Here is a 144,179-nt window from a genome sequence, read left to right on the forward strand (position 1 = left end):
CTCAGCACAAAACATTCCCATCCCATGCTTGTATCTTTGTCCCCCCTCGTATATAGTTCTCCAAATACTATAATGACCCCCACTTAGCCTTCCATATAGTATAAAGGGTCCCACATAACCCTTTATATATTAGAATGCACCTCCATAGTCCTCCATGTATTATAATGCATTTCCCATAGTCCTCCATATATTATAATTCCCCCATAGTTCTCAATATATTATACTGCACCACAGTCCTCCATGTTTTATAACGCACCCCCATAGTCCTCCATGTATAAAGTAGCCTCCATAGTCCTCCATATATTATAATGTAGCCCCCATAGTCCTATATGTATTACAATGCAGCCCCATAAACCTTCATATTGTATTATGCAGCCCCATACTCCTCCATGTATAATGCAGCCCCATAGACCTCCATGTTTCATGCAGCCGGCCCCCCCAGGGCCTCCATGTGTCATGCAGCCAGCCCCTTCCCAGGCCTCCATGAGTCATGCAGCCAGCCTCCCCCCCCCAAGGACTCCAGGTGTCCTACAGCCAGCCCCCTCCAAGGTCTCCATGTGTCATGTAGCCAGCCCCCCCCCCCAGGGCCTCCATGGGACCTGGCTGCAAGACACATGTAGTCCTTGGGGGTGCCCTGGCTGCAGGACACATGGAGGCCCTAGGGGGGGGGGGCTGGCTGCAGGACACATGGAGTCGAGTCCTTGAGCTTCAGGCTCCCCCAAGGACTCCATGTGTCCTGCAGCCATTCCCTCCAGGGCCTCCATGTGTCCTGCAGCCAACCCCCAGGACTCCATGTGTCCTGCAGCCAGGCCCCCCCTAAGGACTCCATGTGTCCTGCAGCCAGCCCCCCCCCCCAGGGCCTCCATGTGTCCTGTAGCCAGGCCCCCTCCAAGGACTCCAGCCTCCCCGTGTACTCACTAATTTATAAAAAAAAACAATAAAAAAACAAGTACTCACCTCTCTTCTCCTTCCACGGCTGTTCTGTCCTCACCTCTACTTGTTTCACCGCTGCCCGTCCTCACTTCTGTCCTCGTTCCCCCGTGGCTCCAGTCGGTGTCCTCCTGTGCTCTGTGCTCTCACCACACACAGCAATCGCAGAGGAGTGATGGCACCGCGCAGGCACGGGGGAAGACTGATGATGCATAGAACGGCGCCGGCCGCTCTATGCAATATCAAAGCAGTGCGCGGTGACGGGAGCGCGGTGACGGGAGCGAGGTGAGTGACGGGAGAGCGGTGACGGTAGCGCGGTGAGTGACGGGAGCGCGGTGAGTGATGGGAGCGCGGTAATGCCACTGCTGACACCAGGCAGCGGGATCCGGTGTCAGCGGCGGCAACCCGGTCATATAGCAGCCGCCGCGCCGCGTGGTCTGTGGCAGAACAGCGCAACTCCTCTCACAGAAAGGAGCTGGCTGCTGATCTGCTGGGCGGCCGCGGGCCCCTAACCTCCCGGGCCCGATCGCAATCGTGACCACTGCAACCGCGGTAGTTACGCCCCTGCTTCCCAATCAAAAATACGGGGAAGCTAGTAAAGGCAGCAAGATCCACTATGGGCATCCCGGATGAGAAGACTATTCAAGATCGTATGTTTAGTGGCCTGGAGCAAAGAAAACGACTCACCTTCCCTTTCATAGACATGGTACAGGCCCTGATTACAAGAGAATGGAAGATTCTGGTTAAAAAGGGTTCCATTCCAGGAGCCTTTAGGAGGAAATATCCCTTTGAGGATGCCTCCTGTTCAACCTGGGATAAAGCCCCTAAACTAGATGTAGCAGTCGCCAATGAGTCTAAGAAATTTGCTCTGCCTTTTGAAGATATGGGGTCTTTAAAAGACCCACTAGACAAGAAAGCGGATCACTTTCTGAAGAATGCCTGGGAAGCTTCTGCCGGGGGATTGAGACCTGCCATTGCAGCCACCTGTACGGCTAGGTCTCTAGCAGTGTGGATTGATCAGCTAAGAGCAAAAACCCCAAGAGAGGAGATGTTATCATCACTTTCCCAGTTGCGTGTAGCAGCGGCCTTCCTTGCAGACGCCTCGGCAGATTCTACTAAGTTAGCAGCTAAGTCAGCGTCACTATCCAATGCAGCCAGACGAGCCCTTTGGTTGAAATTCTGGCCAAGGGATATGCAGACAAAGTCAAAACTCTGCACCATCCCATGTAAGGGACAATATTTATTCGGCCCGGTCTTAGATGATATCCTAGAGAAAGCAAGTGAAACGCCTGCCTGGATCCACAGACTCAGACGGACTGTAATGGACAGGCTAGAGGGAAGCCACTCACCAAGCAGGCCCCCTAGAACCTTGAAACCCTTTAACCCCTATACAGGGATTTGGAATTACACAAGGCCCTGGAGATCACTACCTGTGGAAGGCTGCAGTCTGAGAGAGTAGTCGTCAGGCAGGGTCAAACCAGGAATTGCAGAACGGACAGAATCGGCAGGCAAGGACGTAATCAGAAATAAGCAGAGGTCAAAACCGGATCGGGCAGCGAGGTACAAAAACAGGCAGGAGATGTAGTCAGGAAACAAGCGGTAATCAGGGAACATTTTTGTATGCTAGCCAGGTACAGCAGGCAGGTACGGGCTGCCCCCAACCCCCAACTGCCTATTTGTACCCGGCTGGGAACCAAAAATATAGGGAAGCCATTTTTTTTTTTATTTCATAAATTTTATGAAATAATTAAAAAAAAATGACGTGGGCTTCGCCCAATTTTTGAGTCCAGCCAGGTACAACTAGGCAGCTGGGGATTGGAATCCACAGTGCAGGGTGCCCATGCTTTCTGGGCACCCCCGCTGCGAATTGCAGTTCACAGCCACCCCAGAAAATGGCGCTTTCATAGAAGCGCCATCTTCTGGCACTGTATCCAACTCTTCCAACTGCCCTGGTGACGGGTAGCTCGCTGGGTAATAATGGAGTTAGAATTCATTCTTTATTGAAATAAAGAACCCCCTCCGCAGTAATCCTGGGTCAAGAGTCCCGCGCTGTCCAACCCGGATCCAATATCATCTGATCGGTTTGCTGGAAGGCAAAGCGATCAGATGATGTGTCAGGTTCTAGGATGTGAATCACATCAAACATCAGCTGATTGTATAAAAGCCGTTTATACAATCAGATGATGCATCAGTGCAAAAAAAATAAAATAAAAATACTCACTTATGTGCTGATTACCGGTAGCTCCTGGAGCGGAGTTTGATCCCGTCCGATCGCTGCAGGAGCTGCCGGTAATCAGGGATGAAGTCTCCTGACGGCATCCGCTGACAGGTTAAGCCGGCCGTGCGCCGGCGTCACCGCGAGACTTACGATCAGCTGATGCGTCAGGTGACCGCATCAGGTGATCAGCGCCAGGTCCTGCAGCTATCGGAGGTGTCCCGGCCGTCTGCACACAGCCGGAGCGGGAGAGGAGCTGGGAGCGGACATGGCACTGGGAGTCTGCAGACAGGTGAGTATGACATTTTTTTTTCTACTGTTCACTTTTGTTTTCGCAGCTGCCTCCACCTCCCGCCCAGACATGGCGCCGCACGGGAGCTGACATGCACAGGACTGGAGGTGGACGCAGCGGTGACGGTTCCGGGAGGATTCACGCTTCTGTATTTACTGACAGAAGGAAACCTCTTCCTGTACATGTCACTTTACTGCCCACCCCTTGCATTTATAGCTGCGTTTTTAGTCAAAGAAAAGCACTAAACGCAGCTATATTTGCAATTTCCTTTTTTCATTGCGTTTTTGAACATCTCATTGAACTCAATGGGTGGAAAACGGAGTGAAAAACGCAAAAATAATTGACATGCTGCGTTTCTGTGGGCACCACAAAAACGCAGCTAAAAAAACGCTGTGTGCAGACAGCAAAAATGAAAACTTATAGACTTTGCTGGGGAAGCAAAGTCATGCAGTTTTCTGAGCAAAAACGCACCCGAAAAACGCGCAAAAACTCCGCGAAAAACGCACTGTGTGAACTTACCCCTATATGTGTTTTATATACTAACAAGTGCTTTCTCCGGCTAGTAAAGTAGATTTTATTTAATCCTTAAGCCCACTTTACACGCTTCAATATATCTCACAATCCGTCTTTGGGGTCAAGTTGTAAGTGACGCACATCCGGCATCGTTTGTGAGGTATCTGCGTGTGACATCTACGTGCGATCAGGATTGAACGCAAAACCGTTGATCGCAAACACATCGTATCTTTGTCTAGAATTGAGCGTTTTGTTGCACGAACCTAGTCACTTGTAACGTGTGACATCCCTCATACGATTTTGGTGTCTGATGCTATGTGCGCAGGTGTGCGCTCTGCACCGCAGCTTAAAAAAGGTCCGCTTCAGAGCGCAGCTGAAAAGCTGCGTTCTGAAGCGCCTCACAATGTCTGTCATTCACTAATCTCTGTCAGTTGGTCACTATCTCTGTCCCTCACTCTCTGTCCATGTCAGTCTATCCCCCTCTCTCATACTCACCGATCCCCGGCGCGGCGCTGCACGGCATTCACACTGCTCCGGCGGCTTTTACTATTTTGAAAAAGCCGGCCGCCCATTAAACAATCTCGTATTCCCTGCTTTCCCCGCCCACCGGCGCCTATGATTGGTTACAGTGAGACACGCCCCCACGCTGAGTGACAGGTGTCACACTGCACCCAATCACAGCAGCCGGTGGGCGTGTCTATACTGTGCAGTGAAATAAATAATTAAATAATTAAAAAAAAACGGCGTGCGGTCCCCCCCAATTTTAAAACCAGCCAGATAAAGCCATACGGCTGAAGGCTGGTATTCTCAGGATGGGGAGCTCCACGTTATGGGGAGCCCCCCAGCCTAACAATATCAGCCAACAGCCGCCCAGAATTGCCGCATACATTAGATGCGACAGTTCTGGGACTGTACCCGGCTCTTCCCGATTTGCCCTGGTGCGTTGGCAAATCGGGGTAATAAGGAGTTATTGGCAGTCCATAGCTGCCAATAAGTCCTAGATTAATCATGTCAGGCGTCTATGAGACACCTTCCATGATTAATCTGTAAATTACAGTAAATAAACACACACACCCAAAAAAATCCTTTAATTTAAAGATTAATCATGGAAGGTGTCTCATAGACGCCTGACATGATTAATCTAGGACTTATTGGCAGCTATGGGCTGCCAATAACTCCTTATTACCCCGATTTGCCAACGCACCAGGGCAAAATCGGGAAGAGCCGGGTACAGTCCCAGAACTGTTGCATCTAATGTATGCGGCAATTCTGGGCGGCTGTTGGCTGATATTGTTAGGCTGGGGGGCTCCCCATAACGTGGAGCTCCCCATCCTGAGAATACCAGCCTTCAGCCGTATGGCTTTATCTGGCTGGTTTTAAAATTGGGGGGGACCGCACGCCTTTTTTTTAATTATTTAATTATTTATTTCACTGCACAGTATAGACACGCCCACCGGCTGCTGTGATTGGGTGCAATGTGACACCGGTCACTCAGCGTGGGGGCGTGTCTCACTGTAACCAATCATAGGCGCCGGTGGGTGGGGAAAGCAGGGAATACGAGATTGTTTAATGGGCGGCCGGCTTTTTCAAAATAGTAAAAGCCGCCGGAGCAGTGCGAATGCTGTGCAGCGCCGGAGATCGGGGATCGGTGAGTATATGAGAGAGGGCTGCTCAATTCAGTTACTCAGGAGTTTAGCGGTCACCGGTGAGCCCTTCACGGGTGACCGCTAATCAGGGCGCGACACAGACAGAGCCGCAGCATGACCATGAGGTCGGGTGAAGTTCACCCGAGTTCATTCTGATATTGCGGCTCTTTCTGTGTCTGCTGTCATCTGCCATTCAGCTCTGCTACATGGCTTTCTGTGTCTGCTGTCAGCGGCCATGTAGCAGAGCTGAATGGCAGATGACATAGTAAAAACGCATCCCTACACATTACACACGCTTGTCAAGTCAATAAATAAAAAAAAAAAAAAGGTGCCCAATGCATACGTCACAGAACACATGATCTAAAGGATCGCACACAAAATTGATCAATTTAACATAGACTACGAACGCTCGTGTGACAGCAAATGACCGACCTACGTGCAATCTCATAAGATCCCGTATGCAACCTGGACGTGTCACATCGCAATTGCGATTGTACAACTAATTGCAACGTGTAAAGCAGGCTTTAGAGTTCAAAATTTGACAGGAGATTATCAATAGTATTCTACTAATATCTAAAATAATTAAATTAATTTTGCAGGGGAAAGTATATTTCTTGAAATATACAAATTAGGTTTTTTGTTTTTATGGTTATGTTTTTGTTTTGTATTATTTTTGCATACAAACTGCCAATTTTGATTACTTTCCTTTCTTTTGTAGATACAGAATATCTATGAACCGTGTTGTAAGGTTTCAAAATTCCCCAGTAAAGTATAGGTTATATTTATCAGTTGTTTAATTATAGTGTCTGCTGTTATAAACCTATAAATTTTGCCAAAATAGTATATAAAAACAAAACACAAAAAGGGGGGAAAAGTAGATATCTATTATATTTTTTTCCAGCAGTAAAAGGCACAGCAGACATATTGGATAGGCTTTAAAGTTGGCCTTTCTTTTGCAACAGTTATGTCATGTTTATTGGAGTACTATGAAACATTTCTGTTATAAAAATGATCTAATGCATATTTCTTTTAGTTTTTATTTTTATAGATGAAACCAGATGGTGGTCGATTCTGCACTGGATTTGCTACGGTTTGCACAACATGAGGTAGTCTAAATTTAGGCCACTCCCTCCCCTCCTATCGGTACAGGAGGAAGTGACGTAAGTGCCTCTCTAGATGGGTGGAGCAGAGGTAGGTAAGATAGTCAAAATGTATGTAGGATATAGATCTTTCCTGTTGTCAAATAAGCTAGGTACGCCGAAAAGAAAGTCTAGATCTGAGCTGATAGACTCGGATGGAGATCCCTGCACAGGTGCAGCTGACCAAGAAGCAGTGAACGGGCCTAGAGTTGAGGAGTCCTTTACCATGCATAAAGACCATGCCTCGATGACACCGGTCACGTCAGTGACGTCTGTCACTCCTTGTGTTCTTAAATCCCTACAGGAACAAGCGAACCAATAAGGAGTGGAGTGCAAGACGCGGGGAGCCGGCTGACTGAGAAAGGTCTGTGGATGAAGGGTGGTAAGCTTTCTCTGCCATGAGATCTCTTCTTAATGATGGCCCAAGTAACATGGACTAACATCTGTGAAAGTTGGAGATCAGTGTGCGCTTTGGTGACGCCAGGGTTCAGTACCCAGGTAGGCAAACTCACCCGGTCTTGTGAAGCACGTTCTTAAAACAATGAGGAAAAACTGTAAAGAGTCAGAGAAACACCCTGCACCTGCTCTACCCATTCTTAGAGACTGCAAACTGATTATAGATGTATATCATGAGCACATTGTATGCAAATCTGTGCGTGTTGTGTAGATTTCTTTCCAGGTCTGGTCAGAGGCTTTCCAGTGCAGAAAACGACGTCATTGCTGAAAATCCACATAATGCAAGTGGTATGTAAAAAAAACAAACTAATAAGTTGTAAACCAATGCGTGTTTTGTTTCTCTTTAGTAATAAACAGGTTCCAATGTAAAATGTTTTTTTTTGGTCTAGCGCAAAGCACGTATAATTTTCATGATTGACTGTCACAAACCACCGGGGGGGTCACTCAGAAATCCCCCGCGCTGGCTACCAGTACGTCACAATCGGGGGGTAACAAGTGGGGTCACCCCTCCTTTATACCTCCCGACCGACAGACAGAGCACATGACGCGCTCTCTAGCGCCCCTCTTATAGTCAGGCCAATTATGGAATTGCCCGACAATAAGCAAGGAGGCCGCTATACTACTTATGCCGATTATTGAAGGGTCCCCGGTGAGAGTAGGGTATATATTCCCCCGACCTCCGCGGGCGGAATATATAAAATCTCCCCGAATCTCACTGGCCTCCCCACAATAATCCTTGGCACAATTCGCTGCCACCAACCGATTTACGGTAACTATTAGCCGAACACACAGACGTGGGATTCTAGATCGAGATAACAGAACAGCCCAAGATTAATTATATAATTTAATCAGCCTAAAGCACACTAGAAACTACAATATATACAATAGGGAATCTACAGAATATACATATGTCAGAGTACAGTTACAATCAAAGCATGGGTTACAAACAGGCATACACAGTTCCAGCAGTTACCTTGTTGCGTCTGGCCACAGGGGGGCGCTGTAGACCAGGTTTCCAGGAACTCTCTCACAGGTCTTTCCCAACCAGGCCCCCGAGCAGAAGAACACTGGAAAATGGCCGAAGTAGGGTTATCAACCTGGGCAGATCCAGGTCCCCTCCTACCTTAGTGACCTCACAGGGAAGCACTGCCACTCCCCCTGCATGGATCAGAATTATCCAGCAAAGGGGATATTGGCCATAACTTTGCCTGGGAGCGTCGTAGGCGGACGCCAATGCTCTCATTGTGACAGTTATGAATTTAGCTACAGAACGAGGGGACTCATGACCTGTCTGCCAGTTCCCCATTGGCTGATATCACGCCTGGGGCATTTCCCAATGTCCTGCTCCCATAAAAAGGGGGTGCCGGCATCGTCCACATGCGGAGACACCATTTTTATGGTTGCCATATTTATCGGAAATATGGCTTGCGAGATATGAACCATTTTTTACTGGAGTCGTTCTGTCTGGCTATTTCCATAGCCTTGCTAACTAGCTAGCAGCTCCTACTACAGGGTGACGGCAGGGAGTCATCCTGTGTCCATTGTCCTAAAGCCACCTAATTTCCATATCACAGGACATGGCCATGGGATTTGTTGCTAAACCAGTTGTGTGAAGGAAAGGGGGGGTGACACCAGGAGAGGGCTTCCTGACATACTTGAATATCATGATTTATCGTCATATCTCCGGATTTACCTCACATTGACTAATTAGAGAGATAAACAAGTGTATTTTCTAATTCCAGATCCTAAATCAAAGTTAGTAGTATACGGTTTTCGGTCAGGAGACTGATTAATCCTAAAAGGACACAGAAATTTCGATAAAGCTCAACGGCAGGACAACATGGATTCACGTCCCGCATTGCAGAAAGGTCGATCCACCGGAGCTGCACTGAGCGTCCTGCTCATATTTATCCTTTACAAAAAGACCTGTACAGTCCCAAACCATCATTGCCGAAACAGTTAGCAGAGAGGACTTAGAGAGCCTTGAGACATGGGAAAGTCCAACTACAAAGGGTGAGGACTCGCCTAGGGTTCCTTGGTCTCAAACCGGTGAAAAAATCCCATTCCCCCTCCACCCATGCCTCAACGTTCAGTCAGGCAGCATTTCCCTACAGATCTTTCTTCCTCTTTTCCTAAGGGAACACAGTACCCTTAGTATTTGGAAATGGCAGAAGTGAGTCAAGGGGGGACTGTTGAGGGTTCGAATTGAGTAGTCAAAAATACTTAATTCAGCGATTTCATAGACCCAAAAATGTGGTTTGGTTAATGTAATCTAACCATTTACAAATGTTTTTGTCTCCTACTAACTCATATGAATATATTCAGTGATTTTACTTAATATAAAATGCTAGCTATGGATTCTCTCATCTCGGGAAAAGTTTTGGAAGAGCCTATCCCATCAGGCTGATGTCTCTCCGGCCTAGTCTGCTGAGCACTGGCAGTGACACGCGAGTTGACGTCACATCTCAGAAACCAACCGAAGCAGAAAGCGACCGCTAGTCTACCCATTATCCCAGAAGGTTTTTCCAAGTCTGCACCACAAACTGTATAAATGAAGCCTCATCATGTTTTGTTGTTTGTTTTTTTTAACAAGACCAGATTATCCAGGTTCACAAAGTGGCCCTAAGTGGACTTGCACTGACCAAGCATCTTCCTTTTTGTTTCATATCCGGAAAGAAGAACCATGGACAATTTGTAGCAAATGTTCTTTTGTTTTTTGTTTTTTAATTATGTGCTAATTTTTAAATAAGGTCTAGATTCAATCTTTCTTAATCACGATAATGTGCCCTAATGAGTGTAATAGCGCCAATCCTAATAGCCCCTATAAATCATAGAGTTATGTTTAATAGATAAAAATGAGTACTTAAGGGGGAGTTAAAGTCTGTAGTGTTAAATTAACCAACAATCCCATAGAAAGCCCACATATATAGATATGGATATAATTAAAGTCCCAAGGTCACAAATAAGTCCCAAATAATAAAATATATCTAAATGGACAAAATTTTAAAATTTAACGTTAATAATATTCACAGATATTTTATTAAGGGGGGACTGTGGAGGTGGCACTAAGCTATATCTTGTTTGTTCAAGCGTAATGAAAATATCTGTGTATATAAATAATCAAAATGTAGATGTAGATGCATAATTATCTGTCTGTCTATGTAGCCATCGCATGGACCCATAGTATAATTCTAAGCTGTATATTGGAAAAAGTTAGCCAAAGTATAAATGAACAAAATGACATTTTTGTGTACTCGCCGTAAAATGTCTTCCTTGGAGCCTTTCATTGGGGGACACAGACAGTGGGTATTAAGGTGTCTCCAGGTAGGCGTGACACTAGATTTGCAAAAGTGTTAGCTCCTCCCCCCACAGCATATACCCCAGCTAGGCAGGAAACTAGCTCAGTTTGGTGTAAAAGCAGCAGGAGAAGGACAACCAAAACCACAAGGGTGGGAGCTGTGTCCCCCAATGAAAGGCTCCAAGGAAGACATTTTACGGTGAGTACACAAAAATGTAATTTCTTTTCTTGCCTTTTCATTGGGGGACACAGACAGTGGGACGTCCCAAAGCAGTCCCTGGGTGGGAACTGAACCATTAACAGTGTATAAAATGAGACTAAGAGCTGACTAACGACTGCAACTGCAGTGAACATATATCAAAACACTGTAAAAAAAAAACGAGCAGTGGCCACTGCCGCCTGAAGGACTTGTCTTCCAAGAGCAGCATCCGCGGAAGCATGCGTATGCACTCTGTATAATTTTGTAAACGTGTACACACTGGACCAGGTAGCGGCCTTGCAACGTTTGGCCGCCGAAGCCTGATGGCGGATAGCCCAGGAAGCACTCACTGCTCGCGTAGAGTGGGCCCGCACAGATTGAGGAGGAACAACACCTCGTGTTTTGTATGCCTCACAGATGGCAGTCCTAATCCATCGAGAAATCGTGGATTTAGAAGCCGGATTGCCCTTTTTGTGTCCTTGTGAGAGGACGAAGAGGGCATCGGACTTGCGCAACGGCTCAAGTTCTGGAGATCCGCAGAGCCCTGACGAGATCTGGAGTGTGAAGGGCTTTTTCAAAAGAGTGGACCGGGACCGGGCAGAATGACGGCAACACAATGTTCTCGTTTAAGTGGAAAGAAGATACGACCTTCGGGAGAAAAGCGGGGGAAGGCCGAAGGACCACCTTATCATGATGGAAATTCATGGTAAGGTGAGCGACAGGAAAGGGCCGCCAGTTCGGACACTCGCCTGATAGAGGTAATGGCGACTAAAAAGGCAACATTCCAAGACAGTCGTTGAAGAGAGATTTCTCTCATAGGTTCGAAACGAGGAAGCTGAAGAGCTCCGAGAACCAGATTCAGATTCCAGGGATCAAAGGTACGGACCTGAGGGCGAGAAGCCAGCCGCTTCTGGAAAAATACTGACAATGCAGAAACTTGTCCTTTAAGGGTACTGAGAGCTAGTCCCAAGTCCAGACCGTCTTGCAGAAAGGTAAGAACATTAGGGATTGAAAAGTTAAGGGGCGACCGATTATGACGGTCACACCAGGAAAGATAGGTCTTCCAGGTCTGGTGGTAGATACTGGCGGAGGAGGGCTTCCGAGCATTAAGCATGGTATGAACTACCTTAGAAGAAAGACCTGATTTTGCTAGAATCAAGGATTCAAGCGCCACGCCGTCAAATGCAGCTGTGCTGTATTCTGGTGGAATATTGGACCTTGCGACAGAAGATCCGGGCGGTCGGGAAGACGCCAGGGAGTGTCGTCGAGCAGTTGGAGAAGCTCTGGGTACCAGGCTCTCCTGGGCCAGTCCGGGGCCACGAGGATCACCGGGATTCCCTCCGCTTTGATTTTCTTGATTACTCTCGGAATGAGAGGAAACGGAGGGAAGATGTAGGGTAGGCGAAACTGCAACCACGGAAAGATTAGAGCGTCGGAGCCGAGCGCTAGCGGGTCTCTCGACCGGGATATGAAGGGATGTATTTTGGCGTTCATCCGAGAAGCCATGAGGTCCACATCTGGGAGTCCCCAACGAAGAGTGATCTGATGGAACACTTCGTCGTGGAGGGACCATTCCCCTGTCGCTAGACCTTGCCTGCTGAGAAAGTCTGCGGCCCAGTTGTCTACCCCCGGAATATGGACAGCTGAAATAATGGGAATGTGCATCTCTGCCCAAAGAAGAATCCTGGATACTTCTTTCATCGCTGCCCTGCTGCGAGTTCCTCCCTGACGGTTGATGTAAGCCACGGCCGTGGCATTGTGTGACTGGATCCGAACAGGGAGGCCCAATAGTAAGGGTTGAAAATTCTGAAGGGCCAAAAATATGGCTCTGATCTCCAGAACATTGATGTGCAGGGAGCGCTTGGAAGGAGACCAGCGTCCGTGAACAGTGTGGTGGAGAAACACCGCCCCCCAGCCTATCAGGCTGGCATCCGTTGTGACTACTTGCCAGTGGACCGGGCGGAAGGACTTCCCTTGAGATAGGGATGAGGCTTGAGTCTACCAGACGAGGGAGCTGAGCGCAGACCGAGATAGGCGGACTGACCGGTCTAGGGAAGCTGCATTCTTGTCCCAGGAGGATAGAAGATCCAGTTGTAGAGGCCGTAGATGGAATTGGGTAAAGAATACGGCTTCTATGACCGCCACCATCTTGCCTAACACTCTCATTCCATTCCGAAGGGATGTGTGACGGCGAGAGCGGAGGGATTGGGCAGCCCGGATCAGGGAAGACCTCTTGTCCTCTGGAAGAAAAACCCGGGACTGGGCCGTGTCTATCAGCATACCTAAAAAGGTGATGCGCTGATGAGGAATGAGGGAGGACTTGTTGAAGTTGATAAGCCACCCTAGCCTTGACAGCGTGTCTAGGCAAATCTGCACGCTTTCTGAGCAAACTTGAAGAGAGCTCCCTTTGACAAGAAGGTCGTCCAAATAGGGAACGACCAGGATGCCTCTGGGGTGTAAAATGGACATGACGGCCGCCATGACCTTTGTGAAGACCCGAGGCGCAGTGGCCAGCCCAAAGGGGAGGGCCCTGAATTGGAAATGACGGTGTCCTACGGCAAAGCGAAGGAACCGTTGATGAGAGACACATATGGAAATGTGTAAATAAGCATCTTGAACGTCTATGGAAGCTAGGAGTTCTCCAGGATCCATGGCGGCTAGCACTGCTCTCAATGATTCCATTCGGAAAGTTCAAATCCATACGAATTTGTTCAGCCGTTTGAGGTCCAAGATAGGGCGGACAGAGCCATCTTTTTTGGGAATGACAAAAAGGTTTGAATAGAAACCTTTGCCCCGCTGTTCCAGGGGCACTGGAATGATAACATTTGCTTTCTGTAAAGAGGCTATGGCCTGAAATAAGGCCTGGCTTTGCGTTTTGGACTTTGGAAGACGAGAACGCAGAAACCTGTTGGCCGGCAGAGAATGGAAATCGATATTGTAACCTGAGGTGACGATTTATCGAACCCAAGCATCGTGAGTGTGGTCTAGCCAGATATCCTGAAAAAGCAAAAGCCGCCCTCCAACAGGAGTCGGATCTGAGGGATACCAGGCGTCATGCTGAGGGGGCCTGCACAGAGCGAGGTCCTTTGGGTTTAGGTTGCTTGGAGTGGGAACGCCAAGAAGAGCCCCTTGAGGGACCGGATCCTTGATCTGAGCGTTGGGACGATCCTTGGGCTGATGGTTTTGGGGGGCAGGCCGAAAGGACTGCCTGCGCCAAGGAGATTTTTTAAAATTCCTGGATACAGGCTGCTTTTGAGCTAGAATGGTACTTTTACCACCCGTTGTCTCAGATATGAGTTTGTCCAGGGATTCTCCAAACAGACGCAGGCCATGGATGGGGAGTGTGGACAGGGATTTCTTGGAGACACTGTCCGCATTCCATATTTTTAGCCAAAGGACTCTGCGGGCAAAGACAGCATTGGCCGCCAATAGGGCTGACAAACTAGCTGAATCTAGGGAGCCGTGAAGAGCGAAGCATTCTGCGTAGGTTCTTGCTCCACACACCCATAGCTCTCGCGACCCATGTTAAGGCAAACAGGGCGAAGAGAGGACCCCGAAGCCTGGAAAATAGATTTTACCGCAGCATCAACTGCGCGGTTGGACGAGTCCTTGGGAGACGCGTTGTCTGAAACAGACATGACCGTGTGTTTAGCCAGTCTGGATACTGGCGCATCCACAACGGGGGGTACTGACCAGGGCTTAACCATTTCAGAGGGAAAGGGATAAGCGAATGAAGAGAAGGGTTTTTTATTAAACCTTCTATCAGGGTGATCCCACCGTTTAGATATAATTTGCCGAAAAAACGGATCCTGAGCAAAGGATTTAGGAGGCTTCTTGGCCCGCTTGATTGTCGACTGAGAAGTCGGGTCAGGAGGCTGATCAGAGATCGACAGAGAGTGATTGACAGCCAAAATTAGTGTGTTTTCTATATGCCTAGACTCAGAAAGGACATCTGAATCAGAGTCAGAGTCTTGAGAATCGTGACTACTAAAGGTCACGGAACCTCGGTCATACTGACTATCGTCCGAGTCGGATGAGGTGTAGAGTTCGCAATGGCGCCTTTTGGAAACAGCCTTTTTACGTTCTGGGGAAGAGGGACCAGACAAAGCAGGCGGGTTCCTCTCAGGGAGCTGGGCCGGGGGAAGGCTGTGGGAGCCTGAGGACAGCTGGGATATCTGAGCGGCAAGGTCATCTAACCTTTTAGACATTAGAAGAGCCCATGCAGGCATTACGTCATCAGACGGGGGTGCTGCCTGGCCGGAGCACAATCCAGAGACTGCACGGCATCCTGGTCCGGCAACGGGTTCTGTTGTGACACGGTAGAAGGGGCATCGCAGCCCCGGCATAGTGGATAGCTTCGGCCATTAGAAAACGAGCGTCCACAGGTGGTACAAGCATAGTACAGGTCCGTAGAGGATGCCTGGGAAGCTTTATCACCCTTGCGGTTACGCATGTCAGCAATAGAGTCCTACAGCCCTATATAGGGATATGCCGCTGTTAGTATGAGTGAGGAGCCACTAGCAGTATTATAAAGTGACTGCTATGCACAGCCGGTATATACTGTAGCAAAATGGCATATACTGTCAAACAGCCGGCATATACAGTTAGGTCCAGAAATATTTGGACAGTGACACAATTTTCACGAGTTGGGCTCTGCATGCCACCACATTAGATTTGAAATGAAATCTCTACAACAGAATTCAAGTGCAGATTGTAACGTTTAATTTGAAGGTTTGAACAAAAATATCTGATGGAAATTGTAGGAATTGTACACATTTCTTTACAAACACTCCACATTTTAGGAGGTCAAAAGTAATTGGACAAATAAACCAAACCCAAACAAAATATTTTTATTTTCAATATTTTGTTGCGAATCCTTTGGAGGCAATCACTGCCTTAAGTCTGGAACCCATGGACATCACCAAACGCTGGGTTTCTTCCTTCTTAATGCTTTGCCAGGCCTTTACAGCCGCAGCCTTCAGGTCTTGCTTGTTTTTGGGTCTTTCCGTCTTAAGTCTGGATTTGAGCAAGTGAAATGCATGCTCAATTGGGTTAAGATCTGGTGATTGACTTGGCCATTGCAGAATGTTCCACTTTTTTGCACTCATGAACTCCTGGGTAGCTTTGGCTGTATGCTTGGGGTCATTGTCCATCTGTACTATAAAGCGCCGTCTGATCAACTTTGCGGCATTTGGCTGAATCTGGGCTGAAAGTATATCCCGGTACACTTCAGAATTCATCCGGCTACTCTTGTCTGCTGTTATGTCATCAATAAACACAATTGATCCAGTGCCATTGAAAGCCATGCATGCCCATGCCATCACGTTGCCTCCACCATGTTTTACAGAGGATGTGGTGTGCCTTGGATCATGTGCCGTTCCCTTTCTTCTCCAAACTTTTTTCTTCCCATCATTCTGGTACAGGTTGATCTTTGTCTCATCTGTCCATAGAATACTTTTCCAGAACTGAGCTGGCTTCATGAGGTGTTTTTCAGCAAATTTAACTCTGGCCTGTCTATTTTTGGAATTGATGAATGGTTTGCATCTAGATGTGAACCCTTTGTATTTACTTTCATGGAGTCTTCTCTTTACTGTTGACTTAGAGACAGATACACCTACTTCACTGAGAGTGTTCTGGACTTCAGTTGATGTTGTGAACGGGTTCTTCTTCACCAAAGAAAGTATGCGGCGATCATCCACCACTGTTGTCATCCGTGGACGCCCAGGCCTTTTTGAGTTCCCAAGCTCACCAGTCAATTCCTTTTTTCTCAGAATGTACCCGACTGTTGATTTTGCTACTCCAAGCATGTCTGCTATCTCTCTGATGGATTGTTTCTTTTTTTCCAGCCTCAGGATGTTCTGCTTCACCTCAATTGAGAGTTCCTTAGACCGCATGTTGTCTGGTCACAGCAACAGCTTCCAAATGCAAAACCACACACCTGTAATCAACCCCAGACCTTTTAACTACTTCATTGATTACAGGTTAACGAGGGAGACGCCTTCAGAGTTAATTGCAGCCCTTAGAGTCCCTTGTCCAATTACTTTTGGTCCCTTGAAAAAGAGGAGGCTATGCATTATAGAGCTATGATTCCTAAACCCTTTCTCCGATTTGGATGTGAAAACTCTCATATTGCAGCTGGGAGTGTGCACTTTCAGCCCATATTATATACATAATTGTATTTCTGAACATGTTTTTGTAAACAGCTAAAATAACAAAACTTGTGTCACTGTCCAAATATTTCGGGACCTAACTGTACCTGCAGGCAGTATATACTGCTAATAGCTGATATACACTGCTAACCAGCAGGCACACACCGCTAGAGAGACAGCAATATACCGCTGAGCAGAGCGGTATATAGTGCTGCAGAAGTGCAGAGCCAAGGAGGCGATCTCACCCGAGTCTGCTCCCCTTGTGGAAAATGGCATCCAGTGTTCCTGGCAGCATGGAGGAGTGAGACGAACCCCGGAGGCTGATTGGTCTCAGGGCTGGGACTAAGTGTGACGGCCAATCGGAAAGGAGTTGCTCCTGAGTGAGGGAGCGGCTTCCAGAGCAGTGAGAGGGGGCGTTGGTAGAATGCAGGCCGAAGCCGGGGGCTAAATTAATGATGCTCCCCGGAATCACGGCCTGCATCAGCCCACCGGCGCCTTTCCAGGCGGCGGTTTGGATGCAGGGGACAGATGACTCGTCGTCTCCCTACCTGCTCCTGGCTCCGTCTGAAGACGCGTCGTTGATGGATGCGGGGATCTCAGGGACGCATCTTCGGCTCAAGGCTGAAGCAGGTCCTCAGCTCTGCTCAGCCCTCTGGAGCTACCTTAGTGTGAGGTGCTTCCAGGGAGCCTGGAGGGGTACGCAGACCCGACCACTTGGGCGCGAGGGAAGACTGACGGCTTGTGCACGCCAGGTTTCCTCTGCCCGTACATGGGGGGAACGGGGGTGGCAGGGCACCCTGGTATTGCCCCTATCAAAAATAGAATGAATAAGAAAAAGAAAACAAAATAAAAAGTAAAAATAAAAACAAAATAAGCTGGCCTGAGGCACCTCTGGTGGAGCTCAGTCCACACATGTCAGCCTCCCTGCTGACACTAGAAAAAAACTGGGCTAGTTTCCTGCCTAGCTGGGGTATATGCTGTGGGGGGAGGAGCTAACACTTTTGCAAATCTAGTGTCACGCCTCCCTGGAGACACCATAATACCCACTGTCTGTGTCCCCCAATGAAAAGGCGAGAAAGGAAGGAGATATTAAGTTAATTGGGAGCCTTATCAGTAAAATTCACAGGAGAAGGAATGTAGTATTTGTAGGATGAAGCGAGTGATCCCATACTCCCATGTATCATTTCTACAGAATCTCATTGTCGCTTACCGTCTTCAAAGTGTACTATTTGGGATGATGTATGATCTCATGCATTCTCCCAATGCTGCCCATATGCACTCCCCCCTAATTATTCTTTATCAGTATGTGTGAGCAAATGGAGAAGTTTTTGTAAATATCTTTCAGGCTGAAGTGATGTGTTTAATGCTTGAACAATAGAATACATGAGTTAGTTGATGATGCTGGCTGAAAGGGAGAGCACGTCTGTGTTCATTGTCTTATATACATTGATATATTGGCACTGATATACAGCTAATACAGCACCGTCTATGGACATCCCAAACGAAGACTCCGTTAGCAGTCTTCAACCAAATTCTTCCCTTGACAGCACTTTTCCTCCCAAAAATTTGGGAGTAAAATCAGGGGTGAGTCTTAAAAATGGATTTTTGTGTACTCACCGTAAAATCGTTTTCTCTGAGCCATCATTGGGGGACACAGGACCATGAGGACACAGGACCATGGGTGTTATGCTGCCTATCCATAGGAGGACACTAAGTGGATGCAAAAGCATAGCTCCTCCTCTGCAGTATACACCCCCTGGCTGGGCCAGGCAACCTCAGTTTTAGTACACAAGCAGTAGGAGAAAAAGCCAGTAAAAACTTACCTCAACAGAGGAACATGAGAAAAAAAAGAATCATAACCAAATAAGGTACTGAGAGAACCAAGGCCCAACAGGGCAACAGGGTGGGTGCTGTGTCCCCCAATGATGGCTAAGAGAAAACGATTTTACGGCGAGTACACAAAAATCCATTTTTCTCTGACGCTTCATTCGGGGACACAGGACCATGGGACGTCCTAAAGCAGTCCATGGGAAGGAAAAATAAAAACAAAGTAACGCAACCCAAGGACTAGGAACCAGTCCCAGACAGCCTGGAGCACCTACTGAGAGAAGCTGCTCTACTGCCGTTTGCAGAATTGTCCTACCCAGATTTGCCTCAGCTGAAACCTGGGCATGGACTCTGTAAAGCTTTGAAAACGTATGTAGGCTAGACCAGGTCGCAGCCTTACACACCTGTTCCACTGAAGCCTGATGCCGAATGGCCCACGAAGCGCCAAATTCTCGCGTGGAATGAACCCGTAGCCCACTAGGAATGGGCTTGAGTTGCAAGCGGTAGACTTCCTGGATCGCAGAGTGAATCCAGCGAGCCAGAGTCGCCTTTGACGTTGCCTGTCCCTTCTTAGGCCCCTCAGGAATGACGAACAAAGAGTCCGTTTTCCTAAAAGGGGCTGTCCTGGATATGTAATATCTGAGAGGTCTAATGAATGCAGAGACCTTTCCACCCTATGAACTGGGTGTGGACAAAAGGAAGGCAGAACAATGTCCTCGTTCAAATGAAACGGGGTGGGAACCTTTGGAAGAAAATCCAGAAGGGGGCGCAGAACCACCTTGTCCTGGTGAAAAATCAGAAAAGGCTCACGGCGAGAGAGTGCTGCTAGCTCCGAAACCTGTCTGATGAACATAATTGCCACCAGGAACCTTACCTTCCAGGACAGAAAAGCAAGGGAGGATTCCTTGAGAGGTTCAAAGGGGGACCTCTGGAGACTGTCCAGAACGAGATTGAGGTCCCATGGTTCCAGCGGCCGTTTGTACGGGGGAACTAGATGGGAAACGCCCTGGAGGAAGGTCTTGACTTGCGGTTTTTGAGCCAGGCGGCATTGGTAGAAGATTGAGAGCGCTGAGACCTGCCCTTTAAGGGAACTGAGAGCCAACCTGCAGAAAAATCGAGAATTCTGGGGATGGTCAGAGGCATAGGCTAGACGTTAGTTTCCCTGCACCATGAAAGGAAGATTTTCCACGTACAGTGGTAAATGCGGGATGAAGCAGGCTTTCGGGCGCTGATCATGGTGGAGATAACCGCGGGGGAGAATCCTGCTCTTGTTAATACCCAGGTCTCAATGGCCATGCCGTCAGCTTCAGGGCTCTGGAGTTCTGATGGGAAATGGGCCCTTGTGTCAGCAAGTCTGGGATGTCTAGAAGGCGCCACGGTACGTCTGCGAGCATTTGTACTAATTCGGCGTGCCAGGCGCGCCTGGGCCAGTCCGGTGCTATCAGTATCACCGGGACTCCCTCTGCTTTGATTTTCCTGATTACCCGCGGCAGCAAAGGTAGGGGTGGAAATATGTAAGGCAGACGGAAGTGGAGCCAGGAGCAGACTAGAGCATCCGGGCCGATAGACTGCGGATCGCGTGACCTGGCTATGAACGCGGGTACCTTTGCGTTCAACCGTGAGGCCATTAGATCCACGTCTGGTGTACCCCAGCGAGTGCAGATGTGTAGGAACACTTCTGGGTGGAGAGAGCACTCTCCGGTGGCCAGGCCTTGGCGACTTAGAATACCACAACTTGGCCCCGGTGATAACCAGCCAAGAAAGAAGTGATTCAATACAAAATTGCTATCAAATCTTAAATATTTTATTCATAATAATTTCATACAATAATTATATAAACAAGAGAGCCACCTGGGGGGCACATGGTTACAGAGTCATCAATTCAATTATAAATCCCATCCATCGTTTCAGCATATCAAAAGGTGACACCATGTTATAATAGTCAAGTCTAGCAATCCATATCGTATTGTATAAGTATACTATTATAAGTCAAGGAAAAAGGAATGTATTTGGAATGTAGCATTTGACCACCACAATATATCCCTTAAACCACAAATACAGTTAGGTCCAGAAATATTTGGACAGTGACACAAGTTTTGTTATTTTAGCTGTTTACAAAAACATGTTCAGAAATACAATTATATATATAATATGGGCTGAAAGTGCACACTCCCAGATGCAATATGAGAGTTTTCACATCCAAATCGGAGAAAGGGTTTAGGAATCATAGCTCTGTAATGCATAGCCTCCTCTTTTTCAAGGGACCAAAAGTAATTGGACAAGGGACTCTAAGGGCTGCAATTAACTCTGAAGGCGTCTCCCTCATTAACCTGTAATCAATGAAGTAGTTAAAAGGTCTGGAGTTGATTACAGGTGTGTGGTTTTGCATTTGGAAGCTGTTGCTGTGACCAGACAACATGCGGTCTAAGGAACTCTCAATTGAGATGAAGCAGAACATCCTGAGGCTGAAAAAAAAAGAAAAAATCCATCAGAGAGATAGCAGACATGCTTGGAGTAGAAAAATCAACAGTCGGGTACATTCTGAGAAAAAAGGAATTGACTGGTGAGCTTGGGAACTCAAAAAGGCCTGGGCGTCCACGGATGACAACAGTGGTGGATGATCGCCGCATACTTTCTTTGGTGAAGAAGAACCCGTTCACAACATCAACTGAAGTCCAGAACACTCTCAGTGAAGTAGGTGTATCTGTCTCTAAGTCAACAGTAAAGAGAAGACTCCATGAAAGTAAATACAAAGGTACCAGGTTTGCTCCTGAAGACACGCACCCCATAAATTAAGTGGTTCCTTCCCACTACAGTAATCCCATACAATTAGATCCAGAAATATTTGGACGGTGACACAAGTTTTAGCATTTTAGCTCTTTACTAATAATAAGCAAGCACAAAAATGCTCCAGTTGTCTTTTCTTGGGTTGAGCAGGTTGGACGCTCTGACTGGTTTAAGTGGAGGAACGAGTAGGTTGGAAGTCACTGTTTGAGCAGTTTGGCTCTGCCCACGTACAGCCAGCCATTTTTTTACACATAGCATCCAAGCACATTGTTTTTAACCCCAGTGAGGGCCATTCAGAGACTGCCAACGGCTTACAGCGATGTCGGCTGCCATCATTCACTGAAAGGAACTGTCCTGTGTCATGTTGGATCATTCACAAATGACACATTTGAGCACCCGTGATACTCAGCTGGGCACTCAGTGTACCCGAGCACCCAATGCTCGATCTAGTAAAGAGCAGACTCTCAGCTTTAAAGGGAACCTGTAACCAGATTTTGGTCTTCTAAACTACAATTAGCACCTTAAGCAGCGCCTGTGCTGCATTCTATATTGGTGCACGTTACCCCCTGGCCCCCTCTGTAGACCCCACAAATGCCTTTATAGAATCTCCCGCCATTTATGTAAATTGTGCGGTCTGATAGGCGTCCTGATCTGTGCCTCCGTTCGCTGTCCTCTTGTGCTGATTGACGTGGATGACGCCTTGAACGCCATCCACATAGGCAGGCAATATCTCGCGCCTGCGCAAACATGTTTATGGCTCGCACAGGCGCACTTCACTTTGCCCTATTGCGGGCAGAGCCAAAAACATTGGTCCGTCTGCATGAACCAGAAGTTCACCTCACGGGCATAAAATTTGCCCGGCAATGTGGATGACATCTACCACTTCATCCACATCATCGGCAAACTCTCGCACATGCGCCTAGAACTTGCCTGTTTGCGCAGGCAGATATATATGGCCGGAGATTTTATAAAGATATTTGTGAGGTCTACAGGGGTGGTCACGTGCACCAGTATAGAAAGCAGCCCAAGCGCTGTTTAAGGTTTTAGTTTTAGTTTAGAAGGCCAAAATCTGGTGACAGGTTTCCTTTAAATTGAGGGTATTCTCATCCTATTTGCAATAAGGGTTTAGGAATTACAGCTGTTAAATATGTAGCTACTTTTTCAAGGGACCAAATGTAATTAGACAATTATCTCAAAAGCTCCTTAATGGTCTGCATGGGCTGTTCCCTTGTTAATGCACTATTAAATAAGCAGGTAAAAGTTCTGAAGTCAATTTCAGGTGTGGCATTTGGAAGCTGTTGCTGTGAAACCATAATATGCGGTCAAAGGAACTCTTTGTGGAAATGAAACAGGCTATCATTGTGCTGAAAAAAAATTAAAAACAAAATCCATCAGTTAGCAGATCTCAACCCCATCAAGTATGCATTTCACATGCTTAAGACAAAACTTAAGGCAGAAAGACCCACAAATAAGCAACAACTGAAGTCAGCTGTACAAAATATCACATCACAAAGAAGGAAATCCAGCTTTTGGTGACGTCCATAGCTTTCAGACTTCAGGCAGTTATTGCAAAGTAAAAATAAATGAGGAGGCTTTGTAAAGGAATGATTGCAATTCCTAAACGTTTCACAGGATATTTTTGTGTAACCCTTTTAATTAAACCTGAAAGTCTACACTTAAATTGCATCTCAGTTGTTTAATTTGAAATTAAAAATAGTGACATTCGGAGCACAAATCGCCAAGATTCGCTCATTGTCCAAATATTTCTGGACCTATTAGACTTGTGGACATTAATTACTCTTTAGGCACACTGTAGGGCACAGAAGGGAGTGGGGATTTAGTTTTCGGACTGAAGACTTTTTGGAGGGGAAGGCATGTTGCTTTTATAGAGCTTTTGTGCTGCCAATAACTTGAAAACCTTCCCTTGATAGATGACAGACCTGAATGCGGAGTTTGTTGTAGGATGAGATGATTTTTTTTGTTGGTACTATTTTGGGATAAATCAAAATTTTTTTATGGCTAGTTTCAGATTTAGAGTGCAATCACATTTGCATATATAAAATCGCTGAGATTCTCAGTCAGAAACGTTGGTGAGTGTTCGGGCGCGTGTTGTGTTCTTTTTTGTTTTTTTTTTACTCACTTAGTATCCGTATGTCATGCGAGTGTGCGGTTTCTTTTTCTTTACATCAATCAACCCTTTAAAAAACATTACCCTGATTGCCAATGTACCAGGGAAAATTGGAAAGTGCCGAGGCGAAGCTCCAGAGTTGGCAAATCTAATGTCATGTGGCACTTCTGGGGTGGCTACAGCCAGGTATTTTTAGGCTGGGAAGGGCCCAGTAAGCATGCACCTTCCCAGCCTGATAATATTTGACAGCTCACAATTGTCTGCTTTATCTTTGCTGGGTATCAAAAATGGGTAGACCACATGAAGGGTCGAGACGTGTGAAGGGGCTTAATAGTGCCTCCAGATCAGAATGAAATGTTTGTTTTTTTTATTTTGCCTCTCCGTCTGACCTGTTTCCGTGATTTCCCATCTTTTTATGCATTCACATAACTGGATGATCACACTTTTATTGCTAAATAGATGCCAAATATAAAGTCCAAAGTGACTGTCATGCATGTGCCCCCCTTGGGGGAGTTCTCTGGCGAGTCTGGGACCAGAAGGTCAGAACGCCTTATTATGCGCTGGTCTGCAGCTTGTGTTTGAGTGAATCTACTTTCTTTTGGTGCTGTAGGGGTTAAGGACTCTTTCCTATCTGGCTATCCTTTGTAGCCTTAATCTCAAGTGCAGCTCTTTGTGACCACTCCTGTTCAAAGAAGCAGCTACTGGACAATATAATTCACGTATGAAACCAGATATAGCAAAGTGAATTGAAAAATAACGCCTAGAAATTACCTTTTAATATTTCAATAATAAAATGGTCACAGGTCGTAACCAATGGTAAAAACAGACAAGGACAAACATACAAATGAAACACGGTATAGCCAATACTAACGGTAAATATCAAAACTACCAGTTGGTCATTAGTAATGACTAGAAAGCATGTCAGTCATCAAAAGACATTTCAGGATTTTGCCAACAAAGGTACTTAATGATCTGCTCAAAATGCATAAGTAGGGGAAGAGAAATGGAACAATCTCACCCATCCACTGTGATGTCCCTTTCTTCCCAATAATAGTATCATTCATTACTGGATGGTCTGGTGTTCTAGGGTTGGATAAACCTGGTCCTCATCCTCCTGACACATCTCCTTTGGGAGATTGCTGATGCTGTGAGGAGCTGGTTCATTTTAATGTGGGGATCCTGTGTCAGGACACCTGTACAAACTCCCATGGGCACATAGCCTTATGCTGTTCCCTTGGAAGGAGCCAGTCTCTGGAGAATCTGAGGAGTCGTGACAATTGCAGCTGTTTTATTCAGCTGCATTGGAGTAGCTTAGTGTTTTCTTTTTTTGTGTCCATCTGGTCTGTCTCCTTTCCCTTGTGTTAAATTATTGCAGTGATGAGATTAGTGCCAAAGTAAGTTCAGGGCAAGTGAGGGCCTAGGCATATGACCGCAATGGGATGAAGGACCCGAATAGAGACTTTAGGGAGCATAGGGTAAAGGCTCAGGTGAGTGGCAGGATGTGTCCCCTCTCCCTATCGCCAGGGTCTTACTTCTATACCACGCCTGTTGTTACCCTTCTATTGTGCCGCACACTGAGCGTCTGTATGCTCCAGCGTGACAGTGACTCAATCTGCTTCATTATAGGGAATGTGCCATAGAAGGTTTGCTCTGAATTGCATTTTGGGGGTTTAGAATGAAACCACAATGTAAGTGCTCACCATAGAGCACAACATAAATGTGATTCTAGTCTTCAGCTGATTTTTGGCAAGTGGAATGAAGAGCAGTTCAAGAATGGTTTTAATTTACTTTTTTATGCCATTCACAGTGAGGTTGGATAAATCTGCTTTATCCTCTGCGTCTGCAATTCCAGTATTACCATATTTATATAGTTTGTTTTGCTACTTTTGCACACTAAAACCATTATTTTATTGTTTTTCATCACCATAGTCTGAGAGTTATATCTTTTTGTTTTGAGTTAACAGCTGTATGAGGTCTTTTTTTTTTTTTTACCAGGTTGAGTTGAAGATTTTATTGGTACTATTTTCAGGTACATAATATTTTGTAATAGCGTTTTATTCAAGTTTTGCATCTGCAGAATGAAACCCCCCCTAGCTATTCAAGATTTTTATAGGGGTGGGGGATGGGGGTTGCGTCTACACTATCATACGCAGTATAAGTGATGAGGCTGCTTTCATCTTGTAGTTAGCATGACTCAAGCGATACCAGATTTTTAATTATATTTTTTTGTATATGTTTTACTATTTTTATTGCTATTTTTATACACTAAAAATGATATTTTAAACAATATAATTATTTTTTGCCTACAGAGCCATATTTGGGCTTATCTTTGGCAGGATGACTTGATATTTTCAGTGACACAATTATTTATTATTTTTTTTGCACATATTACTTTTTAATCCACTTTTTGCTTGTCAGTATGATGAAAAGGCTACATTTTTTGGGGAGGTATTACCATGTTCGCCATACAGAATAGGTTTTGTGATAGTTTTATAGCTAGGATGATTCCGGACGTGGCCATACAAATTTTGTGCATAGAAATTTTCTTTTTACACACAAGCTGCCGTTTTACTGGCAAAACACTTTTTCTTCTTTTTGTATAGGGTTTTTTTTAAATACATTTTACTTAGTCTCACTACAGAACTTGAATGTTTTTCACATTGCACACTGGTCGCAAACACTGCTATATGTCTATACTGTATATATTTCATATACACAGCCTGTTATACCTTGCAAATGGTAGGGCAAAATAGGTTGTTACTTGGCCAAGAAGAGCCATGGCAACTATGGGAACCTGCAGGCTGTCCCCTCTACCCCATTTTATTTGCCCTGGCTATTGAAGCATTAGCTATTAGAATACGCTATACGCCACTAATTAAAGGCATAGCTATACCTGATTGGACAGATTCTATTGGGTTATACGCTGATGACATGATCATTTTTTTATGGACCAGGTCGGAGACACTTTACCTAATGGTATCTCTACTACACATACATTTAGCAGATTTTCTGGCCTTAATATAAACTGGAACAAATCATCGTTAATGCTTCTTTTGTGTGATACCTCTATCCATTTAAATTCTTTGTAACTTTTACAAGTGGATACACATTTTAAATATTTGTGGATCAACATTTATCAAGACAGTAAATGGGAGCTCTTTTCTAACATTCTGCCACAATATGGTTATGCCAAACTGAAGTTTTAATCTCCGGGAAACTACCATTATCAGTGACTGGTTACATAAACCTAATTAAGATTATATTATTGTCGAAATTCTGTAGTGCCTATCCCTGAATCTTTCTTCACAACAAAACTATCTAATGTTTTCGTTTATGTAAGGAAGTTCTCCACCCAAACCTAAATTATTTCCCCTTCAAAGACCCAAAAAGCTCGGGGGTACAGCTTTGCTGTATTTTTAATTACATAGCAGGCCAGCTAAAGGTAATAAGCGGTTGGATGCCAAGTTCTCAACTGCCAAATTCAGAGAGTCACTTGGCGGAAGCAGCAAACACTAGCTGTCTACTAGGATTTTTTGGAGCTTGATAAGCCTGACATTTCCAAAATGTTGCCTATGCTCAAGTTGGCGCGGTTAGTCTGAAGATAGGCGAGACAAGTGTCAAATTTTACTATTTTAGTGGACATGTCTCAATGGCAGAACCCTTATTTTCCATCCCTGGTATCTCACCTATCCTCTCAATTTTGGAGCACTCAAAACTTCCTTTTACTTGGTGACATTTATGACCAGAATATAATGCTCTCTTTCGATCAATAGAGAAATAAGTGTGATGTGTCGAGATGTCACTTTTTTTTTAGATATCTTCAATTAATGTCTGCTGTCCAATCTTAATTGCATTCACAAAACGTAATGGTGACCACATCTACCTTTTTCATTGGTATGTATTCTTAAGTCACAATGCCTTCAAGGTCTCATATCCGCTCTATACTCATACATGATGTCAATAGGTATTGGTTCTACTTCTCTGAAGGTGAAAGACAAGGGGGAGCTGCTTATTCCCACTATTAGTGAGGAGGACTGGGAGGAGATCTTGGAATCCCTCTTTATGTCTCTTTCAGTAACCAATAGAATCACTCAATTACTCAATTATACATTATTCCCAAGCCTACCTAACCCCATCAAAGTTACTCCGAATGGGTAGCTTATCCTCCTTGGAATGTCTGTAATGCCACACCTTAAACGTAGATTTCTGCCACTTGGTTTGGGCTGGTGCAATTACAGTATTCTCTCTTTCTGGCCAAGTATAGTCACCTTCCTATCCTCCCTGACATCCATTCCCGTTCCACTAGATACTAATATATGTTTATTTGGTCTACTGGAGGAGGAAATGTGGGGTCATTGTACCAAAATGTTAATTAGTGAAAGTTTATTTCTTGCCAGGAAATTGATAAATACAAGATGGATGGGTAATTCTCCTCAATTAAGGGCCTGGGTTGATTCCATAAGTACACTGTTTTCTAATATGTAATTATTGTATCATATAGAGGATGCCCTCAAAATTTTATAAGGTGTGGGACATATGGAAATCATCGGTGCAGTCTTTCAAAATTGAAGTATCCTATATACTACCAGTTAAAGGTAATATATAGTTTTGGAGATGTAGGTGGGAATCTTACAGTGGGCAGCAAAAGGTTTTATGCTTTTATTTTTATATCTGAACAGTTTAAATTCTGAGCTGTCACTTAAGATTTTATGACAAGAGTAACATGTATATTGTTTTATGCTTCTTCAACACAACATGGGTTTCAGCTGACTTGCGAATATCAAACTGTGATATGATGCAAGTACCTGGGCATCTCCTTTATGTATACAGTATATCGCAAAAGTGAATACTCCCTTCACATTTTTGTAAATATTTTATTATATCTTTTCATGAGACAACACTGAAGATATGACATTTTGATACAATGTAATGTAGTCAGTGAAAGTGTCAATATTTTATGTGGCCACCATTATTTTCATGCACTGCCTTAATTCTCTTGGACATGGAGTTCACTAGATTTTCACAGGAGCCACTTAATCCTCTTCCATGATGACATCATGTAGCTGGTGGATCTTAGAGACCTTACACTCCTCCCCCTTCCATTTCAGGATGCACAAAAGAGTTAAGGTCTGGTGATATACTTGGCCAGTCCAGCACCTTTACCCTTAGTTTCTTATGTAAGGCAGTGGTCTTCTTGGTGGTGTGCTTGGGGTGGAATAAGAATGGAGGGAATCATGCTCTGCTTCAGTATAGCACAGTACATGTTGGTATTCATGGTTCCCTTAATAAACTGTAGCTCCCCACAGCCGGCAGTAGTCATACAGTCCCAAACCATGACTCTCTCACCACCATGCTTGACTGTAGGTAAGACACACTTGTCTTTGTACTCCTCACCTGGTTGCTGCTGCATATACTTGACACCATCAGAACCAAATAAGTTTATCTTGGTCTCATCAGACTACAGGACATGGTTACAGTAATCCGTGCCATTTGTCTGCTTAACTTCAGCAAACTGTTTGCAGGTTTTCTTTTGCATCATGTTTAGAAGAGGCTTCCATCTGGGACGACAGCCATGCAGACCAATATGATGCAGTGTGCGGCATGTGGTCTGAGCACTGACAGGCTGACCCCCACCCCACTCCTTTTAACCTCTGCATTGCAGCACTTATAAGTCTATTTTGAATAGACAACCTTTGGATATGACGCATATGCACACATCGTCTTTGTTTGACTGTATCGAGGTCTGTTCTAAGTGGAACCTGTCTTGTTAAACCGCTGTATGGTCTTCACCAATGCTTCAGCTCACTTTTAGGCTATGTGCACACGCTGCGTTTTTTTGACGCTGCGTGTTTGTGCGTTTTTGGCCGCTAAAAACGCACAAAAACGCATCCGCGGCAAAAAACGCATGCTTTTTTTACCGCGATTTGGTGAGTTTTTGGTTGCGTTTTTGATCTCTGCATTTTTCTGCGTTTTTCCAATGCATTGCATGGGGGAAAGACGCAGAAAAACGCAGGAAAGAATTGACATGCCCATTTATTTTTTTTTTAAGCTCAAAAACGCAGCTTAACAAAAAAGTTGTGTGCGGACAGCAAAAATGAAAACTCATAGACTTTGCTGGAGAAGCAAAGTCATGCAGTTTTGAGGCCAAAAATGCACCCGAAAAAGGCACAAAAACGCCGCGAAAAACGCACTGTGTGCCCATAGCCTTAATGTGTTGGCAATATTCTCATAGCCTAGGCCATCTTTATGCAGTGCAACAATTCTTTTTTCAGATCCTCAGAGAATTCTTTGTAATGAGGTGCATGTTGAACTTCTAGTGACCAGTATCAGTGAGTGATAACACCTAATTTAACACACCTGCTTCCCATTCACACCAAAACCATGTAAGTCTCTGTGCACACAGTGCGTTTTTTGCGGCGTTTTTCGGGTGTGTTTTTGGCCTCAAAACTGCATGACTTTGCTTCCCCAGCAAAGTCTGAGTTTTCATTTTTGCTGTCTGCACACAACTTTTTTTTTTAAGCTGCGTTTTTGAGCTTAAAAAAAAAATGGGCATGTCAATTCTTTCCTGCGTTTTTCTGCGTTTTCCCCCCATGCAATGTATTGGAAAAACGCAGAAAAACGCAGAGATCAAAACGCAGCCAAAAGCGCACCAAATCACGGTAAAAACGCATGCTTTTTTTGCCGCGGGTGCGTTTTTTAGCGGCCAAAAACGCAGCGTTAAAAAAACGCAGCGTTAAAAAAACACAGCGTGTGCACATAGCCTAACACTAATGAATAACATGACATCATTCATGGTTAGTTGGGAACAATTTGGCCATTTTCACCTAAGGATGTACTCACATTTGTTGCCAGCGGTTTAGACATTAATGGCTGTGTGTTGAGTTATTTAGAGGGCACCAAATTTACACTGTTATACAAGCTGTACACTGACTATTGTACATTGTAGCAAAGTGTCATATCTTCAGTGTTGTCCCATGAAAAGATATAATAACATATTGACAAAAATATGAGACGTGTACTCACTTTTGTGTTATGCTATACCTTTTTAAGAACAATGGATATTGTACTTTTGCTTCCTACTACTGAAGAAGTCTTTTGAATACATTTATTATTGTTGTGTAACAGTTTTCATTAAAACAAGTTTTAAAAAAAATCAAAACTCTGGGAATTTGCAATTGCTGTGTACTTGTTTGCGAAAGAGTGGACCCTCTGCTTCTGTTAACTATTTGGATGCCACTGATATGATTGGCAACAGCATTTAGGGGTTTAAACACGCCGCAGTCTGTACTATAAGGCTATGTGCCCACGGGGACAGTGTCCTGCGGATATATCCGCAGGACATTCCGCAGGAGCTCCCAGGAAACCGCAGCACAATTTTTGTCTGTTTCCATGCTGCGGAATGTCCTGCGGATATGGTGCAGGCATTCTGCATTGAGGATACAGTACCATGGATTCGGCACTGCATCCTCAATGCAGAACATGTGCTGCAGTGATCGGGAGTTCATACTCACCTCCATCATGCAGCACCTCGCTTTCCGGCGGCCGGGTCACTCTGTCAGCGTCTGCAGGAGAAGATGGGCGGGCCTGAACTAGCTCCGGCTGTCACATGACCGGAGCTCGTGCAGGCCCCGCCCACCTCTTCCTTCCTATACCTGGATCCACCGCGCTGCTGTACACCGGACGGAGAAAGTGACTCCGGTGAGGCAGGTAAGTATATGGGACCCTGCGGAGAAATCTGCAGGAATAATTGACATGCTGCTGATTTTTCCGCAGGAAAATCCGCATTATTTTCGCTGTGGAAAAATCCGCAGCGTGGGCACAGCAGTTCCCAAATGCCATAGAAATGGCTGGGGAGTAGCTGTGCTGCAGATTTTTGAAAAATCCGCGGCAAATTCCACGCATTTTCCACAGCGTGGGCACATAGCCTAATAGTACAAAGCAGATAACACACTAATTGTGTGTTTTTCTTCTAATAATTCTAATCTATCGGGGTGCACTTCTGTAAAACGTCAGTGCCGTAAAAGATCAAGACCATAAAAGGAGGTATCAGCGATCATTACTGGGCTCAATAATTACCACAGCCTTTTCCCAACTACAGCAGCAATTCTGGTCTGCGACCCAGGCTTAAATGCAGACTGCAAAAACATATCTCTCCAGTGTGAAGGAGAGGGAAGCAGGGAGGGAGTGAGAGAGAGTGAGAGTGAGAGTGAGAGTGAGAGTGAGAGTGAGAGAGATCCTCCTGTCCCCTGTGTAACACTCACTTTCATGAATCACACCAGTATAGTTAATTTTAGAAAAAGAAAAAAAATCTTGTAGCAAATGTAAATAATACCCTACACATATATGTAATGTTGTCATCATTGCATCTGTAACAACCTAAATTCGAAGTCTACTTTGCCACTTATCTTTCTCGTCAACATCATTTTAAAAAGAAAAAAACAGCACTGCTGTTTTTTTGGTCCCTTAATGTAGAAAATATTTAAATAAAAGCAATCAAAGTCACAAGCCCAAAAATTTTATCAATTAAAATTAGGTTCTTCTGCAAAAAAATCAAACCCACTCTCGTCACCAGAAAAAAAAATAATTATGGCTCTTCGAATATGGCGACACAGAAAAATGTTTGTTTTTATTAGGATTTTAATTGTGAGAAAGTAATGTGACAACCTGGACCCTGAACATCTTGGGGCACACGTCTGGCAGCGGGATCAAGACACACACGAGCACTTTGTCACTTAAAAATCTCGGTGATTTATTCACATCCTCATAAACCACGCAGTGTAATGGGCCACAGCCACTTTCCCGCAGGACAACGTCTCACTGTCTGTTTAAACTGCCGATTGTTCATACAGTTCATTCTCTGGTATCAGCCAGTAAAGTCCCCCTTTCTGGGGTGTTACCTGCCAGTAGGTTTGCAGGCTGTCAGTCTGCCTCCATCCAGTCCAGGGAGACTCTCACACTGGGCTCACCATCCCGGCCCTTGTACACGTTCCAATTCCTCAAAGCCTCAGTGGATTCTGCAGCTCCCTGACATTTCAGAGGCCTCGCTAGCTCTGTATGCACAGGATCTCCTGCACATGTGCTCCAACCAAGATGGCTCCCACCAGCACACAGAGATCATGTGACAAACGACAACTCCATTAAATCCCATGAGACACACGTACGTATGGGAGGTATGTGGATGGTCAGTCCCGCCCATCACTTCTGACCATCCCATGAACCCAGCCCTGAATGTGTACAACAATCCTCAGGGAACTACAAGTTCCAGAGAAACATTCCACGTTCAGATCGCAGAGGGTTTCCACCTCTGTGACACATACCGGCCATCTGCCACATTGCCGGTTGCATCCTTACAGTAATGAAGTATAGCTGTACTACGGTATATGTGGTATCACAGTGTTGATAACAGTCCACTGTATAAAATTAGCTATTTATTCCACCATGTAAATGCCCTAAAAAGAGCCAGGATTACTTATGACTTTTTAGTTGTTTGGTTATTTTTGTGGTTTTTTTTTTAATTTGTATAAGAAGCAATCAAATAGATTCATGAACTCCAAAATGGTACCAATAAATAATATATACATGTTTTGTATCATTGTATCCATAATAACCCAAAGTATAAAATGAGCATGTTAGTTATCCTACCCATTGAAGACCGTAAAGAGGCAAAACAAACAAAAAACCATCTCTGACAGTGAAAGGGTTAATTGTTTACTAAATTATGGCTTTGTATCCTATGGTGTATATAAGCAGAGATAATTCACTGTTTTGTCCATCAGGCAAAAGTGGCTATAATTTCTGTTGTACAGTTTCTGCCATGAAGTGGGGGTTAATGTGTTCATGCTGCACATTGATGCATGCAGTACAGCAGGCTGGCAATCTGTGCACATTGCCGTCTAGCAATACTCATGATCCCATTGCATTACAACTTCTCTTTAGGCCTGGGATGTTAGGATTTTGTGTTTACACCTATAGAGGGTGTATATGAACCCAAAAAATGTCTCTCTCCCTTAGCGTACAATGACACTACTACCTCAATATTGGTCTCTTACGAGGCTGCACATGAGCGTCACCTGCTTTCAGTTTTCATACAGACAAGGAGGCGCCCAATTTACTCTGAAGAGATTATTGGCTTATTTTTGCTATTGTTCTGTAACTCTTTGTTGTACTATTCTCAGGTAGAGCAAGAAAAGCTGGACAAAGTTTGGCCAAGGCTTCGAGTGCTGGCACGATCATCTCCCACAGATAAGCACACACTAGTGAAAGGTAGGAAATGCAGCCGGCTTTAAAGAGAACCTGTCACCAGGATTTTCTCTTATAAGCTGCGTCCACCACCAGTGAGCTTTTACATACAGCATTCTAGAATAATGTATATAAGTGCCCGCTCTGTATAATGTAAAAAAGACCTTTATTATACTCCTCTAGGGGGTGTTCAGGTCCAGTGGGTGCTACTGCTTTCGGGTCCGGTGCCTCCTCTCTTACGTCCATCGCCGTCCTCCTACCCAGCCCTGTTTGGATGACGCATCCTACGTCATCCAAGCACAGAGACCGCCTTTGTGCTCCTGCACATGTGCACTTTGATCTGCCCTGCTACCCTGGCAGATCATAGTATTGTAATGCGCAGGCGGTCTTTCAACTTTCCTTGTGCCTGCACATTACAGTACTTTGATCTGCCCTCAGTAGGGCAAATCAAAGTACACATGTGCAGGAGCACAATGGCGGCCTCTGTGTATATGACATAGGAAGCGTCATCCACACGGGACTGTGAAGGAGGACGGCGACTGCACAAGATAGAGGAGGCATCGGACTGAGAGCAGCGACGCCTATCAGACCCGACCGCCTTCTAGGAGAGTATAATAAAGTTCTTTTTTACATTATACAGTGCGTCCTGGGCACTTATATACAGTTTTCCCGGAATGCTGTGTATAAGGGTTTACTGGTAGTGGCTGCAGCTTATAAGGGAAAATCCTGGTGAGAGGTTCTCTTTAACAGTGTAGCTTCTAAGAAGACATTACACCTCTCCATTCCTATTCTGCTTGAGTTCTAATTCTCTAAAAGGTTTTCAATTGTATATCTATTCTAGGTATCATTGACAGCACAGTGGCTGAACGGAGACAAGTGGTAGCCGTCACCGGGGATGGAACTAATGATGGACCAGCATTAAAGAAAGCAGACGTGGGATTTGCCATGGTACATATTAATAGTAAATTAAAATGCATAGATGTTATTGCTTTGCAAAAACAATTCTCTCTTCTCTGTTCCTGTAGTAGCTCAAATCATGAACGTCCACATTCTGAAAAATAATAGGTCAAGACTCGATATGTATTCTCTTTTATAGGGTATAGCTGGTACAGATGTGGCAAAGGAAGCATCAGACATTATCCTCACAGATGATAACTTTACCAGTATTGTAAAAGCAGTTATGTGGGGACGTAACGTATATGATAGCATCTCCAAGTTCCTTCAGTTCCAGCTCACTGTTAATGTGGTTGCTGTCATTGTTGCTTTCACTGGAGCCTGCATCACTCAAGTAAGAATATGTTTATTTCTTTCATCATCAGATGTCTAAATTACTATTTCTTAATGTCAAAGTGATTTGAACTTTTTGGAACCAAAATTGTAGATCTTCTAGGTAATTAAAGGTGGAATTCCTTATTCAGTAAAGTGGTTTCCAAAGTGTGTGAAGCTCTTCATGACACATGACGTTCTGGGTACATTATGGATCGTGTCAGGTTAATCCCCGCTGGCTGCGATGCCTGCACATGTCAGCTGATTTGAACAGCTGACATGTGTGGCTATCAGGTACGAGTGGGTCCGGGACCCTATTGCACCTGTCAACCCACTTGCCTCTCACTGTCAAAATATGACAGTGAGAGGAAAGAGCACGCCGCGATATGCATTCACTTACCTGGCACCATCGGAAGTCATGTGACGTGATCCCGTGGATCCGATGGTTGTCATGGTAGCACATGGTCATGTGATGACTTCTGTAGCTATCATGAGTCACTTCCTCTTACACCCGGCAGAGCACCGTGTATGAGAGTAAAGCAGCTTTTCTGCAGATCTCAGCTGTGCAGCTGTGATCTACAGAAAGGAACAAGTGATCAGACTGCTGATCCTTATAGTCCCCTAAGGGGACTAGTAAAATAAAAAAAAGTTTTAAAAAATGAAAAAATAAAAAACCTAAAAGTTCAAATCACCCCCCATTCGGCCCATTAAAAATTAAAGGGTTAAAAAAATAAAATCTATACACACATTTGGTATCGCCGCTTTCAGAAATGCCCAATCTATCAAAATATGAAATCAGTTAATCTGATCAGTAAACGGCGTAGCGGCAAAAAAAAAAAAAAAACCAAACTACAAAATTATGTTTTTGGTCTCTGCATATTTTGCACAAGATGTGATAACAGGTGATCAAAATGTAGCATCTGCGCAAAAATGGTACTGTTAAAAACATCAGCTCAAGTTGTAAAAAATAAGTGGTCATTGAGCCATACATCCCAAAAAATGACAACGCTACGGATTGTGGAAAATGACGCAAAAAGTGCACCCTTTTTTGGACAAACTTGTGAATTATTTTTAACCCCTTAGATAAAAGTAGACCTATACATGTTTGGTGTCTATGAACTCATATCGATCTGAGGCATCACAATGGCACATCAGTTTTAAGATACAGTAAACATGGTGAATAATATATCCCACAAACAATCAATCAGACTCACTTTTTTTGCTATTTTTTCTGGAATGTTGTTGCCGTTTTCCAGTACACTATATGGTAAAACTAATGTTTTCATCCAAAAGTACAACACGTCCAGCAAAAAGCAAGCCCTCATCTGGCAAGATTGACAGAAAAATATAAAAGTTATGGCTTTCGGAGGAAGGGGAGGAAAAAAAAATGGAAAAATGGAAAATCGCCCAGGGGTCAAGGGGTTAAATAAACTTATGAGGTGCCTTACCCCCTTGAGTCCTGTGCCGGCTGCCATCCATTGCTGCGGTCCCACTCCCAGTGTTGTCACTCACTGAGCTCTGTGGCTAAATTAATGGTGAGTTCATCGGTGACACTCACTATTAATGTGACATCGCCTTTCTAGTCACAACACTGGGACTGCAGCAACAGTGGAATCTCCTTTAAGACCTTGAATTGCCCACTACTGGGGAACCCCTTTTTAATCGCTTCGTCGAGCAAAATAAAATTAAACTTCATACTTGCCCTTCCTGCAGTGTCAGCACTGTGACTCCTAGCCGTCACATTCTTATGTCATAAACAGCATCTCAGGATGATCTCACTCACCTCTCCGCCGCCATCGCGTCCCAACGCTGGATTTCGGCTCAGTGCACATGACCCCGGAGTTTCGGTCATGCGCACTACTTTAGTTTGATGCCAGGACACGTACACCCGGCTTCATAGTGCACATGACCCAAACTCCGGGGTCATGCCCACTGAGCCGAAATTCAGCGTCTGATGCAACAGCAGTGGAGAGGTGAGTGAGATCATCCTGTGACGCTGCGTATTCATTAGCATGTTAGTACACCCACAGGGGCGTACTAAAATGCTAATGCGGGGCAACTGGCCGGGGAACTAACGCCCAGTGGACTAGTCCCCTCGCTCATTAGCATACGATATAAGATCTTTAGAAATACTTTTTCTATAGATCTCTTTATCTATGTTAGTGTATACAGGGACAGTTAGGCAGAGATTAGAAATATGTACCCAGAACTGCTCGTGGTCCTGGGTGCTCATTGCACCTGACAGGTTCCCTTTAATGTTCGTTGGCCAATTATTGGCAAGTCTTCCTCCAAAATTATAATCCTGATGTACACATTTCTATCATGCTTTCTTTTGCACACCCTAAACCCCATCCTACTCCCCTGCATTGTTCATTAGTTGCACCACATTTTTAGTCTTTCCTGGATTAACTGTTTTCAATTGCATTTTTTTTTTTTTGCAGGATTCTCCATTAAAAGCTGTGCAGATGCTTTGGGTCAATTTGATCATGGATACCTTTGCCTCCCTTGCACTCGCCACCGAGCCTCCCACAGAATCACTACTTCTCCGTAAACCATATGGTCGCAACAAGCCACTCATCTCACGTACTATGATGAAAAATATTTTGGGACATGCTGTGTATCAGTTGACTATCATCTTCACTCTGCTCTTTGCAGGTCAGGATTGTTCCCCTTTTGAATATATTGATCTATTTTTTTATGGACTTCTGTCTGTTACATTTGGCTTGTACATCTAGTCCTCCTGGCAAAGATTATATAAATAGCAGGGTAATTTATTTACTTGTTTGGTTTCCAGCCACGTGTTATTCTAGTTTGGTCACTATACATCATTCTTATATAGTTTTTGTATTGTTTCCAAGCCTTTGAATCTGAACCTTGTAGCTCTGATTGCTGCTGTTTAATGTAGATGCCAGGTGTGAAACGCATCTGCCCAGTGCGAAATAGGCTCAACTTCTGAGCCCACACCATGCACCTGCTATCTGTTCTAATAATACATCATTTAACGGGAAAAGATTTGTAAAATTTAGTGCTCGCTCTCAAACCATACAAAGACTAAAAGTCAGCTCACCCTCAGCATTCTCTGGCCATATCTCCGCTGGAAGGCAATCTGTAGGAGGAAGGGAAACATTAGATTTCAGAGAGATGAAATCTTCCAATCAAGAAGTGGTTATCTATAACCCAGGACATAACTTAAAATATTTTTGTTTCCATATTAAATATGTCATAGCAGATGGTCTGATCTCTTGGCTTGGCTTGCATGTCCTGGTAGCGGAGTATAAAAATACATGTCAACTAGAGATGGGCAAATTGATTCACAGGACTTTAGCCCACCAGCTAGGTCAGATTTCTATGGCTGCTGGATGGCAGGCTGGTACAATGTCATGCCACAACGATGTCATGTCCTAACAATGACTTCACACCAGCCCGGACAATCAAAAGCTACTCTAGGTATCCAGGAATGTTAGAGATTTGTGAGCCTTCTGTCCAGTGACCCATGAATCGATCTGTCCATCTCTAAGTCAACCACTGGAAACAGCACACAGAGTTAACATCACCCATTACAAAACATTAGGATTAAAATTCCACCAATATATCACAAAAAATAATGTACATGCATATATCTCAAGCAAATAAATTAAAAGGCACTAAATTGTAATGTTTTATAGTTTAATCCAGCTGGAAACTATAAACTTTCAAAATATATATAATTAACAAATCACAAATGTTTTTGTTTAGTGAGGTCCTCACTATAAAATTAAAATGTTGCACTGATGGATACCTGTCCTATTATGTGAGGACAGGTTCCTGTGAGCATGGGCAATAGGAAGCATCCCCCCCACACCCCCAATCTCGTCATATGTTGGAAGATTTGCTGCTCTAATACTACAGGAGATATAAGGAGTGCTGTAAGATGTGGTCACTCAGACGTCTGTCCACCTTGTCTATCTGAATGATGGTACATTACATGGTACAGGAGTCTCCTGGTCATAGCAGTGGAACACATGCTCACAGCCCCCTGTAGTAACATTCAAGGACGGGTATCTATCAGTGTATCAGGATGGCAGCCATCGTATTTTTATAGTGGTGACCTCTATAGACAAAACAATTGTGATTTCCGGATTATAAATACATTTCTAACTACATTTATAGACATTTCCCTTTTTTTTTTTTCTCGTGAAACTTCTTTAACCCCCATGTACTCTAGATGAATAAATAGTATGTTTTAGCCTACATGAAAAAAGTAAACACCATATTTTATTTGATATAGATAATATTCAATATTAAACAATTTTTGGCCGAAATATGAATGAGTATACCTTCAAATGGCTCACAAACGTCTGGTAGGTTTAAAGGGGTTTTCCAGTCTAAAATGACAAGTCTACAGTATCTCTATGTGTCTGTAGACTTGTTAATCCTCACGCTGCATGCACAGTGCGATGTGAAGATTCTCCGGTGTCACATCCGCGAATGACAGTCACATGGCTACAAGTATGTGATGTGCATGCTCCGAGACAGAATCCGTCTTTAGGGGCGTAGCTTCACTTAGTACACTTGCATTGAGCAAGACCGTGCCCCCATAGACAGATTCTGGGTGGGAGTCTATACATCACATACTTGCAGCCATGTGACTGCCATTCCCGGATCCAACACTGGAGAATCTTCACATTGCATGCAGTGTGAGGATTAACAAGTCTGCAGTCACATAGCGATACTGTAGACTTATAAGTTTAGACAGGACAACCCTTTTATGTGACCTAAGGAGCACTTCTGCTCGTCCCTAACTCTGATAAGTGCCTCCTTCTTTTGCATATGATCTGACAATAGATTTTAGAAGCATTCCAGAGAAGGCATTTCAAAGAAAACTGTTCTCATGCTCATTGGCATTTACCTTGGTTAAAGAAGTAAAGTATTATAATTAGCTTAACCGCTTTCATTTTACTGTAATAGAGTTAAAAAGATAGATTTATTAGCACTAAATGAAAATAAACACTGCAAATTTTAAGATCGGGCGGATTAGCTTGTAAAAACAGGATTTAATTGGGCAGTGGACATAACTCTTCAACTTTTTTTCTTCAAATTAATGTAAAAAATGTACAAGTTAGTCTATCTTTTAAGTTTTTAACCACCATGATTTCCCAAAAGCAGCAATTGTTAGCAGCATCCTCTGTTGGTCATATTTGTTCATGAACCAAATTGAATATATACAAATTGGGAAAGAATTGCACATTCGGTTAACTAAACATGGGAAGAATCAGACAGAATAATTCCACCACTTATTGAAAATGTACTGATGAGATTAGCCTTACTGACGCTTCATTCATTGTTGATTGTTTTATATATTTATTGGGGTATATGCATTCTCTAGTACCCAATATTATTGTAACAAACTTAGTCAATGAAATTTCCCTTTTTTTTTTTTCCCCTTTTTTACAGGAGAGACATTTTTTGACATTGACAGCGGAAGAAATTCACCTCTGCATTCCCCTCCCTCAGAACATTACACTATTGTATTCAACACATTTGTTATGATGCAACTTTTTAATGAGATCAACGCCCGAAAAATCCACGGAGAACGTAATGTTTTTGAGAATATCTTCCGAAACCCCATCTTTTGTGCAGTTGTTGTGGGGACTTTTGCAGCACAGGTATTTGAGTCTCAAATCCATTAGAACACATTTTTACACCCTTAAATTCTAATTTTGGTATTTTAAAACTTATTTATTATTCTATTTATTGTATTCTATGATCATCTTATACACTGACAGTCTGACAGAGGGATTTTATTTTTTTTTTTGCGGGGTGGAGATGGGCAGGGGAGGGGTTTATATTTTGCACCTCTGCTAGCTAGAACATTTTATACCATTGACCTGTATAAAGAAAATATCAAAATCACATTGCGCCTTTATACCCATATATTTTCTAAAAATGGACACCTGGCATAATGTCAAAACAGCATTTGGCACTTTATATAAGCATACATCTTTTTATGTAGTTTTTTGCATCAAATTGGGCTTCACCAGAACTATAAAGGTTAAAAGTCTGTTATAAAGATTTTATTGCACTAGAAACCTATAAAATTCAGGCATTGCAAACTTTAAAAGACAATTTACATCCTATATATTTGCTGAAACTAGGCAACCTAAGGCGGGCTTTACACGTTGCGACATCGGTAACGATATGTCGTCGGGGTCACGTCGTTACCGACATCGCAGCGTGTAAACCCTAGTAGCGACGATCACCGATCGCAAAAACGTCAAAAATCGTTGATCGGTGACACGTCGCTCCTTTTCATAATGTCGCTGCTGCTGCCGGTACAATGTTGTTCGTCGTTCCTGCGGCAGCACACATCGCTGCGTGTGAAACCGCAGGAACGACAAACCTCTCCTTACCTGCGTCCACCGACAATGCGGAAGGAAGGAGGTGGGCGGGATGTTTACGTCCCGCTCATCTCCGCCCCTCCGCTTCTATTGACCGGCCGCTTAGTGACGTCGCTGTGACACCGAACGCACTTCCCCCTTGAAGGAGGGATTGTTTGGTGGTCACAGCGACGTCGCCGACCAGGTATGTGCGTGTGAAGCTGCCGTAGCGATAATGTTCGCTACGGCAGTAATCACCAAATATCGCATCCACGACGGGGGCGGATGCTATCGCACTCGACTTCACTAGCAATCACTAGCGATGTCGCAGCGTGTAAAGCCTGCCTAACTCTGCAGTTGACAGCCATATCCACCTTCATGTAACTTTTTGACTTACAGGAATTATTTTTATAAATGTAAAAAATATACATTGGTGTCTAAAAACTTGCCATCAAGGAATGTGATCTTTAAAACAAGACTTGGATTGCATCTCTAATTGAGATGTAACCTGAGAAACAACACTTAGAAGTCTGAACTTCAGAACAAGCCCTAGGTTGCAGATTATTTTATTGTAGAATTTTAACTTTCTTTCCAAGGTCATATCTCTTCTGTTCTTGGCTGCTAATATTCCGCCTTGCAAGGATATATGACCTGACTTCCTTAGCAGACAAAGAGTAAACGTATATTATTTTATTTTTTTTGCATATTGGAACTTATATAAAATAAATATGACCTTTTGTAATTTTAACTTTGGCCACTATGTCTTATAATATCCTGGCATCTGTTAAATCCCTTCTAAGCAGAGAATAACCCACAATAGTCACTGAAATAACATGATCTAAACAAAAGTAAATTTTAGTTTAAGTTCACTGAATATCAATGTATCAATTCAGACATTGCTTTTGAATTGTATTAAACACAAAAAAAAAATGAAAATGACCTGGACAAAAATGATGGTACCCATAGAAAAAATGTACCATAATTTGACCATGGGACATGTGAAAATAAGATGTGTCCTGTAATTTGATTCACATGTGTCAACAAACTTGTAATCCGTCATTCTGCCTATTTAGAGGGTGAAAAATTATCACTGTGCTATTTAGTATCATGGTGTTTACTACAATGAACATTTACTAAAGAGAGAGTTGTCTCAGGAGGTTAGATAGAAAATTATAGAGAAACATGCTACAGATAAATGCAATAAGACCATTTCCAAAAAGCTTGATGTTCCTGTTACTACAGTTGCACACACAATTCAGAAGTTTAAAAGGAAGGTGCTGTTGAAAAATGGAAAGTATTAATGTTTTCATTTAAAAAAAATAAATCTATATTTTAATGGAGTAAAATGTGAGAAATAATTTTAAAAAAGTTTGATATTTTCCACTTTTAAACACTAGGAGAGTAGCTACTGAAATTTGCCATGAAAATCTAGTGTACTGCTAGCTCATGTTACAACTGCAGTAAATGTGGGCTAGATCTGCTCACATGTGTGTGATGTTTACAAAAGGATAAAGGAGGATGAAGTATATGATCACAGTGCGGAGCCATTTTGTTGGTGACTGCAAAGTGATACTGACAAGTAGACTGTCACAGAGGACAGCTGGCAGCATTGATTCTGTTAGTTGGTGCTGCTCGGTGTATTATAAGATGGAGATAGATATAATTAGAGTAACAAATGCTGAAATTAGATACAGGGCATTGTACTGGATATAGTACAATGGGCCCCAGATAGTGCTTCATTCAATATAAGCACCCCACATAGTGTACCTTACAGTATAATGTGCCCCACATAGTGCACCATACAGTATAATGCCCCCACATAGTGCTCAATACTTTATAATGGTTCCACCTAGTGCTGTGTACAGTATAATGACCCCTCATAGTGCTGTGTACAGTATAATGGCCCCACATTGTCACCATGATCAGCATTAGAAACATGGCTCTGAGGGTGTATCACACATGATTGGCATTAGATACATGGCTCAGGGGCATATTGCACATCATCTCCATTAGATACATGGTGTATCATTAGATACATGGTGTATACAGGGTGTATCACACATGATCAGTATTTGATACATGTCTCTGAGGGGTATCCCGCATGATGAGTATTCGATTCATGGATATGGAGGGTATCACAGATGGTGAGCATTAGCTATATGGCTCTGGAGGTATCGCATATGATCGGCATTAGATACATGGCTCTGGGAGTATCACAGATAGTGAGCATTAGATACATGACCATAAGGTGGTGTTTCACACATTATCGGCATTATATCCATGGCTATGGGGGGTATCACAGATGGTGGGCATTGGATACTCCCCAGAGACACGTATCACATGTGAGGTGCATCCTCCTGCAGAGGCTGTACAGTGTACTGCACTCGTGATCTCAGGCTGCGATCACCACTCACCATTGCCACAGATACTCAACCCGGACCTCCGTTGCCCTCATCTTCTCCTGTCAGCCTTACACACCGTAACCTCCTCCTGTCACAATGGTGTCCCAGCTCTTCCAATCACCACACGTACTGAGGACTGGGCACGCACAGCAGAGTAGCTGCGGGCTGCACAAAAATGGTGCCAATCTCCTCCCAGAGCTGTGACCTTTTGAGGTAGGGTCAAGTGGCGACCCAAGTTTTCTGTATACAGGGGCTGCCATATTTGAGGTCTAGAAGTCTCGTTATAACCGGCAAATGGAAGCCCTCAGAGGCTGGAAAAAAAATGCAATTTAAAAAAAGACTGTTAAGTTAGTGTATTTAATTTTGTATTAAAAACAATTGATTATATATTCAATAATTTTTAATACAAAAAAAATTGCGGCACCTTCACTTTTAAGGCCTGAGACAATAGCCAACCTCCGTGGACTTTGCCACAATTGGAAAATTGCTGACAAATTCAAGAGACGAATAATACAAATGGTAAAAGAACCAAGAACAACTTCGAAAGAGATTAGAGGTGAACTTCAAGGTAAAGGTACATCAGTGTCAGACTGCACCATTCGTTGCACTTTTGTTCAAAGTGGACTTCTTGGAAGACAACCAAAGGGGAAACAACTGTTGAAAGCAAAGAGAGACTGAGAATTGTTAAAATGCATATTGACAAGACACAAAGCTTCTTAGGCTATGTGCGCACTAGAAAAGTGATTTTTCTCAAGAAAATTTCTTGAGAAACGTCTGGGAGTTGAAAAACGTCTGGGAGTTGAAGATTACCGCACCTGCGGTAAAAAAAAACCGCACCAAACCCGCAAGAAAAACGCATGCGTTTTTGCCGTGATTTTGACGCGGTTTTGCCGCATGTTGGTCCCTACGTTTTTTTTATGCTGAACTGCAATAAATAATATAAATAATATATAGATAATCGATATACAGATAATGGATAGAGGGAAAGATGGATAGATGAATAGATAGATAGAGAGATGAGAAAGACCTATATAATCTCTCACCCCCTGCATATTCTAAGCTGGCACCCTTTAGTGACTTTCATGTGGCACTAAAGGGTGCCTAGCCTTGTATTTAGCCAAAAAATAAATAATTAAAAAAAAAAAAATGTGAGGTCCCCCCATCTTTTGTAGCCAGCTAGGGTAAAGCAGACTGCTGCAGCCTGCAGACCACAGCTGGCAGCTTCACCTTGGCTGGTATTCCAAAACAGAGGACACCCCACGCTGTTATTTTACATTAAATTAATAATTTAAAACAAAAAACGTGGGGTCCCCCCCAAATTGGATCACCAGCCAAGGTAAAGCTGGGGTCTGATATTCTCAGACTAGGGAGGTCCACTGTTATTGGACACTCCCCAGCCTAAAAATAGCAGGCTGCAGCCGCCCCAGAAGTGGCGCATCCATTAGACGTGCCAATCCTGGTGCTTCGCCCCAGCTCATCCCGTGCCCTGGTGCGGTATCAAACAGGGTAATATATGGGGTTGATGCCAGATGTGTAATGTCACCTGGCATCAAGCCCTGGGGTTTGTGATGTCATGCGTCTATCAGATACCCGACATCACCAACCCAGTCAGTAATAAATAAAAAATAGACAACAAAAAAAAGTTTTATTTGAAAAAACACTCCCCACATTCCCTCTTTCACCAATTTATTGACAAGAACAATCAAATTCGGGTCTGGCGTAATCCAATAAGCGGGGGGGTCCCAGGACGATCCATACCATAGTTACTGTCCCAGTCAATGAAGAACAGAAGGTTCCCCATTGGCTGGGAGAGTAATGCAGTAACCTGAGCTAACATCAATAGGTCAGCCCATGTCACTGCAGGGGATGCCGAGCGCTGCCATCAGGAGGTTAGATGAGATCATTACCTGCTGTGACGATCTCCTGCAGTCCTGCCATCAGCGCTGTCACTGCCTTCTATGCCCGCCGCGTTCTCAGCAGTATCGCGAGAGCCCGTGACGTCACCGCCAGTGACAGTCTCGGGCCACGGGCATAGATGGCAGTGACCGCGGTGACGTCAGGAGGCAGGAGATCGTCACAGCAGGTAATGATTTCATCTCACCTCCTGACAGCAGCGCCCGTCATCCCCACGGCTGCACGCACTGCTGTGTGTCAGTGTCTGCCTGCGCTGCAGGGTGACAAGCTACTGATACTGCGGGCAGACACTGACACTGCAGGGCGGGCAGTCGCGGGGCCGGAGCGGGACACAGTCTGCATGGGCACCTGGAGGTCACACGGAAGTGCTTCTGTGCGGCGTCCAGGGAGTGTGACATCATTTGCTACCTGCGGAATACCCCCGGTATTTTGCGATTACATTACAGTGAATGGAGTGAAATACCGGGGGTATTCCACATGTACCTGCGGAAAAGTGACATGCTCATTTTCTCAAGACATTTTCTCAAGAAAATCTTCACAAAGAATTTTCTTGAGAAAAAAACGCAATGTGCGCACAGCTATTTTTTTTTCCCATAGGTTTTGCTGGGAAATGTCTGCAGAAAGATTTCAAACATTTCTCAAGAAATTTCCGCCGTAAATCCGCGGGTAAAAACGCCTAGTGCGCACATAGCCTTAGAGAGTGTTCTTTAGATGGAGGAGTCATAACTGGGTCTTTTTGTAAGTCACATAAGCACTATGTTCACAGATGAAAAAATGCAACCTATAAAGAAAAGAACATGGAGGAGGTTCGATTATGTTTTGCTGCATCTGGCACAGGTTATCTTGAATCTGTGCAGGGTACAATGAAATCTCAAGACTATCAAATTGTCTCTCCAGTAAAGGAGACAAACTCTAGCACAGCGCCACCTATTGGAAGTAGCGATCCTAAAAGTCACAAGTGGATTTTCGACAATCCTTTGCAATATGACTCAGGATATATAAGCCAGATCAGAATCCCAATTTGCAGACACGGTGTTTCGGGGTGCTTGCCCCTCGTCAGTGCAAAGTATGGGGGTGTCTGATCTGGCTCATGAGAAAGCTATGTGGGGACCACGGGGGAACACAGTGTTCCCCCGTGGTCCCCACAGTGTTCCCCCGTGGTCCCCACAAGACTATCAAGGCATTCTGGACTGAAATGTGTTGACCAGTGTCAGAAATCTTGTCATCTGTTGGAAGTCATGGGTCCTCCCAAAGAGATCATGACTCAGAACACTGTTAAAAACATCCAAGAACGGATAAGAGCAAAGCATTGGACTATTCTGAAGTGCCCTTTTATAAGCCCTGATCTAAATCCTATTGAACATCTGTGGAATGAGCTGAAACATGCCGTCTGGGGAAAGCACCCTTCAGACTTCAGACATCTGGAGCAGTTTGCTCATGAGGAGAGGGCCAAAAATCTGTGGAGAGATGCAGAACTTTCATTGAGAATTGCAGAAATCGTTTCTTTGCAGTAATTGCCTCACCAGGTTGTGCAACAAAATATAAAGTTATGGTTCATCATTGTTTTCCAGGACATTTTCATTATTTTTAGGATTTTTATTTCTGAATACTGTTAACCGGTGTACAGCTACCGATATGTCCCACAATATAAATATGTGATGGTAAATAGTGGGTTTCCATTGCCACGTGTACATTTTTCAGTTCATTCTAAAGTAAAATATTATTAAGGGTTTGTAATTGTTGCTACATAAATTAACAATGTTTATCACATCTTAAGTAAGTCTTATCTGTACTTTTTAAGTTTGGACCTCTGTCCTCTTCGATGCACTTGTGAATCTATCAGTCTCTTACCTTTCCACTAATAAGAAACATTGATGGTCGCCTGGACACCTATCCAGATAACTAACCGGTTAAATTGTCTGATGATCCAAATTAGGTTGTGAACTGATACAGTCCTTTCTCTCTATCTTTAAGATAATCAGACCTAAAAGTAAGGACTGTAAAATGTAGAGTAAAGGCCCAGTCACACTAAACAACTTACCAGCGATCCCAACAACGATCCAACCTGATAGGGATCGCTGGTAAGTTGCTAGGAGGTTGCTGGTGAGATGTCACACTGCGACGCTCCAGCGATCCCACCAGCAACCTGACCTGGCAGGGATCGCTGAAGCGTGGCTACATGAGTTGCTGGTGAGCTCACCAGCAACCAGTGACCAGCCAGCAGCGTCGCGTGGAAGCGATGCTGCGCTTGGTAACTAAGGTAAATATCGGGTAACCAACCCGATATTTACCTTGGTTACCAGCGCACACCGCTTAGCGCTGGCTCCCTGCTCTCCTAGCTACAGTACACATGGGGTTAATTACCCGATGTGTACTGCAGCTACATGTGCACAGAGCAGGGAGCCGCGCACACTGCTTAGCGCTGGCTCCCTGCTCTCCTAGCTACAGTACACATGGGGTTAATTACCTGATGTGTACTGCAGCTACATGTGCACAGAGCAGGAGCCGGCACTGACAGCTGAGAGCAGCGGACGCTGGTAACGAAGGCAAGGCTGTATTTTGCCTTCATGCTGCCCTAGGCACTTTAAGTGGTCGCGCCCCTTAGTGACAACGTAAAACTGAGTTTTCGCACACGACCTCTGTTTAAGGCAGATCTACTCTGTAGCACACTTTAAAAAGTATCAATGAGAAATGAAGGGCACTAACCCCCCCCCCATGGGGATCACCACGGGCACATCAAAACATAGCATAAGTATAAAATATTCTCACCACACCGTCTCCACTTATATACTGTGACTGTGACACTGCCCCTAATAAACTAAAACACCACTCTGCCCTCCCTTATAAACTACTGTATATCCACCACACCTTCCTCGATTATGAAATATGATCTGTACATTGTGAGGAGGGAGCAGAATGATGTGAGGACAATGTCCCATGCATGCTGCCCCCTGCTCACAATGTCCCATGCATGCTGCCCCCTCCTCACAATGTCCCATGCATGCTGCCCCCTCCTCACAATGTCCTATGCATGCTGCCCCCTGCTCACAATGTCCCATGCATGCAGCCCCCTCCTCACAATGTCCCATGCATGCTGCCCCCTCCTCACAATGTCCCATGCATGCTGCCCCCTCCTCACAATGTCCCATGCATGCTGCTCCCTCCTCACAATGTCCCATGCATGCTGCCCCCTCTTCACAATGTCCCATGCATGCTGCTCCCTCCTCACAATGTCCCATGCATGCTGCCCCCTCCTCACAATGTCCCATGCATGCTGCTCCCTCCTCACAATGTCCCATGCATGCTGCTCCCTCCTCACAATGTCTCATGCATGCTGCTCTCGCCTCACAATGTCCCATGCATGCTGCCCACTCCTCACAATGTCCCTTGCATGCTGCCCCCTCCTCACAATGTCCCATGCATGCTCTCTCCTCACAATGTCCCATGCATGCTGCCCCCTCTTCACAATGTCCCATGCATGCTGCTCCCTCCTCACAATGTCCCATGCATGCTGCCCCCTCCTCACAATGTCCCATGCATGCTGCTCCCTCCTCACAATGTCTCATGCATGCTGCTTCCTCCTCACAATGTCTCATGCATGCTGCTCCCTCCTCACAATGTCCCATGCATGCTGCTCCCTCCTCACAATGTCTCATGCTTGATGCTCCCTCCTCACAATGTCCCATGCATGCTGCTCCCTCCTCACAATGTCCCATACATGCTGCTCCCTCCTCACAATGTCTCATGCATGCTGCTCCCTCCTTACAATGTCTCATGCATGCTGCTCCCGCCTCACAATGTCCCATGCATGCTGCTCCCTCCTCACAATGTCTCATGCTTGATGCCCCCTCCTCACAATGTCCCATGCATGCTGCTCCCTCCTCACAATGTCCCATGCATGCTGCTCCCTCCTCACAATGTCCCATGCATGCTGCCCTCTCCTCAGTGTCCCATGCATGCTGCCCCCTCCTCAGTGTCCCATGCATGCTGCCCCCTCCTCAGTGTCCCATGCATGCTGCCCCCTTCTCACAATGTCCCATGCATGCTGTCCCTCTCCATGAGCTCCTAATGCTGCCTTCCTCTTTTCCATAATGAGACCTTCATGTTGCCCCACTCATGCTAAGACCACCACACTAACGTTTATGCTGAGACCCCCCCACACACACACTACCCCACTCTTGATATTGACTCCCCTACATTGCTCCACTCCATACTGATCCCACACATGCTGCCCCTTCTTCATAATGAGCTCCCAATGCTGCCCCCCTCTTATTCTGAGTCCTTACACTCCCCCCACCCAATCGATTTTGTCATTGCACTATCCCTCATCCCTTGTCCTCTGTCTCTAGCATTAGCCCCTCTCTCCCACTCCCCCAGCATCAGCCTCTCTCCCCCAGCATCAGCTTCTATCTTCCCTCAGCATCAGCCTCTCTTCCCCAGTCTCAGCCTTTGCCTCCCCCCAGCCTCAGCCTCCCCCCAGTCTCCTCCTCAGCCTCCCTCCAGTCTCAGCCTCCCTCCAGCCTTCCCCCAGTCTCAGCCTCAGTTTCCCTCCAGCCTCCCCCCAGTCTCAGCCTCTACCTCCCCCCAATCTTAGCCTCTGCCTCCCTCCAGCCTCCCCCAGATTCAGCCTCTGCCTCCCTCCAGCCTCCCCCCAGTCTCAGCCTCTGCCTCCCTCCAGCCTCCCCCCAGTCTCAGCCTCTGCCACCCTCCAGCCTCCCTCCAGTCTCAGCCTCAGCCTCCCTCAAGTCTCAGCCTCAGCCTCCCTCAAGTTTCAGCCTCAGCCTCCCTCCAGTCTCAGCCTCAGCTTCCCTCCAGCCTCCCCTCAGTCTCAGCCTCTGCCTCCCTCCAGCCTCCCCCCAGTCTCAGCCTCTGCCTCCCTCCAGCCTCCCCCAGATTCAGCTTCTGCCTCCCTCCAGCCTCCCCCCCAGTCTCAGCCTCTGCCTCCCTCCAGCCTCCCCCCAGTCTCAGCCTCTGCCACCCTCCAGCCTCCCTCCAGTCTCAGCCTCAGCCTCCCTCAAGTCTCAGCCTCAGCCTCCCTCCAGTCTCAGCCTCAGCTTCCCTCCAGCCTCCCCCCAGTCTCAGCCTCAGTCTCCCTCCAGCCTCCCCCCAGTCTCAGCCTCCCTCCAGTCTCAGCTTCTGCCTCCCTCCAGCCTCCCCCCCAGTCTCAGCCTCCCTCCAGCCTCCCCCCAGTCTCAGCCTCCCTCCAGCCTCCCCCCAATCTCTGCCTCTGCCTCCCTCCAGCCTCCCCCCAGTCTCTGCCTCCCTCCAGCCTCCCCCCAGTCTCTGCCTCTGCCTCCCTCCAGCCTCCCCCCAGTCTCAGCCTCTGCCTCTCTCCAGCCTACCCCCAGTCTCAGCCTCTGCCTCCCTCCAGTATCAGCCTTGGCCGCCTCCCCCCCCGCATGCGCAGATCACCGGCCTGCATTAGAGACACTCCCACGCTCCTTATGAATCCACTTACCTGCTCCAGTGCCCGCCGCCATCTTCCTGGCTCACGTGAGTATCCTCTTCTGACACCGGCTTCCATCACGGCGTCCTCCGCGGCGTCCTGCTGTGAGCTCTGCATGTGACGTCCACACAGCAGTGGACGCAGCACAGAGGAAGGAGCTGATTGGCGCATGCCTGTGACCGCGGAAGTGCAGGCGCCGGCAGTTCCGGGGTCAATCAGCTCCCTGTGTTCGGCGGCCGCAGAAAAAAAAAATGTAAAAAAAAAAAAAAAAATGTATTTTTTTTTTCTGCCAGAAGGTGCAGCCCCTCACAACCTGCCGCCCTAGGCACCGGACCACGGGTGCCTAATGGTAAATACGGCCCTGAACGAAGGTAAATATCGGGTAACCAAGGTAAGGGCTTCTTGGTTACCCGATGTTTACTGTGGTTACCAGAGTCCGCAGTAGCCGGCTCCTGCTGCCTGCACATTTAGTTGTTGCTCTGTCGCTGTCACACACAGCGATTTGTGCTTCACAGCGGGAGAGCAACAACTAAAAAATGGCCCAGGACGTTCAGCAACAACCAGCGACCTCACAGCAGGGGCCAGGTTGTTGCTGGATGTCACACACAGCGACATCACTAGCAACATCGCTATTACGTCACAAAAGTTGTTCGTTAGCAGCGATGTTGCTAGCGATGTTGTTTAGTGTGACTGGGCCTTAAGATATAAAGTAATGGTGTTGGTGCTCTTTCATTAGAATGTTTCAATGTGATCTTCAGACTTTTCTACTCCCATGTTCTATTTTTAACAGAAACCTCATTTTTTTGTATTTGGGTAAAAATAAACAAGCATTGTAAAAGCAGCGCTAAAAATAGCAATACGGTGGAACCTCGGTTTACGAGTAACCCGGTTTGCGACTATTTCGCTATACGAGCAAAGCTTGCTGTAAATTTGTAACTCCGTTTACGAGCAAGCTTTGCTGTACGAGCAAATACATACCGCACACACTTCCGGTTCCGTACTTTAATTACACTCTGACCCGCTCTTGCAGTCCGCACAAAGATACACAAACACGAACGCACACATATATTATGCTCACCTTACGCCGATGGAGGAACGTCCGCTGTCAGCTGCTACTTAAAGGCCAGTCAGAGGCAAGTGGCTCCTGTCTTTGACGTCAGCGCTCTGGCAGTAGAAGCTCTGGCATCGGTCGCGATGGTTACCCGATACACATCCTGTACCAGCGAACTACAAGAACAATGAGGCTGGCGATGGAACAGAAGATAAAGGTACCGTCACACTAAGCGACGCTCCAGCGATCCCACCAGCAACCTGACCTGGCAGGGATTGCTGGAGCGTCGTTACACGAGTTGCTGGTGAGCTGTCACACAGGCAGATCTCACCAGTGACCAGCCCCCAGCCAGCAGCGACGCGTGGAAGCATGCTGCACTTGGTAACTAAGGTAAATATCGGGTAACCAACCCGATATTTACCTTGGTTACCAGCGCACACCGCTTAGCGCTGGCTCCCTGCACACCTAGCCACAGTACACATCGGGTTAATTACCCGATGTGTACTCTGCTACGTGTGCAGGCAGCAGGGAGCCGGCTTCTGCGGACGCTGGTAACTACGGTAAACATCGGGTAACCAAGAAGCCCTTCCCTTGGTTACCCGATATTTACCTTCGTTACCAGCGTCCGCCGCTCTCACGCTGCCAGTGCCGGCTCCCTGTTCCCTGCACTCCTAGCCACAGTACACATCGGGTTAATTACCCGATGTGTACTCCGGCTACGTGTGCAGGGAGCCGGCACTGACAGCGTGAGAGTCGCGGGCGCTGGTAACGAAGGTAAATATCGGGTAACCAAGGTAAGGGCTTCTTGGTTACCCGATGTTTACCGTGGTTACCAGCGTCCGCAGAAGCCAGCTCCTGCTGCCTGCACATTCAGTTGTTGCTCTCTCGCTGTCACACACAGCGATGTGTGCTTCACAGCGGGAGAGCAACAACTAAAAAATGGTCCAGGACATTCAGCAACAACCAGCGACCTCACAGCAGGGGCCAGGTTGTTGCTGGATGTCACACACAGCGACATCACTAGCAACATCGCTGCTACCTCACAAAAGTCGTGCCTCAGCAGCGATGTTGCTAGCGATGTTGCTTAGTGTGACGTGGCCTTAAGGTGAGCATAATATGTGTGTGTGCGTGCGTGTTTGTGTGTGTGTGGAATGGCACAATAGGGGACCAGGATGGGACATTGAACAAGTTGTGGAACAAATTGCCTGAGCTTGCATTATTTCCTATGGGAAATTTTGCTTTGCTAGATGAGTAACTTGGTTTACAAGCACACTCTCCGAATGGATTGTTCTCGCAAACCAAGGATCCACTGTATACTGTACATAAACTGTAAGCTGCGTGCCCGGTAATGTGAACAACTTAAATATTAACCCAATGTGCAAACAATGCTTTGTCAAAATACAGTAGTGCATCTTGGAAAGTATGACTCTAACATGAAAACATTCTGACCATGGGCATCACTCACTCCTACGTCTCATATGGTCATTATATAGTGGGGAAAAAGTAAATGATGCAGAAATGCTTCATAATACGAGTAGATGGAAGAAATCTATCTATATTCTTATTCTGTTTGTTTGTTGTTGTTTTATTAACAGATTGTGATTGTAGAATTTGGAGGCAAACCATTCAGTTGCTCTGGCCTAACTCTATCACAGTGGTTCTGGTGCATCTTCATTGGAATTGGCGAGTTGTTATGGGGCCAGGTGTGTTTCGTACATTTATTGTCATATAAATATGTTGATCTGCACCCTGCCCATGGAATGTTATGATCATCTTCTTATTGATCTGTTTAGTTAATCTGCACAGTTCCCACAAGCCGGCTTAAGTTCTTGAAAGAAGCAGGCCATGGGCCCATGAAAGAGGATATTCCCCATGAAGAACTGCCAGAGGATGCAGATGAGATTGACCATGCAGAAATGGAGCTCCGAAAAGGCCAGATCTTGTGGTTTAGAGGCTTGAACAGGATACAGACTCAGGTACTGCTGCTATTAGTTGTTCATTTAACCAGTTAAATTTTTTTTATGTACTAGGAGACACATGCATCATATACTGTACATGATGTAATTTAGATTATCTATAGCAGAGATCAGCAACTATAATTTCCAGCATTCCCTGACAGCCCACAGACTGTTAGGAAACTGTAGGACCATATTTGCAGTTGCTGAACCCTGATCAAGAATATGTATTTTTTAAGGGCTAATATACTCCACACAATTAAAGTCAAACATGGAAGAGGCTTCTGAAAAATGAGAAGACACAGTTTATTATTGCCTTTTAATATTTAATGGATTATTATGTTTCATTTAATGAGATTTTATCATGCCTGATGAACAGAAGAATGTCTTAGTTATGGCTTCTTATTTAAAACTATATTTGCAATTTCAGGACACTCTAAAGTGATATTTGTATAGTTTACCTTTTTTGGGCTCGTCCATCTGCTGTTTGTTACCATTTTCACTCAGTCCCTTATCCCTAAGTGTGTAGAAAGGTTGGATTTTTGTATTTTATTTACTTATATAGCACCATTAGTTGTAGCGCTTTACAGATATCCTCATAACTGTCCTCATTGGGGCTCACAATGTAAATTCCCCATCACTTATCAGTATGTAGTACCTGGATGAAAGCCACACAAAGAGAAGATACAAACTCCTTTCAGATATTGTCCTTGGTGGGATTTCAACCCAGGACCCCAGCATAAGGCTATAGTGATGACTAGTGAGCCAGTGTGCTGCGCACAGTTGTCTTTTTGCCTAAAACAGTTTTCAGGTGCCTCCACTTGCTCATACTAATAATTAAGCAGCCATTGTGCTTCTTTACTTGAGGCCAGATTCATACATCTGCGTTTTGTGGTCTAACTACAGACTGCGATGCACGGACCACCTGCAAGTCTCCAGATCCAAACAACAGATTTTTTTTTTTTATGTTCAATCTATTTTTATTGAAACATTCATGAGGACATTAAAGAATCAATTGTAATGCAGCAATACAGTTGGTTCATAAGGACCATAAAAAAATTAAATAAAATACACAATTATAAAAGTGCCACTTTGACAGAGAAACAAAATTAATTTATAACCAAATGAACAAATGAGAGGACATATTGGGGTAACCAAATAATAAAAAACAAACAGACTGAAGTCCAAAACTTATCCCAATATAGTAGAAAAGAAAAGATAAAAAGAGAAGAATAAAAAAAACAAAAGTGGGTGGAGTGAGGAATTACAAGAAGGGGAGGAGGGAGGGAAGAATATGGGAGAAGGTAAAGACATCTTTTTCGCATTAAGACATGGAAGCCACAACACCAACCCAGGCCTGCACACAGATCCCACAGCCTATAGAAAATTTTTATGAAGATTTGGGGAATAATATCCATTCACTCCATAATCTGGTGAATTTGTCGGTGAGTCCAGAGCATTCGGCAGAAAGCTCCTCCATCCTGCAAATATTCACCATTTCAGAGTACCACTCATTAATAGAAGGGATCGCTGTCAGGCAGAAGCGGAGTATGTCCCGCTTGTGAAATTTTATTGAATGAGTCAAAATGGAGAGAAGTGCAATCTGAGGGCTGCCCTCAGTATTCTTTCCAGTAATTAAGCGATAATTCGCAAACACTCATTCTTAGAATGGTTTAAAGGGAACCTGTCAGGTGCAATGCTAGTGTATACAGGGACGGTTAGGCAGGAATTAGAAGTATGCACCCAGAACTGCACATGGTCCTGGGTGCATACTTCTAATTCCTGCCTAACCGTCCCTGTATACACTAGCATACATAAAGAGCTCTTTAGAAAAAGTATTTCTAAAGATCTTATATCGTATGCTAAGGAGCTCAGGGACTAGTCACCTGGGCGTTAGTTCCCCGGCCAGTCTGCTCCAGTAGCATGTTAGCACGCCCCTGTGGGTGTACTAACATGCTAGTGAATACGTAGCGTTACAGGATGATCTCACTCACCTCTCCACTGCCATCGCGTCCGACGCTGGATTTTGGCTCAGTGCGCATGACCCCGGAGTTTTGATCATGTGCACTATGAAGCCGGGTGTACGTGTCCTGGCTTCAAACTGAAGTAATGCGCATGACCGAAAATCCGGGGTCATGTGCACTGAGCCGAAATCCAGCATCGGACGCGATGGCAGTGGAGAGGTGAGTGAGACCATGCCTCTGACACTGCATATTAATTAGCATGATAATACGCCCACAGGGATGCACTAACATGCTAATGGAGCCGACTGGCCGGGGAACTAACGCTCAGGGGACTAGTCCCCGCGCTCATTAGCATACGGTAAAAGATCTTTAGAAATACTTTTTCTAAAGATCTCTTTATCTATGCTAGTGTATACAGGTACGGTTAGGCAGGGAATAGCAATATGCACACAGAACTGCTCGTGGTCCTGGGTGCATATTACAACTGACAGGTTCCCTTTAATCCTATCTTATTCCTACCAGATAGCAGACTTTTTTTTTTTCCAAATGTTTCTGCAGCTTTTTCATTTTTAGTGAGCATGCTCAAAAAATGATTACGTGCATCAAATTTACTAATGTCAAACTGATAATTTTAACAAGCTGGGGCGCATCCAATAGCTTGTGCTTTTTTTTTCTTTTTTTTTTTTTTTTAATGAACAAAGCAGCAAAAGCACCTGAAATACTTATCGAATTACTTTTGCCATGTGATTAGATAGCTAGGTAACTAAAATGCATCACAATCCAGAAGGAGCAAGATGTCTTGTTGAAGTCGCACACAGCACAATAGTCAGAATCCAAAGAATTGCAATATGAACCGCATAGTAACACCACAGATCGGGGTCAAGGATGTTGTGCATATATTAGTGAAAAATGTAAATGACACACAGAATACAGAAATATTAATTATACCATAGCATCTGCAAAATGTAGGACACAGGACTATAAGGCAGGACTATAAGGAGTACTTTGCACGCTGCGACATCGCATGCCGATGCTGCGATGTCGAGCGCGATAGTCCCCGCCCCCATCGCAGCAGCGATATCTTGTGATTGCTGGCGTAGCGAACATTATCGCTACGCCAGCTTCACATGCACTTACCTGCCCTACGACGTCGCTCTGGCCGGCGATCCGCCTCCTTCCTAAGGGGGCTGATCGTGCGGCATCACAGCGATGTCACACGGCAGGCGGCCAATAGCAGCGGAGGGGCGGAGATGAGCAGGATGTAAACATCCCGCCCACCTCCTTCCTTCAGCATTGCAGCCGGGACGCAGGTAGGAGATGTTCCTCGCTCCTGTGGCTTCACACAAAGCGATGTGTGTTGCCGCAGGAACGAGTTACTACATCGTACCTGTCGCTGAAGCGAAATTATGGAAATCTCGGACCCTACACCGAGGATACGATAACGACGCTTTTGCGCTCGTTAATCGTATCAAAAAGGATTTGCACACCGGATGTGCGTCATTTTCGATTTGACCCCACCGACATCGCACCTGCGATGTCGTAGTGTGCAAAACCCCCCTTACAGTTGCCAGTATTTTGTCCATGATCTCGCGGACACAAGATGATCTAAAATCATTTGTTTCTACTAAAAGGAAAATCATGAAAAATTTGGATCCTGCTGCTTTAGTGCTCATTAATCAGAATGTTCAACTTGTTAGGAGGAAAGACTTTCTGAAAAATAAGTATTGGGGGACTGCAGTCTAAGCGGTTACATGTCGTGGTGGTATTAAAGGAAGCCGTTTAGGAGCCATGGTCCATTTAGATCATAATATGCAAACACACATACAGTATCTCTACACGTAAGTAAAGCCCGGCTAGTATAGGCTTCCTTTGATTCCACCACACATGAGATGGAACTGCACTTCCACAATAAAAAAAACAAAACAAATTTATGCATCTAACTTTTCAGCATATTTAGATATTTAAATGGTTTCAAGCTATCATGTCTAGGAGGTATAACTTACATTGTATTGTACATATGAAGTGTGAAAGAACTTATGAGAACAATTGAAGCCAAGTTTCTCCAACAGCCATTGGAGTACCGCATTATTCTTCATTATTCTTGCAAACTAGGTCTGCTGAAAAGAGATAAGGTCACTAAGCAGCTTAGTGTCCGCTGATGTGGCGCCCCTGACCTGGTCAGGCACCACTGAGTACTGCACCCATGCTGGGGACAGTACAATACAGGTAATCCAGAAGGCTGACCGAGGTGTGACTACACAGGCGCATAGTGATCAGGTCTCACACATGTACCTATGAGAGGACCCCTGGGGATCCCAGGAGGGGGAAAAGCCTTCACCTCCACTGGAATAGTGGAGGGGGCCAAAAGCCTCCATCTCCTCTCAAGGGGTGTGGTAAGAGAGCCTGGTTGCTAGGTGGCGTAGGCAGGCACAAAAGGGAAAAGAGAAGGAGGAGTAAACAGTCTGAAGCAGAGTGTGGAGGAGTGAGGAGCAGGAAAGTGAAGCTCTGACAGGAGCAGCAGTGAAGGTCCCAGATGTGAGCCGGTTCAGAGCAGAGTCCAGGGAGCTCCGAGGAGAGCTGACCCCTTCCCCTGGGCTGCTGTAGTCTGACAGCGTCCGCGCAGTGGCTACCGACGGGGGAGAACGGTCACCTAGGAGTGCTACCCGAAACCCATCTCCAGCTAGAGAGAGAGCACAGAGTGGGAAGTAAGGAGACTGCTAGGGAGAACCAGGCCCAAACGGGCGGCAGATCCCGGAGCGGGGATAGATCCACCTTTCCCTGCTAAACCTGCCGGTGTGGGGCCCTCAAAGCCCACACCACAACACCACAAAAGCCGCAGCCACGTAGCCACAGTTAGGGCCCATAGCTCACAGGAGGCAAGCAGCTGGAGTGAGCTGGTCCAGGCCACAAGCAAACGGCAAACGAAGTGGAGTGAGGCTTCAGCAACTTCCCTGGGTGACCCCCATAGGGACTAAAAGTCGGGGTCACCCCAAACCACCAAGGGCTAAGGAAGGCGAGTTGGTAGTCACCACCAGAAGTCAGCCTGAAGGATACCTGGTTCCCGCCTGGTTCATCCCAGCTACGCCCGGGTTACTCACCCTGCCACCTGAAGTGAGTAAAAACCCTGAAAGACATTCTGCCTGTGTGGAGTTATTCTGCGCCTTGTGGTTCTACGCACCTACACAGGGCCCTGGGGCTTGCCTCACTCTCAGGAGGCTATTCCAACTAACTGCACTCACCATCAGCCCCAGGCGTCCCTCAACCTGCAGTGGCGGTCCCCACTGACCGCAATACTGAGAGTGGCGTCACGACAAGAAGAAGATCTCCTACCTGTGACCAGATCCAGCTGAGTGGAGTCCCTGAAGGTAATGCACCGACACAACACCTGTGGGGCTTCACATCTGGCGTCACGAACAGGATAAGGACTAGACCTGTTCAGACAGGTGACCATGTGCCTGGGCGGTCCGCTTGAAAAATTGGAAGCGCCGCCATATTGCCACCATGGAAAGCGCGCCGAAAAACAACAGCAGCCCGCGCTGGGAGAAGTTACCGCCCACGAAGAGGTGTGGCTACCCAGAGATCCCCTGCAGAGTTCGGACCTCGCTAGTGAAGAGAGCGGAAGCGTCCAGAGACGTCGGGACAGAAAGGGAGCCAGAAGCCTGCTGCTGGGAGAGGAGCTGCTGAAAGAGGCAGAGCGGAAACTGAACAGCTTGCTACTAGAGGCAACGACGAGTCCACTGCTGGGAAATCGTGCAGAAGACGGCGCAGAAGAAATGGCGTCTGACCGCAGAAACCCAGAACCGGGCTCCGCTGCCTGGTGGTATCGGGAGCTGGCCCAGTTCTGCGACCGACTGGAGACCCGGGTCGTGGAGCAGATCAGAGAAGAACGCATGGAACTTCTGGAGATGGCTGCCGCGGTTCAGGCCTATGAGGGGAGAGCCGCGCGCCGAGTGCCAGACCGGGCGGTGACGACTCAGACCCCGATGCTGCCACCGATGGGTGAGTCCAGTGATGCCCCTGCCAGCGCGAGTGCCCCGACCCCTGCTGCCACGTCCGCGGTCCCTGAAGAGGCGTCCGGCGCGGCGACGCTGAGCCAGGCCGCAACCACGCCAGGTGCGGCCCGCCAAGCCCAGGCCGCCGCAGCGATGCCCTGCTCGGCCCACCAAGACCCGGTCCCTGCAGCGATGCCCTGCCCGGCCCGCAAAGAACCGGCTGCCACCGCGACCCTCATCCGCGCTGCAGGTGTGACGCTGACCCAGGCCGCCGCCATGCTAGGCCCGGCCCGCCGAGACCCCACCGCAGCAGCAACGCTCGTCCGCGCCGCAAGTGAGGTGCTGAACCAGGCCGCAGCCACGCCAGGTGCGGCCCGCCAAGCTCCGATCGAGGCAGCGACGCCCAGCCCAGCCTGCAAAGACCCCATCGCAGCTGCGACGCCGATCCAAGCTGCGCCAGAAACGCCCATCCAGGCCGCCGCCATGCCAGGCGCGGCCCGCCAAGACCAGGCCGCCGCCATGCAGGGCGCGGCCCGCCAAGACCAGGCCGCCGCCATGCAGGGCGCGGCCCGCCAAGACCAGGCCGCCGCCATGTCAGGCGCGGCCCGCCAAGATAAGATGGCATCACCATTTACCCCGGCCTGCAAGGCCAGAGCAGACACCGCTCCCCAGTCCAAAGAGGTCCCTGCTGGAAAGCCCACGCTGGGGGAGGACCCCGCATACTGGCAGCTGAAGGCTGACATGGAGGCCAAGTTTCCACAATGGTTGGTGGACCAGTACATACTCCCTCCGCATACCCCCAAGACGACTCCTGCAGCAATCATGCCAAAAAGATCCCTGCCTGGGCCTGCTGAAGAAAGTCCATCCCCAGCACTGCCACCAAAGGAGTGCTCAGAAGAACTAAGGGGGAGAGGAGGCCAGGAAGCTGAGGAGCTGACTCAGGAGCCACCAGCAGTGGATCCATGCCCAGAGCCGGAGATGTTGCCATATTCTCGCTGGGATGAAGAGGAAGATTTATCCAGCAACCTCACCTGGGAGCCTGCCAGCAGTGAAGCAGCCACCCAGCAGAATCAAGCCCGCAAGACACGGCGCCGTAGCAGAAACCAGTTGTCACCTGCTCCGCCATCCCCAGAGCAGAGAGATGACATAACGGCCAGAGACCTAGAAGAAAAACGGTTCCTGAGAAGAGCCAAAGCACAGGTCAGAGGACCCCTTTGTAGAGGAATTGTGGAAGACTTTAACTTGAAGAGCGGATATGGCTTTATAGTGGCACCAGGTATGAAGGAGGGCATTTTTGTCAATAGACGAGACGTCAGAGCTCATCTGCCCAGAGGACACCCTGGCAGAAACCTAAGGATGGGAGACACAGTGCAGTTTACCATGCATCAAGGAGAAAGAGGCTGGTATGCGCTAGATGTAATGCCATGTCCTAAAGAAACAGAAGAAGAAAGGAAAGATAGAGAAAGAACAGAGAAAGAACCTACTGACGAAACAACTACAGATGAAGAAAGAGATCAAGGAAGCAACAGGTGCCGCAGCCCTACAGGCCCAAGCCCTGGTATGGAGGAATCTGCATAAAGTTCATGTAAAGTAAAGCAAGTTACCAGTTTTGAAGTTTTTGCAACGTTTTACAAGTTCAAGTATGTGCCCACATAAACTCATGTGAGAAATAAACCTTAAGGCTATGAACTGGCTATAGCCACAAACTCTCGCAGTGTAAATAGTTACACCAGAGGGCACCACCGCCACCAGAGTCAGCCTGTTGAGGGGCTTGGCTCGTCTGCAACCAGGGGGCACGTCCGTATATAGGGCCTTGGCTTACCTGCAACCAGAGAGCATGCCTGTTTATGGGGCCTGGCTCTCCACCACAAAGAGGGTACCTGGTCAGCACCAACTGTGGAGGCCGCCTCTACATCCTGCCAGAAGAGGCTGAAGGCGCGGCTCCACCAGGCCAGGTATACCCTGAAGACCACCAGACCATGAAAGCCGCCTCTACATCCTGCCAGAAGTGGCTGAAGGCGCGGCCAACGTGAAAGGGTTTTGGGTGGGTTAACGGACTTGTGGGTGGAGGGTGGTGATGTATGGTACCTGGTGCTTTTAAATGTTTTACATGTTTTAATGTTTTATGCATTTTAAAAATGTTGTCTTGCAGCCCGAAGACGTGCTGGTGATAACTAAGGGGGAATGTGGCGCCCCTGACCTGGTCAGGCACCACTGAGTACTGCACCCATGCTGGGGACAGTACAATACAGGTAATCCAGAAGGCTGACCGAGGTGTGACTACACAGGCGCATAGTGATCAGGTCTCACACATGTACCTATGAGAGGACCCCTGGGGATCCCAGGAGGGGGAAAAGCCTTCACCTCCACTGGAATAGTGGAGGGGGCCAAAAGCCTCCATCTCCTCTCAAGGGGTGTGGTAAGAGAGCCTGGTTGCTAGGTGGCGTAGGCAGGCACAAAAGGGAAAAGAGAAGGAGGAGTAAACAGTCTGAAGCAGAGTGTGGAGGAGTGAGGAGCAGGAAAGTGAAGCTCTGACAGGAGCAGCAGTGAAGGTCCCAGATGTGAGCCGGTTCAGAGCAGAGTCCAGGGAGCTCCGAGGAGAGCTGACCCCTTCCCCTGGGCTGCTGTAGTCTGACAGCGTCCGCGCAGTGGCTACCGACGGGGGAGAACGGTCACCTAGGAGTGCTACCCGAAACCCATCTCCAGCTAGAGAGAGAGCACAGAGTGGGAAGTAAGGAGACTGCTAGGGAGAACCAGGCCCAAACGGGCGGCAGATCCCGGAGCGGGGATAGATCCACCTTTCCCTGCTAAACCTGCCGGTGTGGGGCCCTCAAAGCCCACACCACAACACCACAAAAGCCGCAGCCACGTAGCCACAGTTAGGGCCCATAGCTCACAGGAGGCAAGCAGCTGGAGTGAGCTGGTCCAGGCCACAAGCAAACGGCAAACGAAGGGGAGTGAGGCTTCAGCAACTTCCCTGGGTGACCCCCATAGGGACTAAAAGTCGGGGTCACCCCAAACCACCAAGGGCTAAGGAAGGCGAGTTGGTAGTCACCACCAGAAGTCAGCCTGAAGGATACCTGGTTCCCGCCTGGTTCATCCCAGCTACGCCCGGGTTACTCACCCTGCCACCTGAAGTGAGTAAAAACCCTGAAAGACATTCTGCCTGTGTGGAGTTATTCTGCGCCTTGTGGTTCTACGCACCTACACAGGGCCCTGGGGCTTGCCTCACTCTCAGGAGGCTATTCCAACTAACTGCACTCACCATCAGCCCCAGGCGTCCCTCAACCTGCAGTGGCGGTCCCCACTGACCGCAATACTGAGAGTGGCGTCACGACAAGAAGAAGATCTCCTACCTGTGACCAGATCCAGCTGAGTGGAGTCCCTGAAGGTAATGCACCGACACAACACCTGTGGGGCTTCACACTGACTTGGGATCTTTTTCTGGCTCTTGAATCTGCTGTTGTCTTGGTAATCTCATCTCACTTATGGAATAACAGTGTTCAATTTTTCTATGTTGTGGCTATTAGTTTAAAAAATGTATTGTACAAATGTCTTTCCTGTCTTTCCTGCTGATCCTTTTTACTTACTTAATCCTCTGTGACCCATTTTACTTTTATTTCTTGATATTTTTTGAAGATTAAGTTTATATTTCAGTATATACCGTATAAAGAAACCTGATAAAAGGGCTATTGCACTTAAAGGGAACCGTTCAACTTCATACTGCTGCTCAGACAATGGGTAGCTTGAATCGGGGACTTCCCACTCATTGCAGACATCTGTTTTACTCAGCAGCATTTAAATGGAATCTGCATTGTAATCTGAGAGCAACATGATGTAGGGGAAGATACCCCGATTCCAGCAATGTATGACTTTTTAGGCTGTGAGTTATTGTTTCAATAAAATCATTGTTTTTTCAGCAGGAGGTTGTCGCTAGAGGTCTAATTATCTTGTGCCATGTAGTCCTTCTGCTCAATGTAACCCCACCACCACAATTGATTTAGCAGCTTTCTGCCTATATACAGTGTACACAGATATGTATCAGTGGTGTGGGTAGGGTAATACAGAGCTCAGCATTTAGATATCTGCTAGATCAGTAACCGAGAAAACAGTGATTTTATCAAAATTGCACCAAGCAATCCAGTAAGTGACACTTGGCTGGAATGAGGATCCAAATTCCTACATTATGGTGCTGTCAGATTGCATACAAAAAATCTACTGCTAGATTCCCTTTAAGAAATACATTTTGCTAAAAGTCCAACTAGGAACAAGGAGAACAATCTTTGCTTTATTTAGCAGATCTTTCACTATTTGTGTATAGGGGGTTACTCCATTGTATATGGAATAAAAACCTGTCCTGGACATATGATGGAGAGGCGGGCAGACTGATCACAGGTGTAGTACCATTATCAAAGAACCTGGGTGTCACAAGACCATGAACAGGTTATTAGCCCCTGCAAGTAATCAATACAAGTGGAAACCTTGAAAACTAAGGAATCGATGAAAATATGTTTCCATTATACAAAGCGTACCTTATTTGTTGAAATTGTAATACCTCTGAAATTTTAGCCAAACAGTGCTCCCATATGCTTCTTACTGCATACCGAAGCTTTCATCTGCCCATAGGAATAAAAATCTTGACATAATCCCATGCCAGGTAATGAAGCAATATCCTGTTGTAACAAATATTCTAGTGGTAAATAGTCGGGTATATGGTAACTGAGCAGAGGTGGACTTGTCATTGGTGCAACCTGTGCTGCCGCACACGGTCCCAAGAGATAAAGGGGCCATTTCCATCTCCAAAGAAGGTAGAATTGTGCATTATGATGGGCTATTGGACTGCAAGGGACTAAATACCATTTCTGCACAGGGGCCCTATTGTCTGTGTCTGCCAGTTCACCTGAGGGTTTATTACATGGTGGCACATGGAGACTCCTTCACTCAGCTCTGCAGTATAACTGAGAACTTGTGCACATAGCGACTCATGTACCAGAATTGTATAAAAGAAAATCCATGGCAGCTAATCGGAACTAAGCTTTTTTTTTTTTTTCTCCTATATCTTCTCTTGTAAAATGAACATTGCACTGATTTTTATGGGAATAGAAAAGTCCACTTTTCTTGTCGATACGTTACGAGAAGTAACCTCTTATATACTGCCAGATCTCCACAGCGCGGTGCAGGTCTGCTCATTCTTAGGCCGGTTTCACACCTGCGTTCAGCGCAATCCACCGCTATGGAGAATAGCGCAGTCCGATAACGCACCGCGCCGTTCTCCATAGACCTGTATGGACGACGCACTGTAACACAAGTGTCTGCGTTGCATCCGCTGCACGATGCAGCGTCGTTGTTTTGACACTGCGTCGGGCAGAAGGAACGCTGCATGTAGCGTTTTTTGTGTCGTTAAAATATCGCACCTTGACGGATTCCGTTAGTATCCACCAAGGTGTGTAATGATTGTCTATGGCGGCGGATTCCGCCGCAATGCGCTAAGCGGTGGAATCCGCTGATGGTTCCCATCACGTTCTACTGAGCATGCTCAGTATGTCCAGCAGAACAATCTAAATAGTTTACAATCACTCCTTGCCTCTCTCCCCCCTCCTTCCTCTTTCTCATACTCACCGATCACTGGCGCAGCGCTGCACGGCTGTCACTATGCTCCGGCGGCTTTTCCTCTTTTGAAAATGCCGGCCGCTCATTAATCCATCTCGTATTAACGGCTTTCCCCGCCCACCGGCACCCATGATTGGTTGCAGTCAGACCCGCCCCCACGCTGAGTGACAGCTGTCTCACTGCAACCAATCACAGCCGCCGGTGGGCTGGTCTATATCGTGCAGTAAAATAAATAGTAATTTAAAAAAAAAAACGGCGTGTGGTCTCCCCCAATTTTGATACCAGCCAAGATAAAGCCACATGGCTGAAGGCTGGTATTCTCAGGATGGGGAGCCCCACGTTATGGGCAGCCCACCAGCCTAACAATATCAGCCAGCAGCCACCCGGAGTTGCCGCATCCATTAGATGCGACAGTCCCAGGACTCTACCCGGCTCATCCCGAATTCCCTGGTGCGGTGGCAATCAGGGTAATAAGGAGTTAAATGGCAGCTTATAGCTGCCACTAAGTCCTAGGTTAATCATGGCAGGCGTCTCCCCGAGATACCTTCCATGATTGATTCCATGATAAGTGAAAGTAAATAAACACAAACACCTGAAAAAATCCTTTATTTGGAATAAAAGAGAAAAAAAACACCCTGTTTCCCCATTTTATTAATCCCCAAATACTCCTCCAGGTCCGGCGTAATCCACACGAGGTCCCACGACTCTTTCAGCTCTGCTACATGAAGCTGACTGGAGTGGCCGTAGAACACGACCGCTCTATCAGCTCCACGCAGCAACTGAAGTGAGCCGCGCGATCAGTTGTGCCCTCATTCAGGTGATCCGCGGCCACCGCTCTCGAGTGGAGGACTGCAGCTGTGGTCGCAGGTCACCTGAGTGACGGCACAGATGATCGCGCGGCTCACTGCAGTCACTCAGGGGATTTGCGGTTACCTCTCTCTCTCTCCTCCCGAATGCAAAAATTCCTTTCCCGGCGAAACAGTAAAAAAAAAAAAAACTTTCTTTTTAAAGGAATCAGTTACCTTTATTAGCACACTATTTGCAATGCATCTGTCACATGTGTCACACAACGCAAATGTGAAACCGGCCTTAGCCAGAAGCTGAATTTTATATTCTACAATAGAGCAAAAGAAATTCTGAATGTAGTTGACCTGCCATAAAAAGTTTTTTTTGTTTGTTTTTTACATCCTAGGCTATGTGCGCACACTGCGTTTCTTTGACGCTGTGTTTTTGTGCGTTTTTGGCCTCTAAAAACGCACAAATGCATAAAAACGCACCCACGGAAAAAACGCACAAAAAAACGCATCGGTAAAAACACATGGCTGCGTTTTGCTGCGTCTTTGATCTCTGCGTTTTTTTGCATTTTTCCAGTGCATTGCATGGGGTAAAACTCAAAAAAACGCAGGAAAGAATTGACATGTCCAATTCGAAAGAATTGCTCAAAAACGCAGCTTAAAAGAAAAGTTGTGTGCGGACAGCAAAAATGAAAAGTCTTAAGGGGGCTTTACACGGTAGCAATATTGGTAACGATATAGCTATCGTGCGTACCCGCCCCCATCATTTGTGCGACACGGGCATATCGCTGCCCGTCGCGCACAAAATCGTGCTCCCTCGTCACACGGCTTACCTGCCCTGCGATGTCACTCTGGCCGACGATCCGCCTCCTTTCTAAGGGGGCTGGTCGTTCGGCGTCACACGGCAGGCGTCCAATAGAAGTGGAGATGAGCGGGACGTAACATTCTGCCCACCTCCTTCCTTTCGCATTGGCAGTGGAGGCAGGTAAGGAGATGTTCCTCGCTCCTGCGGTGTCACACACAGCGATGTGTGCTGCCGCAGGAACGAGGAACAACATCGCTAATGAGAGGTAAACGATTTTTTGTTTTAGGACGACCTCTCCGCGGCAAACGATTTTGACCGCTTTTGCGATCGTTTTAGGTCGCATATGAGTGTCACACGTTGCGATATCGTTAATGACGCCGAATGTGCGTCACTAACGACGTGACCCCGACGATAAAACATTAACAATATCGTAGTGTGTAAAGCCCCCTATAGACTTTGCTGGGGAAGCAAAGTCATGCAGTCTTGAGCCCAAAAACACGCAAAAACGCACTTTGCGCACATAGCCTAAAAATGGCAGTTCCCTAATATTTGAAAAATAATGTAGTAATAATAGAAGTATTCGGTAAAAACCCATGGGAATATAGAAATGTCAAATTCCATTAGCTGCCATGTGATTCAATCAACAGTTTGCCTGTGAATCCAAGCAAGGTGGAAATCTAACAGCTTTTCAACTCAGAACCAACAGAACGCTAAACATCCAGTCTTGCCCTTTCATGATTAAATTTAAGAAAATATTCAATTATTAATAAAGTATGATATAATACTAGTTGATTTTAAAGTCTCAATACATAAACATAGCTAATTCCTAGGTTGTTTTAATGGCCTCTTAATGCCAACCTACTTAATTCTTACTTTGGCCACTTGATTCTGTTGTACTAGACAAGAAAACCTGAATGAAAGAATGCATTAAAAATGCGATGAAGCCCATAACGCCACCATATGTGCTAAATGGTTATTCTCAAATAATCTGGATAGGGGTAACTTGCTGATCACTAAAACCGGCGCTCGGAACCCAGAGAACCGAATGGAGTAGAGGTGTGTGTGTGCAGCCAAGTACAGTCTGTCTCCTGCAGCCTCCCCCACAATGAGTGGAGCAGAGACCAAGACCTCCAACATCCGCACCATTCAAGAAAGTGCTGCAAAGCCTCATTCTCGGGGATCCAAAGCACCGATCTTTACAGGGGGGAATCCAAATGATTGGACTCTCCGCCATCGGCAAGTTTGCCCCCTGTGGAAAAACTTGATTTGGGGGAGGAGGGGTAATAATCCTATAACAAAACTTTATTTGTGTGCTTTCAGGAATCACAACCTTACATAGCATGTCTTGGGATGTTAGTTTGTTTCCCTATGTATTAAGGCTTTCAAACAACCTTTATGATTGTGTATGCATATAAGATTTATCTTTTGGTGTATACTTATGACCCTATTGTCTCTGTTGTTCTATTTAATAACTCTTTATTACTTCACATTCTAGTAATATTTGACCTTTTTCTGTTTTGTACAGAATTCTGTAATGTCTGTCTTCCTTAGTTTTCTCTTTATTTCTCATCTCTGTTTCCTCCTCTGACTTTAGTGTGTCTCCCTCTGATTCCTTACAGATGGACGTAGTTTATACATTCCAGACGGGCGGTACCTCTTTACAAGGGGCTCTGAGGCGCCAGCCTTCCACCATTAGCCAGCACCTCGATGCTAAACATGTCTCTAGTCCAACACACGTAGCTCTGTCCTCTGCTACCTCTCCCCCAGCCACCTCTGCTGCTGCTGCTTCTGTGGGCAGTGAGTTCAACACTATTACAATGCATGCTGTGCACTTGGGCTGCTGGTCACTTCTGTCTGTCTCTTAACACTATCACTATCCAGATGACTAGTCATTTAACCCAGGGTGTGATGGGGATTGCTCATTCTCACTTTTTGCCTTTCTCCCTATTTATTTTTAACTCTTCTTTGAAATGCATTTATCCTGCAGGTGACAGTGTTTTTTTTGGGTTTTTTTTGTTTATTTATTTATTTTTTTTTGGGTTGGGGGCCTTGTGGGCATTGCAGGCACTATTGCTTAAGAGATTAAAATAGAATAGTTAATCATTAATTAAATGATAGATTCTTAAAAGGGAAAAAAAAAAATTTGAACATATGTAGGTAGGAAGAAATACCCTCAAACCTAGCCAGTGTTCATATTCGGTTCTGTTAACACCATGCTTGGGCTCTTCTATTACAGTACAATTATAGTACTTATTTTATATAGAATTACCCTGATGGAACACCTTGGATAACCCAAAGTTCCACTCAACCACTCCTGAATCCATATAACCATAACTTTTTTTTTTTTCCCTGCTCACACAGCGGACTATTGCTTCCTTTTAATGTAAGTCTATAAGACCCTCATTCTGAGTCTCATAGACTTACATTAACAAAGTGACTTATAGTCCACACAAACGTTGGGGGATCTGTATGCTCATGATTACATTCATATGATGGAGAGGACCTCAGCAGTGTTTAAAATGGTAGAAGACACTGGCCAGTAAATATTTTAATGCATATACTGAACATATATTACGGATGGCAAATGGATGGGACAAAAAATGCTCAAGGGTTACTTTAAGGTATTCTGAGTGTTCAAAAACGGTAATTAAATATAAAAAAAGTACTGTATACATATGTTACATGCATATCGAGTTTTTGAGGAAGTTTTTTAAGCCGATCCCTTTCAAAAATCAAATAAAAAAAAAAAATGCTTAGAAAACTTTTCTTATTTATTTTTAATGAAAACAATTCTGCTGTTCACATAAAATGTGTACGGAAAGTATTCAGACTCGTTTAAATTTTTCACTGTTTCATTGCAGTCACTTGGTAAATTCAAAATTAGTTCATTTTCTTCTCATTAATGTACACTCTATATCCCATATTGTGAGAAAAAAAAACAAATGTAGAAATTTTTGCAAATTTTTTTAACAAGAAAAACTAAAATATCACATGGTCATAAGTATTCAGACCTTGCTCAGTATTGAGAGTATTGAGCTAGTACAGCCATGAGTCTTCTTGGGAATGGTGCAACAAGTTTTTCACACCTAGATTTGGGTATCCCCTGCCATTTTTCCTTGCAGATCCTCTCCAGTTCTGTCAGGTTGGATGTTGAATGTTGGTGGACAGCCATTTTCAGGCCTCTCCAGAGATGTTCAATTGGGTTTAGGTCAGGGATCTGGCTGAGCCAGTCTGTAATACTATTGTATGTTTTGAGGATTTCGATAGCGTTAGGGCAATGACAGCCAGAGACGAGTTTGTGGTACAAGATGTTTATGATATGTAACCACGGTAGATACACAACGGAAATAAACAGTATAACAAACACATAAAAATACCTTTCCGAAACGGAGCGAAGGGGATTCCCGGGGCCACGCACCGGACTCCCCCAGGGAGACCACCAGAGCGAACCCCTATACAGGGACTGTCCGGCAATCAACCCCGGAGGGCCTAAATGCGCCGCAGCCGGGACACAAGGGGCAAGCGGTAAAGTCCAGAAGTGTCCGTACGGGATGAAAGTCCAGAATGGTTATGAACCGGAAGAAACCGGGCAGACGTGCTGACAAAAGACGGCAGACGGAGTCCGGGCACAGTTTGAAGAAACCGGGTGTGGTCCAGAGTCGGTCGGTAGATTTTCAGGAGGATCCAAAGGTAATCAAGTAGCAGCAGCAGCAAAGCAGGAGCACACAGCAAGCAGTATACTCAGGCACTGGACTAGGCTTAGAGGCGGCCTTTTAAGCAGCTGGACAGGAAGTAGGGCAACAGAACATAAAGCTCTTTCAAAAGAGGACTGGAAAACCCGGAAACCTGACATTACTCCCCCCCCAGAAACGGCCTCAGGACGGGTCAGGGCCCGGCTTGTCCGGGTACCGTCGATGAAACTGAGCGATCTTCCGGGGTGCTCGAATGTTACCCACCGGTTCCCAGGAATCGTCCTCGGGGCCGTACACCTGCCAACGTACCAGATACTGAAGCCGACGACGATGGAGCCGGGAGTCAATAATGTCCTCAACCACGAACTGCTCCTCGCCGTCGACCATCACAGGCGGAGGAGGAGGCACGACACGACCATGAAACGTATTGGGAGAGACGGATTTGAGGAGAGAAACATGAAAGACCGGGTGTACCTTTAGATGGTGCGGTAACCGCAGCCGACAGGCCACAGGGCTCACGATCCCGGTGATCTTGAACGGACCGATGAATTTTTGTCCCAGCTTCTGCGAAGGGACACCCAATCTCAGGTTCTTGGTGGATAACCATACAGAGTCCCCTACCTTATACATGGGTGCCGGTTTCCGGTGAGCGTCTGCCGACCTCTTGTAACGCTCCTGAGCTGTAGCCACAGTGTCCTTCAGAACCTCCAGATTTTGTCGTAGCTCTGTCAATCTGTCCTCCACCGCAGGCACTGAGACCGCAACCGGTGACCTAGGCAAAATAGTCGGATGGTAACCCAAGTTAGCAAAGAAGGGCGTTACCTTAGTGGAGCTGCTCTGAGTGTTGTTATACGAGAACTCCGCCAACGGAAGCATCTTCAACCAATCGTCCTGCAGATGGCTGACATAACAGCGAAGGTATTGTTCCAGGGTTTGATTTGTCCGTTCGGTTTGCCCATTTGTCTGAGGATGGTATGCAGAAGACAAACAGACATCAATCTGGAGTGCCGTACAAAACCCCTTCCAGAACCTAGACGTGAACTGCACGCCCCGGTCAGAGATGATCTCGTCTGGTACCCCATGCAATCGGAATACGTTCTGGATAACCAGATCCACTGTCTCTGCGGCTGAGGGAAGACCGGCACACGGAATAAAGTGAGCAGCTTTAGTCAACCGATCCACCACCACTAAAATGGTACTGTGACCGTCTGAGACGGGCAACTCCACAATAAAATCCATTGAGATAGACCCCCAAGGGCGAGATGGCACGGGTAACGGTTGGAGGAGTCCTGTAGGAGCCACACGAGGGACCTTGCACCGGGCACAAACCACACATGAGTGGACATAGTCCTTTACGTCCTTTAAACAGGTAGGCCACCAGAAAAAACGGTTCAGAAATTCCTGCGTCTTCTGTACCCCCCTATGACCAGCCAACACGGAGTCATGGACCAACTTGAGAACCCGAAGTCTTACGGCCTCCGGGACATAAATGCGTCGCTCTCTCAACCACACACCATTCCGAAGAACAAGAGTTACATCATTCGGGGGGGCAGCAAGAAATACGTCACCATCATAGGCCAGCTTGATGTCCTTCCACAAGTCCTGGTCCTGGATTACTCCAACGAAATTGGCATCCGATAACACGGTCTGAGACGGGGTTCCAGGCACGGAGTCCACGGCGTGGATTCGGGACAAGGCATCGGCTTTCCCATTACGTGAACCTGGACGGTATGTAACGACAAAATTGAACTGGTTAAGGAATAGGCTCCAACGGGCTTGCCGTGGAGACAGGCACCTGGCAGACTTAAGAAATTCCAGATTACGATGATCTGTGAGTACTATCACTTGCTGCGCGGCTCCCTGTAAGTGGTGTCTCCATTCCTTAAAAGCGGAAATAATCGCTAACAATTCTTTGTCCGCAATGTCATAGTTCCTTTCTGCAGGGGACAACCGGCGGGAAAAGAAAGCACACGGATGTAAGAGACTCTTGTCCCCAGTCCTTTGAGAAAGGATGGCCCCTAATGCGTAGTCGGAAGCGTCGACTTCCACGATAAAGGGAAGTGCGGGATTCGGATGTACCAATATAGGCGCTGAGGTAAAACAAACCTTGAGACGATGGAAGGCTTCCTGGGCCTGGGCGGACCACACAAACTTCTGTCCTTTCTTGGTTAACAGAGTGATGGGACGAACGATCTCTGAAAAATTACGGATAAAACGTCGGTAAAAGTTGGCAAAACCGACAAAGCGTTGTACCTCTTTGATGTTTCCCGGTTCCGGCCAGTCTAGAATTGCTTGTATTTTGCCAGACTCCATGTTCAGTCCCTGAGGAGAGATGACATAACCTAAGAATTGTATCTGTGAGCAATGGAATTCGCATTTCTCCAGTTTGATGTACAGGTGGTTTTCCTTCAGCCGGGTAAGTACGGTCTTGACGTGCTCCTGGTGTTCCTGTAGGGAATCAGAAAAGATTAGGATGTCGTCCAGATAAATCACCATGAATTGGTCCATGATATCCCTAAAAATATCGTTAACTAGATGTTGGAAAGCCGCGGGAGCGTTACAAAGTCCAAAAGGCATCACTAGGTACTCAAAATGTCCATACCGACATCGGAACGCGGTCTTCCACTCGTCTCCGGGACGTATGCGGAGTAGATTGTATGCCCCACGGAGGTCCAATTTGGTGAATATTTTTGCCTGTTGGACCCTCTCCAATAGCTCAGGAATCAATGGTAACGGATACCGGTTCCGGATGGTTATTTTATTCAGTTCCCGGTAGTCAATACAGGGTCTTAGAGTCCCCTCTTTCTTTTTCACAAAAAAGATGGGTGCCCCTGCTGGTGAGGTAGACGGACGAATAAATCCCTTAGCTAGACTTTCATCAATGTAGTTTTTTAGTGCTTCTAGCTCAGGTGCCGCCAACGGGTAGACATGACCAAACGGGATCTCCGCCCCTGGGAGTAAGTCTATGGGGCAATCATACGGTCTATGCGGGGGAAGCCGATCGGCTTTTCTTTTGTCACATATGTCCGCAAAGTCGTTATACACCGGGGGTAGAACAGGTACCTGTACAGTGCCCTCCGCATTCGGTGTTACTGGAACCGGAACAGTTGGACTAATGGTCGGAATACTCTGCGGTGGGAAGGATATTTCCTTAGTTTCCCAATCGATGACCGGATTTGTAGACCGTAGCCACGGAATACCTAAAATAATCGGAAAATGAGGAGAAGAAATTAGCATGAAAACAAGGGTCTCCTGCTGACCTGGCTTCATGACGCATTCTAGCGGTACGGTTTCCCGATCAACTGGTCCAGAGATTAACGGAGATCCGTCTACCGTCTCCATGGTAACCGGTGAGGCTCTTTGCTGAGTCCGGATACCGTGTTTCCTGGCAAAAGAGGAGTCCATGAAATTTCCCCCTGCCCCAGAATCTATCATTGCAGAGGTAGGTATTAGCTGTCCCTCCCACCGGATCTGAATGGGGAGCGAGCAATGGGTATATTTCCCTTCCGAGTCCTTCGGTGAGGTTGACATTACAGTCAAGGGAAATACCGCATCCAAGTGTCCACTTGCCTCAGAGATATCGGACTCTGCGTCCGTGTTGTCACACTCTGCCATGGCTGCCAATACCTTATTTGGGCGATTCGGACGTTTCGGGCAGTCGATCAAGAAATGGTCCGATTGACCGCAATAGAAACACAAACGCTCACGGAGCCGGTGTTCGCGACGTTCATTGGTCTCTCGCTTTTGCAGAGAGTCCACTTGCATAGGAACGTCCTCGGCCTCCCGTGGCGTCCTGAGAGCGGGTTCTCTGGAAGGAAATGCAAAGTTGTTTACACGGTTTACAGCTGCCCATTTTTCCTGTCTACGTTCCGTCAAGCGGGTATCAATACGCACACAGTGCTGGAGAAACAGTTCAAAATCCCCTGGAGATTCAGAACGAGCTAACTCGTCCTTGATGGTACCGGACAACCCCTTTCTGAAAACAGACAATAATGCATTGTTTCCCCAGTCGGTGTCTACCACTAACCTCTTAAATTCAGTGGCGTATTCAACGACAGAACGCTTTCCCTGACGTAAGGAAAGGAGAGCCGATTCAGCGGTAGCACGGCGATTCGGATCATCAAACATCTGCGCCATTGCGGTCAGAAAATCATCTAGGTGATTTAAACGGATGTCCCGGTTCTCTATCATAGGATTAGCCCAAGCCAGTGCTCGTGAGGTTAGTAACATGATTATACATAACACTTTGGACCGGTCAGAACGGTAATAATCAGCATGTACATCAAAAAACAGTATACATTGGTTCACAAATCCACGAAACTGACTACGGTCACCATTGAAACGGAATGGGGGTAACCTAGGCATACCGGCAGCTGATACGGACGTAGTGGGGCCGGCTTCCTGAGCCTCCACTCTGACTTGCAAGTCCTGTATAGCCGGACCCAGTACCTGGTGATCATGGCCCAGCTGTGCCTCCACATCTCTAAGTTTAGTCTGCACCACCTCCATCTCCTGCTGCAAGGAGTTAATCATAGAAAAGAGCTGATCTACTCCTCGTGTCTCAGTCATTGCCCCAGCGAAATCCTCTTATGGCCTGAGTATAATGTGATACTATTGTATGTTTTGAGGATTTCGATAGCGTTAGGGCAATGACAGCCAGAGACGAGTTTGTGGTACAAGATGTTTATGATATGTAACCACGGTAGATACACAACGGAAATACACAGTATAACAAACACATAAAAATACCTTTCCGAAACGGAGCGAAGGGGATTCCCGGGGCCACGCACCGGACTCCCCCAGGGAGACCACCAGAGCGAACCCCTATACAGGGACTGTCCGGCAATCAACCCCGGAAGGCCTAAATGCGCCGCAGCCGGGACACAAGGGGCAAGCGGTAAAGTCCAGAAGTGTCCGTACGGGATGAAAGTCCAGAATGGTTATGAACCGGAAGAAACCGGGCAGACGTGCTGACAAAAGACGGCAGACGGAGTCCGGGCACAGTTTGAAGAAACCGGGTGTGGTCCAGAGTCGGTCGGTAGATTTTCAGGAGGATCCAAAGGTAATCAAGTAGCAGCAGCAGCAAAGCAGGAGCACACAGCAAGCAGTATACTCAGGCACTGGACTAGGCTTAGAGGCGGCCTTTTAAGCAGCTGGACAGGAAGTAGGGCAACAGAACATAAAACTCCATGTTAACCGAGGGCAAGCTCTTTCAAAAGAGGACTGGAAAACCCGGAAACCTGACACAGTCAAGAATGGTCATAGAGTTGTTCTGAAGCCACTCCTTTGTTATTTTAGCTGTGTGCTTACGGTCATTGTCTTGTTGGAAGGTGAACCTTCGGCCAAGTCTGAGGTCCAGAGCACTCTGGAAGAGGTTTTCTTCCAGGATATCTCTGTACTTGGCCGCATTCATTTTTTCTTTATTTGCAACTAGTCATCCTGTCCCTGCAGCTGAAAAACACCCCCATAGCATGATGCTGCCACCACCTTGTTTCACTGTTGGGAATGTATTGGGCAGGTGATTAGCAGTGCCTGGTTTTCTCCACACATACCGCTTAGAGCTTTTTGGTGATAATTCTATCTTCGTCTCATCAGACCAGAGAATCTTATTTCTCATAGTCTGGGAGTCCTTCATGTGTTTGTTTTGGTTTTTTTTGCAAACTCTATGCGGGCTTTCATATGTCTTGCACGAAGGAGAGGCTTCCGTCAGGCCACACTGCCATAAAGGCCTGACTGGTGTAGGACTGCAGTGATAGCTGACTTTGTGGAACTTTCTCTCATGTCCTTATTCCATCTCTGGAGTTCAGCCACAGTGATCTTGGGGTTCTTCGTTACCTCTCTCTTCTTCCACGATTGCTTAGTTTGGCTGGACGGCTAGGTCTAGGAAGAATTCTGGTGGTCCCAAACGTATTCCAGTTAAGGATTATGGAGGCCACTGTGCTCTTGGGAACCTTGACTACTGCAGAAATTATTTTGTAACCTTGGCCAAATCTGTGCCTTGCTATAATTCTCTCTCTGAGCTCCTTGGGCAGTTCCCTTGATCTCATGATTCTCATTTGGTCTGACATGCACTATGAGGTCTTATACAGACAGGTGTGTGCCTTTCCAAATCAAGTCCTATCAGTTTAACTAAACACAGCTGGACTCCAGTGAAGGAGTAGAACCATCTCAAGAAGGAGCATAAAGAAATGGACAGCATGTGACTTAAATATGAGTGTCTGAGCAAAGGGTCTGAATACTTATGACCATGTGATATTTCAGTTTTTCTTGTTTAATAATTTTTCAAAAATGTCTACATTTCTGGGGGGGTTTTCTGTCGACATGGGGTACAGAGTGTACATTAATGAGAAAAAAATGAACTTTTTTGAATTTACCAAATGGCTGCACTGAAACAAAGAGTGAAACATTTAAAGGGGTCTGAATACTTTCCGTACCCACTGTGTTTCCTGAAGCATTTTCCATTTGGAAAACTTAGTTTCAAAACACTTAAAATAAATCCTGTACCTGCAAATAGCCTGATTAGTAGTTAACATATGTAAACATTAAAACCATATATATCTAATATAAAACATACTTAATGTAATAATTTTTAATATATATGTTTAATACCTCAATTTATTACTTATTTTTTTTAAAGTATTCTTCCCACAAGTGCCTAGAACAATACCGTATGAGTGTATACTGTATATCCATATCTCTATAAACGTGTATATACAGTCCTGCTTACTTATTGGCACCCCTTCAATTTTTTCATAAACTGTGCAATATATTCATAAATGGAAATATACGAACTTTATATCCTCAGGATTTTTTAATTAGTGGTCCAAAGTAATACAACAATTAAAGCATTGTTTGTCAACTTACATGTTCCAATTTCAAAGTTGAAACCAAAGAAACAGCATGTGCAGTAATAAAGGCACCCTAATTAATACTTGGTTGCACACCCTTTGGCATTGATGAGAGCCTCAAATCGTTTCTTGTAGCCATCTATAAGTTTCTTGCACTTCTCAGCTGGTATTTTCTCCCAGTCTCCCTTTGCAAGTTGTTCAAGCTCTTGAATCTTTGAAGGGTTCTTTTTCCCAATGATTGAGGTCAGGACTTATTGCTGGCCATTTTAAAACAGTCCATTTTTTTCTTTTTCAACCATTCCTTTGTACTTTTGGATGTGTGCTTTTGGACATTGTCTTGCTGGAGGACCCATTATCTTCATCTTAAACCAAGTTATCTTACACTGGGTAGGTCATTTTGCTCTAAAATCTCTTGAGAAGTCTCTGATATCATAATTCCTGTGATACGGTCAAGGGCTCCAGTACCAAACGCAGCTAAGTAACCCCACAGCATTATGGATCCTCCACCATGCATAACTGTTTATAGTGTTCTTTTCCTTATGAGCTTAATTGCACCGTTTTTAAATAAACTATTGCCTTGCACTGCCAAAAAGGTCTATTTTTGCTTCATCTATCCACAGAACATTTTCCCAGAAGGATTGTGGTTTGTCAAGGTACTCTTTGGCAAAGATCAGTCGTTCCTTTTTATGTATTTTCTTCAGCAATGGTTTCCTTCTTGGCATTCGCCCGTAAAGCTCTGCTTTGTTTAGTGTGTGGCGAATGGTACTTGTTGAAACCATGACACCAGACTGTTCCAGGTTGGCCTTCAGGTCTTTGGATGTTTTGACATGGTGTGTTTGCCACCATTCACACCAACCTTCGAAGACCTCTCTTGTCAATTTATCTTTCCTCCACGACCAGGGAGATTCGTGATGGTTCAATGCTTGGCAGACTTCTTAATAACATTGTGGACTGTTGAAACTGGGATATCAAGGTCTTTGGAGATGGCCTTATACCCTTTGGAAGTCTTGTGTTTGTTAATAATAGCAGTTCTGATGTTCCTTTGTCTACAACCTTGTAACAAACAAACAGGGCCTACCATGTGGCTTTTTAAAACACTGAAGATATCATTCATTGGCTTATTCATGTCACATGGGCACTGACAGTTTATCACAGGTGATTCTCATTTGTGATTTACCACAGGCGAGTCAAAATGTGTTTCCATACTAATGTAATGTAAAGGGTGTCAATACCAGTGCACAGCAAGCTTTAGGTTTTTCTATTTTTCCCTTCCATTATTTTTTGTTTTAAATTGTTATCATTTGCTCTTTTGTATTTAACACGAGTGCTCAATACAAAAAAGCTGTTTCCCTTCATTCATTTTTTAGAGGAGATATTACACATTATGTACTTTAAAGTTCATGGGTGGCAACAACGATGAGCTGGACTGTACACAATGACTCTTGTGATTCTCTTTGTTCAGTCGCATCTGAGCTGGCCGTTTTCCAAAGTGTCTTTAAATTGCTGTGTCATTTTTGATGATATCCAGCTAAGGGCCTTTTGTCTCCCTGTTTCCTTTTACCACTGACCTTTTCAAGTAGAACCTTTTTTTATAATGAATTTGTCCTCATCACATGTCCAAATTAGGTTAGTTTCTGTCTGCCTTCCAGGAACCATTTTGGATTTATATGATCAGGAAAATCTTTGTTGGTGATCCTTGCGTTGGATTTGTAGAAGTTTTCTCCTGCACCAGACTGATTCCTTTCTTAAGGTATGAAAACCAAGTGGCACTTGGTTTTTATACCTTGAGAAACACATTAGTATTAACAAAAGTACAATTTGGAATCCAAATGTTCTTCAGTCCCACAGCACAAGCCACCTAAATATTCAAGTTTCCATTTTTGCTATTATACATCTGGAAGAACAATTTCCTACAGCCACGGGATAGTAGCAGTGGTTTCCACACTTTAGTGGAGCAGATGAAAGACTCACAATACTTCCCTTTGAAATCTGTTGACATCCAGCAAGTGCCATCAGCTCAGAACTGGCAGCAACCAGTGGGACTCAGCCTAAACACATCTACTCATCTGAGAAATCTGGACAGAAGTGGTCTTCTTGGAAGAATTGAGGCTAATTAGCTACATGTTCAACATGGAAACAATTCCAAGAAACTAAATTATGCACCAAGATATATAAACTGGGGCGTATAAAATGGAAGTGGAGGCTCTGGACGACTGAATCAAAATATGAAATATTTGGCTGTAACAGAAAGTAGTATGTTCAGCATAGGATTGGAGAGAGATACAATAATGAATGCCTCTAGGCAACCGTGAATCATGCAATTGCATGTTCCTTGCAATTTTGGAGCTGCATTGCAGCATCTGGAGTGGGGCATTTCATCAACATTAAGAGTGTCCCCAATGCTGAGAAATACAGGTAGATACTTATCCATCAGGCTATACCACTGCAGCACAATTACCCCAAACATACAGCCAATGTCAGTAGCTCCTTAAAAACCTTGGACTTGTTGGTATATCCAAGGTTGTGTCCCTGCCTTTGGTGCGGGCTCGCACGGCAAGCCTTCATCATTCCTTGCACATGACGGCTTATCTAATCAGTGACATGTGCCTCTAAGGCCCTGTGCCCACGCTGCGGATTTTGACGCGGATTTTCAGAAATCTGCCGCAAAATCTGCATGTTCATTGTGAAGCCAGCAAAGTCTATGAGGATTCAGAAGTGCTGTGCCCACGTTGGGTATTTTTCCCTTGCATATTTGGTGCAGATTTCTTTTTTTCTGCACCAAACACGCAAGGGAAAAATAGCAACGTATGCACAGCACTTCTGAATTCTCATAGACTTTGCTGGCTTCACAATGGACATGCAGATTTTGCTGCAGATTTCTGATAATACACGTCAACACTACACAGCGTGGGCACTGGGCCTTACAGCCGCCAGTGGATCAGAGATCCGCCCACTGCTGTTATCCAGTTAAATCCCACTGTCAATCTCTGACAGCGGGATTTAATACATGCCAGCGGGGAGCACCACATTCCCTCCTTCCATCAGTAACATTGTAACATTTCTGTACTATACTTTGCAGCTTAATTGCAAAATACAATACTTTCCCTTGTCTTGTAGGTGAGGTTCATCATGTAGTGTTTACAAAAGTGATCACACGCTGAACAGCTTTTCATTAGCTAAATCAATTTCTAGTTGGGCAACATGGTGAACTCCTTTTAGGGCTTATTTTAATGTCACAGAAAAGGTAAATGTTTACATTGATGAAATTGATATCATTATGCTTTGAACAGTGAGGGCCTAGAAGAAAAAAATTGAGACTCCCCTCAGAAGCATTTCTTACTTTAAAAATCTGTTAACAGATAAAGTGAAACAAATTTGTTTACAGGGAAACTTCTTTTTATACCTTTATGGATTTAATAAGTTTACCTTGCACTTATCCTTTTACTTAGATTCCTATGTTGTTAACCCTAATGTTGTTGACCTAAATGGACAAAAATGTGCATTTTAACAGTTGGGTTTGAAGACCGCAAAAAACAGTGTATATAATGCAAGCAACAATCATGGTGTTAATAGAACCTTGCTTTTTTACCATGTGTTTTACATTATATTGCCCGCTAGAATAGGTGTAAGATCTTTAGAATAGGACTTGCGTCTATACAGTACAGAAGGTTTTTTTTAGTCTTTTTACAATATTAATGTTCTTTATTTTCTGGCAGTGAAGATGTTTGGCTTGTAGCTTTATTCAGTCTCGCCATTAAATCACAGGAGCAGGATTGTAGTCTAGATATAGGAAAATTGAGCCCAACTCAGGGGTTTAACAAGTTATGTGATGTACTTCATGTTGGTTTAGTTATTAAACTCACATTGATATATTAATATCAATTACTAATGCTTCTTTCAGTTTTTATTTTTTCAATATCCATATTCACAGGAGTCCTGGACTTTTCTTTAAATGGGCTATAACTTGCTGTTTTTCCCACTTTCTGTGCTGCTTTGATTTTCAGCTCATTGTCTGCATGGGGGTCCTGATGCCTGCACAGAATGCATGATTGAGCATGCTAACTCCTTCCTTGGAAGATGCTGTTGTGCAGTAAGGGTTTAGATCAGTGTGTTGAGTAGGTATTAAAGGTGCAGACCCTCTTGGAATACCCATCCAGATAGATTATTATAACGTAGACCGAAATGATTGAATGAAAGTCTTTCCATTGTTCAAATTAGGTTGAATATGTCTCTTTAATTTCATTGAACTTAAATAATTCAAGGAGGACACCGTATGCATTTTTTTTTCTCTGATTCTGAGTGGGACTGCAGCTTTATAAATGCTTTACTATAATGTACTGAATGCATAAGATTTGTTTTGTACCAAAGATTTCGTTAGTGTCTTGATTTTAGTAGTCTAAAGCCATTAAGATAATCATTTGTTTTTTTATATATATATATATATATATATATATATATATATATTTATTTTGTCTTCTGTTGTCATGTTTTTGTCTTTTTCTATTTTCATGGAAATAATTGTCATTGTGAATTTTGCTCTTGTAAAAGTCTTACTCTGTGCACACCACGTCTCGGCACATGTCAGGGCCAGGCGGTCGGGCAGACCCAGGAGGTGGATCCACTGGTCCGAACTCTAAGATGGTGGTAAGGAGTCCGGTAGCTGAAGCACTATGGGCAGCAGAACAGTCCGTGCAAGTGAGTGTAACGGAGAAGTCCCTGGGACCACGGAGTCACAGATGGTAGTCCGGGTGACGTAGCTCAGGTTCGGAAGCCGAGATGAGGTCAGGCGGGGTCCGGAACCTTTGGAGCGAGATGACGGGTCACCGCAGGGATCCGAGATGGTACGGACTGTCAGATGGCAGACGGACAGCGTGCGGGGTTCGGGATTCAGCAGGACCGGATGCCGAGGCAGGATCAGCTCTAGAAGAGAGATACGTGAGTATGGCAAGGAGACACAAGGAGACCTGACTCCTAGCTTGGAAAACACGAAGATCAGGCCCCGCCCCCTTGGACAATAAACCCTTATATACCCTGTACCTGTTTAGCTTCATTTCCTGTTAATGGACGCTGGCCCTTTAAGAAAGGGTCAGTGACCGCGCGCGCGCCCTAATGCGCATGCGCGCCGCCCGGGTGCCAGAAGCCAGGGAAGGAAGCTGAGGGGAGGACGCAGGGGAGCCGGCCAGGGCCTGGGAAGCCGTCAGACGCCGGGATCGGAGGCCAGGGAACCTGGGAAGGACGGGCACCGGAGGCTGGAGAGCGGGGAGCGTGGCAGGTGAGCCGGGGAGCGGGGCTGAGGACCCGAGGAGCGGGGCAGAGGACCCGGGGAGGGGAGCCGAGGACCCGGGGAGCGTGACAGTACCCCCCCCCCCACGCCCCCCTCCCCGCAACCGGGACATGAAGGCACGGATCAGAGGAGTGCCCACGTTCTCCCTGGGCTCCCAGGACCTATCCTCAGGACCATACCCCTCCCAGTCCACCAGGAAGAACTGTTGGCCTCGAACAGTCTTCATGGCCACGATATCCCTTACCGCATAGATGTCGTCCTCGGCAATAGGAGGAGGAGCCGGACTGGCAGCAGAGGAGAAGGGACCAAGGAAAACCGGCTTGAGCAGAGAGACGTGGAAGGAGTTGGGAATCCGCATCGTGGCCGGAAGCCTCAGTTTGTAGGAGACCTCATTGATCTTGCTGAGGACCTTAAACGGCCCGATGTAGCGAGGACCCAGCTTGTAGGAAGGTATCTTCAATCGGATGTACTGGGAAGCAAGCCAGACCAGGTCACCAGGAGAGAAACACGGAGGGTCCAGGCGCCTCTTGTCGGCGTGTTTCTTCATCCGCTGGGAAGCGCGCCCAAGGGACGCCTTGACAGAGTCCCAAATGGTAGCGAAGTCACGGGCTACAGTATCAGCAGCAGGGACATCCGAAGAAGGGGATATAGGCAACGGGATGGAGGGCTGAAGTCCGTAAACGACATGGAAGGGAGACTTGGAGGACGACTCACTGATGTGGTGGTCATGGGAGAATTCAGCCCAAGGCAGAAGCGTGGACCAGTCGTCGTGATGGGCGTTGACATAGTGACGTAAGAAGGAGGTCAAGATTTGATTGACCCTCTCCACTTGGCCATTAGACTGAGGATGGTAAGCAGAAGAAAAGTCCAGAGTCACTCCCAGATGTTTGCAGAGCGCCCTCCAGAAGCGGGAGGTGAACTGAGTTCCCCTGTCGGACACGATGTGGGATGGAAAGCCATGCAAGCGGAAGATGTGATGTATATAGGCTTCCGCGAGTTCCTGAGCAGAGGGCAGTCCGGCCATAGGGACGAAGTGAGCCATTTTGGAGAACCGGTCCACCACGACCCATATGACTGTGTGCCCGGAGGATAATGGCAAGTCCGTAATAAAGTCCATCGCTATGTGTTGCCATGGAACTGAGGGTATAGGCAGAGGCAGAAGACGGCCATATGGCAGGTGCTTGGGCGTCTTGTTCCTGGCACAAGAGGAGCAGGCAGAGACAAAAGCAGCGACGTCCGTGCGAAGGGATGGCCACCAGTAATGGCGTACAATCGCACCCCATGTTCTCTTCTGACCTGCATGACCGGCTGTTTTTGAGGCATGACCCCAGTGTAAGACTTTTCTCCTGTCGGTCTCAGAGACATAGGTCTTCCCGGGCGGTATCTGGGCCAGGGTGACAGGAGCCACCGGAATAATCTTGCTAGGAGAGATGATAGGTTGGGTACTCTCTTCCTCCTGCTCCATGGGCATGAGAGACCTAGACAGGGCATCAGCGCGTACATTCTTGTCCGCGGGTCGGAAATGGAGCTGGAAATCAAACCTGGCAAAGAATAAGGACCACCTGTCTTGCCGTGGGTTCAGTCGCTGAGCGGACCGAAGGTATTCCAGGTTCTTGTGGTCCGTGTAGATAATCACGGGGTACACTGCTCCTTCCAGGAGGTAGCGCCACTCCGCCAGAGCCAGTTTGACCGCCAATAGTTCTCGGTCACCGATGGTGTAGTTGCGTTCAGGCGCTGAGAAGCTCTTGGAGAAAAAACCGCAAGTCACCATCTTCCCGGAGGAGGACTTCTGCATGAGCACTGCTCCGGCTCCTGAGGAGGAGGCATCCACCTCCAAGGTGAACTGGTGGTTTAACTCCGGTCGGTGGAGTACAGGAGAGGAGGCAAATGCTCGCTTCAGAGAGCAAAACGCGGCGTCGGCCGCAGGTGACCAGTCCTTTGGATTAGCCTCCTTCTTGGTCAAGGCGGAGAGAGGAGTAGTCAGGGCAGAGAAGTGAGGGATAAACTGGCGGTAGTAGTTGGCGAATCCCAGGAACCGTTGGATTGCCTTCAGTCCAGAAGGGGGAGGCCAGTTGAGAATGGAGGAGACCTTCTTTGGATCCATCTGCAGCCCTGTACCCGAGATGATGTATCCCAGGAAAGGGAGAGAAGACTGCTCAAAGACACACTTCTCATATTTGGCGTAGAGACGATTCTCTCTCAGTCTCTGTAGAACCAGCCGTACGTTCTCTCTGTGGGTCTGGAGGTCCGGAGAGAAGACAAGGATGTCATCCAGATAAACTACTACACAGATGTAGAGGAGGTCCCGGAAAATGTCGTTCACCAATTCTTGGAATACGGCAGGAGCGTTACACAGACCGAAGGGCATTACGCAGTATTCATAGTGCCCATCGCGAGTATTAAACGCGGTCTTCCATTCGTCCCCAGAGCGGATACGAACTAGGTTGTAGGCACCCCGAAGATCCAGTTTGGTGAACACACGGGCTCCTCTGAGCCGGTCGAACAATTCGGGGATGAGCGGCAGGGGGTACTTGTTTTTTATGGTGATCTGATTCAAACCCCGGTAGTCAATGCATGGGCGTAGGTCACCCTCTTTCTTCTTAACGAAGAAGAAGCCTGCTCCCGCAGGAGAGGAGGATCTCCGGATGAATCCCTTTGCCAGGCTTTCTGTGATGTAGGTAGACATGGCCCTGGTTTCGGCTGGAGACAACGGATATATCCGTCCTCGAGGTGGTGTTGTTCCTGGGAGCAGGTCGATGGCGCAATCGTAGGGACGGTGTGGCGGAAGTACCTCAGACTCCTTCTTGTCAAAAACGTCTGCGAAGGACCAATAGGCCGAGGGCAGTTCCGGTAGGTTCTCTGGAACCGGAGGTCGTCGGATGGGTTGTATAGACTTCAGACACCTCTCATGACAGGCGGAGCCCCATCGGGTGATTTCGCCAGTGCCCCAGCTGACTGATGGTTCGTGTGTCCGCAACCAGGGAAGTCCCAGCAGGATTTGATGGGACATGTGTGGAAGGACGTAGAGAGCGATGTTCTCGGTGTGCAGGGCACCGATACGCAGTTCGACCGGCCTGGTGACCCAGGAGATGGTATCAGCGAGGGGTCTCCCATCCACAGAGGCAATCACTAGGGGCTTATCGAGTAGAGTAACAGGCAACTGGTACTTGTCCACCGTGGCCTGCTGGATGAAATTGCCTGCTGCTCCAGAGTCGAGGTATGCCTCAGCCGTGAAGCGCGTCTCTCCCGCTGACACTTGCACGGTCCACATAACCGGGTCTGAGAGAGTCCCAGCACCTAGGGTGGCCTCTCCTACCAACCCTAGGCTTTGGAGTTTCCCGGCCTCTCTGGACAGGAGCGTAGCAGGTGTGTGTCCTCTCCGCAGTAAAAACAGAGACCCTTGGCGAGCCGCTCTGCTCGACGTTGTTCAGACCGCCGTACTCGGTCAATCTGCATGGGCTCGTGGACGGGAATCCCAGCTGTTGATGACTGAGGTACGGAGGGCTTCCGTGGAGGAGAGGAATGCCGTACCGGACGTCTCTCACGAGATAGCTCTTTGGAGCGCTCCTGAAAACGAATGTCCACTCGAGTTGCTAGGGCAATCAGGGCATCTAGGGTGGAGGGCACGTCACGACCCGCCAACTCGTCTTTGATGCGACTCGAGAGTCCTTCCCAGAAGGCGGCTGTTAGGGCCTCATTATTCCACCCGAGTTCTGAAGCCAAAGTGCGGAAACGGATGGCATATTGGCCTACCGTCAGTGTTCCTTGACGTAAGCGGAGAAGGGATGAAGCAGACGCAGAGGCGCGTCCCGGCTCGTCAAAGGTGCTGCGAAAGGCCTGCAGGAACTCTTGAAGGTCCTTGGTCATAGGGTCCTCCTTCTCCCACAAGGGGTTCATCCACGCCAGTGCCTCGCCCTCTAGGTGAGACATGATGAAGGCGACCTTGGCTTGGTCGGAGGCAAACAAATGTGGCAGCTGCGTGAAATGAAGGGAGCATTGGTTTATGAAGCCCCTGCAGGTCTTGGGATCTCCGGCATAACGAGGTGGTGAAGCCAAACGGAGTCGGGAAGCATCCGAAGAGGCTGCCACGGGTGCGGGAGCCGTGGATTGACTAGTGGAGGCCCGGAATGTTGAAGGCGTAACTGCCGCTTGTAACGTGTACAGGCGGGTGTCCACGGAAGTCATAAAGTCCAACATGCGGGTCTGGACTTCACGCTGGCGTTGGAGTTCCTCTTGCAAGGCCGCTAGTGCTGCAGCGGGATCCATGGCCTGATCTTACTGTCAGGGCCAGGCGGTCGGGCAGACCCAGGAGGTGGATCCACTGGTCCGAACTCTAAGATGGTGGTAAGGAGTCCGGTAGCTGAAGCACTATGGGCAGCAGAACAGTCCGTGCAAGTGAGTGTAACGGAGAAGTCCCTGGGACCACGGAGTCACAGATGGTAGTCCGGGTGACGTAGCTCAGGTTCGGAAGCCGAGATGAGGTCAGGCGGGGTCCGGAACCTTTGGAGCGAGATGACGGGTCACCGCAGGGATCCGAGATGGTACGGACTGTCAGATGGCAGACGGACAGCGTGCGGGGTTCGGGATTCAGCAGGACCGGATGCCGAGGCAGGATCAGCTCTAGAAGAGAGATACGTGAGTATGGCAAGGAGACACAAGGAGACCTGACTCCTAGCTTGGAAAACACGAAGATCAGGCCCCGCCCCCTTGGACAATAAACCCTTATATACCCTGTACCTGTTTAGCTTCATTTCCTGTTAATGGACGCTGGCCCTTTAAGAAAGGGTCAATGACCGCGCGCGCGCCCTAATGCGCATGCGCGCCGCCCGGGTGCCAGAAGCCAGGGAAGGAAGCTGAGGGGAGGACGCAGGGGAGCCGGCCAGGGCCTGGGAAGCCGTCAGACGCCGGGATCGGAGGCCAGGGAACCTGGGAAGGACGGGCACCGGAGGCTGGAGAGCGGGGAGCGTGGCAGGTGAGCCGGGGAGCGGGGCTGAGGACCCGGGGAGCGGGGCAGAGGACCCGGGGAGGGGAGCCGAGGACCCGGGGAGCGTGACAGCACATATGCTGAACATAGCTGTATAGTGCCATAGAGTCAATGGATGCAAAGAGTGTTGTTTAGCCATCTGCCAGGCAAGTATAGATTCGTATACTCCACCTCAGCATCCAATCCTATAGGTAATGTATACCTTTGCATGATTGAAAGTGGCATATATTGGATCTATGGCACATAAGCTAAGGATTTCCCAGGTGCATATACCAGACTTAGCGGTGATGTGAACAGAGCCGCCTTCTTGGAATAATACAGTCACCAACTTGTATGAGACGCTAATACATTAATTCCTACAAAATGTGTTGTACAGTACATGGCCAAGATTATGATGACACACCCATCATGTTTTAGATTAATGCTAACATACACATATAGAGTACATTGTCTTGTAAACTAGTATATAGTCTCTCATATCCAGTATATGGCGATTGTCAGCCCAAAAATAGGGAATGTGCCAATAATCCTAGGTAATGATAGAATTAGTGTGCACACAGCCCGTTAAATTAAGAGGTGCTGGTAGATGGGATATAACCTCCCAAGTAGCATATAACAAAGTTCACCGCACTCTCCAATAGTTTTTCATGCAACAGTGAGATTTATTTAGAAATATGGACGGTGGACAGTAGAAGGCAAGGGGAAAAGCGACTACAAAACGTTTCGACCTGTAAGGTCTTTATCAGAAAATCGCTTGATGTAATGTGATCTGGGCGCTCCCGCGCCTGTGTCCCAGCTGACACATTGACGGATCAGCTGGGACACAGGCGCGGGAGCGCCCAGATCACATTACATCAAGCGATTTTCTGATAAAGACCTTACAGGTCGAAACGTTTTGTAGTCGCTTTTCCCCTTGCCTTCTACTGTCCACCATCCATATTTCTAAATAAATCTCACTGTTGCATGAAAAACTATTGGAGAGTGCGGTGAACTTTGTAATAATCCTAGGTACACTTGTTCCCCATTGTCAGCCAGAGTAAAGAAGGCCTTAGCAGTTGAATGTATCATCATAGAGTTCAGTCATTTGGCAGCAACAAGTGACTGTGTTAGAACATAATTTGTTGAGTAGGCTGGTTCATCAAATTTTTGTCGTGCAAAGGTTTCAGTGCAGCTGCATAGTGTTTAGTTACACGAGTGCCTCAAACGTGTCTGCCACACTATTCTGCAGGTAACATTTTGGACAATTGGCCAATGTGGGATGGGCAGGAGAAGCATTGCATTTTTTATTTATTTGTTAAAAGAGAAAATTGCTGATGAACTGATGGTAAAAACTGACACACCAATGAAAATTGGACAGGTTTTTGCATATCTTTAAAAATCACTGACATCTGGGTTAGCCCTAAGTTCCAAAATCTACTGGAAAATCCTTTTAAAAAAAAAATAAGCTGGTCATAAAAGAAAACTGAAACCAAACCTATATATCCAAAGTTTTATCATTGTAAATAGGTACGTTTGGGTGCACATACTCTTGGCCTTGTGATGTGTAACTTATTTTAAGTAAATGAGTCTAAACTCAGTAACTAAACCCCTCTGAAGATTGTGTACTTAGAGATTCATGTTTTATACACACATTCTTTTTTGTTTATACATCAGATTTTTTTCAATGCTTTTATATTCTCATTGTATTATATATCCATTTCATATTCTGTTCTCTGATTTCCTTCTTTCTCTCATTGAATCTTTGATTACCTGATTCTCTTAAAGTATTTCTTTTTAACATTTTTTCTTTTCCATGGAACAGATTAAGGTGGTTAATGCGTTTCGCAGCTCCCTGTATGAGGGACTTGAAAAGCCACAGACCCGCAGTGCCATCCATAGCTTCATGACCCATCCGGAGTTCACGCCACAGGAGTCAAGGCCTGATCCCCAGCTAACAGACAGCGACAGCGAGGGCGAGGAATCGCAGGGTCTTCTGAAAGGACATACTGTACAGACGCACAATCACAATAACAACTCCTCTGCTGACCCACGCCCATTGGACATCACAGTATCACCGTCTGAAAGCCCAGTGCACAGTATGGAGACCTCCATTTAACACCAAAATGAAGGCCCCATTCAGCTGGGAATCTGGATGAGGTCACAGCTCCTTCCCTTGCTGTCCTGTCCTTTCACTACTCTACCCAACAAGCCCACAATAGTTTTCTTCATCACAATTCGCAAACACTACCACCCCATACTAGGTCTATTCTGCCAAAAATTCATTGTCATTACTTAAGTGGAATAGTCATAAAGCCATACCAACACTGAACATGATGTATCTTCACTATCTGAGAAAAAGTGTCTTATTTGCCCGTAGCAACCATAAAGATTCAACTTCATTTTGGTAAGAACACTTGAAAATGAAATCTAGATTCTGGATTGGTGCAACAGGCTCACTTTTTTTCTTTGAGACAGTTCAGCATCAGCCCCATTGTGTCTAATCATGCACCAAACATGTAACTATAAAACCAGACATTTTTAGTATAGAGTCCTACACTTCAGCTATGCCAATATTCCTATAAATACATAACTGCAAAATAATTTACTTAAAGCTCTATCCCTCTATTCACTATCATGGTCTTAGTAACTATAACTGTACATTAGGCCTGTTCTTCCTATGTGCATTCATTGTGTAATCATATACCAAAAGTCTTCAACACTACACTTTATTCTAGAGCCATGAGGAAATGTATTGATTTAATACATGTAATGTCTTAAACACATACTCAAGATATTCACACATTGGAAAGCTATGTATGATTCATCGAATTACGTTTTTATGTTTCTACATAAATTTGTCATATTCAACTTCACATTTACACAGGCGCTTGGTAATGTGAGCATAAACACAGCGCATGTGAGTTTACGCTTTTAACTCCCTGTTTCCCTTTGTCTTGTGTGTTTGCATGTTTAATTACATGTTCCCTGTCCTGTTACTCCCTTATATCCCTATATACCCTGCTTGTTCTCCTACCCGATATGTTTTGTCTCTACCCGAAGGTGCCACTGAAAAAGGGAGCTGGTCCTAGGATTCTATTTCCAACCAAAGTGTGCCATCCATCCCTTTATTGCTTCACCGAGGCACAGCACCCAATGCACCTGTCTTCCACCTGTAGGACTGCATTTTCCCACAGCTTCTCTACCCCAGACTGTCTGTGAAGCTGTGAACTTTTGCAGCATGCCAACTGCCGGATATCTCCCAGTACCAAGGAGTAAAAACTGTGCCATTCTGCCAGTATAGCTGGTGTTTGTACCCCCTGAATTTCTGATCCTTAAACCTGGAAGTCCTCAAACTCTAGGTGGAGGGGTCCCAGGGTGTGTTATTGGAAGGAGGGCTACACTGCCATTGAAAAAAGCATGTGTGTGTAATAAAGATCTCTTGACATAAGTGATTACACATACACAAACACTAACATTGGTACGTTTACAATCTCTGTTCCTCAATGAGGGCTAATGAATATGTGGGGAAGTTTTGCACTGCTGCTGACCTTGTTCTGCTGCCGGGAAATGAAATTATGATGGGACACAGTATGCCAAAGGGAAAAGCTGGACTGTGCGCTATCATATTGTCACTTAGGACAGCAGGACAATGGTTTTCATGAGACTGGCACCACTCTTTTTGAGAATTGAATATGGTGGTAATTACTCTAGAGTTGGCCACAATGTACATGCATGGATAGTATGCACTTTGGAGGTAACCATGGGCCTTGTTACCTTTACCTATGCATGTGACAGTGGTAAAATCTTCCTACTCACAAGTACTGAAAGATGGAGATGATTACTCCAGCAGTGCATACTAACCATGTGCTAAGTTGTGTCAACCTACATTACTCCTTTTTTTCACTGCCAGAAGGGGTTTACAACTAGCAGTTTAGGGGAAGAAAACCTTTCTCTGTATCCGTGTGAGTGTGACTCACCCACCCCAGGGCTATGGGACACCCAGTGCCGGGCCGGACTAGTCCGGTGGTAGTCAGTGGTGGCTGGGCCCGGCTCCGTGGCCCTGGTGGGTGTCAGTTGAATATGTGGCTGATATTAAAGTCTTTGTGTTCGTGACGCCACCTGTGGTATGCGGCTATTAAGCCGCCGCTGCTGTGCAAGGCCTCCGGGGTGATGTTATGGCAGCAATGTTGGTACTGCTCCCCACAGGTGGAGCGGAGCCCCGGGGACACTGTTGGTGCTCGTGAAAGTCTATGGTGTTGTGTGGCTAACACGGTGCAAGGCCGACAGGCGGGGAAAGAACCAGGCACAAACAACAGTCTCTTTACCTTTTCCTCTTTTACTCTGGGAACAGTCCAGTCCTGGGAGACCGTTACAGGTGGTGATGGGAATCCGGTCGGCCTGGAAGTACTTGGGGTGATCTTTCTGGCCAGCTGAGTATGAGGCCTACTCCTGTGCTTTGCTTTGTTCTGATAGGACCCTGCTTCTCTAAATCCAGCAAGGGCCCTCTTTGCTGCTGGGACCGATGGTACGTCCCTTCCCTCTGTAGGTGGCTGCGCAGGCCCTCTCTCTGGTGCTTCTCTGCTGGAGCCCACACCGGGCCCTGCTGCTGCAGCTGTACCTTTGGGATGTTTATGGGCCAGGGGCTTGCAGCTCTCCTGCCCTTCGGATTCGGCTACCAGGGGCGGATTTTATACCCTGGTGGCCACAGACTCCGATGTCCGAGTCTCTCTCTGCTGCCTCTCAGCTACTCCTGCTTCTCTGGGCCAAGCTGCTCCAGCTCTAGGCCCCAGATCCACAAGACAGCTCACTCTGCGTCTGTTCACTTCCACTGCTCCCTCCAGACTGAACACTACTTCCTCTCTCAGACCAGGCTTAAGGGGATCCTCCCTGGAATCCCAGGTTCAGAGCTCCCCCTGCTGGCCGGAGGGAGAATTGCGTTGGGTGTTAAACTTGCTGGCCAATGGATCTCCCAATTACCTCCAGGCTCAGCATTAACCCTTTGGAAGGGCAATGCTGTTGTGGCGACCAGGTCCTGGGGCGCCACACTCCCCCTTAGTTAAATTCAGTACTCCCGGACTGTGGAAACAAACATAACATGTTACAACATTTCATCCCATTATGGGAGGCGCAAATACTTTAACGTTACAAACTTAAACATTACTATAAGAGTCCAGTGTGGCTCCCTGCTGGGTGTCCATTACACTGCTCCATGGGGGACCCGCCGCGATCAAACCCCCAACGTAGGCTCTGGGCGTGCGTCAGAGCATTGATGACCCCACTCTATGCACGCCGGACGGGTTTTTCTTCAGGGGTGTTGAGCACACGGGTGCTAACTATGAACAATTTAGGTGTTGGCCACCCATAGTCCAGTGGCCCAATTGTCCATTTTCGCAATCAAAGAAAAAGAAAAACATTTTGTACACAACCTTACAGACATTTTGCATAACTATGTACATTCTAATAAATACTTCTTCTTTTTCCCTTATACAGTTGACTCTCTATACCTTGGAGGGGGTTGTCCCCGAGTGCTGCGTTGGGACCTGCGTAGCTCTGGTGGTTGCCCCTGACTACGTGGTGCGTCTTCTACCTCAGCACTACAGGTGGGCCTAACCCCGGTAGGTAAGCGTGATGGTTGCCTATGTGGTCTACGAGTCGCCAAGGGTATGACAGGTTCACCACTGACAGGGGGTTGATCCTCCTGTTCCACTGCTGGCGTGTCATCTCGTGTTGGAGCGGACGGTTCTTTAGGTGGATCTGGAACCTTTTCTGTTTCTGGCTCGACCAACTGCGGAAACGTCAAAACTGGTACCACTATGGCATTGTTTATTTGGGTCCAAGTTTTGGGGAATTTTCCAAGGATGGTTTGAATCATCTCCCCTTCTTTCTCTTGACTTTGGGGACTTCCTTGTACTTCTTCCATTTCTCTTTGGATTCTGCACCGTTCAGGGCACGCTTTCAGGCGGTCTCGAGAAATTGCTTGATAGGTCTTGCCTTCATCCTTGCTTATGAGGCATACCTTACTATTGTCAAAGTTGGAGGGGATAATGGTGTAGGGCTCGTTTTCCCACTGATCATCCAATTTATGCGTCCTCCGCTTCTTCTTGAGGACTTGTTCTCCAGGTGCTAAGGGAGTTGCTGGGGCTGTTTGATTGTAATGCTGCTCTTGTCTCGTTCTTGCTTGAGACAGGCTCCTCTCTACGCACTCCTGGACCTTACGGTACCGCTGCTGCCGTTCTGTATCCCAATCCTCTATTTCTTGAACCGCCTCAGGCGACACAGTCCCCATCTCAAAGTCTACAGGCAACTTGCCAGGTCTGGCTCGCATCAGGTAAGCGGGGCTGCAGTTGGTCGAATTTACTGGGATATGGTTGTACAGGTCTACCAGATCTGGCAACTTCTCTGGCCATTGGTTCCTTTCTTCCAGCGGTAGGGTCTTCAGCATATCAATAACCACATGGTTCATTTTCTCGCACAGTCCATTGGTTTGGGGGTGGTACGGTGTGGTTCGGATTTTCTTACAGCCGTACATGTTACAGAACTCTTGGAACACTTCGGCCTCGAATGCAGGACCTTGATCAGTCAGTACCCTTTCCGGATAGCCGTGAGGTCGACAAAAGGATGCCTGGAACGCTCTAGCTGCTGTTCTGGCTGTCTGGTCCTTCACAGGCACTACTACCAGGAAACGAGAGTAATGGTCCACAATGGTGAGGGCGTACACATAGCCTGACCGGCTTGGTGTTAACTTCACGTGGTCCAGGGCCACCAACTCCAGGGGCTGCTTCGTGACAATTGGCTGTAGGGGAGACCTTTGGCTGGCATCATCCTTCCGCCTCAGGTTACACGGGCCACAGTCTCGGCACCACTTCTCGATCATCTTTCTCATGTGCACCCAATAGAACCGATCACGGAGTAGGGCCTCCAACTTCTTCCACCCGAAGTGTCCTGCGTTATCATGATACGCTGCTAGGACCATTGGAGCATCCCTCTGCGGAACCACTATCTGCCAGACAAGTTCATTTGTTCGCCAGTTGACATATCTCTTGCAGAGCTTGCCTTGGTAGGTGAACAGTCGTCCCCTCTCCTTCCACAGCTGCTGGGCTTCCTCTGGAGCGTCTGGGCCAAGATGGGTCTCAGCTTGCGCTAGCTTCTCTTTGACCAATCGCACGGCCGGGTCACCGTTCTGTGTCTCTTCCCAATTATGGTGGAGTAATGGGTTGACCGAGACCTCGTGCTGGCTTGAGCGCTTCACTCCCACAGCATGCTCACACTGGGAAACACCTTGGTGATGGAAAGCCGGTAACTCTATCTCTTCGAGTTCATCCAGGTCTTCTCCAGACTCGGGTAAGTGAGGCATTCTGGACAGCGCATCAGCATTGTTATTCTTCTTGCCAGCCCGATACTTGATGGTAAAGTCAAAGTTAGACAGCCGGGCCATCCATCGCTGTTCCATCGCACCTAACTTGGCTGTTGCCAGGTGTGTCAACGGATTGTTGTCCGTGAAGATGGTGAACTTGGCCGATGCCAGATAGTGCTTGAAGCGTTCAGTCACTGCCCAAACAATAGCGAGGAACTCCAGCTTGAAGGAACTGTAGTTTTCTGGATTCCTTTCTGTGGGCCGAAGCTTCCTACTGGCGTACGCTATCACCCTCTCTCTGCCTCCCTGTACCTGGGACAGAACTGCTCCCAGTCCCACGTTGCTGGCGTCTGTATACAGTACAAACGGTTGGCTGTAGTCAGGGTAGGCCAGAATTTCTTCTCCCGTGAGAGCCCCTTTCAGCCGGACAAAGGATGTTTCTAGTTGGCTGCTCCATTCAAATGGAGGGCTCTGCTTCTTAGCCTGCTTTGGCTGGCCCACCAGGAGATCTTGAAGGGGCGCTGCTATCTTGGTGAAACCATCAATGAACCTTCGGTAGTAGCCCACCAGTCCAAGGAACTGCCGCACCTCCTTCACTGTGGTGGGTCTTGGCCAGTCCTTGATTACAGTGACTTTCTCCGGATCAGGTGCCACACCTTCTGCGCTGACCACATGACCCAGGTACTGTACCTTTGGCTTCAAGAGGTGACATTTGGACGGCTTGATCTTCAGGCCATATTCCGACAAGGACTCAAACACTTCTGCTAAGTGCTTCAGGTGGTCCTCATAAGTCTTGGAGTAGACTATGACGTCATCCAGGTACAACAGCACGGTTTCAAAGTTGTGGTGGCCCAAGCAGCACTCCATCAACCTTTGGAATGTCCCTGGGGCGTTGCAGAGCCCGAATGGCATACAATTGAACTCACAGAGGCCCATTGGTGTCGTGAATGCAGTCTTCTCTTTGTCCGCCTCTGCCACGGGAACCTGCCAATACCCACTGGTGAGATCCAAGGTGGAGAAATAGTTAGCTGACTTTAAGGCTGTTAGTGACTCCTCTATTCTGGGCAGTGGATAAGCATCTTTATGTGTAATGCGGTTAATTTGCCTGTAATCTACGCACATTCTCATTGTACCATCTTTTTTCTTTACGAGCACTAGTGGAGCTGCCCAGGGGCTACAACTATCTCTGATAACCCCAGCCTCCTTCATTTCTCGTAACATTTCCTTGGCACACTGATACTGTGCGGGGGGTACAGGGCGGTATCTCTCTTTAATGGGATGATGATCACCCGTGGGGATTTGATGTTTAACCCCTTTCACCTGCCCAAAATCTAGGGGGTGTTTGCTGAAGACCCGCTCATACTCCTGTACCACCCGGTAAACCCCATGCTTCTGGTGCGAGGGGGTGGAGTCGGTGCCTACATGTAATTTTTGGCACCAGTCTTCCAGCTGCCCCTTGGAGCCATTGTCTTCCGCCTGGTCGGACGGGATCAAGGGTTCCACTGCTTTAATGGTATTGTTGCTGACAGTGTACAGTTTTGCTACAGTGGCGTACCGGGGCAATTTGGCCTCCTCCTCCCCACAATTCAAGACACGGACGGGCACTCTCCCCTTGCGGACATCCGCTACCCCTCTGGCTATCAGGACTCCAGGCCTACTGTCTGAATACACCGGTTCTACCAAGGCATGGTAATCCTGACCCTTGAGGCCTATTGCTGCCCGACACCATATCAACATTTCACTTCTTGGGGGTATTGCAATGGGGAGGGGGTCACTTACCCTCACACTGCCAATTTCTCCTCCGGCCAGCTCTACCTGCTGCCTCCTCATCAGGGCTCTGATCTCCCTCTGTAGGGCACGCTGCTGCCCGGAGCTGGCAGTTTCAGACGCCTGTTGCAACAAAATTATCACTTCGGCAATACAATTTTCTATCACATTTGTACCAATGGTTAGCAGTGGGTCAGATTCTTTGCGATCAATATCTACAATTATCATCCCCTGACATGGCAATTCTACCCGCCCCACTTTAATGGTTACTTCTTTGTACCCAATTTGAGGTAAGGGCTGACCATTACTGGCCACAATTGTTAAATCATCATCTGGGCCATGGTCAATGTCTGAATCAGCCCAATATCTTTTGTACAGTTTGTGGGGGATGGTTGTTACCTGGGACCCCGTATCCAGGAGGGCATTCAAAGGGATCCCATCCAGCACAATGGGAAGGACCGGTCGTCCTCCCACATACTTGCTACGGCTGGGGTTTGAGCCGGGCTTCCTTACACCTGGGGGTTGGCTCCTGGCCCCAGGCTCGGCCCATTTAAAGGACAGCGTCGTGCAATGTGGCCCGCCTGGCTGCAGCGGCGGCAGATCGGTTGCCCTGTTGAATCATACCGGTCTGTGTCTCTGCCTCGGGTCGGCAGAATCCTCCTCTGTCGCATCCATGGGACGTCATCTGGGCTGGAGGCCAGCTCGATTCTTGCAGGTTATGGGGTCACTTGTAGGGACTGCACGGTCTTGGCAAGGGCAGCTACAGTCTTGGTCAGCTCCTGGACCTGCTGTCTGAGCTCTGCAGTGGGATCTTTATCCAGGGACTGCGCTTCAGCCCCTGCAGTGGCTCGTGTTGCAGGCACCACCCCGGGGTACGTGATAGCAAGAGGCCGGAGGGGTACTGGGTCATTCGGTGTAGATTCTCTCAGTACCCTGATGGCCTGGTCCTTAAACTTTGCAAAGTCCAGAGCAGGGTTCTGCAGGACCATGATACGCAGCTGTGTCCTGTGGGCATCTGACAGGAGCCCCTCTATGAACTGCTCAGTTAGGAGTTTGTCTTCTTCACGTACACTCTCTGGGTCCACCTGTTTAACTGCTTTCAGGGCCTCTTGCAGGTTTAAGGCATAGTCCCTTAGGCTGTCTGTGGCCCGCTGCTTGCACCCAAAGAATCTCATCTTTATCTCTGCTGCGGTGCGGGTGTCAAAAGTACTCTTTAGCTTGGCCAGTATCTGGGCTGCTGTCCCTTTATCTGTATCAGGCCAGGACTTCACTTCACGCTGGGCCGCGCCGGCTAGCTGTCCCATTACTATGCCCACCTTCTGGCTCTCAGTCAGCGGATACACCCGGAATAAGCTGTGCAGGCTTTCTCTGAAGTCACTCAAGGTATGGGACTCCCCGGAGTACTGCGGCAGCCATTCTGCTCCCGGTATGTACGGCATGGTGATCGGCATTACCGGCGCTACAGCGGGGGCTGGGGCGACGGCGACTGGGACTGCTTCGGCCGGTGCTGCGGCGCCTTGGGCGATGGCAGCCACCTGCTCTCCCTCTGAGTCGGACATCTTCCTCCCCCTTAGTGAACCTTACCAGGCTCCGTTCACTTTTCAAATTTTCTTCTGGGTCGCGCGGGGTTAACAGCGCTCTGCTCTGATGGCGCGCTCCCTTCGCGCTCTTTGTCAGGCACGCCCCCCTTCTTCCTGCGCTCGGCGCGGCTAATGGCGGCGGCAATTTACAACCAGTACACAGTCTTTTAAGCACAATTCCTGCAGGCGCACAGTACCCGGTGGGACCGGGCACGAAATCCTGTTCGTGACGCCAAAAGTTGACTCGCCCACCCCAGGGCTATGGGACACCCAGTGCCGGGCCGGACTAGTCCGGTGGTAGTCAGTGGTGGCTGGGCCCGGCTCCGTGGCCCTGGTGGGTGTCAGTTGAATATGTGGCTGATATTAAAGTCTTTGTGTTCGTGACGCCACCTGTGGTATGCGGCTATTAAGCCGCCGCTGCTGTGCAAGGCCTCCGGGGTGATGTTATGGCAGCAATGTTGGTACTGCTCCCCACAGGTGGAGCGGAGCCCCGGGGACACTGTTGGTGCTCGTGAAAGTCTATGGTGTTGTGTGGCTAACACGGTGCAAGGCCGACAGGCGGGGAAAGAACCAGGCACAAACAACAGTCTCTTTACCTTTTCCTCTTTTACTCTGGGAACAGTCCAGTCCTGGGAGACCGTTACAGGTGGTGATGGGAATCCGGTCGGCCTGGAAGTACTTGGGGTGATCTTTCTGGCCAGCTGAGTATGAGGCCTACTCCTGTGCTTTGCTTTGTTCTGATAGGACCCTGCTTCTCTAAATCCAGCAAGGGCCCTCTTTGCTGCTGGGACCGATGGTACGTCCCTTCCCTCTGTAGGTGGCTGCGCAGGCCCTCTCTCTGGTGCTTCTCTGCTGGAGCCCACACCGGGCCCTGCTGCTGCAGCTGTACCTTTGGGATGTTTATGGGCCAGGGGCTTGCAGCTCTCCTGCCCTTCGGATTCGGCTACCAGGGGCGGATTTTATACCCTGGTGGCCACAGACTCCGATGTCCGAGTCTCTCTCTGCTGCCTCTCAGCTAGTCCTGCTTCTCTGGGCCAAGCTGCTCCAGCTCTAGGCCCCAGATCCACAAGACAGCTCACTCTGCGTCTGTTCACTTCCACTGCTCCCTCCAGACTGAACACTACTTCCTCTCTCAGACCAGGCTTAAGGGGATCCTCCCTGGAATCCCAGGTTCAGAGCTCCCCCTGCTGGCCGGAGGGAGAATTGCGTTGGGTGTTAAACTTGCTGGCCAATGGATCTCCCAATTACCTCCAGGCTCAGCATTAACCCTTTGGAAGGGCAATGCTGTTGTGGCGACCAGGTCCTGGGGCGCCACAAGTGGATTTCTTTTCCCTTTCTTGTGCCTTTTTATAGTTCCTGCACAACTCCTAGTATTTAAGTGTTCCTTATAAAGGGAAATGTTTTTAAGATCTCTCCCCTGCCTCCTCTGCAGCCAGTGACACTTCTGGAGTGGGTCAAAGTGACGGCTCCACCGACCTGATCAGGAATGGAATCTTTCTGGTCTTGGGACATGCATTATTTAGATTGTGGGATTGAATAGTTAATGTTTGTCTAATGCTAACCAATCATTCCAGTGAGCTGATTTTCTTCTTACAAGCACTGCACATAGTATATTTAATCAGTGATGTCCATTGTCTTTTGCCTGGTTGAAAGCACTATCACTGAAAGCCTAAGTATTCAACTTTTGATGCTTTCTGCTCACAAAACTTTAAGATTTTAAAAATACTAAGATTTTACATATTCAGGAAAGATTGTGAACACTGGCAGCTAAAGGGGTTCACTTACATAGCGTTGTAATACACAAGCAAAGATCTGACATTTCTCAGTGTATTGCCAGCAGGTACTGTTTTCGGAATGTGCACATTAAAAAAACACCGTAGAACTGTTAACCCCATATAACCCTTTTCTACTTTGTAAATTGCAGTTAAAATATTGAATTAGCTACTGGGTAAGTGATATAGGTAACCTCTTTGTAAGCTGCTTGGCTTAGTTGTAAAATAATTCTAAACATTGTATTGTTTATCGCATTTTTTTATTTGATGTTTTTATGCTTTCAGGAGAGAAAATATGATATTATTATGCAGAAACTTGTTTTGTTAGTTTAGAGACTGAAAAAAGCTTTGGGGTTATGTGCAAGATCCAAGGTGAATCGCAGAGGGTGCCATGCTAGTCTCATGACCAGCAGGTAGTGCAGGTGGTACAAAAGCCAATATTGTATTTTTGATTTCTCATACCACTGCCAGCTCAGTGCTCTGTAGGCATGGAGCTGTCATACAGAAATGTGTTTTTATACATGCATATATATAGATATATAAATAGATATATAAATTATGTTCATATATGGCAGGGCATTCTGCAGTGTACGCTTTTTATGTGCTGACGTTTTTTTTTTCTGTAAAATAGGTTTTTCTATTTTGTTTTGACGTTGCGTACACCACAGAAATCCTGAACTTTTTATTTTATTTTTTTTTGTTCTGTTGGGGAGACTGTAAAGGAATACAGTTTTGGGAGGTTTTTTTCTGTAATTTTTATATAAGTCGTTAACATCATTGCCAAGGATAATTGGACATGTGCTGTTACAGAGTATACAGCAGATGTCTCTTGGCAGTGAAATGCTTAGCCATATGAAAGGTAGTCTTACAAACCTTGTGCTGTGGTGGACATGGACGAGAAGAGGAATGTGTCGTGCATATGGAGATTGCACACGGAGAGTGCTTTGCAGCTGCTGCGTATGGGGTGCAGAATTTCCACCAGAATCCTTCAACATTCCAAAAACCTCTGACTGGATTCCCATTGTCATAACATGTAAAGGGCAGAGCAAGGATTTTCTTCACATTGAAAGGGGTTTTGAATGGCTGCTAATCCTACAGCATGAGTCCTACTATGTAAAAGATACGTAACATTTTTAGATTTTAAAAGACAACACAATCTACCATCTCTAATAGCTGCTTTCCTTCTTTTTTTTTTTAAGCAAAAAGTATAGTGATGTGCACCATAAAGCTGAAGTTCAGGTGACCAATAAAATGCAAAGTCTGGTCCTTATACAGTATGATGAAATGGAAGTCTTATATCTACCTTCACATTTTTATTCTTTAGGCTATGTTCACACAAGACCTCTTTTCTTTTGAGGTCACAAAGATGCACCAAAATGCTGTATTTCCTTCCCCCAGCAAAGCCTATGAGATTTCTATTTTGCTGTCCGCAGAGTGCATCTTTCTTCATCTGCATCTTGGCTGCGTTTTTGAAGATGCAGCATGTCAATTCTTTTTGAGCCTTTGCAGTCAATAGATTTGACTTAAACGCATTGGGGAAAATGCGGTAAAAACGCATGCATTTTTTCCACAGGTGCTTTTTTTGGGGCCAGATACACTGCGTCTTTGTAGTTAAAAAAGATGTACTGTGTGAACATAACCTAATTCTCTTACTATGAAAAATGACCCAACTTTGCAGTGTCTTAATTTCCTTCCCCGCCGCCCACAACTCCTATGCAGACTGTGTTTCTACTTTAATGGACAACAAACAAACATTAGATAGTATCATATTCCCTCTATGTGATTCAACTTGTGGCTAACCTTCTAAATGGGCATATGCAGGCCCAAAGTATGAGAGACACTACACAAAATTTATTTTATCACAGATTCCTAGTCTGCATAGTAGATGTAAATACTAGAGGGTTTTTTATTTTTAGACTAAGGTTGCGTTCACACACAATCACTTAATTTAGCTCCAACATTGCTTGAGCAATGGGAGCACTGGAATAAATGCAGCAGCACAGGGCGGCCGTGGTCCTCTGCTGCAGCACAGGGCGGCCGTGGTCCTCTGCTGCAGCACAGGGCGGCCGTGGTCCTCTGCTGCAGCACAGGGCGGCCGTGGTCCTCTGCTGCAGCACAGGGCGGCCGTGGTCCTCTGCTGCCGCACTGCTGGTGCGTGGTAATGCAACCTTATTGCAAAGTCGCATTGTTTTTCCATTTTACCTTTATTGGGACAATGAAAGAGATTGTTGCCCAGTTGATAATAGACTTTTTAATGGCATTTGTTGAAAAGTCTCCTGTCACTTCACACTATCCCAAGAGAATACATGTACTGCTTTCTATAATGGATGCCAAGACCTGCGCTAGTTGGTTTGATAGAGAACATCACAACAATAGTCATATGTACTAAATGGCAGAGAATGTGTCTGATGTGTCCATGTTGGAGAAATTTGCAGCTAATAGCATTTTTATGTGTTGTCTTCTAATATCAAATCCACGAGGTCTTTTTTTCTTATTTTCCTCATCAGAAAGTACCTGATAACGGTATGACAATACTTGTAATGTACCATTATGAGATTAAAATCTGATGCAATTGTATTTATTATATATGATGGTCTCATAAAATTAAAAATGCAGCTCACACAACCCTAGGAAAGGTAAAATACACAATGTGGACACATATACTCTATTCCCCTATATTCTCCATTGTTCTTAATATTTACATGTCCTACAAGTCTTTCACAAATCTTGTAAACATTTATCTGTCGCCCGGAAAGAGCATGCCTTATTAAACTTGGGTTTCCTTACTTGTTTTACCTTATCTTTTTTTCGTACACTAATTGGTTAAACAAGCACTGTTATTTTGTATAAAACAACTGACTGACTCTGAGTTTTGTGTGCATGATATTAAAGAACTGGTGATCTATTTTTTATTATTTTTCATCTGTATCAGATACCAGCAGAATCTTGATGTTGGCGGTCGCTGGATTCTGCAGTGTATTTGCATTACACAATCTAACTCCACCTTCCTCCTATAAAATCCAGCCTGTGCATGTAACGAGTGGATCCATGGAGGAGAATTTAGAATTGTTTAATACTGCCATCTTCAGGACCTAAAGAGGTTGTACGGTACATGAAGCAAAGTATGTAGACATTCTGTGAGTGTGCGATGTGCACACTGTGATAGTCTCGCTGTGCCAGATGGCAGTCACGTAACTACATGTATGCAATTTGCATGCTTGTGGTCAGATGTGAACTAATTTCTCTTGTAGTTCTTTAATAGAAAAGAATTAAGAAGAACCAGATGAGTCTAGTTAGCACGTGACCTCAACTGTACAAATCGCATGGGTCATACTTTGGCATCACACAATGTCACATTTTGGCAGTTTGCAGTCACATAGGGTTATTTAGAGATTTTGCTTCATAGACCAGACAAGCCGATTGGAGAAGACTGTTGGCAATGATGTTCATAGAACACACACACAATTCATTGTGAGGCTATGTGCCCACGTGTGTGCGCTCTGCACCGCAGCATAAAGTCGCAGCTGAAAAGCTCCGTTCTGAAACTTTGGTGACTGCAGAATTCGTGTGCTCTGGATGCTGCCTCTCCCTATAGACAGAATGGAGACAGCATGCCGAGCGCACAAAATAAGTGACATGTTGCTTGGCAGCATGCAAATCGCTACGTTCTAAAACGCAACCTGGGCATGGATTATGCACAATCTTCATAGATTGTGCAGGGGACGCAGGACGCATGCAGTTACGCTGCAGTGCAATTCGCAGCGTAATTGCATGCAAATACGCAACATAGGCACAGAGCCTGATAATTACATTGTAAATGTAAAAGAATATGACAAGATTTCTAAGCCAAATCCTCAAGTGTGTTATGAGTTGATGTATGATGAATTTGAGGCTGATGAATGTAGTGAAAATGTATTTTCTGTAAGTGAAGAATGGTGCAAATGAGGTAACAAACTTTAAGGTGCGCCAGACAGCAGGATTTACCTCCTAGCATGTATTTTGGTAGTACTTTAGTAGCCTCCTAATACTGCTTTTAATTATACTTATGTTACACCTAAACACAACATGTGTATGTACCCCTTAGTGTATAAAGTCGTAGCAGAACGTCCATGCTGGGGCCGGATAGCTGAATGGGCTCAGAGCGGAGTTGACTCCACACGGGGTAGAGAGGAGGATTTTGCTTAGCCGGCATCAGTCTCTAAGGTGTGGCTAAGCTCTGATCACTACTGATTACTAGGCTGAGCTTCCTAGTAGTCTGTGATTTATATTCTATATTGCTATAATGTGGCATTGCAGCAGATGACTGCAGGATAAAGGCTTAAATTTAAATGGACTTAAAAAAAATACCACTTTTAAAAATTAAATTAAAAAACCTAAGCAATATAAAAAAGTTAAGCACGCTTTACACGCTGCAATGTATCTTACGATGTGTCAACAGGGTCACGTCGTAAGTGACGCACATCCGGCATCGTAAGGTACATTGCAGTGTGTAACCGCTACGTGCGATTGCGATTGAATGGTGAAACGTTCATCGCACGCACGTCGTTCATTCCTCATGAATTGAACGTCAGATTGTTCATCATACCCGGGGTAGCACACATCGCAGTGTGTGACACCCCGGGAACGATGAACAGATCTTACCTGCGGCTCCCGGCCGGTAATGCAGAAGGAAGGAGGTGGGCGGGATGTTTACGTCCCGCTCAGCTCCTCCCCTCCGCTTCTATTGGCCGGCTGCCGCGTGACGTCGCTGTGACGCCGAACGTCCCTCCGACTCCAGGAAGTGGACGTTCGCCGCCCACATCGAGGTCGTATGGACGGGTAAGTACGTGTGACGGTGGGTTACTCGTATGTGCGGCACATTCAACAAATTGAACGTGCCGCACATACGATGGGGCGGTTATGATCGCATATGATATCGTATGCGAAATCGTAACGTGTAAAGCAGGCTTAAATAACCAGTATTTCCCACATTTAAAAAAAAAAATTAACACTTAGTATCAAAAGTCCAAGGTATCACAATATAAAATTAATTCACTTATAACCATAAAGAGAAAAAAATAAAGCCCCTGAATTGCAGTTTTTCAGTCACCACTACTGATGGGTGAACCCAAACTGTAAAGTTCAGGGTCCTTACCGGACACCTAGTGTCCGCGCACAGTCTCCGAACATGAAGTTCTCAGGGATCTCCATGTAACTGTTTGGATTCGGTTACCCAGATAATTAAAAAAGAAAGAAAATAAGGAATAAAGCAAGAGCTTTTATACTTACTGAGTCTCCCATGCGGGGCTGGGTCTGCTCATTAACCCTCATACATATTCACTGCTTCCCCCACCCACCATCAGTCCCGGCTTCTGTAATTCGTTGCAGACAGACCGCACCCCTACCCTGTGTAACCACATCTGCGATTGGTTGAAATCACACACGCGGTCTACATCCCTATAGTAGTGTAAAAATAAATGTAAAATAATGACGTAGGGTCCCCCATATTGTGATACCCAGCGCAGTTGAAACATTCTGGCGCTGCAGCCCCCAGCCGTGTGCTTATCTTGGCTGTGTATCAAAATTCGGCCTTTATTGAACTAATTTAAAAAAATGTCCATGGTTATTAAAAACCAGCAACCCCCCGAGCCTAAAAATAGCTGCTCAGAATTGTTGCATTCAAATTCCTGCACCAAATCTTCTGGCAAAAAAACGCATCGAAACGCCATTCATTTTGTCTGCCAGAAGATGCAGATTTGGTGCAGGATTTTGTAATAATAATAATAATATTTATTCATTTATATAGCGCTATTAATTCCACAGCGCTTTACATACATTGCCCCCCATCCTGGGTTACTTCCTGGTAAATGTCTTCCCATCCTGGTATATATGTCCCCCCCATCCTTATATATATGCCCCAATCCTGGTATATACTGTGCTCACCACCCCCAGGCTGCCACGTCGTGTGGCGTCCTCTTTAGTCAGCCCGCAGCTTTCATCGGTGTCCGTGCTATGGCAACACATAACATCATTGTCATGGGGATGCAGCTAAAAGTTGCCAGTTTCCGTATGGCCGTCAGCGTGTATCACATTACAGGGACCCAGCAGCTCTCTGCACCGTGATGCATTTCAATCGGATGTGTGGTCTCAGAAGTACATCCAGCTGAAGCTGGGGCCAGCGGGCTCCCTGCACCCGCAATCGTTTTGCCACTAACCTTTTCTACCACTGTTTTACAGCACAATGTTCAGGTCCCCATAGACTTTTATATGAGGTTCAGCGACTGAGCAGATGTTTAAGTCCAGTCCTGAACTAGATATTTTTTTTTTTTTTTTTAAAGGGAACCTGTCAGGTTCAATATGCACCCAGAACCACGAGCAGTTCTGGGTACATATTGCTAATCCCTGCTTAACTGTCCCTGTATACACTAGCATAGATAAAGTTCTTTTGCAAATGTATTTCTAAAGATCTTCTACCGTATACTAATGAGTGAGGACTAGTCCCCTGTGCTTTCGTTCCCCTGGCTAGTCTACTTCATTAGCATGTTAGTACGCCTCTGTGGGCGTGCTAACATGCTAATGAATGTGATGCGTCAGAGGATGATCTCACTCACCTATGCGCCGTCATCGCGTCCGACGCCGGATTTCGTCTCAGTGCGCATGACCCCGGAGGTTCGGTCATGCACACTATGAAGCCGGGTGTACACATCCTGGCTTCAAACTGTAGTAGTGCGCATGACCGAACCTCCGTGGTCGTGCACTGAGCCGAAATCGAGTGTTTGCGTTGATGGCAGTGGAGAGGTGAGTGACGACATCCTGTGACGCTGCGTATTCATTAGCACAAGAGGGTACTAACATGCTAATGGAGCCGACTAGCCAGGGGAACTAACGCCCCTGGGACTAGTCCCCTCGCTCATTAGCATAAGATAAAAGATCATTAGAAATACTTTTTCTAAAGATCTCTTTATCTATGCTAGTGTATACAGGGACGATTAGGCAGGGATTAGCAATATGTACCCAGAACTGCTCGTGGTTCTGGGTGCATATTGGACCTGACAAGTTCCCTTTAAAGTCTGGCTAGACCCACCGAACCTTAACATCTGCGGGTTTGCCCATCTCTAATCATCACACCTCCTTAACAAGATGCAATAAAAATTGATTAAAACATGTGCACACACACAAATGGTATCAATGATAACATCTCACCACTCAGAAAACATGCAATCACACAACTCCAATAAATTAATGTTATGGGTTTCAGAAAATGGCACCAAAAACCAATTTAGTTTTCTTATGAACTTCTAAAACTATTTTCAACACTTACCATACCTCCTTAGTTTTTTTTTTTAATATATATATATATATATATATATATATAATATATAATTCTTTCATCGATGTAATCATAATGGCTTGTAGTAAAAACAAAAATGAATGGCGGAACTGAAATTTGTTCTACACCATTTCATTCCACTCGTGTTAGGTTTTTTGGGGTTTTTTTGTTTTGTTTTTTTTTTTTACTTTTCAGTACATTGTATGGTAAAATTAATGGATTCAACAGAAAAATAAGGTTCTAGCTCTTGGAAAAATGCAAGGGAAAAACAAAAAGAAAAAAGGTGTTGAAACTGTTAATTCAAGAACCAGGGGAGGAACGGCGGCGGTCGCAGGGGTTGCAAATGGCCCGGGTATACAGAGGGCCCATAACCTCAGCACCTGCGTCCAGCTGAAATGCAAGGCAGCACATAGACCTGTCGGGTCCCTGCACTAACCAACTAGCCAGGTGTATATTATAACTAACTATATTATAACTAACCAGGTGTATATTATATTCTCTCTGCTTCTTAGGTGGAGAATGAACTAGGAATACATGTAGATTACAGGGAAATGAACATATATCCCATATAAACAGGTGCATATTATATTCGATTTGCTTCTTATGTGGGGAATGAACAAGGATTACAAGGGGCTGCTAAGTCTTTGTGATTTTTTTTTTTTTAATTTTGTTTCTATGGTAACGAATGTTACATCACATGAAAGCCATATGTGTCTAATATATATTTTCAAAATATTGTGTTTGTTGCTGATGGCAACAGTGTTCTACGCACGCAGGAAAATAAAACGGCAGAGTCTAATGAGATATTCACAGCAACTGAGCGCAGAGGAGTAATAAAATTCTTGTTTCTGCAAGGAAAGCCGCGAAGGATATTCATGGTGATATGTCGCAGACATTGGGAGTTCAATGCCCTTCATATTCCACAGTTAAGAACTGGGTTGCCAAATTTAAAACGGGCCACTTCAGCATCAATGATGAGGAACGTCCTGGACGAAAGAGAGTGATTGTTGTTCCAGAAATCGTCGATGCTGTGCACAACTTCATACTGGAGAATTGATGAATTGCAGCTAAAGCAATAGCAGACATCATGGGGATTTCCCGTGAATGTGTTTGTGTTATTATCCATGAACATTTGGACGCGATCTGCAAAGTGGGTCCCCAAATGTTTGACAACAGATTAGAGATGCATGTGAGTGACAACTTCTCAATACATTTGTCAGCGTTTCCGGACTGATAAGAACTTCCTGGATCAACTGGTCACTATGGATGAGACCTGGATTTATTTGGATGACCCTGAAAACAAGGAGCAGTCAAGAGTTGGAGGTACAGTGGTTTTCCTTGTCCAAAGACGTTCAGGGTGCAAAAATCAGCCACTAAGGTGATGGTGTCTTTGTTCTGGAGGAGGGCAAGCTGCTAGTGGACTACCTTCAAAAGGGTTCCACCATCAATGCAAGGTATTGCATTGAACTTTTGGACCAAATGAAGGCAGCTCTGAAGGCCAAAAGGTGCAGCAAACTGTCCAAAGGAATCTTGTTCCTACAAGACAACGCATCCGCTCACACTGCACAAGCGACCACGGCAAAACTGGCAGAGCTGGGCTTCCAACTAGTTGACCACCCATTTTATTCACCAGATCTATCTCCCTCCGGCTATTGTGTTTCCAAACCTGAAGAAACACCTCAAGGGTACCAAATTTCACACCATTTCTGATGCCATGGTTTGATGCACAACCGAAATCCTTCTTTTTGCTAGGCTTACAGAACTTGGAATACTGATGTAAGAAGTTTGTTGACATCAGTGGAGAATACGTGGAATAAATGTAAAGTTTCATCATCCTATCTCGTTTCTTTCTGGGTAAAGCCAAAGACCTGTGCTTCTTAGGTGGTGAATGGAGAAGGAATAAATGTAAATTATAGGGAAATTAATATTTATCCCATATAAATAGGTGTGTATTATATTCCTTGTACTTCATGTGGGCAATGAACTTGTACAAGTATGTACAAAATAGTTAAGTTTTAAATTTATATTATATTCTATTGTGTACTTACTGATCTCAGTTTGAAAGTCTGTCTAGAGAGGTAGACGGCAAAAAGTAATGATTAGTCTGTAACACAGGAAACCGAGAAAAGAACAAATCGGGGCTCCTCCCGATAATTGGATGTCAAGGAAAGTAAGACACATCCTTAGAACCGCTTTCCAAATACAGCAGAGTGGCAACACAACATAATACCACGTGGAAAAGGATCCCCATTCTCCAACAGCCCAAGTAGTGGCAGATTTGAACGCTTCCAAGACACAGCACCAACATCCCCTAAAAATTTGTATTTTCCTTTCCACCTGCCTCTAGGGGTCAGACACTTTGTTGGGTAGAGGAGATTACTCCCCCCCCCTCCCCCCTATTTAAACAACTATAGCATTAAATTCAAAGTGTGGAGAACTCCAGACTGTCTGTAACATTCTATAACATGAAGACCTCCTGTAGAGAGAGGAACAGAGGACCACATTCCCCCCACTAGATAGGACAGGGAATTCTAAGTATATTAATGTGCTAAACGTCCCGTCCAAATACTCAAACATTTCTATAATGATCAATTGCAATAATAACTCTTTTTTATTAAATCAAGTTTAGCGTGAAGTGGTGGAAGATAAACTTAAAGTGGATTAAGGCCTTGTGTGCACACTCCGTTTTTACCCGTGGTTTTGCTGCAAACATTTCTTGAGGAATGTTTGTAACCTTTCTGCAGACATTTCCCAGCAAAACCTATGGGGAAAAAAATGGCTGTGCGCACACTGCGTTTTTTTTCTCAAGAACATTCTTTCTGCAGAATTTCTTGAGAAAATGTGCATGTCACTTCTTTTCGGCAGGTAGATGACAGTAAAAACCGCGGGGACCAACTTGCGGAAAATCCGCGGTTAAAACCGCGGCAAAAACGTGGGTGTGGTTTTACCGCGGATGCGGGATTCTTTCAGAGAAAGAAAATGGCACTTTCTAGTGCGCACATAGCCTAACAGAGATTTGTGTTGTACATTGTACCAAACAACTGTGTGCTTGACTCTGAGGCCACTATCTAATTTTGTAATGACTGCTGTCATCACAATTGTTCCACAGGCATCAGAAATATGTAATAGGGGAATAAAGAGGCGCAATAGGGTCTTGACTGGTTGAAAAAAACAGGGTATAGATGATAATGGTGCGCTCATCTGGGGTACGTGTTTCTCCAAAAATAAGCCCTAGCAGGGATTTTAACCATTTTCGGAGCAGGGCTTAAATATAATTCTTACCATGAAAATAAGCCCTAGTCACGGTTCAATAATGAAGCTAATTAAAGCTCATTAAAGACAGCGGGCACCCGGCAATCACGCTCACCAGACGCCGAGCAGGAGGATCTGCAGTGATCGCACCCCTGCACACATCAGATCACACACACAATCACCATCAGATCGCAAACACACACCACATCCAGCGACACTGATTTCTTCTCACCGGCAAAATCCTGAGAGGTAGTACGGTGGAGCGCAAGGACCTGCCAGTGCAATACTTACAGTACCTGCGACACGTGACTTCCTCCCATCATTCCCTGCGGCCGGAGGGATTCTGTACCGCTGGATTTGATGAGTGAGTCTGTGTGTGTGTGTATGTGATCTGATGTGAGGCTGTGTATGTGATCTGATGTGAGTCTGTTTGAACTGGTGTGTGTGTGTGTTGGACAGAAGCAGGGGAGGACAGCGTGCAGCATAGCTGCTGGGAGTGCCCACCGCAGATCACAGGGAGGACCTGGGAGCCTCTCATCAGCTTGGGGTCTTGTAAGTATGAATCTCCTGGGAAGAGGGGGTCTGCTTTTTGGTGGGGTAAACTTACCCCCAACCGTATTTCTCCCAAGAATAAGATTTACTCCAAAAATAAGTCCTAGTGATTTTTTGGAGGGGGGGAAAAAAAAAGACAGTGTTTTATTTTTGGAAAAACACAGTAGTTGAGTGATACACAACACCGTAAGAGATGTATTATCAACTGATATATGCAGGGATCAGACAAAAAGAGTGTGTTCTGCGCTGCTGTAAAAGATCATCTGTGAGGACAAATTCCAGGGCACACAAGTGGAAAACATGCAGTTTATTCTACATGTTTCAAAGCTATCCAGCTTTCAGATTTCAGCACCTCCTGGCAGAAAACTGTTTTTGTGCATTTTTTTTGCCAAGAGATGCAGATTGGGTGGTGACATTTTTACGCCATATTGCTGCACCTTATCTACACCTCCTGGCAAAAAAGTTGCATCACTATCACATCAAAACCATATGGTATTTTGATTCATTTTTTTCTCTCGCAGATGGTGTAGATTGGATACAGGAATATGCTGTAGAAATGTCAGCACCGAATCTGCAAAAAAAAAGTTTTTCTGCCAGGAGATGCAGGTCTGTGAATGCAGTGACATCACTTGAGGTGAGATCACTGAGTTTACTGAGGTCAGGTTACCTGCGATTACTGATGGGATACCATGGGAAGCTCCAGCTGTAACCGAAAATAACCTGAGTGACGTCACCGATCATTGCTGCAGCTCAGTCCCTGCCTGAAGTCCACAGCAGGTGGTCATGTTCTGTGTCCGTTTGCTGTCACTTAAGATGTAGCAAAGATGGAATTGCTGTGGGACCTTGTGTGGATTACTCTCAGACCTGGGTGTTTTGGGGGTTAATAAAGTGGTGAAAGAGGGTGGGGTTTTTTGTATTTTAAATAAAGAATTTTTCGTTGTTTGTTTGTTTATTTTCACTTACAGATTAGTAATTGGGGGGTCTCAGACTGCAACCAGAGATGCCGGGACTGCCGTTGGGCGGGGAATTAGTGACTATATATTAATGAGTGGACCTGCACGGAGACTCCTTTTCAGACTCAGACTCACACTTGCTTTATTCCTTATTTTCCCTTTATTTATTTATTTTTTTTAATTATATGGATGGCTGAATCCAAATCATTACAATCAGTTCCCTGAGAACTCCGTGTTCAGGGTCCGTGCACGGACACTAGGTGTCCGGTACAGGCACCGAACCTTACAGTTCGGGTTTGCCCATCAACTGACAAACTGCAATTCAGGGATTTTGTTTTTTTTTCTCTTTACAGCATTTACAGTTATAAGTAAATACTGTTATAGCTTCATACATTGGACTTTTTTTTATAAATCAAATTTTATTCATTCGAAAAAGGCATCTCCAAATCCTGAAACATTTATGGACATTATGAACAATTAGTAAGGAGAAGGAGAAAAACAATACTTCCTCTTATTATATAAAAATTTTAACAATTGTCTCTATTATTCGCACAGAATATCCATATCCAAATATTGGATGACTTTCACATAAACAGTTCTGTGCTAAACTTGCAGAGCTTTATACAAACACCACATTATTAGACAAATAGTAAAAGCAAAACAAAAAAAATGGAAGGGAAAATATAGATAGAGAGGTAAAGGGAGAAAAAAAAAGGGGAAAGAAGTTTAATCTCGTCCAGATGACTACCCCAATACAAGACAACACAAGACCTTGCTGAAAAAGAGTTCTAGTGACAAGAGGAGGGTCAAGCTATCCGACCTCTGAGTTCAGCCACTCAGACATGTCCGATGAGTCCCGAAACATAAGCCAGGGCAACCATGTATCAAATACTTTGTCAGACCTACCAGAGGTCTGGCCTATCAAATCTTCTATCCTGAATATGTTGTTAATTTCCAACACCAGTTCAGCACGCGATGGAGACTTCTGTCTCCAGTACCTCGGAATCAGCCTTCTAGCCTCAGACAATATATGTCTAAATAAGACCTTCTTGTACCTAGAGACAGAGAACTCCCCTAGGAATAGCATTGCCAGCTCCGGTGTCGACGCCAAAGAAAATAAAGATAGTTTGTTGGCTAAATTAATGGCTCAATCCCAAAAACGTTTTGACGGACATGACCACCACACGTGAAGGTATGTGCCACTCTCCTTTAGGCATCTCCAGCATATGACCGAGGTCAAAGGAAACATGGTGCCGATGGCCACGGGGCACCTGTACCATCTAGACAGTATCTTGTAATTCCTCTCCTGTGCCACTGTACAAGGGGAAGACTTATGAGTAAATTGATATATTTTGCCACACTCCTCTGCAGAGAAGCTTCTGCCCAAGTCCCGTTCCCATCTAATCAAGAAGGGAGGCATGCCCTCCAGAAGCATCTTATACAGTAGCGACATGGTATGGTCTGGAGAGTCCTGCAGGAGATACAGGTTCTCAAATGTGGTATGTGGTATGAAAAACAGCTTGGTGCGGTAGGAATCTGATAAAACTACCTTTTTGCCTGTGAAGGAACAAAGCGTCCACAGAGGCTTCCCCCTAGGAAAAATGTGTTGTAAAGGTCTAATTCCTGTTTGGGATATGAAGTCAGATATAATCGGGTGATCGAACCTTGGCTTGCATAGGAGAACTTGCCAATGTGCACCTGCTGGGAACGATAGGTTATCGTCTATGGTTGTTAAGGGTCCCAGGCGGAAGATATATGATGTAATCTGCTACACCTTTTAAGAAAGTACAGCAGATTTCTAGTGATGAGAGGAACTGTTCCTTGCTGGCCTCACAGAGCACAAGAGAAAATTCCGCTTCCACCCATTTTTTTGGTCGACCGGCTATGGAACAGGTCTAATATGCATGTTCCCATCGAGGCATGTGATGAAGGCGAAAATTCGGAAGACCCGTGCCGCCCATTTCCCTAGCTCTGCTAAGTAGAGAATAAGACAAAAGGGGATGCTTATGTGCCCATACAAATTTAGTTACCGTGGACTTAAGACGGGAGAAGAACGAAGCAGGCAGCAGCAAAGATAATGCCTGAAAGAAGTATAATAGTCGTGGCAGGATATCCATTTTAATGGTATTAATCCCGGCATACCACGACAGCTTCGCTCTATACCACCGCACCAAGTCCGCCTCAACTGTCTTCAGGATACTTGTGAAATTGGTATCATATAGCTGGCCTGGGTCCGCTGTCAGTTTGATGCCCAAATAGTTTAGACATATCGACTGCCATCTGAATGGATAGGAGGACCGAAACCATGCCACACCGTCCAGCGAGAGGGACACATTCAGCATCTCCGACTTATGAGAGTTAATTTTGTAATTGCTCAGGTGGCCAAAGTTACACAATTCTGACATGTTTGGGAGACTAGTAATGTTAGGGTGAACTCTTAATCAGAGATCACTAGTTGCCTCCTGCCTGGCCTAATTGGTGTGGATCGAGTGCATGCTTGAAAAATGAGATCAGACACAGTCGGATATTCATCTTTCCTCGACAGAAGTCAGCCAATGCTCTGCCTTTATTACAACTGAGCTTGCTCTGATATAACCTTACAAAGGGGCACGTCCGGATGTGTTCATTGGTCAGTAGGTCGAACAATGTGTTAGTCCATGAGCTGATTGGTGGGCGTCATTGTAGGCGGGTCTATGACATCATTGGATGGATCCATGGTGATGGTGATGAGAGGGGCGTCATCTGGTGGATCCATGGTGATGGTTTGGTCTGTGATGTCTTCTAGCTTGACCAGGGGTCTTCCCTTATATGGTATCTTCTTACACCTGGACATTCCTTGCATTCCAGGCAAGGTGTGGAGAAACAGGCAATAGCAGCCATCTTTATATCTGTGTCATGTATATGATCTGAAACCTGAATTACGTAAGGCAAATCGACATATTTCCCACAATCCCTTGTCAAGAAGTTAATTAAGTATTTCATCTTATGGCTCTCCTCAACAGTAACAGGGTTTGTTATACAGTACAGACCAAAAGTTCAAACACACCTTATTCAAAGAGTTTTCTTTATTTTCATGACTCTGAAAATTGTAGATTCACATTGAAGGCATCAAAACTATGAATTAACACATGTGGAATGAAATACTTAACAAAAAAGTGTGAAACAACTGAAAATATGTCTTATATTCCAGGTTCTTCAAAGTAGCCACCTTTTTGCTTTGATTACTGCTTTGCACACTCTTTGCATTCTCTTGATGAGATTCAAGAGGTAGTCACTGGAAATGGTCTTCCAACAGTCTTGAAGGAGTTCCCAGAGATGCATAGCACTTGTTCGCCCTTTTGCCTTCACTCTGCGGTCCAGCTCACCTCAAACCATCTTGATTGGATTCAGGTCTGGTGTCTGTGGAGGCCAGGTCATCTGGAGTAGCACCCCATCACTCTCCTTATTAGTCAAATAGCCCTTACACAGCCTGGAGGTGTGTTTGGGGTCATTGTCCTGTTGAAAAAAAATTGTGGTCCAAATAAACGCAAACCGCATGGAATAGCATGCCGCTGCAAGATGCTGTGGTAGGCCATGCTGGTTCAGTATGCCTTCAATTTTGAATAAATCCCCAACAGTGTCACCAGCAAAGCACCCCCACACCATCACACCTCCTCCTCCATGCTTCACGGTGGGAACCAGGCATATAGAGTCCATCTGTTCACCTTTTCTGCATCGCACAAAGACATGGTGGTTGGATCCAAAGATCTCAAATTTGGACTCATCAGACCAAATTACAGATTTCTACTGGTCTAATGTCCATTATAATATAGGAGAAACTCCAGCTTACCATATAGTTCTGTGCAACAGGGCTAGGCCTGCTCCTGATCCTTCAGGAGGCCAGGCTGTAGTCAGTCATGATTGAAGAAAGGTTGGATCCAGCATCAAAATCTATAGTTTAAAAAGATTCCACTTTATTGAAAAATAAGTATAAAAATATACAAGAGACGTATATATTGGCAGAGGGATGGGGCAAAGTGCATGAAACACCTTACGCGTTTCAGACGGTGAATTTAAAAGTAGACCTATGACTAAGGACTACTTTTAAATTCACCGTCCGAAACGCGTAAGTGTTTCATGCACTTTGCCCCATCCCTCTGCCAATATATGTTTATTGTATATTTTTATACTTATTTTTCAATAAAGAGAATCTAATGTCAATTCCTTGTGTTCTTTAGCCCAAACAAGTCTCTTCTGCTTGGTGCCTGTCCTTAGCAGTAGTTTCCTAGCAGCTATTTTACCTTGAAGGCCTGCTGCACAAAGTCTCCTCTTAACAGTTCTAGAGATGTGTCTGCTGCTAGAATTCTGTGTGGCATTGACCTTGTCTCTAATCTGAGCTGCTGTTAACCTGCGATTTCTGAGGCTGGTGACTCGGATAAACTTATCCTCCGCAGCAGAGGTGACTCTTAGTCTTCCTTTCCTGGGGCGGTCCTCATGTGAGACAGTTTCTTTGTAGCGTTTGATAGTTTTTGTCACTACATTTGGGGACACTTTCAAAGTTTTCCCAATTTTTCGGACTGACTGACCTTCATTTCATAAAGTAATGATGGCCACTCGTTTTTCTTTACTTAGTTGCTTTTTTCTTGCCATAATACAAATTCTAACAGTCTATTCAGTAGCACTATCAGCTGTGTATCCACCAGACTTCTGCACAACACAACTGATGGTCACAACCCCATTTATAATGCAAGAAATCCCATTTATTAAACCTGACAGGGCACACCTGTGAAGTGAAAACCATTTCCAGTGACTACCTCTTGAAGCTCATCAAGAAAATGCCAAGAGTGTGCTAAACAGTGATCAAAGCAAAAGGTTGCTACTTTGAAGAACCTAGAATATAAGAAAATTTCTTTAAAAGAACTGAAGTCCTCAATGGTTGATACCTTTTAATGGCTAACTGAAAAGATGGTAATAATTGCAAGCTTTCGAGACTACTCAGGTCTCTTCATCAGGCATGGTATAACACAAAATCTGAAGAGTCACATATTTATACACAACAGGACATAGAATGGGGCAGTAAAAAAAACAAAAAAAAAAAACAACCAAGTTATATATGTGTGACACCGCAGGAACGAGGAACTACATCGTACCTGCGGCCACCGGCAATGAGGAAGGAAGGAAGGAGGTGGGCGGGATATTCCGCCCGCTCATCTCCGCCCCTCCGCTTCTATTGGACGGCTATCGTGTGACGCCGCACAAACCGCCCCCTTAGAAAGGAGGCGATTCACCAGCCACAGCAACGTCGCAGGGAAGGTAAGTCCGTGTAACTGGTTGTAAGCGATGTTGTGCGCCACGGGCAGCGATTTGCCCGTGATGCACAGCTGACGGGGGCGGGTACGCTCGCTAGCAATATCGATACCGATATTGCAGCGTGTAAAGTGGCCTTATGTCTTGTGATATGATCCTTCTTACCGTCCGTAATAGTTATGAAGGCAATGTACTTATTTGCGGCTTGCGGATGAAGCACTCTAAAGAGTAATTTACAACTCTTATTACCCAATAGATAAAACCGGCTCCCAATCTTTTCCCTGAAACATCTCAGTTCCTGGTCCAAAATAGATCGTAATTTATGACAGAGCGTCGAGAGCTGTACAAGTGTGTCCGGGAGATTTGTTTTATGTTGAGAGTTTAATAAGGTGATCTGGTTATAAAGTGAAACTATCTCTGCTGCTCTTTCCTTTTTGAGACACGCGCCATGAGCTATCACTACTGCCCTTAGTATGCCCTTTTTTGAAATACTGCAAAGATGAAAGCGGGAATGATGACTTACCTGTGGAGACGTAAGCTTCTCAGCGAGCTGGACATTTCATTCTGTGAATCCCCCTGACTGTGTGTGTCCTGTTGGGACCCGGACGCTCTCAGCCCTTAGCCACATTGAGGCCTATTTTAGACCCATGGTAAGGTTTTAATATTAGAGAGTGTAGGTACTATCCCAACTGGGTACACCTTGACGTTTGGTGGGATAGCTTTATGCTTTTTTTGATCAAAAACAGTGTTTACTAAGTACCCTATGTTCATATGCACTATGCTTTTATTTAGTTACAGCAGGGTATGTTTTCACCATTTTTTCCTTGGTTTCTCTTTGTCTCATGGCCAGTGTGAACATGGTCTCACAAGTTCCATGTATACCATCTCATTCTCCGGCTCACTTTTTTGTTTTTGTTTTTTTGTTGGTATGCAGATACTGTAACCGTTCACATACCCTTCAGATAGTAGTTATGGCGCTCGTACACAGACTACAGTTGGCCGGAGATAAACAGGTTCGGCAGTTAGTCTGATTGCCAGAGAGATGAGGACCCAGTAAGCCCAATTTCGGACCATGGATCCTTTTTTCTCTAAGAGGTGAGCCACCGCCAGAGATGTCTAATAGTGTCTGTAGCATAGAGAACACAAGAGCATTCAACAAAGTGAGCGCTCCTGTGTATGGGAGAATCAGGCAGATAGCTGCCAGCCAAATGATGGTACACCAGTCTATCGTGCATGGGGGCTTTAGTCAAATACTTGTTTTGCTTACGTATGGACACATTGAGAAAGATATATATTTAGTCTGGTAAACTGACCCTAATGATCTATTATCAAGTCTAATAAACATTGCTACATCTACATGACTACATCACCAGAGCCAACCTCAAATCACATCACCAGAACCAACCTCAGTTCACAGCTACATCCCCAGAACCACCATCTGTACATGGCCACATCACCAGAACCACCATCTGTACATGGTCACATCACCAGAACCACAATCTGTACACGGCTACATCACCAGAACCACCATCTGTACACGGCTACATCACCAGAACCACCATCTGTACACGGCTACGTCATCAAAACCACCATCTGTACACGGCTACGTCACCAGAACCACCATCTGTACACGGCTACGTCACCAGAACCACCATCTGTACACGGCTACGTCACCAGAACCACCATCTGTACACTGCTACATTACCAGAACCACTATCTGAACACGATAACCTCACCACAACCAAGTACAAATCACTACTATATTACCAGAACCACTATTGGTACTTTCTGCACCCCGTTAGCTCCCTCAGGACCGGCGCAAACAGCTCTCCCCTCAGCAACCGCGTTCTCCTGTGTCTCACATCTTTCCTGTCCTTAGCTGATCTCAAGTGTCTGTGTGTATAACCTTACTCTCCAGTGTGTAGCTCCAACCCCAGGTGCTGATCTCATGAGTGGAAAGTCCCATTACTATGGTGACCATCCAAATGACCTCTCACCCAGTTCCAGTGGCTGCTACTAAGGTTAGTTTCATATCAGCGTTTTTTGTGTGTAGGTAAAATACCGCAAATCACATTTGACTGGATCCTGTGCATTCCAAATGCACTGCATGCAACTGCAAGTCACCGGACGTTATTTTACCAGATCCGTCTACCTTTTTATGGCTGCTGCGATGGATGCAGCGGGACACAGAATTTACGGTAATCGGCTGGCACTGGAGTCAGCTGATTGGAAGTTAGCTGAACCCCTGATCTCACAGCTCGCACACGCTGTGATGGATGCAGGTTATATATAAACGTTGGATCAATAAAGTCCCGGGAATATATCAGTTTGACAAGGTAAACAAGTATTCCCAATTATACAAAATTTATTACAATAAAATTTCCACACCAACAGTGTAAACAAACATACGACCATATAGGCCATGTACAAAATTACATAGATGAATAAGTTACAGGAGATTAGCAGTGGTTCACACTCAGAGAATGATCAAAAGGACTTAACTCATGGGCTAGATTTAATTATTCATTCAGCACCAGTGATTTCTGGAGTATAGCAGTCCATACAGTCCATTAAACTTGGATGATGGCGATCATTTGGGACTGTGGTGGTCATCTGTACAGCATCATCTGTGCCATCGCTGATTCTGCTATCCAACGCCATGGATCTGCACACCTGACTCATACATCTTATTGGCCTCCTGATGAACCGCACTTTCTGTGTGGGGAAACGCGTCGAGGTGGAGCATTGAGGTGGAATTTGCCATATGGAAGTATTGAGCTGATGGTTCTAATCCACTAAAGGATGTTTACAGAGCAACAAGTTTAATGGACTGTATGGACTGCTATACTCCAGAAATCACTGGTGCTGAATGAATAATTAAATCTAGCCCATGAGTTAAGTCCTTTTGATCATTCTCTGAGTGTGAACCACTGCTAATCTCCTGTAACTTATTCATCTATGTAATTTTGTACATGGCCTATATGGTCGTATGTTTGTTTACACTGTTGGTGTGGAAATTTTATTGTAATAAATTTTGTATAATTGGGAATACTTGTTTACCTTGTCAGATGGATGCAGGTTAACAGCAGTCACTGCCTGCTGCCAATCACGTGTGACCGTGTGCGGGCTGTGTGGTTAGGAGTTCAGATCAGTTGACTCCACTTTCAGCCGATTACTTGTTCTGTGTCCCCCTGCATCCACCACAGCGTGTGCAGGCTGTGGAATTCAGCTGAGTTCGGCCGGCACTGGAGTCAGCTGATCTGAAGTCAGCTGAACTCCTGACCTCATACCAGCAGAACAAGTAATCAGATCAGCTGACTCCAGTGTCGGCCAATTACGTGATCTGTGTCCCGCTGCATCCATGGCAGTGTGTTCGGGCTGTGAGGTCTGCTGAGTTTAGATCAGCTGACTCAAGCGCCGACTGAACTCCGCTAACGTGGAGAAATAAATGCTGCAATGTGGAATCCAAGTCAGCAGGGGCCACAGACTCTGGGAGACCTCTCACGCTTATATTATTTCGCCTGTTGTTATTCTTTGTCTTCCAGACCAAAAGAGAGGTCCTGTAACATGATTGTATGGCTTTCAATAGCTTTCCTGTGGGCTTGCAGCTCCAGCAAAACCGACTCCTGTGTCTTTTCTATGTCTTCCTCCCTGGATGTAAACTCTGTTTTAAGGGCAGACAACTCCTTCTTAGGCTATGTGCCCACGTTGCGTCGAGGTAGTTGCAGTTCTAAACGCACCTTTTGGCAGAAATGGTATTTGTAAAGTTGCTTTTGACCATAAAAACGCTATAAATACGCTTGCATTTTTACTGTGTTTTGCTGCGTTTTTACCGCGATTTACATGCTTTTTCATTGCTTAAAGGGAACCTGTCAGCAGAAATGTCCCCTAAAACCTAACAGATTCCCCCTCTGCAGCTCCTGGGCTGCATTCTAGAAAGGTCCCTGTTATGATTGTGCCCACTTTCTGACCAAAAAAAAGTGTTTATAAAGTTGTACCTTTTTGGCTTCTGATTCTGTAAATCCGTCACGGGGGCGGGCTGCCTGATGGCCGTTATTCTGCCCCCTGGTCCTGTATGCCGCCCCCATCGCTGATTTCAATACTTCTGGACGCAGCCCACTGCTCCAGCCATCCCCGCGCATGCCCAGTGCCCATCTCTCGGGGATGAGCACTGTGCCCAGCGTCACCGCTGGTGACGTGCACGCAGGGTTAAGATTATGGGCGGTGCTGTGATGTTTATTCCTAAGCAACCGCCCATAATCGCGGGACCGCGCTTTCCCCCTCGGCCTGCTTCTTTCTGCGCAAGCGCGCTGCTGCTGACCTCACTTCGCCTCCTTCCCATCTTGCCCCGAGGCAGGAAATAGATGGTAAGAGCGCGGAGCAGTGACTACACCGAAAGTGCGGTCCCGCGATTATGGGCGGTTGCTTAGGAATAAACATCACAGCACCGCCCATAATCTTAACCCTGCGTGCACGTCACCAGCGGTGACGCTGGGCACAGTGCTCATCCCCGAGAGATGGGCACTGGGCATGCGCGGGGATGGCTGGAGCAGTGGGCGGCGTCCAGAAGTATTGAAATCAGCGATGGGGGCGGCATACAGGACCAGGGGGCAGAATAACGGCCATCAGGCAGCCCGCCCCCGTGACGAATTTACAGAATCAGAAGCCAAAAAGGTACAACTTTATAAACACTTTTTTTCGGTCAGAAAGTGGGCACAATCATAACAGGGACCTTTCTAGAATGCAGCCCAGGAGCTGCAGAGGGGGAATCTGTTAGGTTTTAGGGGACATTTCTGCTGACAGGTTCCCTTTAAAGTCAGATGCGTTTTGATGACAAATACACTGCTAAATAAAGTTTTAACATTCAAACTATGAAAAAATGGAAAAAAATGATAAGAAATATCAAGATTATAATCATAAACAAAATAGCTGATTTTATTAAAATAATAAATGTTTGTTTATATTTATGTATAAAATAACGTTAAATTAATGTTTTTCTTAATTTTAATTGTCAGACTATGTGTGTGTGTAAAGGGACATATCATGTCTTTAAAATAATGTCAAAAACGCATGCAATTAAATTGTCAAACGCATGTTTTCTGCATCCAAAAAGCATGTAAAACGCTAGGATTTTGATGTAGAATGCGTTTTGCATCTTATGATTGACTCTAATGTTATCACAACGCAGCTCAAATGGCAAAAACAATTGGCATGTTGCTTCTTTAAACGCTTTGTTTTTGCCCAAAAATATGCAAATTAAACGCAGCGTTTTGAACAGCAAAGTGCCAACAAGAAATCCCCATAGACTTTGCATGAAAATCAAAACGCATGCATTTTGGCATTAAAACGCTGCAATTGAAAACGCTGCGGAAACGCATGTAAAAACGCAACATGGGCAAATAGCCTAAGGCCTCTTTCAGACTTCCGTGTTTAATCAGGTACAAGCCACACGCATCGGTGTGATCATACGTGTGACATCTGTGTTTGCATACGTGTGACATCAGTGTGACACATACTGGAGAAAACACGGGTCTTTGAAATAAAAAGATTTTCTATGTTCACTTATATCTGCACACGCTGCGGTGGATGCAGGGGTACACAGAACAAGTAATCAGCCGACACTGGAGTCATCTGATCTGAACTCAGCTGAAAGGGAACCTGTCATCAGGAATTTGGCTTTCAACCTAAACGTTTCCCCCTCTGCAGCTCGTGGGCTGCATTCTAGGAAGGTTTTTGTACTTTTTGTGCCCCTTTTTAAACCAAAATAAACACTTTATAAACGTGTACCTTTCTGTTTGAAAATCTTGTTAATTTTCCATGGGGGCGGGCCGTGTGGCGTCCGTTGCTGTAGCTTACGCCGTCCCCCATGCTCCTAATCATGCCTCATAACGCCGCCCACTGCGCCGAGGTCCCGTGCACGCCGGGACACCTAGTGACGTGGTCGCAGGCACGAGAGTATGGGCGGCGCTATGATTGCATCGCAAGTGCGCGCCCATACTCTCGTGTGCGCGCTCTCCCCTCTGTACGTCGCTCAGATCCTCTGCTTCTCCTGTGCTCCGCTCCTCCCATCTATTTCCTGCTGCAGGGTACGATGGGAAGGAGGTGACGTCGGGCCGGCGCAGAACGCTGGAGGCAGTGGGGGAAAGGGCGGGCACGAGAGTATGGGCGCGCACTTGCGATGCAATCACAGCGCCGCCCATACTCTCGTGCCTGCGACCACGTCACTAGGTGTCCCGGCGTGCACGGGACCTCGGCGCAGTGGGCGGCGTTATGAGGCATGATTTGGAGCATGGGGGACGGCGTAAGCTACAGCAACGGACGCCACACGGCCCGCCCCCATGGAAAATTAACAAGATTTTCAAACAGAAAGGTACACGTTTATAAAGTGTTTATTTTGGTTTAAAAAGGGGCACAAAAAGTACAAAAACCTTCCTAGAATGCAGCCCACGAGCTGCAGAGGGGGAAACGTTTAGGTTGAAAGCCAAATTCCTGATGACAGGTTCCCTTGAACTCCTGACCTCATAGCCAACAGAACAAGTAATCAGATCAGCTGACTCCAGTGTCGGATGATTAATTTTTCTGTGTCCCGCTGCATCCATTGCAGAGTGCAGACCGAAGCAAAGACTACAACAACGGTGCATCGAAGCAAAGACAACACCAATGGTGCACCAAAGCAAAGACAACACCAACGGTGCACTAAAGCAAAGATTACACCAACGGTACATCAAAGTAAAAATTACACCAATGGTATACCGAAGCAAAGACCACGCCAACGGTACACCAAAGCAAAGACCACACCAACAGTGCACCAAAGCGCCCTCATTTGCATATTAAAAAAGTAGATTTTTCTGCAAATATTAAAGAAGCACTCAGGCAATTTTCTCCCCAAAACCTGTGTATTGTTCGTGTAGTGTAATGTCTGTGATAAGTCACTCACCGATAGCTGTTTTCTCATGTGCCTTACTCCATAATGACTTCACATCCATAGCTCGCCTCTGCATACTTCCCTCTTCTCCGGTCTTCTGCAGCACATCCCAACACGGTGTCCTGAAAAATAACAATGTTCCTGAATAAAAATAACCACCAATGCTGTGCCATAAGTAAGCCCTATGCTATGCCCCTGAAAAAAAAAATTGCTCCTCACTGTGCTCCCTGCAAAAAAATATTAAGCCACAAAATCCCTCTTAACGTACATGGCCTCCACGCTATCCTCTCCTATAAAATGTGATCATCACACTGCCCCTAATAAACTAAAAAGCCACACCGTCCCTCCATATATACTATGACCGCTACACTGCCCCACCCATATATACTATGCAGGCCACACGCCCCCCCCCATATTTACTATGCAGGCCACACCGCCACCCCCATATATACTATGCAGGCCACACCGCCACCCCCATATATACTATGCAGGCCACACCGCCACCCCCATATATACTATGCAGGCCACACCGCCACCCCCATATATACTATGCAGGCCACACCGCCACCCCCATATATACTATGCAGGCCACACCGCCACCCCCATATATACTATGCAGGCCACACCGCCACCCCCATATATACTATACAAGCCACACCGCCACCCCCATAAAAATTCCCGAGAGTCCAGTAACTACCAGGACTCCTCGGGTAGCACAAACTCATGATCATGATTCAAAGAGACAAGAGAATCTGAGTTTTTTAAAGTGCAAGTGTACATTATTTATTTAGACAAAAGTGACAAATTTCAGTAAAAAACTTTCTTTTAAAAAAACATGGACGCCAGGACTAATCCGGAGTATATTGGATTACAATATAGAGGTAAAAATAGTCTCCCAACAAAGTTCGCAAGGCACATGAGATGTACTACTATGCATAACCACCAAGCCAAGTGGCAAGTTGCCAGTGCTAAACATCAAATTATATAGAACAGGTCATGCATAGGCACAGATGGTTTGCAAGGTAATATAATAACCATATATCAGATACAAGACAAAATATCCAATGAATTAATCATTCCATATCGTAAATCCAGATAATTCAAAATGCAATAGTTCCCTAGTGGGCGAACAACACTTAAGTAGTGCCCGCAGAAAACCCAGGGAGAGCTGTTAGGAAGTGAAAGGTATACCGGACAGTCCAGGCGTTAGGGAGGCCCACAGAACGCCCTACGTACGTTTCAATTCATGAAGGGTGTAGAATCTTCCTCAGGGGACGAGGTGCCGTGGTGACAAATCCTCAGAACGCCGGGTTTAAATACCACCGCTCCTAAATGACGAACCCGGAAGTCACGTAAGCGGCGCATGCGCGTGTCTCTCCGGGTGGTCTCGCGTGAATCACCACCGTCACGCCATCTCGCGCATGCGCGGGAGCAGGGACGCGTCACCAAGGCTCCCGCGCATGCGCGCGGCACATAGACGAAGGCGATGAACACACAAACCAGCCAGGACCCGTGCACGCGCGCATGAGAACCGAGCCGTCCACAATTGATTTGTATATATAAAGGTAATTTATTATCACAGTTTCTCAAACAGTTTTCATGTGTAATCACAGTGGTAATCCAAATTTCCAGTTAGTGTTGTGGAAATGCAAATTGCCTAATAGAAGGAGACAATTAGAAAAATATACCCGGCATTAGAAATGGGGCCAAAAAAGAGGGGAAATTTTAAAATATTAAAAGTAACACCGAAATTTACAGCGGAGCAGAGATAATCACACGGAGAGGATAACATTCAAATACAACTAAATTGGAGATGGTTCATAGAAACGGGACATAACTAATGGACTCATTGAGTCCATTAGGGACCAAAGTGTCCAATGTAAGGATCCATTTGGCCTCGCATTGTGCCAAGCGCTTTTTAAGATCACCACCCCTGATCCCCCCTTCTATCACATCAATACCTCTAATTTTCAATTTAGAGGGGTCACAGGAGTGGTGAATCTTAAAATGCCTTGGCAACGTCTTAAGGAGGGTTATATCAGTCACTGTTTTGGCTGCAGCAATGTCCCTAACGTGTTCCCTGACTCTAATGCGGAGCTCACGTGACGTGAGCCCCACATAAGTCAGGGAGCAGGTGCAGGTGGCGAAGTATACCACATGTGTTGTACCACATGTGATATATGATTTGATGTTATAATTCTTCTTGCCATCAGATGAATAAAAGGATGTGCACCGAAGGACATTGCTGCAGGCCAAACAATGCCCGCAGGGAAAACATCCCTGCAAGGGGCCCAATGAACCAAAGATATATGTCATAGGGGGAACATAGTGGCTTTTCACCAACAAATCCTTCAGGTTCCTGGCCCTCCTGGATGTCATAGATGCAAATTGCGGTAGTTTATCTGCCAAAATGGGGTCCGTAAGCAGAACCGACCAATGTTTTTTCATTATGTCCCGCATCGTTTCCCATTCCTCATTATAAGTGCCTATAAATCTGATCACCGAGTCAGGAGAGTCCCGTCGTTTGGAGGCATAAGTAAGTAATTGTGTCCTGGATGTATTTTTGGCCCTGTTGTAGCCATGTTTAATACTCCTCTTGCTGTAACCCCTGTCTAGAAAGCGATCCCTGAGATCAGATGATTGTGTTTCGAAATTAGCATCGGATGAGCAGATCCGTTTCATCCTTAAGAATTGCCCCATCGGGATGGCGCGAATGGTGGAAGGGTTATGGGCTGGTGAGGCATGCAGTAATGCATTGACGGACGTGTTCTTGTGATACACGTCCGTCTGGATCGACCCCCTCTCGTCAACCAAAATCTGGATGTCAAGGAAGTCAATCCTGCAATTACTGCATTTATAGGTTAGTTTGATGTTAAATTTATTTTGATTCAACTGCCTCATAAACTGATCGAGTTGCTCCGCCGGGCCCTGCCAAATGAACAAAACATCATCGATAAATCGATGCCAGCACTGCACATGGGCAACAGCCTGCACGCCCCCGTCACCAAAAACCAGCCTCTCCCAGTAGCCCATGAAGAGGCCAGCGTACGAGGGCGCACAGGCCGCGCCCATCACAGTGCCGCGTTTCTGTAAATAAAAATTGTTCTTAAACACAAAGAAACTATGTGTCAGGGCGAAGCGGAGCAACTCAAGAATCAGCTCACCCATATCGCCACCCCAACCGGACATCTCGAGGAAAAAATGGACCGCCCTCAATCCATCTTCATGTGATATGCAGGTATACAAACCCTCCACGTCTGCAGTGACAATAATCATGTCCTCTTCCATAAAGATACCGTCAATACGCCGCAGAACGTCCGTCGTGTCACGAACATACGAGGGGAGTGTTTCCACCAAAGGTTTGAGATGGAAGTCAATAAATTTACAGATGGGGTCACACAACCCCTCGATGCCGGACACGATCGGGCGTCCGGGCGGATTGACGGCATCTTTATGTATTTTAGGTAAGACGTAGAAGGTAGGTATCCTGGGATATTTCCTGCACAATCCATCATGCATTTTTTAATCAATCAAACCGATCTCAAGGGCCCTATCAAGGATGACAGCAAGTTCACTGGTGTATTTATTTAGGGGATTAAATGAGAGTTTTGTATATGTTTCCCTGTCTCTTAATTGTCTTAATACCTCATGTTCATATTTTTCAATAGAGCGGACCCCAATGTTCCCCCCCTTATCGGCAGGTTTGATAATTATATCAGAATACCCTTGCAGTTCAGTGAGGGCCTTTCTCTGCTCACGGGTGAGGTTATCCCGTCTACATTTAGTTCTAATTTTCTTGAAGTCCTCACTGACTAACCTGGTAAATATATCCACTGCCGGACATAATGAAAAAGGGGGGGAACTTCGTGGACCTAGGTAAAAGTGTCTGGGGAAACACACATGTCGGGGGAGCCTCCTGTTCCTGTAGCAGCTCTTCCAGGTTTTGAATGGCACGCTATCAGTCATGGTGTCCTTCTTACAAAAAAGTTTTTTAAGAATTAATTTACGGGCGAAAAGGTTAACGTCCTTCAATGCTGTGAAGAGATTGAATGGGTTAGATGGGGCAAATGTCAGACCACGGGATAGGACCTCCACCTGAGCACCAGAAAGAACACGTGTGGATAAGTTAATTACCTGCAGTTTATTGCCTTGTCGTTTGTTTTTTCCGGGGGGCACAAATTGTCGATTTCTTTGTTTGACCCGTCCACCGACAGTTTCCGCAGGTATATTGGGACCCTCTGATGTCCCAGAGGAGGACCCGTCACCAGAGGTCTGAGATATGAAGGATGTGGATCTCGATCTTTGTTGTTTATCAGGGCGATGCATCTGTCATCCTCTACCTTGCTCGGTTTTCCACCTGTATGCTCTTTGTGTGGAATAATCCAACACATCTCTGTTAAATTTTTTAATTTTATATATTTTGATCTCCTTCTCCCATCTTTCCAACTCCTTCTCCATCTCAGCATTGAAGAGGTTTACTACAGAAGGATCACATTTCTCCATAATGGTTTTATCGAGGGATTCCAGTTCACCCTCAATCTGGGTTAATGAGGTAGAGTTGTGATCACATAATAGAGTCAAAAACCCTTTTGAGCATGTCTGTGCCAATGTTTCCCATTTAATCTTAAAATCCTCATCCTCCAAAACAAACGACGGGAACACCTGTACCCGGAGGCCACGTGGAATTAGGTCCTTTTCTATGTATTTAGACAGAAAGGCCCTGTTCCACCAGAGTTTAGTTCTTTTTTTAGACAATTCCTTATATCTAGAGGTCAAAGCCTCATCTGAGTGAGTACCATCCGCTCCACTAGTCGTGTCACCATCACTTCTCAGTACATCATTAAGTGAGGAGAGCCAGCTATTGTCTCTGGCCTTAAAATTCATGTTGGCTTTGGAATTAGCTGTGAAATACACAGAAATAAGCAATATTAGAAATATATTCCATATAACCATACTAGAAAAATTCGCGAGAGTCCAGTAACTACCAGGACTCCTCGGGTAGCACAATCATGATTCAAAGAGACAAGAGAATCTGAGTTTTTAAAAGTGCAAGTGTACATTATTTATTTAGACAAAAGTGACAAATTTCAGTAAAAAACTTTCTTTTAAAAAAACATGGACGCCAGGACTAATCCGGAGTATATTGGATTACAATATAAAGGTAAAAATAGTCTCCCAACAAAGTTCGCAAGGCACATGAGATGTACTACTATGCATAACCACCAAGCCAAGTGGCAAGTTGGCAGTGCTAAACATCAAATTATATAGAACAGGTCATGCATAGGCATAGATGGTTTGCAAGGTAATATAATAACCATATATCAGGATACAAGACAAAATATCCAATGAATTAATCATTCCATATCGTAAATCCAGATAATTCAAAATGCAATAGTTCCCTAGTGGGCGAACAACACTTAAGTAGTGCCCGCAGAAAACCCAGGGAGAGCTGTTAGGAAGTGAAAGGTATACCGGACAGTCCAGGCGTTAGGGAGGCCCACAGAACGCCCTACGTACGTTTCAATTCATGAAGGGTGTAGAATCTTCCTCAGGGGACGAGGTGCCGTGGTGACAAATCCTCAGAACGCCGGGTTTATATACCACCGCTCCTAAATGACGAACCCGGAAGTCACGTAAGCGGCGCATGCGCGTGTCTCTCCTGGTGGTCTCACGCGAATCACCGCCGTCACGCCATCTTTCTTCTTTTTTTTAAAAGAAAGTTTTTTACTGAAATTTGTCACTTTTGTCTAAATAAATAATGTACACTTGCACTTTAAAAAACTCAGATTCTCTTTTCCCCATATATACTATGCAGGCCACACCGCCACCCCCATATATACTATACAAGCCACACCGCCACCCCCATATATACCATGCAGGCCACCCCCATATATACTAAGCAGGCCACACCGCCACCCCCATATATACTATGCAGGCCACACCGCCACCCCCATATATACTATGCAGGCCACCCCGCCACCCCCATATATACTATGCAGGCCACACCGCCACCCCCATATATACTATGCAGGCCACCTCGCCACCCCCATATATACTATGCAGGCCACACCGTCATCCCATATATACTATGCAGGCCACACCGCCACTCCCACATATACTATGCAGGCCACACCGCCACCCCCACATATACTATGCAGGCCACACCGCCCCCCATATATACTATGCAGGCCACACCGCCCCCATATATACTATGCAGGCCACACCACCCCCATATATACTATGCAGGCTACACCGCCACTCCCATATATACTATGCAGGCTACACCGCCACCCCCATATATACTATGCAGGCTACACCGCCACCCCCATATATACTATGCAGGCTACACCGCCACCCCCATATATACTATGCAGGCCACGCCTCCCCCATATATATTATGCAGGCCACACCGCCCCCCCATATATACTATGTGGGCCACACCGCCCCCCCATATATTCTATGCAGGCTACACAACCCCCATATATACTATGCAGGCCACACCACCACCCCCATATATACTATGCAGGCCACACCGTCCCCCCATATATACTATGCAGGCCACACCGCCCCCCCATATATACTATGCAGGCCACACCGCCCCCCCATATATACTATGCAGGCCACACCGCCACCCCCATATATACTATGCAGGCCACACCGCCACCCCCATATATACTATGCAGGCCACACCGCCACCCCCATATATACTATGCAGGCCACACCGCCACTCCCCCCCCTATATACTATGCAGGCCACACTGCCCCCATATATACTATGCAGGTCACACCGCCACCCAATATATACTAAGCTGGTCAGACCACCCCCCATATATGCTATGCAGGCCACCCCCCCATATATACTATGCAGGCCACACCGCCCCCCCATATATACTATGCAGGCCACCCCCCCTTCATATATACTATGCAGGCCACACTGTCCCCCCATATATACTATGCAGGCCACACACCCCATATATACTATGCAGGCCACACCGCCCCCCATATATACTATACAGGTCACACCGCCACCCAATGTATACTATGCAGGTCAGACGGCCCCCTCATATATGCTATGCAGGCCACACCGCCCCCCCCATATATACTATGCAGGCCACACACCCCCATATATACTATGCAGGCCCCCCCCCTTTCATATATACAATGCAGGCCCCCCCCTTCATATATACTATGCAGGACACAGCATCCCACATTACATATTATGACCACCACACTGTCCTCCATTATATACTATCACCGCCAGACTGTCCTCCCTTATATACCATGACCGCCTCCATTATAAACTATACCCACAACACCTTCCTAAATTATGAACTATGATCTGCACACTGCTCTCACAATGTCGCATTCATGCTGCCCCTCTCCATGTGAAGTCCTCACACTGCCCCTCTCCATACTGAACCTCCCATGCTTCCTCTTAATGAGCTCCCAAAGCTGCCTGCCCCTTTCCATAATGATACCTCCATGCTGCCCCACTCATCATACTGAGACCACCATTCTACCTCACGCCTAATGCTGAGACCCCCAACACTACCTCACTTTTCATACTGAGTCCCCTACATTGCTCCACTCTATACTGAGCCCATGCTGCCTCATTTCCATACTGAGTCCTCACACTGCCCCTCTCCATATTGAACCCCCATGCTGCCTCTTCTCCATAATAAGCTCCCAATGCTGCAACCCCTCTCCATACGGAGTCCTTACACTTTTCCCCATCAATTTTGTCCCTTGCACTATCCTTTACTCTGTAAACCCCCATCTACAGCAATAGGCCCCTCACCCCCTCCTCTACTACAGCAATAGCCCTTCTAAACCATAACTAGGGTCATAGGCCCCCACAATCGCCAGTCTATAGCAGTAGTCTCCCCCTCCCCCACAAATCGCCAGTCTATAGCAGTAGTCTCCCCCACAATCCCCTGTCTATAGAATTTGCCACATGCTCCTTCCCCCACATGCACAGTCTGCAGCATTAGTCTGTCTCCCCCTCCCCCACATGCACAATCTGCAGCATTAGGCTATGTGCGCACGTTGCGTAAATACATGCAGTTACGCTGCGCTTTGTAGCGCAGCGTAACTGCATGCGTCCTGCGTCCCCTGCACAGTCTATGGAGATTGTGCAGGGGCTGTGCGCACGTGGCGTTTTAGAGCGCAGCGCTTCGGCTACTGCCGAAGCGCTGCGTAAAAAGAAGTGACATGTCACTTCTTTCCTGCGCTTTGCCAGCAGCTCCTGCTCTGTCTATGGCAGGAGCTGCAGGCAGAGCGCATGGAATCGGCTTCACTACGGACATTTCTGCAGCGATTTAAAGCGCACATGTGCTCTTCAGATCGCTGCAGAAATTTCTGCAGTGAACTGTACGCAACGTGCGCACATAGCCTTAGCCTGTCTCCCCCTCCCCAACATGCACAGTCTGCAGCATTAGGACTCACTCACACTTGCGCTATTTTGATGCAAACGGAATCCGTCACTAATGTAGTACAGTTCATTTATTTACAGTGAAAGCGCGACATCGTGTGGACACAAGCGGGTACTGCATGACACACACACGCGCAATAGTAACGCGCTTCCACTGTAAATAAATGAACTGTACTACATTAGTGACGGATTCCGTTTGCGTCAAAATAGCGCAAGTGTGAAACTAGCCTTAGTCTGTCTCCTCCTCCCCCACATGCACAGTCTGCAGCATTAGTCTGTCTCCTCCTCCCCCACATGCACAGTCTGCAGCATTAGTCTGTCTCCTCCTCCCCCACATGCACAGTCTGCAGCATTAGTCTGTGTCTCCCTCCCCCACATGCACAATCTGCAACATAGCTCTGTCTCCCCCTCCCCCACATGCACAGTCTGCAGCATAGCTCTGTCTCCCCCTCCTTCACAATATAATAAAAAAAATATGGCACTCTGCTTGCAATGGTGCCTGGATAGGGTCCAAATCCTTAATATAACGCTGAGATGAATCCGGCACTCAGACAAGAAATTGCGTAACAGAAGGTATTTTAATATAGCTCAATGTGTGAACAAAAAAAATGTAGATAATTTCAAAATGATTTCAATATCAATATTGACGTTTCGGTCATTAAGAACTTCATCAGAGTCACACTATATGGTAAAAGAAAAATACAGAAAAAAAATTATACACTGTGTGCAGAATTATTAGGCAAATGAGTATTTTGATCACATGATACTTTTTATACATGTTTCCTACTCCACTTCCGGTCAGGTGATCGACAGTGACGTGTCCGGCACCATATGCTATCCAGTGCCAACCAATGATACTTCCGGTCACGTTACTGGCAGTTTGTGTGATCACATGACATCCGATGACATTCTATTTATAGACATTACTTCCTATAATGACATCTCTAAGCAACTGTTTGTTATCTTCCGGTCAGATGACCGCGAATAAGGTCTTCTATATTATAAGCCATCCAGTTGCCAACCAATGACAATATATCCGGTTTCTTTAACCAGATATGACAACAGACGCCGGGACATTTAAAAACCCCATTTTTGTGCACATATTTTAGCGCTCCTCCCTGGTGACGTGTTCGCACTACACAACAGCGCAGATTGCGATAAAAGCCTTTCATACCTTAAGAACTGGTAAGATGATTTATTTGTATGTTTATTTATATACACTCTCTTTTCCAGACTAAGGCGGGCTTTACACTTTGCGACATCGCTACCGATATATCGTCGGGGTCACGTCATTAGTGATGCACATCCAGCGCCGATAGCGACATCGCAATGTGTAAATACTAGGTGCGACGATGAACGAGCGCAAAAGCGTAAAAAAATCGCTGCTCTGTGTCACGTCGTTCATTTCCATAATGTCGTTACTGCTGCAGGTACGATGTTGTTCGTCGTTCCTGCAGCACCAGACATCGCTGTGTGTGAAACCGCAGGAACGACAAACATCTCCTTACCTGCGTCCACCGGCAATGCGGAAGGGAGAAGGTGGGCGGGATGTTATGTCCCGCTCATCTCCGCCCCTCCTTTTCTATTGGCCGGCCACTTACTGACATCGCGATGACGTCGCTGTGACGCCGAACGCACCTCCGCCTTGAAGGAGGGATTGTTCGGCGGTCACAGTGACGTCGCCGACCAGGTATGTGCGTGTGAAGCTGCCGTAGCGATAAAGTTCGCTACGGCAGCAAGTACCAGATATCGCATGTACGACGGGGCAGGTGCTATCGCGCTCGACATCGCTAGCAATTGCTAGCAATGTCGCAGCGTGTAAAGCCCGCCTTAGACCCTGTAACTGGGATCGTGCCCTGCAAATGATATATCCCTATCTCCTAATTATGGAACCTCCTCTAGTGATGCCATTCATCTCCTTGTTTAATTATTTTTTACTAAAATGTAAATTACTTGCTTATATATTATATACAAAATAGCAGATTTTCGCCCCTTATAATGCTCTGCCCAATATGTTGATTACAGTAATGTTGATAATTTTCATGTATAATTTAAACTGGATTGTTACTAGGTGAATATATTTCACATATAAATTTTTTTCTATATTTTTCTTTTTTTCTTTTACCATATAGTGTGACTTTGATGAAGGTCTTAATGACCGAAACATCAATATTGATATCGAAATCATATTGAAATTATCTACATTTTTTTGTTCACACATTGAGCTATATTAAAATACTTTCTGTTACGCAATTTCTTGTCTGAGTGCAGGATTCATCTCAGCATAACACCATAGAATAACATGGGTACGCGTGGCATCCGTGTTAAACACAGACGTCCGAAAGGGGCCTTAGGGCTGCTTCTCACTTGCGAGTTTCTCGCAGTAGAGCAATGCGAGAAAATCTCGCATTGGAATCGGACACATGTTAGTGAATGATTCAGCTCTCATCTGCGATTTTTTTCTCAGTCCAAATCGGACCGAGAAAAAAATCGCAGCATGCTGCTTTTTTGCGAGTTTCTACTGCGAGTTTCTCCAATGCAAGTCTATGGGAGCGTGTAAAAAATCGGATGTCACGGGACGGCACTCACACCATCCTAGTGACATCCGATTTTCTAAATACATTTCTCGCATGTTTCCTAAAACACTGGAAACGAGCGATGTCTCCCAATGTCTGTCAATCACTATTCCCTGTCAGTCGGTCTCTCCCTCTCGGTCTCTATTCTCTCTCTGTCGGTCCGTCACTATCTCTGTCCCTCTCTCACAGTCTGTCGGTCATTTTCCCCTCCTCTCTCATATACTCACCGTTCCCCGATCCCCGGCGCGGCGCTGCACGGCTTTCTCACTGCTCCGGCGGCTTTTACTATTTTGAAAAAGCCGGCCGCTCATTAAACAATCTCGTATTCCCTGCTTTCCCCGCCCACAGGCGCCTATGATTGGTTGCAGTGAGACACGCCCCCACGCTGAGTGACAGGTGTCTCACTGCAACCAATCACAGCAGCCAGTGGGCGGGTCTATACTGTGCAGTGAAATAAATAAATAAATAATTAAAAAAAATGGCGTGCGGTCCCCCCCAATTTTAATACCACCCAGATAAAGCCATACGGCTGAAGGCTGGTATTCTCAGGATGGGGAGCTCCACGTTATGGGGAGCCCCCCACCCTAACAATATCAGCCAACAGCCGCCCAGAATTGCCGCATACATTATATGCGACAGTTCTGGGACTGTACCCGGCTCTTCCCGATTTACCCTGGTGCGTTGGCAAATCGGGGTAATAAGGAGTTATTGGCAGCCCATAGCTGCCAATAAGTCCTAGATTAATCATGTCAGGCGTCTATGAGACACCCTCCATGATTAATCTGTAAGTTACAGTAAATAAACACACACGCCCGAAAAAATCCTTTATTAGAAATAAAAAACACAAACACATTCCCTCATTACCAATTTATTAACCCCGACAAACCCTCCATGTCCGGCGTAATCCACGGACTCCAGCGTCGCTTCCAGCATGCAGGTGACAGGAGCTGCAGAAGACACCGCCGCTCCGGTCACCTCCAAGCAGCAACTGAGGTGAGTAGCGCGATCTGCTGAGGTGTCACTGAGGTTACCCGCTGTCACTGGATCCAGCGGTGACAGCGGGTAACCTCAGTGACAGCTCAGCAGATCGCGCTACTCACCTCAGTTGCTGCTTGGAGGTGACCGGAGCGGCGGTGTCTTCTGCAGCTCCTGTCACCTGCATGCTGGAAGCGACGCTGGAGTCCGTGGATTACGCCGGACATGGAGGGTTTGTCGGGGTTAATAAATTGGTAATGAGGGAATGTGTTTGTGTTTTTTATTTCTAATAAAGGATTTTTTCGGGCGTGTGTGTTTATTTACTGTAACTTACAGATTAATCATGGAGGGTGTCTCATAGACGCCTGACATGATTAATCTAGGACTTATTGGCAGCTATGGGCTGCCAATAACTCCTTATTACCCCGATTTGCCAACGCACCAGGGTAAATCGGGAAGAGCCGGGTACAGTCCCAGAACTGTCGCATAAAATGTATGCGGCAATTCTGGGCGGCTGTTGGCTGATATTGTTAGGGTGGGGGGCTCCCCATAACGTGGAGCTCCCGATCCTGAGAATACCAGCCTTCAGCCGTATGGCTTTATCTGGCTGGTATTAAAATTGGGGGGGACCGCACGCCGTTTTTTTTAATTATTTATTTATTTATTTCACTGCACAGTATAGACCCGCCCACCGGCTGCTGTGATTGGGTGCAGTGTGACACCTGTCACTCAGAGTGGGGGCGTGTCTCACTGTAACCAATCATAGGCGCTGGTGGGCGGGGAAAGCAGGGAATACGAAATTGTTTAATGGGCGGCCGGCTTTTTCAAAACAGTAAAAGCCGCCGGAGCAGTGAGAATGCCGTGCAGCGCCGGGGATCGGGGATTGGTGAGTATGAGAGAGGGCTGCTAACTTCAGTTACTCAGGAGATTAGCGGTCACCGGTGAGTCTTCACAGGTGACCGCTAATCAGGGCGCGACACAGACAGAGCCGCAGCATGACAATGAAGTCGGGTGAAGTTCACCCGAGTTCATTCTGACAGTGCGGCTCTGTCTGTGTCTGCTGTCATCTGCCATTCAGCTCTGCTACATGGCTGTCTGTGTCTGCTGTCAGCGGCCATGTAGCAGCGCTGAATGGCAGATGACATAGTAAAAAATACGCATTACACACGCATTACACACGCATTACACACGCTAGTAAAATCTCAGAAATAGCATCGCACTTGCGTTGCACTCGCACCTAACGTGAACTAAAATCAGCCGAGTTTTTTTCAGCCCAGTCGGACCGATTTTACTCGCATAGATGTGTTTCCACCCTTATATGAACTCTCCAGCCTACAAGCAAACCCCTCCAGGTATTTTTTAGTAGGTAAGTTTTTAATACATTTACTTGGCTCATGGAAGTCCACATCCAGAGTGTCCTGCTCATCATTGCTGCAGTCGTCCTGCTGCTGGTGAAGAAGCTGGTGCTGGAAATAATGAGCGCTCTGCATTACCCTCGGTGGAGTCCTTGCAAGGGATGCTGCCAGTGTCATCTTGGATATTGTGCTCCTTGCATGCAGTGGGCCTCCAGAGCTCAAAAACCGGTCCATGCTCCTCAAATCACTAGGAGAAGCGTTCCCCAGACCTTTAGTGTTCCTCCTGCCCAGATGCTACACAGGTAATTATCACAGCTTAAGGGTATGTGCGCACGTTGCTTTTTACCTGCTTTTTTGCTGCTTTTTCTTCTGCGCTGTTTAATGCCAAAATGGATGTGTTCTTCTATTCAAGCAAAGTCTATGGGAATTTGGGTTTCTTGTTCACACTATGTTGTTCAAAATGCTGCCTTTTTGAGGCAGAACTTTGGTCAAAAACTCAGCTTTTCAAAGAAGCAACATGTCAATTGTTTTTGCCATTTGGGTTTTGCACTGCAAAGCTGAGTTTTTGACCAAAGTTCTGCCACAAAAAGGCAGCATTTTGAACAACATAGTGTGAACAAGAAACCCAAATTCCCATAGACTTTGCTTGAATAGAAGAACACATCCATTTTGGCATTAAACAGCGCAGAAGAAAAAGCAGCAAAAAAGCAGGTAAAAAGCAGGTAAAAAGCAACGTGCGCACATACCCTAATAGTGGTTAAGGGACTCAGGTGGCCTACTCCTTCATCGGCAAGCCATGCCCCATGATCCATTGGACTTTTGATACTAAATGTTTGGGTTTTTCCCTAGTTTTGTTTTTTTTTTTAAATGGGGAAATACCGGCGATTAACACTTTTATATTGTTTAGTGCATATGCTTGAGGGATAATGAGTGGCCCCAAAAGTAGCGTTAGTCAAACAGGACACTGGTACGTATATCGCACCTGCTTTTCCCATTTTTTGTCTTTATTGTTCCTATATCTTTTTTTTTTTAATTACCAGGGTGGCCACATCCCGATTGGTACCCAGAGTTCCCTGAGAACTTCGGGCCCAGTTGAACCCGCACAGATCCGGAGTTTTACAGTCCGGGTCTGCCATAGCTAATCCTCATAGATGATCTTTTAAAGCATCTGTAACGCTGCGGCCCTACACTACTTGATGGGGGACTACAGCTGGTTCTTGCAACGGACAAATATGACAGCTCACAATTGCAAAAAGCAGATGCCTGAAGCACTTTTACCAGTACTGGGCCTTGCTCAAGTAAGACTTTAACCCCTTAAGCCCTCGGGCGTTTTGCGCTTTTCCGTTTTTTGGGTTTTTTCTCTCTTTCTTCCGAGAGCCGTAACAATTTTATTTTTCAGGCAATCTTGGCTTATAGGGGCTTGTTTTTTGCGGGACGAGTTGTAGTTTTATATGAAACCATAAGTTTTACCATATAATGTACTGGAAAACAGCAAAAAAAATTCAAGTGTGGAAAAACTGCAAAAAAAGTGTGCGCACAATAGTTTTGGGGATATTTTATTCACCATGTTCACTATGTGGTAAAACTGATGTGTTGCTGTGATGCCTGAGGTCAGTGCGCGTTTGGAGACACCAAATATGTATATGGTTACTTGTATCTAAGGGGTAAAAAAAAAAAAATTTCACAAGTTTGTCCAAAAAGGTGGCGCACGTTTTGCGCCATTTTCCAAAACTCGTAGCGTTCTCATTTTTTGGGATATGAGGCTCATTGACGGCTTATTTTTTTAGATTCAAGCTGACGTTTTTAACGGTACCATTTTTGCGCAGATGCTACTTTTTGATCACCTGTTATTGCATTTTGCGCAAAATTTGCAGCGACCAAAAAACGTAATTTTGGCGTTTGCAATTTTTTTACCGCTATGCCATTTACCGATCAGATTAATTTATTTTATATTTTGATAGATCGGGCATTTCTGAACGCGGCGATACCAAATAAGTGTATATGTTTTCATTTTTTTAACCCTTTAATTTTCAATGGGGTGAAAGGGGGGTGATTTGAACTTTTAGGTTTTTTGTTTTTTTTTTTTAATTTTTTAAAACTTTTTTTTTATTTTACTAGGTCCCTTAGGAGGCTATAAGGATCAGCAGTCTGATCGCTCTTCCATATCTCCAGATCACAGCTACACAGCTGAGATCTGCAGATACACTGCTTTACTTTCAATGCCGTCACTACTCCGGCATTGAGAGCAAGTGGCTGATGTTAGCTACAGGCGTCATCACATGACACTGTGCTACAATGGCAACCACCGGAAGTCACGTGATCACGTCACATGACTTCCGATGGGGGCAGGGTAAGTCATCATAATGGCTGCGTGCATATACATCTCGCTGCCAGATTTTGGCAGCGAGATGTAAGGGGTTAATAGTTGCGGGTGGAACGCGATTCCACTGGCGACTAGCAGGCACAAGTCGGCTGTTGAAATCAGCTGATATGTGTGCAGATCGCCGTAGCCTGCCCACAGCAGGGGGCGGGGATTAACCTCACACGATCCACAACATACCCAGTACGTCATGGGTCACTAAGGGGTTAAACTGGAATATGAGACTTTTTGAAATTGTGTTATTACACTACATTTGCACATACTGTTTTCTATGAAAACTTTGATGTAGATTTGGTAATTGTTGGTGTAAAACTCGTTCTCTACAAAAAAATTCAAGGCTTTCCAATGCTTGATTTATTAGGCCAAGCTTATGCATAACAAAAGGTCCTGATGTGTTACAATAATTTTGACTTCGGTTTTGGAATATGCACTCTCCATTTAGATGTTTTTAACCAGTAGCAGTGGCACATTGGTGCACAGTCCTTGTGTACCATCGGTGCACGGTCAATGTGGCCATTTTTACCTTCAGAGTGTCATTCGTGTGTGTTTTTTTTTTTTCCCATTAGTGTACAGCCAGTGCTCACACTCATGGGTATGACGGCTCCATGAGTTTATTGTGCTGCCAGCAGGGCTGTGGAGTCGGAGTCGGTGTTCATTTTGGTGGTCGGAATCTGTATAAAATGGACCGACTCCAACTTCTAAAATATATAATAAATTGGGTACAGTAGTTCAATTCAGAATGTGCTGAATATTTTGTGAATTGGGAAAGTTATGAGTTTTTTGAGGATACATTTTTCAGCTGCAAAAGCAGATCAGCTTTTTAAATAACCGCATCACCTGAAAGGTTTTTGAGCTCATACATAACGTTTTCAATAGCAAAAGCAGATTAGAAAAATAACGGACAATGCTTCAAACATGATAAGTACAATTAAACTGATGAATGAGAGTAATGACTAACGGCTAGAAGTAAATTTAGGATTCAGTATGTGTGAGATGGAGCCACAGCGCTGTTCATGTAACTGAGGAACAAACAAATATTACAACAGAAGAACAGCAAAATGATACTTTAGAATTAGATGATCTTGTTGAAGCTGCTTCAAAACACTTTCATATTCATCACATGTGTTGTGTTGTGCACATGTTGAAGCTGGCAATAAGAGATAGTCTGCTAGAAATCTGATTGGAAAAGTGAGGAAATTGGTTATTGCCGCCAGAACCCCTAAAATTGATTCCATCTTGAAGAGATGTGCTGGGAAAGGGGCAATTGTCGACCAACCACTCGGTGGGGCAGCACTTAATGATTGAGCGATTGCTTGAACTAAAACCATTTCTTATAGGTATGGCAAACCCTCAGGTAAACCTAAATGAAGGTCAATGGACACAGGTGGCTGAATTGAAAGAATTGCTTTATCACACATTTACCATGACTAAAAAATTACAAGCTGAGGATTTAACTCCTGGCATTTTCATAAGGGAATGGAAGAACTTGCTATTTTGCCTGTCCCAAAGAGAAGGTTTAATCGCAGATGGCATTTCTGCTTCAATGAAACGGAGAGAGACACAGCTATTGGAGAATAAAATTCTTTGGCAGCTGTTTATGTGGACCCATGTCATCGTATACTGCTTGATGATCAACAGCTTACTAAAGGAAAAAAAGCTCTGACTGAGGTAGCAGTTAGGATGAGTGGCCTACGGGACTGCCAGGCGCAAGAGGACTTGTGTCCTGATAGTGCTACTGCTGCCATATCTTTATCTTCATCAGATGATGAGTTTAACTTTGACAGGTATTTGGATGACACGGAACAGGCAAAGCGTTGCCACAAGGAAAAAGACTTCACTCCGTCTCCTATAGAAAGCAGATTAACCAGATTTCAGCAAAATTTTTCACTTGCTCTCAAAGAAATAGAAAACTTCAACCGTTCATCAAAACTGACTGTGCATGAGGCAATTCCTTTATACCCGGAAATTTTTAGAGATGTTGCCCATGTGGTTACGGCTTTGCCTTCAACCCAAGTTAGTGTAGAGAGATTGTTCTCTAGCCTTAAAATTATTAGGTCAGATATGAGGTCATCTATGAAGGAGGATCTGATGGAGGCAATTCTATTTCTTACAACAAATTCATAGACTGCACAAATGTTATTTAGTATGTTTTTGTTGAAAACTGTTTTTAGCCACTTACATAGTTTATTACAGTATTATATACAGTATATACTATATATAATCTATATTACATATTGTATTACATATTTACAATTTATTACAGTTTTTTGTGTTCTAAAGTTGTATTCCAATAAATATATTTTATGTTCTATCTAAATATCTTGCTTATTGTATCACAAAAATGATTAAATGTCTGATGGTCACATTGTACTACAATACATTTTTCACTTAAAGGGGTTGTCCGACATAACAAAAATGTTTGAGTTTAAGCTAATCTGTGCTGTATTGTCATATTAATCACGCCTACATTGTTATTTTTTGTTTTCTAACTTTTGTTCCTCTTGAATTATACCTTTATTCTGTGCAGCCTCTTGTTTACATTCAGCTCCAGCAAACATGACCACTTCCTGTGCTAAACCTCCCAGTCACAGCTGCACCGCCCGGCCTCAGTGTCCAGCCCCACCCCAGTGTCCAGCCGCACCCTCTGCCCGCCCCCTGCACACACACATTCCCTGTCAGTATATTCTGCCCCAGCACTGACCTCTCATCACTACACGGCAGGACACTACACGGCAGATCACTACAGGGCAGGACACTGCAGGGCAGCACATTACAGGACAGGACACTACAGGGCAGCACATTACAGGACACTACAGGACAGGACACTACAGGGCAGCACATTACAGGACACTACAGGACAGATCACTACAGGGCAGCACATTACAGGACAGGACACTACAGGGCAGCACATTACAGGACACTACAGGACAGGACACTACAGGGCAGCACATTACAGGACACTACAGGGCAGCACATTACAGGACACTACAGGACAGGACACTACAGGGCAGCACATTACAGGACACTACAGGACAGGACACTACAGGGCAGCACATTACAGGACACTACAGGACAGGACACTACATGGCAGCACATTACAGGACACTACAGGACAGGACACTACAGGGCAGCACATTACAGGACACTACAGGACAGATCACTACAGGGCAGCACATTACAGGACACTACAGGACAGGACACTACAGGGCAGCACATTACAGGACACTACAGGACAGGACACTACAGGGCAGCACATTACAGGACACTACAGGACAGGACACTACAGGGCAGCACATTACAGGACACTACAGGGCAGCACATTACAGGACACTACAGGGCAGCACATTACAGGACACTACAGGGCAGCACATTACAGGACACTACAGGACAGGACACTACAGGGCAGCACATTACAGGACACTACAGGACAGGACACTACAGGGCAGCACATTACAGGACAGGACACTACAGGGCAGCACATTACAGGACACTACAGGACAGGACACTACAGGGCAGCACATTACAGGACAGGACACTACAGGGCAGCACATTA

General features: G+C 46.0%; 1 protein-coding gene across 1 annotated transcript; it reads left to right on the forward strand.

The window, feature by feature from the left end:
• Positions 1-1,546: 1,546 nt before the first annotated feature.
• On the forward strand, positions 1,547-90,442 carry LOC142289641 (plasma membrane calcium-transporting ATPase 1-like). The gene is made up of 10 exons (XM_075333606.1): positions 1,547-2,156; positions 27,544-27,653; positions 33,755-33,842; positions 34,660-34,766; positions 34,915-35,106; positions 37,526-37,739; positions 40,518-40,729; positions 53,849-53,956; positions 54,047-54,229; positions 89,983-90,442. The coding sequence occupies exons 1-10, from the start codon at positions 1,547-1,549 to the stop codon at positions 90,274-90,276; spliced, it is 2,118 nt and encodes a 705-aa protein (XP_075189721.1). The 3' UTR covers positions 90,277-90,442.
• The last annotated feature ends 53,737 nt before the right edge of the window (positions 90,443-144,179 follow it).

The sequence above is a fragment of the Anomaloglossus baeobatrachus genome, chromosome 2 (genome assembly GCF_048569485.1).
Source record: "Anomaloglossus baeobatrachus isolate aAnoBae1 chromosome 2, aAnoBae1.hap1, whole genome shotgun sequence".
Classification (NCBI taxonomy): domain Eukaryota; kingdom Metazoa; phylum Chordata; class Amphibia; order Anura; family Aromobatidae; genus Anomaloglossus; species Anomaloglossus baeobatrachus.

Coding starts and splice junctions, on each gene's coding strand:
- LOC142289641 (XM_075333606.1), top strand. CDS start 1,547: ATGGGCATCCCGGATGAGAAGACTATTCAAGATCGTATGTTTAGTGGC. Junction 2,157..27,543: donor AAAACTCTGCACCATCCCAT/GTAAGGGACAAT, acceptor TGATGTCAATAG/GTATTGGTTCTACTTCTCTG. Junction 37,740..40,517: donor CTTCACTCTGCTCTTTGCAG/GTCAGGATTGTT, acceptor CCTTTTTTACAG/GAGAGACATTTTTTGACATT.